Here is a 144,179-nt window from a genome sequence, read left to right on the forward strand (position 1 = left end):
AGATCTAAATGCTACACCATCATGCCTGGCTGAGCTTGAGTCTGCAAACAAGAGCTGCACTATAATTCACTGACTCCTACAATAAGGTCTTCATGCTTCTCTGTTACAAGTAAAACTCAGATCAGTGACCCCATTGTCCCTCTGCTAATGTTATCAGTATTTGGCCTGAAACAAATCCTGCTGTGTTACAAGCTTCTTTCAAGTGATCTTCTCAAAACAAGTCCTTGAATCACAGAAGCTCAATCTATCAGGAATTTTCAGGTTTGCTAGTGAAAGAGTTTCTCCTTTCCAGGCCTTTGTAAGTTACTGTATCATATCGCTTGGTCTTTAGCTGTGGGTCATGTAAAGAACTATTGTAAAGAACAGAAATATTCATTTTATGTGTTTAACCATTCATTGTGTTTTTTGTTAAAAGAACAGATTAATTTGTCTGTTATTAAAACAAAAAGGCAAAATCTTCACATCTAAAATGCATCATGGCATCTGACACACTGATGTAACTGATGTTAAGAGGTTTCATTTCACCCAACTGATGCTGAGCAGTGGAGAAGACGGAGCAGGGAAGGTCTCGAGAATTGAATTTCTTGAGTCTGACCCAAGGCAGAGATGCAACAAATGAAGTGAACAATGGTTTCTTAGCCTTATGAGAAATCCAATAATTCAGACTTCCTTTAAGATCCATTGTCACGGTGGATTTATTTCCATTGGCAGCATGTAAAGGATCTTTTTGTGGAGGCAGTAATGCCTGGTCTCTGTGTAATTGTTTACCTCTGGATCCACACAGGTAGGTTAAATAGCTTTCTGAAATTAAATGTCTTGTTGCAGTGTGGTTATAGGATTAATCAGTTCAGAAATATCTTAACAAGCTGGATTAGCACAAAATCCATGGTTTATATTACCTAATGAGGCACGACTTTAGCAAGGTTATCATTTGCGAAACCTTTGTGTTGGCCCAACAGAGCTGCTACTTGGCATTGATTTATGTGTACATAAAGTAATATAACTAACTTTAAAATGATACAGCATCTGGGACAAACAGCCTTTCAGTCTGTACAAGCTTGGAATCAATGCATTAGCACATTGAAGCTGCTACACTGCATCATTTCAACCACCACCAAAATCAACACCAGCTTGTGCTGGTCCACTTTGCTGAACTGTCTGTGTACAACATGAGGGAATGGAAGGACATGAGTGTATGTTTGTGTACTGCAGACCTCTTTTTAGTCTGAATTTGAAAACACAGGTGGTGCATTTGTTTATGGAAACGTGGGGGTGGTGGACATCTGTCAGAACAGCAAATGCTCTATTGTGTCCATTTGAGTCCACTCCATGCCGGCTGCAGGTACACACGTCAGTATGTGTTCTTGATTTATTGCAGCATTAAGATCTTTGTCTTCATCTTCTCAGCTGTTGGAGTAAGTAGAGGAGCAGGAAGTTGATGTTGGCTCATCATTGCTGCATGCAGTGTAGAAAAAATATGAATGCAGAAAGGTCTGGCTGTGGGTGAGAGTGAGGGTTTCTAGATTTGTGAGATGTAGCACTGCAGTGAGATTTCTTAGTGAGTCCTCTCCACAACACATACCCTTTATCGCCAGAATAGGAAAGCAATTTAGACGAGAATGGACTGGATACTGCAAATGCAAAGCTACAGTTACAGGAAAGCAAACTCCTGAGAGATGAGCAAAAAACTTTGCTTGACCTGAGGTTTAAATAGAACGTCAAAAATAAATTTATTTATTAATTATAAATCAGTAAATCTAAAGTATATTTTCTTCTCCATTCATTATCACACTTTCTTTTAAATGATATGTAATGGATCTTGCAGACTTATCCCATGCGGTTTGGATCCTGAAATGTGAAACCAATGCCAAATTTCTACTGGTCTGCTCAGACAAAATCATTAAATCATACAATCTGAGAAGGGGTTATCACTCCTAGTTTAATACATAATGTATTCAAAGTATAGCAGGGGTCACTCTTAAACAAGAGGTCATTTTTAAATGCATAGAATATAATTCTAAAAGGTTGGGAGTCACTAATGTAGATCATAAGGTGAACAAAGAGGTGAACTTTTCGTGGGATATGTCACTGCCTGCAATAACATGGATAAAGGGCACAGTGGATTACATGCTACTGTCCCTAAAATCTTCAGATTATGAACAGCTTTATGTTCAGTGCACTCTCCGTGGCCTCGATCACACAGTATGTGACACGCCATTGTGATGATGGCGAATGAAAAGTTTTAGAGTCTGAACAATGGCTCCTGCTGCTGTTTGACATTTGGCAGAAAGAGCAGCTTTTCAATATGGATTATTCATCAGCGGTTTGATCCTCCACTCAAATGTCACCACAACAATGCCTCTGACTTGGCAGCAGCGCCTGTCTTTCTGCAGCTCTGCGGGGTGAGGAATTGGCAATAATTACCACATCTAATGTGGCCTTCAGAAAGATTTAGACTTTGTCTTCAAGCTTTTGCTTTTCAAATTGTTATGATTACTAGTTTATCGAGAAGTAAGGAAAGAAATGTGAATCTTGATTTATCACATCACTGCAGTATTGTGCTCTACACACAAGTCGGTGTCTCTGACTTATGATGTCGTCTAAAGAAGTTGTAAAATGCCAAACACCGGAAATGTGGGAACTACTGTGGCACAACAGCATTGGACTGATTGATGTAAAAGATTAAAAAAAAAATAAAAAATCAAATGTATTTACGCAACATGCAGCTTGACTACAAAACATGCTGCTAATGAGCAAGCCCATAGACCTGCTAGTCATGCAAACCTGAATGCCCCTGATATCGCACTACTCATGTGTATACACAAGAACCTCATGAAACCTTGTTCTCACCACATTAAATGGCCGTTATCAGTTATGTCACCCGTGAGTATTCTTCTTTAAACAAAACCAAGCTGATTTTGTGCCTAAAGCACATTTCTCATCATAAACATGAGGATGAAGATCTGGTGCGTGATAATGACCTACTGAGCTTACTCGGACATGGAGTGAGGCTCTACTAACCCACATCTGTGGTCCAGATAACATCTGGCATGTCAGTCACTAAATAGCTTGATAATGCAACAACTGTTTCCATTTTCATTCTATCTTCAATAATGTATGAAGGGATTTTTCGGGGCCCGAGAGCAGGAAGCTGTAAATTCACAAACAGTCACATTACCTTAAAAAGTTCAAAACTCAGAGTCACATAATCATTTATATGCATCAATATAATCCCAATAATAACTTTATTTTTTAACTTTGTCTCCTCTAACTGAGGGAAACACTTTGTTACAGTCATAGCCAGTTGCTAACTTTTGTCGTCTGCTCTGCAGTCTCAGTGAGACCTGGCCTGAGAGCTCAATGGGGCAAATTCAGGAGAACACTAGATTTGACATCTGTGCTTGAAAAATGACTTTAACAGTTAATTATCAAGATGAAGACCACCTGACTTGGTATCTACCTTTAATCTAGTCCAGCTCTAATTTATTAGCTCATGTTAGTCCGCTGACCTCAGATCATGTTATGCAACTATTAAAAGAACAGAACATGTACTGGAGCTTCTAATTAAAAGTTACACATTTCCCTCCTATGCTGGACAGATATTAGTAGAAGGGACACTATATTATATCATCTTAAATTTGAACTTATTCAACAAGAAAGCATGGAAGAATAGAACCTTTCTCTAAATTTCCTGTCCTAATATATGGAATGAGTAAACAGACCACCAGGGCATACGTTTATTGGATCCAGCTGTGCCTAGACAGAGGTTGCTGCAGTCAGCTGGCCCCAATTCCCCAAGACATGGGAGTAAAACAAAAGACTGCTTATCAGACAGGAGTTTCTACCACCACGGCATGAAGTCACATTTTGAGGGCGATTATGAAAACAGAAAGGAGAGTGGATTAACCTGAAATGTTCATGATCTCCTCAGGTCTTATAGTGTCTTTAAAGACTGATTTACATCAAATTATAGCCACTCGTTGGAATAAATCACCACCATTCTTCGACTGTGCGCAATCAAATCATGCTCATAAATGATGTGACTGCTCTATTAGCTAAAGATGGTTCATATGGATATGGTATAGAGACACTAGTTATGCTGTCAGTCTGCAGGAAAACCCTCCAATTTCCTGAGACATTGAACTTCTGATATCCATTGTGAAGTTAGGGGTATACAGGCCAGCTGACTTCTATTACCCACCACTGGTCTGGAGTGAAAACAGTCTCAGTGTCTTGCCACACCTGTCAGTGGTTATAGATGTGGTCAAGGTTGGCAAAAATATGTGATGAATGGAGAAAATAAACCCATAAAGCGCTAGTAGAAAAACTCACCCACGGGATCTCTTTTAAAAAGTTCTCTGTTTGATTTCTCTTTCCACCAGAGTTCATTCGTGGTCTCCCATGAAAAAGACTCTTGGCTTGAGTAGAGAATAGAAGAAGTCTTTGCTTGGATTGGAAGGACATGCTTGCTGAACTGCTGTCAGGTAGGAAATTGGAGATAAAACTGTGGCTCTCTCACCACCAAGTATCAGACCACAAACCCAGTGTGTCCCGAGCAACTATCTGTGAAGCCATTATATAACAATTGCATAACTGTCTACGTTAAAAGAGAAGGAATGGACACTGACTTGACCCCTTTTATTCCCGTTGTGGATTTACAGTAATCACACGTCTAGTGATGTTCTATATTTTTCTTATTGTCAACAAGAACCAAAACCTAGAGTAGGCTGTAGGCTGCTCCCTCACAGACGTCCACAATAATCATTACGAACCCCATGAAACTTTACACTCCAGATTGAAGATCTTCCTCTGTGCTCCTCCTCAGGCCCTCAGGACATTGCCCTTCTTGTCTGTGAACCCAAGCTCGTGGTAATGAAACCTCGTATCCGATGTCGCTCAGACAGGTATATGGGAAGTGCTCTTTCAAGGTGGTGAGCTCCCTTCCTTCCTGGCCTTGAGAGGATGAACTGTGAGGGGGCTCTCTGTGAGGAGCACGGATCCAGTTGCAGGCAGCTGAATTGGTGCTCTGTTGGGTCTCCCCTGGACACTGTCATAGTGTGTTTGCTGACGGCGGGTCAATGAGGACTTTCTTTGGCAGAGGAATTTCACAGCGCATGACAGCACACACACACACACACATACGCGCGCTCGCACGCTCCTCTGGTGAGAACGGAAGTGAAGGTTGGTGAAACAGGAGGTGAAGGAAGCCTGTCTCAAAGAGCTTGTCTACTTGTTTTAATTTTACTTGATGAAATGAATTAGTCATTTGTTTCGGAAAAAGGATTTGGATAGTTTCTGTTCAGTTTCATAATAATTATGTCTCCTGGGTAAATTCAGGTTTCAGTGACTTCATGTGTTTGTGTTTGATCTTGATTAAAACATTAAGCAGCCAATATTAGTTTATTACAGATGTAGCATTAGCACACATGAGTAAGATTTTACACTTTCAGGCTTCATACTTAGAGCATTGTGCTCTAAGAATGTCCAAATGTTTTGTCATTGCACAGTTTGTCCACAGGGGAGCACTAAGTAATCTGACAAAACAAAGTCAAGCTCAGTGTCAACTTACTCCCTTGAGGTGGGGCTTTTGACCACATCACATGGCCTTCATCTGCAGCAACATTTTGCTCACTTGCCAGGTGATTTTAAGCTTTAACTCTTGGATTTATTGTGTTATCTTTACATTTGAAGATGTTTCCAAGATGATCCATGAACTGAAGTTTTATATTTATACTTTAGCCATTGGTTTTTATTTAACAAGGACACTGGGTGTTAATATAAACCTAAAGATTACAGTATGTTTAATTAATAGTTCCTGGACAGATGGTTTTCTAGGTCAAATTTCTTAAATAACCAACATTTACCTTTATTTTCTAACCTTAAAAAATATATTTATTGAATAAAACAATATATTATTCAAATTTGAGACGGCGTGCACACAACACAGTGACCCCGGAAATAAATAAAACAGTTAAACTGAATTAAATTGAATTTTAATATTTTACAATATTTACACCATCAATGCACATTTTGTAAAAAATGCAATTTAATCTTAAATCTTTGAGTAATATGTTAAATTAATCAAACTGTTTTATTTTAATCAGTACATAGTTCAGAGATCTCAGGGTATCTGGTAAAAGTTTCCCTGTTATAGGGGGTGGGGGAGCTGAGGGGGCATGGACCTACATTGTCTTGTGTTAACCTCCTAAAATTCTTGCTGCGGCTCTGGAAAGGCTCCAGTGGTGCCAGGCACCAGCTGGTTGTCCCTGGCACATGCACAACTCATTCTTAAACGCGCTCTGTCATTAAAAAAACTTCCTATGTTGAACTGACCTGCAGCATTTCACACACAACACACTGATGTCGTCCCGCTTTGCAAAAAGACACGACACACCTTCAGCTAAACCGGTTTCCCCTCGATGTCAGCTGAGTGCGACAGAGGGAGGTGTTTCCCCATCTCGGTTCCTCAAGATTTCCCCCTCCGTCCACAATAAACTTTCATTTTGGGAAGTCCAGTCGCACATGGGCAGTCGCTATCTGCTCCTGAGTTGACGCGCACTGTGTTGTGCCAAACGCGCGAAAAACGCAGAAGCGCACAGGTGGAGTTCAGTGGAACGAAGTCCTTTTTTATTTATTTGGGGTCATCTTCTGGAAGGAGACTACAGGGATTAAGTACAAGACAATGACAGAAAGCATCCTTTTCACGGCTGGTTGATGACACATTGTTTTACTGGTGGTTTGGTTTCTTTTTGCCCTCTGCTACGTTCACTCCACTCGCGACCCTCAAGGAACAAACACCTGGGATGGAAAAACATTGTCTGCCTCGTTTGGACCGTAGTAAAAACTCCCAAGAAAGAATGAAGTAACAGCTATGGAGCCGGACAATGCCCCGCACTCCAAACGCCAAGCCACTGGAGTCGGGGGGTGAGTGAAAACATTTTTAAAGCTGCACTTCTCTCTCTGTTTTTGTGTCTAATTGATATTTAATCCTAATTAAAAACTATCACCTGCATCTAATTAAGTGCCAGGTTAACGTGACAGTGATATTTTGTGTTTAGTTTAATTTGCTTAGATTAGTGAGAAGTTGCACAGAACTTTAAAGCTACTTATAATTTGGAACAGGTGGGATATTTTAATAGATGGCACATTTACTCGTGGAGAGGTTTTCTGCGCTCTTTACGCACTTCGCTGGACTCCACTGTAGCATGTTCTTTAAAAACTGTCTTTGTAGCTTGTATCAGAATGAGCTGCTACGATCTGGGACTGATTTTTAGGGGAGATGTATGAGAGGAGGAGGCAGCCTCCACTCTCCTCCTCCTCCTCCTTTGCTCTCCTCCCTGCTGTGCATCTCACTCAGCTGGTTGGCCGGCCGTCCCGGTGGGAGGGGAAATAAAAGTCAAAATGTTGCATCATATTACCCTGATGTACCCATGAGAGTTGGTTGTGAATGTCAGTTTTAATGTGAGGGCAGTGAGTGGGATTTATAGAGGAAGGAAAGCTTCAACCAGCAGCGGTTGACCAGTGGTTTTTTTTACCAGCTCTCTGGAAAACCACAAACGTTAAAGGTTTCCTGTGACTGCTTTCATTATGGCTCTGTCCACTGAGCCTGTGCCACTTGAAACATCACTTACTCAACAGCGGTCCGCTGCATACAGTACATCAAGACGATGAGCTCCAACAGTGCAAACCAACATTATCTCTGTGATAATGAGTTCACACCTCAGAGCTAAATAAGCTCTGCGCGTCAACGCTCCAGTCATTCGTCTTGGGATGTAAATGTCACTGAAAAATCAATGGTGGAAAGTTTACTGAGCATTGCCAGGTGTGAGGTGATAAATGTCACTGTTGTCGTCGTGAAAATTGAGCTGATCTGTTTCCAGTTGAGTGATTACACAGCCCTTTACGGGTGGAGAAAACTTTTTTTTTTTTCAGCCATATAGTGTGTTGCACAAGCTACTGTATGTGCAAGGTGGTTTGTCTCAGTTAGTGAGCAGGTCACATGTTGGATATAAAATGCTGCATTGATATATGAACTGTGTCTCATTCATCTAAACATTCCACTTGCACTCACCGAAGGTTAGAGTGATGCGCTGTGGTGTAGGTTTGTCAGAGGTGGTCCAGTGGGAGCACTCACGTACCTTTTACAATGCTAAGCAGGAGCTTATCTGGTCAGACAGGCACGGTAAGACAAAGCTTGTTGTCTTGAAACAGATGCTGGACTCTTCGAACAATGCAGAGCTGCAACAGAAGCAGCTGCTGCTGTCATTCATTCTGCGGCTGGTGGAAGTTCAGAGTTTAAATCAGTGTGTCAGGTTCATCCTCATGTTGCAGCTTAACTTGTACCATGTTCTGTAACTTCTAACTTAATGTTGTGGCCATTTAATAATCTCACATCAGTCCCATCTGCTTGGTCAAGCTTCAGAAATGCTAGGATTATTTTACTGCTCCTTATTTTAGGTCATTCTGACATCCAGACATTTAATGAATGAATACATCAAACAAAGGTTAGGTCTCTGGTTACTTTACCAAACATTAGTCAAACCATAATTGAGAAATGTAATCTGTGCCTCGACTGTCTGTTATAATATGTCCAACCTTTCTTCTTTGTGTGTAGGAGAGTTCTGATTCTTTGGACAATTCTCTGTTGCACCTGCTCTCTCAGGCTTACGCAAGCACAAGGTAAGTACGTGTACAGTGGGGATGGTTGCATGTTGTTGTTATATGAGATCAGAGAGATGAGAGATGGCACACTGCTGATATTAGCTGTTAATACAAAGGTGGTTAGGCTATAAGGTTGAGTCTTTAGGGTTAGAGGGTCAGCTTCATCTCTGTCAGTGATGCTGTTTGATCCATAAAGGCTAAAATCCCTGGTTCAGTCTGCATTCTTGTCCCTAGAAAGCAGATTGTTGGAGTTGGGCCACACTTTCCAGCCTTTATCCTGCGAAGTGGTTGTTGTTTGTCGAACACTTCAACTTAACAATAACTCATTAAAAGAAAAATTGTCTTTTACAGCATGGCGTCCTTTCCTTTGCAATTTAACTGAAATCACTAGACTCACTGTTTCTGTATCTATATATGAAACTGTGGGTCTGTTTTATAACACATCGAGGCATTTATTTTGCTGGAAAGGATCATAATTTAATTGGAAACGGTGAGATGAACTTCCAGCCTTTTCCAATCGGCAGTTCAGTCCTTATGCCTCTAAGCCTAAGCAGGCCTCATACCCCAGTCAAATGTCTTAACAAGGGTTTCCAAGGTGTTACACAATCCACCTTATTACTTCCCTGCTCACTTGAAGTGCACTCCTTCTTATGTTGACTCACTCTGCTCTGCCTTGATGTCTGTCTATGCCGGCAGCTTTCTCTCAAACAACTTAAAGACCCTCATGAGCGTGTTATCTGATTTTTGTGTCACTCAAAATCGTATTCAGTCGGAGCTCTTCAATTTCTTTATGCCTGATAATGAAAGCAATCAGAGATGACTGCTTCTGGATGGTTCTCTTTACAGTAAATCTGCCTTTTACCCACTGATATTTTCTTCCTATGGCGGCTGCTGAGTGACTACAGACTCATGTTTTTCATAGGCATTGTATGTTAACAGGCCACTCATTTGATCAGAAGCCTTAGAGCTTGATGAAGGTTGGCATAAAAAAATAAAGACGCACGTCCACGTTCACATGCATTGGAACCGTTTCACTGGAAGTTACAGATACAGATCTTTGGTAATATCTTCTGGCTGGTAGATGCAAGTATGAGGCCAGCAATTCACTCCACGTTTCTTGAGAAATGGTGCAATAATAGTTCTTAACAACCCCCCCTCCATTTTTCTGGAAAAGCAGGTTGTTATTGATCAAGTTAAATGTTAGGAAGTCATAGTCTTTTCTTAATGCAAGTGTTTTTTTTCCTGCATCAACACATTACTTGTTAAAGTTTGTAACTATTTTCTATTGTTTGCCTCCGTTTGAAGGTTCCTACAGTAAAGCATCTGCAGGAAGTCTGCATAGACATACACATAGTAGAAAGGCATTAATCTGTGCATGTGCCAGCTGTCTGAGGAAGCTGTTGTGTGCCATATTCATTCTTTAGTAGTGCTTGGTCTTCAGGGTGTGTTTTTTTTTTTTTTTTTCCCCAACTCATCAGGAGGCCACAAAAACCATAGGCGGTCTCCCTGCCTGCTTGGATTTAGGAAGAAGAAAGGGAAGGGTAGATCACAAATCACAAAATGAAATAACAACTCTACTCAAGTCATATTAATAATTCACAACAGCGCTCTATGACAAATTCAACAGAAGAAAGTATTTGGTTTTAGTTGTTTTTAAGCGAGCTGACCTCCCACTGCCTGCACACTTGGATTTCCCTCCTACTAACAAGTCTAGTGTCTGTATTTGTTTCTCCTCTGCTGAGCCGTAATTCACTATTGAGCAGTTTGGTTCAGTCTTGCCCACATTTGTTTTGTATTAGACCAGCGAAGGATGGATATTTGAGCTGTATATGTACGCTTTGGTGTACCAAAAGATTTAATATACTGTATTCGGAGTATGCTGATTGGCTGAGGACGATCAATTTTTCTTTATCTTCCAACCTTGCTGAACTAAACAAAAAGCCTTTGTTTGACATTACTGATGACTTTCACTGGTGCCTAACAATAGACAATAGTAAGATAATGGAACAGTTTCACTTTGTTTTGATGTTGGAACCAAAAACACATTTGACTTTCTAACATCACTGATTGTTGTGCTTGTGAAATTGATATTCAGACTTAAATAACCTTGGTGCTCTGGTTTCTGTGGTTCCCTGTGGGTGTCAGGGCCTCTGGGTTAGGTCTAGAGCTGACAGAGTGCATTATGTTTTGGATTTCATACTAGAGAATAACCGTGTCTAAAGGTATTCTTTCTATACGTGCTCGTGTACGTGTACTGTAATGGTTGGTCCACAGCTGGCAGATGATTTAAATGTCACAAATTGAAAAAACTAGTTGCTGAGGAATGTACATTTATTGTAAATAACACTCTGGAAATAAAGAGTGTCTCTTCCTATAGTGAAATGTGGATTTAATTACACTCTTACACAAAGGTGTGGATCCAATTAGGAGCAGCACCGTACAGTTTACACAACGCCGTAATGTGTAAAAATTACCCACATTTTCTTCCCGTGAGATGTAAGTAGCATTAAAACCAGCAGAAAACACTGCAATATGTTTTCATGAGCTCGGGCTCCTGTCAGAGCGATCATCTTTAAGCACCAGAGATGACTAGATAAAGTGGGAATATTTTCTTTGTCTGTACTAATGCACCTCCTAAAACTCCACCAGTGTCGTCTGCTGGGACCCGTTCAGCATTTCCCGAGATTGTCCTAATTAAGACTGATGTAATGATTACATCATTTGTGGCAACGGGTGTTGATGTGTGGTCCTTTCGGAAATTTTATGCAGCCTTTTAAATTGCTTTTGCCGCAGGATTTCCATTAGTCTAACTTTAAACTTGTGAACTCACAGCTTGGTATCACAACATATTAAATTAGCGCTTACATTACTGCGCTTTTTTTTTTTTGGTTTATGCATATGATTGCTCATCAGTGGGCGGTTGTTCCATGGTGTCTCACACAAATGAATATGGCATATTCTTTTAAAAGTTTTATTAAGTGCACGTATGAAGTGAAATGTGTAATGCAATTAGCTTCTTATTTCTCCTTTTTTAATTTTATGCCTTCAAAGCATTTTTTTAGGTGTGTTTTTTCTTTTCCTTCTTCGCAGATGTGGATGTTCTGCAGCAGCTTGGGCTTTCAGGGCGCAGGCCAGGTGGGTTGTCGCCTTCAGGTGCACGATCCATCCCTAATGGCATCATCCCCTTCAAGTCTGGGGTTATCCTTACCCCGAGGGCACGTATCCAGGTGCCTCTGCACACTGTCATCCCTGCCACCTACAGCACCACCAACCTGTCCCTGATCCTCAGCTTGTCTGTTCATCGCATCAACAGCGCTTTTCTTTTTGCCATTCTGTCTAAGAAAAGAAAAGTGCAGCTGGGAGTGCAGTTCTCACCTGGAAAGGTCCTGGTACATGCGGGACACAGGGGTTCTGTGAGTTTTGACTTTGATGTCCACGATGGCCAGTGGCACAGTCTTGCTTTGGACGTTCAAGGCCATCAGGTGTTCTTACACACGTCTTGTGGAAAGAAAAGCCTACATGCAAATTTGCATTCTAGAAAAGAGGAGGCCCTGGATCCAGAGGGCTTTTTCCTCCTGGGCAAATCGAACCCTCACTCAGTGGCGTTTGAAGGTGCCATCTGTCAGTTTGACATTTATCCCTCTGCTAAGGCAGCTCATAATTATTGCGATTACATTAAGAAACACTGCAGAGAAGCTGACACTTATCGGCCTGTGTTTCCACCTCTTCTACCTCTGTTTTTCACAGACCCAAATTTTACTGTCTCTCAGATAACTCCACTGTCATTGACAGAGCTTTCCAAAAAGGAGCAGAGCCCTACTTTGGCCTTGATTGAGGAAAACACCAAGACTACGTTTCTTATTCCAACTGACCACTCGCTGGTAAAGAACAAATCGTCTGTATATCAGACTATGAGGACTCCCAAACCTGATTCCGTGTTGATTTCTCCGCTGGTTCATTCTGGATTTGAAAGCCCGTTAAAGTTTCTGACTCCAACAGTTACTGCGTCTTTTTGGATCAGCACGACGCCAGCAAAACCAACTTCACACGCCAGAAAGAGCACAAAATCAAAAGATACTGACTCCCAGAAACCTTCACGGAGTGCCATGGATTTACCTGCTTCCACCAGAGCATCCGAGATGAAGTCAAACGCTCAGGCCACAGCTGCTTCCACACAGGGTTCCCCTCCCGTCACCTACTCTCGCCATGAAAAGCATTCGACTACGGTAGCTCCAAAAAAAACAGAGCCAAAAGTGACCAGTGTGCAGGATTTCAAACCCAACTCACTTATTCCAGTTACTCCAGCTGCAACAGATGACTTCCAAACATTTGAGCTGGAACCCACCCAGTTCTCACTGCTGGCTGGATCACCTGGACTAAAGGGAGAGCCAGGACCACCGGTGAGTGTCTCAGCTGTAAACAAGCACAACACAAACACATACACCTTTATTGCACCTTTGACGCACGATGAGCGCATTTTTGTGATGCAGTGCAGGACTGTGTGTTTATTTTATGTTTGTAGTACAGTGTGTTAGTTTATGAATGAATGTCATGAATTAACTGAATTCTAACAGATGCAGGTTTTACTTCTTGGCTGCTGTTTGTTTTTTTTATGCTTTGGGCCATTTCCTTATATAGCTTTTGATTGTAGTGACACACCATTTGACAGCTTGTTGTTTATGCATTGGTTTGGCTTTCTTTGATGTGTAGAATTGCTGCTGACGTGGATGCTGACGCGCATCTTGGCTGTGCACTTTTTTTTTTTTTTTTTTACATCTGGCAGTCACAAAGCATTGTATCTCCAAAACGTGTACTTATATGACAATAGAGTTTTTTTTGGATGGCTTCATTCCCTTGATTTTGACTTGCTGTAGTTGTTTTATTCATATATAGATGGTGCTTGTTAATGTTTTAGCAGCAGTAGCAGAAATAGTTAGGTTCATAGCTGGCCTTTGCTTGTTAGTATTTGAGTTGAGTGGCTGGCAGTGAGGTGTTGGATTCCTAGGGGAGTGAGTGCAACTGTTCAGAAAGGAAGCTTTCAAAGCAGGGTTAAAGGTAAAAAAAGGATAAAGCACTTGTCCACAATCGACCTCTTAGGCTAAATACTTCAATGATAATTCAATATATGCAATATGTGCTTTATTCCACTTATTTACTGCTTTAGTATTATGTTACTTTATCCACCACAGATTATCTAGTAGCTTTGCATGTTTTTAGTGAACAACGAGACACTGAAACAATATTTTGTTAAGTAGTGACACTTTGTGGAATAAGAGGGATCTTTTTAATTCAGAAGTTAATGTACTGGAAGTGTTTAAACTTGTCATTCTTCAGCCAGTGTTGACTATAGACTGTATACATTCATATTGGCCGTGTGGTCCCGTCATGCACTGTTTCTGTGTGGAACATAACATGGTTGCCCACATTTTCCATTGTGAATATGACTTCTTTGTCTTCTATAAGGTCTCATTTGACCAAGAGGATAGTTTAAGTAAAGCTTTGGTGGTGATGGGAAACCACAGGTTTGCATGCTCGTGGATCCACTCTGACTATTTATATACATATATGTAGCTGATTGTGATCGGTTAGTGTTGTGTGGTAAAGCTTATCTTCTTCTTATCTTTGTCTAAACAGATTTTTATTTAGTTTTATGAACTTTCGTAATGACTAAAGGAACGTAGTTGAGATTTGAACCCTGTTCACTGAAGCATTAATGGCCTATTTAAAAAGGCAGTTCAAACTGCTGAGGAGAGCAGGAAGAGAGGAAATTCAAAAAAGTCTACCACGACCATTAAAGACAGCACGTCAGCTCTGATAGATAACAGAAGAGCTCATGAATTCTTCAAGAAGCCAGAATGAAAACTGATGACTAAATCATGAAGCTTTCAGTGGAGACTTACAGCTCTGAGTGTTAGGTATATTATGATGCTTTTTATGAATCCGTCTGATAAATATCTCTATAAAAGTGCCGAATTATAAAACTGAAACTTTCGGGAATGCTCCCTGACTCTGCTTTTTAATGCCACAGCAATTCAGTCTTCATATTATCTTACAAAATACAGCTGGTACTACCTGTTAGTAAGGATCTGTTTTAACAAATACCCTTTGTAATTGTTGGGATAGGAAAAGTTGTGTTTATGCATCATTCTGCACACTGAAAAGACAGTTTTTGCAGAGGCACTACATTGAAAGTTGTGCACTTTTAGGACGCTGTACCCTGAGTTACTAATCTTGTTTATAGCTGACCACTAACAACACTGACAAAGTGTCTTAAAAGAGTTTTTTTACAGTTTTTTAAGTATGTATGTGCTTTCTTTCCACTTGAACAGTTATTTGTGACGCAGTAAATTATGTCAAGTCAAATAATGAACTAGAGTTTCATGTCATGAATAGTTAATGTTTATAAATTGTATAAATTAATTGCTTTGGCACCCACCCCAACAGCAACTGCCGCTCAAAGTGCTTATCATGTGTGGAAAGCCTGATGGCTGCAGTCGAAATAATGTAAATGTTGCTGAGAGCCTCTTGGCTTTTTACAATGTATGCTGGTTGAAGGAGTATAATTACAGCCATCAGGTCTGTCTGAATCGCACCAAAACTGTCTATACGTCTGACATTATTACAGTATCCCAGATTCAGCTGGACTGCCTCGAGTTGTTTTTATGTCCAATTTCCTTTTCCTCTTTATTTGAACGTCTAGAGTCATGGGAAAATAAGTAAAAATCTTAACATCTCAAGCAAACTCGGGTTTCTCAGATTGACCTCTCATTAGATTTGACCTTTCAGGGCTCTGCTTATCCCTGTATGAAATAGCTTTAAAGCTAGCTGATGCCCATAATTAATGTGATTGGCTGTGGCTCGAACCAGTGCCGACCTCCCTGCCAGTACAATGAGTCAGACTCACAGTCCATGTGCTGTAGTGGGTTTGGGCTGAAATAATATTGGCTGCAAAAGGACATGGCTGCTTTAGCCTCTAACAAGACATACTCATGCCTGCCAGCACCTCACTGACTTAGTGCTGTGCAACTTTCAGCTAACTTCCCTTAATGTATAGTAAGGGGAAAAACTGCTTGACATCTGTCTTGTGTGACTTCTGCATGATTTTCTCTGAGCACCTGACTCTTTCTTTTACTATGAAAGTTTGATTAAGGTTAACAGAATGGAACAGCTTTTATTTCATCCTTTGTATTCATGCAGTCGCTTCCACCCGTGGCACATTTTATCTTTTCCTTTTAGGGCCTTCAAGGACTTCCAGGGTTGCCAGGAAAGCCGGGGAAGAGGGGTCCACGTGTGAGTATCTCCCCACAGTTCCTTTTTTTCCATGAACAATTTTCAATTCCAATCCCCTTCACAGGTATTGTACTCCATCTTAATGATGCCTTAGTCATGCCTGACCTGTCTTATATTGAGCTCACACTATTAGCAATGCACTGATATGGAAGACCTTTGAGTAGTTTCATCAAGCACTCAGTGACATCTTTGGATTACAGAGCATTATTCAGCCAGACGTTAGTTTGCTTTGGCTCTGGATTCTGTTCTTGGCTGCTGCCAAGGTCCATTTGTAAAGCTGGAGAGCAAACAGCCATAAGCTACAAATCTGTAGGTTGGCAGTGTAAAATAAAATTGAAAACATACAGTAGGTGTTGGATGGATATTGAAAAATAAATAAAGTAAGCTGTGCAAGTATATGAATATACATCCAGAAGAAGTACTTTTGATACTGTACATAAACAGCAGGCGTACTTAGACTAGACATAAGTCCTATATTAACATTAATGAAAGCATGTAGTATATTGTGTATCCGTTGGTGACATGTCTGTGCACAGCTGTGAGCTCCTGATGGAATCAAATACAGTGAATGCAGATGTGAAATTTAAGCAGAGAGAAACACTGTCCCAGTTGCTACAGATACTTGTGTGTGTGTGGAGACACTGTCCTTATAACTTGGCATTACAACGCATACTAAAAGAGAATAAATAATTTAAAGCAGTGACAAAAAAGAAGCAATATTACTTTATGCTGCACTTTTGTAGAGCTTCTGCTGAAGTACCCCTGCAGAGCACTTGTGCTATCAAGAAGTGTGTGTGTGTGTGTGTGTATATGTTTGATTGAGCTACCTGCCGCAGCCCCAGAGACTGCGCCCTACGGTCAGGTCCCAGAGGGGTGGGTTGTGGGAACCCAATCTCTCTAAACAAGGAAGAATGAGGGCTTTGTCCCCATCTTATTAAAGGCATTTAAGACCCTCTCTGGAGCTCAGCAGCTCTATCCAGTAGTACACCAACCTCTATAGAGTTCATTCATCATCAAGCTGGTCACAGAAAAAAAACAAAAAAACTGAGAGGGCAGTTCAGGCTTTTACCGATTGTGTTCTTGAACCATCCTACTTTTCCTGGATAGCTCACGTGATTAGAAAGAAATACCTCACGGCAGCACACATGACCTACACAAAGTAAGTGGACTGTGTGCTGAGTAAAGCCGGTGCAAACATTTGGAATTAAAGCGATATTCTCTATAGAGAAGGATTTTATTGGCTTATCTTCTAAAGCATTGTTCATGCTGTCCCAGTATATGTTTTAACATGGTTTCACACATGGAAAGGTGTGACTACACACAGAATCACACACAAATCTTGTTAAAAGGCCTCAAGTTGACCTGAGTTATTTATTCTCAGCATATTCAGGTTTTGAGTTACTGTAATTTTTATGGAAAACAACTACTAATAGAGAACACGTGTCAAGAAATCTTTACAGCAGCTGGAATGACACAGTACCATTAGGGCTTCACCTCTCTGACAGTGAGGTGCCATGTCTGACTGAGCAGACAGTCTCGCCGCTGCTAACACTGAGACAACGTCCACGTTCCTCGACGCAGCCATAAGCACGGCAGTGCGCCGGAGCTCACCCTGCCCCGAAGGGAGGGCTCAAAAGTGGATCAAAGAGGGCTTTGTGCAGGGAAACCGACCTGCCAGTGAGAAGTCTGTCTGTGATGCTAGGTTTCTGTGAAATTGAAAACATTTGCATAATTGCTGAAGGAGTGGTTGACACTATATGACATGACATAATGTAAGCGGTGCAGAAAACTGCATAGATTTATGTATGTTGTAAGTTTTAGATGAACCACACGTGTGAGCATGAATGAGCAGTCTCTCAGAGGCCGGGGCAGTTTTTTTTTTTTTCTCATTGTTGGTTATGTGTTTTCCATTACTACTTGTACTTAAGCTAAGAGGGAGCACATTTAGAGAGTTGTGGAATTAAGTGGCAGGGGTTTATAAAATAATGGCAGCAACAGTCAGTTTGAATTGTTCCTGAGTATCGACTGTAAAACTGTGGGTAAACCTTCAACTTGACTTGAATATTTATATTAATGTAGATTAACTGTTACACATCAGTAATTTAACTAATACCCAGATAAAATATTTACGTTTGCCGCTCTCAGTATAAGGATGATCTACTGTGTCAATCACATACTGAGAGCAGCAGATTAGGTGCATTTTATGATCTCAGCTGCTGCAACGACTGTGTGTTTTACATAAACAAATAAAAGTGGTAATTGGATAATAAGTTAAGTAATTCATTAAGTAAAAATGCTCAGACAGATGCTGGTTAAAAACTTCAAATATGAGCACTTGAAGCATTTGAATTTTCTAAATTTACTTGATGGTTGTTGCTAATGAGACATAATATGATTAGCAGATGAATGTTTGCTGCAGCCCCAGTGGTACCAGTCATTATGTCCAATAGAGATGTGAATTCTCAACTACAGCTTTTTAATGAGCCTGCCTTGCACTACTGGATACAGTTGCTTGTAATAACACCAGATTTGTTCCTGTGATTATTTTCTCCCCGTGGATAAACAACAGTATTCACTCTTTAAAACTTAATATATAATATTTTTGTACTATACTTTAGAACTATTCACCTTTTGATTTGAGCTTTTTGATTTTTACGTTACTGCTGTGGCAAGAGTTGTTGGCAAATCATTTTTTACAGTTAAATGCTGACAAAGAGTTTCTTTTTTCTACCTCAGCTGGTTTTGTTCCAGACATAAAAGAAAGAGTCGTGGTTCTCTTTCCTCTTTCTGTTTAGTACCTATCTCTGTAATTTAGGCATCTCAACAGAACAAGCTTTTAGTCCTGACCCACATGTAAATAGTTTGGTCCATTGCTGTCCCCGTTATTTACTTGCCTCCCTGGATGAAGTGGTCCAAAATAACAATAAGCTCTTTATAGTCATACTTTATCGTATCTCTGCGACTTGCCATCAAATTCAGAATCAATTTCAAGATTCTTGTGATTATTATTAGAGCCTTGGGCGAGCACCTGCCTGAATTGGAGAACACCAGCAAGACCAGGCTCAACACAAAAGTCAAAATTGGTAACTCCTAAACTTTCAACCTGTCTTCCATTTGACTTATCATATATGGATATGGCAGCTTATTAAGTCTTTTAAGTCTTTATAAATAAAAAAAGTAGTATTTCAGATTTCTGTAATACACGTGATATTAAAGAATGATCAGAGTAAACAGTGTTTCCCTCTGTGCAGTTCACAGTAGTTATTAGCAGGTCTGTTCTGTGTTAACAGCCAGTAAAAACGGTACTAATCCATGTGTCAACCATGTAAAAGTCATTGGTCAACATTGTAAACCTGCTCACAGCTCTGGCATACAGGTGCCCTTCATCTGCAGTGTTCTCTCAAAGGTTTCTAGTCAGGAACTCTTTTCAATAATTAACTAAAGGGGATCTTCATTTCTTCTGCTCACCCATGTGAAGATGGATGGACAAAGTGACTCATTCTCCTCATTATTCTCTTCTCCATCGGGATAACGCCCGCCCACCTTGTCATCAGCACATTGCCTCCTCACCTTATGTGCTTCATAAGAATGCAATTTATTATATTCTGTCCTGACCCTCCCATCTCCTCCGCTCTTTGCTTCCTATCTGGGAGATGATGACTTCCATACGTTTTAATATCGAGCGAGTGAAGTGGGGGAATGCTCTGAATAGATGAGGAGAAGGAAATCTGTAGATGAGCTTCTGTTGAGTGTCTCCACATGTCTGATCTGGCCAGTTTGAGGAGGAGGGGAGCTGCCTGGGCTATTTGACTCCTCTCCACAGTCTCATAATATTGTGCAGATAAATAACAGAGATTTACTAGATCACCCAACTCTACACTTACACCTCTTGATCAACTCTGTCTGTTTGACTCCAGTTCGGGGGGGGGGGGTCTCTCCTTACAACCCATGGAAAAGTCAGAACGATTTTAAAAAATTATAAATAAATAAAAATAACGGGGTGAAGACACAGTAGCTTCCTGTTAGGGCCATCTGAACATGTTCCAGTTCTTTTAGTTTTTGGGGAAGATTTTCCATGCTCAGCATTTCAAGTGTGCAGTTGAACTTAAGACTCTTCACTCAGATGCCTCAGGAAGTTGTGGGTTTATTTTTCCAAACAATTCCTTTCTGCAGCTCGCTTGAATTTATAGTCCCTTCAACCAGGGGAAAAAGGAAAAAAGTTTTGTCTTCTTATCCTCTGCTCCCGTAAGTCGCCCCACCTGGATTGATTTCCCATAGATGGTCCCTTTTAATAAAACATTTGGCACAGATAGCTCAATGAATTACTGCTAAGCACGTTATATATCACAGCGACCTACAGTTTGTGGCACAAAGTGATTGAGGAATATAGTCTAATGGCCTTCATTGTTTGGCACCCCGGAAAGCAGTAGAGAAGCATAGGGATGAGGAAAATCGCATCCATATGTCATAATTTGGACAGGCAATAAGACAACCGAGGACACGCTGTCTCACTGAGCATCTATACACAAACACAGAAAGAACCTAGGGCACTGCTGACCCATTCCAGTGGGAAAGGTCTGCTTACATCTGTGAATAACATGCACACAGCACTAAGGCCCCTTTTTTCTGCAGATTGAATTTGGCTTGATTGATGACCCCAATGACCTCTGTTTTCCTTTCAGGGACCTCCTGGCCCACATGGAAACCCTGGTCATCCTGGACCACCTGGAGTGAAGGTATGTAATGCAATGAGGGTCACAATGAAACATGGAAGTGGGAGTGTGATGTTATGGTTCTGCATGAGTGGAGAATGTAGAGTAGCTGACATTTAGGTGTGAAGTATTTGTGTAAACAAATAAAAATGACAATTTAAAAAAAAGTTACATATAGAGGCAACACTACTGTCTATTTTAAGAAGAGCATTTAAACAGCAGTGTAAATATGAAGAACCAGGGCATCCTGTGGGTTTTCTTTGTTTGTGATCTTCAGTCTGCATATTTGAGGTCAGATCATCTTGTCTTCAAAGCGCAGTTTGTCTACTCTGTTGAAAAGCCATTTGTTTCCCCTCAGGAGAGAACAGCAATTTTAAGTCTTTCTGACTCACTAATTTGCAATTACTTGAACTCAGTCTGTATTCCAGCTGATTTGAATTGTCAAGAGAAAAGCTTAGCTCCGTAATATGTCAGCCTGATATCACAAAGGAGTGTGCGTGTTCGACTACACTGGAATAAAAATGGAAAATTGCTCATGTTTCAAGTCTGTAGGTAACACATTCATATGTACTGAATTTCAGCATTTTCCACACTTTTTTCAAACACTGGAAAAAACATAATTGATACCATGCGTTGGCCTGCTTAAACAAGGGAAAACCCATAACTCTTACAGTGCACTGTACATGTGTGTTAACTGGATTTTCACCAAACCTGACCAATTCTCAGTTTGAGTCATCTGCACACAAACCTCAAACAGCCGACTCTCTGGTCTGGCACAGTTCTCTGCACAAGAAAACACACACACACACAGGAAATGGCATGAAAACATAATGTGTATTAGCTGATTTTTGTTTTGCTTTATCTCACAGCAATGTGAAAATAAAATTAGACAAAACTACTGTAAAGACCCTTAATTATGAAATTAATGAAAGCATAGAATATGCATAATCAGTGGAAGGCACAAGAAAGTGAAAGAAAGTGAAAAGACTCAGTGTTTATGTTGGGATATTACTCTTGGCTGGATAAGCACTCCTGGCTCTTTTAAGAAATTTATCTGGACAAAATTCCCACTGTAGACTGGAAAATGTGTCTTACTCTGAGCAGAAACCGTGTCAAATAAAACAATATGTGTTTCCTTCTTGAAGCCATGCGCGTCTTTCCACCTATAAACTGTAAACACGATGTTGCCATTAGCATGAGGTTTTGGGGAAAAAACAGGCTCCCAAATGATTCATAATATAGTGTCAGAACATTTTCAGTCAGCTTATAACTGCTGTTATCGGCTTAAAACGCTAACAGGAAATCATCTACTGTATTCCTCCATGGAAAGCAATGATTACACTTGCTTAGATTACTGGGCAGGTCTTCCACTGGTGCAACTGGACCTATATCCAGTGCCCGAAAAAGGAGAAGAATGAGCACAGTCATTCCCCATCACTTCATGCTGGCTCGGTGTAAACACACGCTGCACATTTGTATAAATACAGTACAACTGCTAGACTCCTCAATACGCAGGATAAACTCATTAGTCTTTTCTAGTGTAAATCCATTGTAAGTGCTTCTCTGCACCTTGTTAAATGGAATAATGTGACAAAGCTGAAAATATGCAGTGAGCTCCTCTCAATTATTGTGAGAGAGGTGATGAAAGACGATGTTTTTTATTATTTATTTTTATGTTTTAGGGCCAAAAAGGAGATCCTGGACTGTCACTTGGTCAAGCCACAAAAGGACAAAAAGTAAGCATACAATCATTTTTTTATCCCTTAAAACTTAATTATTTGTAGGCACGGCCAAGTAAATATGCTGTATACTGAATATGAGCTATTGTGTCCTTTTAGGGAGAGCCTGGTGTGATGGGTTGCTCTGGAATGCCTGGCCAAAATGGACGAAAGGTAGAAAGTCAGTTTGTACTAACAACCCCAAACTGTGTGTGTGTGTATGTGTGTAAATCTACAAGGAAATAACTAATATCCTTAAGAGTGTACTGGCTCTGTTCCATATGTGTGAAAGTTCATATTGTAAGTGTGTTTGTCCTTTTCCCCTTCCCCAAAATGTTTTCAGGCGTTAATCAGACACAGAATGAATGAATGATGGCGTGAGGGGAGTTCTGTATTTTGAGGATGTGTAAATCAAATGGACAGTCTCGACTCTCTAAACTGCCTCTGAGAGGGGGAATCCGTGAAATCGCCATGTTTAAAGGCTCCAGCCAAACACTGATGTTTGAGCTCTTGTTTGGAAAGCAGCCTAGCATAATGCAGGCATCAAGGAGCACACCTGTGTTCCGGCTCCCCTGTGGGTTAAAACACTGAAAGTTTGAATATCTGGCCTGTTACATCATCTGCATCACAGGCCTAGAAAATGACGGAGGAAGCTGAAGAAAGCCGAGGTTTACAGGGTGAAGCTCATGTGTTAAATGCTTCCTCCAAACGCGGGTTATGTCATCCATTCTCTGGAGAGCAGTAGTTCTGAAAAGTAGGACAAGTTCTGAGTGTGGGTTTGTTCTTGATCTGGTCCTGCTCTGAATTCTTTGTACTTTAGTTGACTTCTTATAAGCCACTTTGCTGGACTATCCGGCAGGATCAGAGAGAGATAGTTAGCAGTGGAGCGTTTTCCCCATGACCTTGTGCATTTTTATCTTTGATCACATCCCAAAGTCTGTTATGCTCAGCATTCTTCATATACCTAATTTTGCAAGTCCAAAGCCTCCCTGCATGCACACAGCTCAGCACAGAAACTCTTACCTGCCAGTAAATCCAATCCAGACCCGATTGATTGGGCTGTAAATTGGAATATCATACAACACAGTACTTGTTATATGTTGAAGTGTCCTTGGGTAAGACACAGAACCCCAGATTGCCCCTATATCAGACACCTTGAATGACAGCTTAACATGAACCACAGCATCCGTCCGTTCATGTTAAATATAGTTTCATGATACTTTAAAAGAGAATTGTTAGTGGCATGCTATGTTGTTGCAACCATAATTCATGCAGTGTAACCTGAGGAATAATTGTGTTCTACTACTCAGAGGAGTATGTAGTTAAAGGTGATACAGGCAATAACTCTACGTGGGATCAGTTAAATGTTGGTTTTAGTCTGAGGATTTGTTGACAGTAGGGAAAATGTAACTTTAACCATTACTGGAAAGTTGCTGCTCTTACTGTAAAATCCTGATTCATTTGTCAGGTGGAACTAGAATAGCAATAAATCCTGCTCAAAACACAACCAGTGCACTTGAGAGGAGATGTTTTACACATTTGTACATTTGTCACTGCTAAAATCAACAGCACAAGTCTGGAGTGTTTGCCCATTATTTGTAACAGTGGCTGGTTCCAGACACAGCAGGCCTCACAAAATCTTCCACAATACCTCTGCCATCTATCAGTCACCTCCCAGAACTGGAGAGGACGACCACGTGCAGCTAATTTTCATGCCAAAAACGTCAGCAGCTTCATCTTGTTAGCAGGGGGAAAACCTTGGAAACAGCACTTAAGCAGCGCTGTGGGACATACACTCTTTACTGAAACTCAGATGTGTGGACTTGATTAAGACTTGTATGATTGTCAAGCAGAGGCCCCGCCTAGATTTAAATTTGATTGCAAGCTAGAGACCGTTTTCATCCTGGATAAAAATGACAATGAGAAGGAGAAACTCTTGTTAAGACAGTCACAGCTGAGTTACCTGACTGGTGCAGCAGCATCCGTTCAGAAAAACAAAGTCATAAAAACTTGTGGGGGAAAAAAAAAAATTGTCAAACAAGGCTTCTTTTAAATGACGCTTGACAGTTTATCATCTCATTGCTACTTTTGCAGTCTGCTGTCAGAATTACGCTGTGTATCAGTACAGCATAGGTCACAGTAAGGTTGGATTTAGATGCAAGAAGAATGCTAATTAGAGAGACTGTCAGACAGCATGAGAAAACCACTGTAAGCAAGTTTCTATCTCACTGAGACACACAAATCCACACACCCCTGTCCTCACTTGGGACACAATAGTATAAGTGCAATAATGCCTTGGCTGGAGCTCCAACAATCTATTATGCAATTGGACAGCGCTGACTGTGTAAAAAAACATCTGGTGTGCTCAAGGTTCCTCCATTCAACTCCAGCTGAAAGAGGGAAAACCTCCTCTCACCTTATGACTCATGGAACATGGAGTCATGGGGAAAGTGCTCATATTCTTCTGGCTGATTTATGGTTGTTGTGGAGTTTTGCTGGGTGTGGACCAGCATCGGCAGAGCTTAGGTAGGGGGGGGAGGTTGCACATTAACAGAGTCCAGGTAGGATTGAAGCTTGTATTGATCTGAAAGACACTTGCATCCCCACAAGTAACTGCTAACAGCTATACAAAGTATTAAAATGTGGTTTGTATCCAGCTAATAAAAGCAACATGATCAGTTTGGCTCTGGCTACAGTCACCAGTCACCTCATTGCTTGCAGATGTTCTTAACTTTTAGATTATTTTTTTTTGGTCATACTCTGGAAAAGGAAGCCAAAACTCCTTACAGTGCACTTTTGGATTTAAAATCCACTGAAATTCTGTCACAGTTCAAGTTTTGTTCTGTTTTCTGCTGTTATCCAGCCACCCAGTAAAACTGACCTGCCTAAGTTTTATGGACGGACCCTTTTCACTGAGTGCTCCGCTCCTGGCCCGCTGCCAGAGAAAACCCTTCTCACTGTGGGAAATGTGTAAAGATGTAATGGGAAGGTTGCCTAGGAGTCAGTCGTTGGTCTGCACTGTAAAATACGAAAGGAGCCATGTACGTGAGCATCCAGCCTAAACACTGGAGAGTATTACCAATCCTGGACCAGAGTGCCTTTTGCACAGCCAGCTCTGCTCATGGCAAACTGGAACGAGGCTTAGCCTGTTTAATACCTGTGCAGCCTTCAGTTTTTTCCTTCCTGCTCCTCGTCTGTGCATAATAACATTCCCATACCTTTATTTGCTTAGTGTGATATGTCCAAGAACGACGTGCAAGGTCTTCCAGGTAGAAAAAGTCATAGTTTTATAATAAAACAAAAAATTTATGGAAAGAACACAGTGTTTTTAAAGCAGGGGAGACGGCCCTCTTGCCGTTGCTGTTGCTGCTGCTGCTGCTGCACTTTGCCTGTTGGCTGCAGGGTTGATCTGTTGTGAGTTACACAAATTAAAGCTGTATGATCTTCATATAGAGGGAGAACTGATGGAAATTGTGGTTTTTGTGCCATGTTTGTGTCACAGTGGATTTAAAGAACTGTGAAGGCTGCCCAGGTTTTTTGAGTCCATGTATAATACACATGAACACACACTTTGGAGACAGGCTTCTTTCCTTTTTCTGTATTCAGCTGTATTGGACCTGCTGGGAGACTCAGACTTTATTTTTTATTTTGTGGCTTCGGTGCAGAAGATTTAATCCCAAAAATCCTGTCAGAGATTTCCAACTCGAGAGCACATGCTTCCGATAAAGACAGATAATCATGAGTTTGACAGAAGTGGAGTACAACAGAGTCTGACAGAATTACTGTGGCCACTGGACTGGCATCTGACTTCATTTTATCCCAAACCTGCAGAACATGTGACAGAAAACTTTGCAGTGTCTCTCTTTTTTTCTCTGCACCAATGTCTAAGCAAGTTTTAAGAGATCAACAAATTAGTTTTTTAAAATGTGTTACATACTTCTACAACAACTACAACAGGTTTAGCTTCCTCTAAGCTTCTCTGCCTGACCCAGCGACAGGCCGATCAGTATTCACTTACTAATAGTCTTTCTGCTAAACAATATTGAAACCCCTAAAACCTAATTTAAAATTCCAGTCAAGAATCTAAACTTCCCAAAAACAACAAACATGTCAGTGTCTATTTATGTGATATTCTAGCAGGATTAGTCCTTTTTTCTTTTGGTAATGTAAAGTAGTCTAAGTAGTTTTAAAAAAAGCACCAGGATAAGTTGGAAGGAACAATTCAGCATTCTGGAAAATCTGCTTACTGGGCAGGTCGGTGGGACCAGTAACTGCACTCTGGAGATATACAGCTCCAAGGCCGAGGATACCTGCAGAGGAGTACACAGCGAGGAGGAAGCACAACTGCAGGAGAGAGAAAAGACAAAGTAAATGACATGCAATGGTAGCATTTGAATTGATAGAGGAGAAGATAGGAGGGAAGAGAAGCTCAGTGTGCTTTATTTGTGTTTTAAACTCCTTTCTGGATTTTACACAATGCAGGAGATATACGATCTTTCTTTTTAATTCTAGTCAGGACTCTGGCTGCAGCATTTCAGATTACTTATGGCAATTGGTGCTTGTTTTTTTTAGTTGAGCAGAGCCAGGCTAAATGCTTTCCAGTAGTTCTGCATGGTGCATCTTGCCAAGAACAAATGTGCCCATTTCTTTTTTCACGCGGGAATAATCCAATCTTAATTGAATATCAGTTTAAAAAAGAGGGACCTCACAGTGTTGACATTTGCCCAATCCTGATAAAAATTCTTTAGTGAAGATGCGATCCAAGGCCTCAGTGAAGTAGCCTTTAAGGTTGAGCCCTGCTTTATATCAGCACTCCCCAGTGTCTCACAGCACATTTGCAGGAGAAGATTTTAATCCTCATGTACACACTGTGGCGGCAGGCTTGACACTGCTTTGTACGCCTCTCTTGATGGTGGTTTGTTTGTTTATAGTGATACATTTTTTTAATTTTTTTTATGCCTCAGTCTCTGGCTGCTTGTGGTTTATTTGTTCTACTGCTGACAGCTGGTGGCTAATGACTTCACACTTGAAGGGATAGACAAGTTCCTCCCTCAGAGATGGCTACATATGACTCCATCTACACTACTGTTGGCTGTGATTGGGAAAAGATTAATACATTTGGCAACCAGCTGGCATTCTCATTTGAGATCACAGGGTGACCATTAATTACCCTTCTGGTTTCCACTTGTTGCTGTCTAATAAGTTCACTGGTTTCATCAACGCAGGGTTGCTCTGAATTGTTTTGTCAGAGTGCAGTGGTGGAAGGGATTAGACAATTGCCACGCAGCTGTACTGCAACAATAAATCACATCTGCATTGTTTGTGCATAGAAATCATAAGGAAACTGTTATTTAGTGTTGCACTTTGAAGTAACTTTATCCCAACTTAAATATGATGTGCAGTTGTATTTTTGTTTATTTAAAGATGTGCTAAATTCTAACGTATGGTTTCTCTGTCTACAGGGTCAAAAAGGTCATCCTGGTCCTGCTGGTCTCCCAGGTGAACCTGTGAGTACTCTATCTTAGTGATAATGGCAACAGTATACGGTTCATGTGTTGGTACCCTCACCTGTGGGTCACTTTTTAGTGCCACTAACTTCTGGGCCATGCAGTTAAAAAACAAACCAACAGTGTCTGAGGTGATTTAACTTAACTGAAAACAAGTGAGATATTCTTTTCTGACACTCCTTCACTCTGTCCTTCGTCTTTGGGTCGTGTTATCATGCGGACTGAACCCAACGTATGCTGTTTATCTGCGTAATGACTGCAGTGCACGTTAGCTGGATGTCTGTGTGTGTTTACTCATTGAACAGAAGAGCTGAGAGTCTGCACAGACAGTTCCCATAAGACTCCAGCATGTCTTTCCATTTATAGTTACAAAACAGGAGAAAGGGTGGGAGAGAGAAAGTCTTAACACACACAGCAGTACGTTAAAAAAGAGGGTGAGAAGAAACATTAGGCATTAGTCGTTTGGGGAATCTTGGCAGGAAAACCGAGTGAGAGACTTCTGGCAAAGGTACAAGTGGGCTAAATAATTTGAACACCCATGTCATACCTCCTCCTCCTCCTCCTCCTCTTCTCTTCTCCCTCCTTCCTCAGTAAAATTCCTGTGTGCTGTCTGTGAGAAGAAACTGCTGTGTCACAACTTAATAAAAAAGAAAACTTTTCCTGTCTCCTCTGGTATTCTCTAGAGAAGATTAACTCTTGTCTTTGGAAAATGACTCTAACACAGCACATGGTTTAACAGGCAGATCTGTTTAACGCTGTTTTTATTGGTCTACGTAACATAAGGGCCTGTAACGGTTGTAAGTGCAGCCGATTTGGTTGTTTTCTAGTCCGAGGAAGATAACTGGCGACACCTTGTGCCAGAAAAACATTACTTCTTAGCTGTTACACTCTGGGTTGACAATTAAAATTGGTGGTATTTGTATAGGTGCCCTGTGGAAAACAAATTCTATAAACAAACTTCATATTTAATTTTAGCCTTTCAGACCAAGTGCACTGTGTCTACACCTGGAGCCTAACAAATAGTTTAAAGATGTTTTCCAACTCAAAGTATAGCATTTTTGACATCATATAGAAAGCTGCATAGATATCTCGTACATCTTGACAAAGACTAGCAGTCTTCATCTTCAGTCTTCATCTGTGCCTTTATACTGGCAGTTGCTTTGTATATTGATAAGGTGGTTTGCATGTCATGTCGCCCTTTGCTGTTTGCAGAAATATGCATAGCGTCACAGATACAGTCAGAAAAGTGACCTGCTTGTCAAAACCTCACTCCAAAGTGCCTAGTGAATAAGAAAAAATAATAATTATTGGTCAAATTGTTAAATATGTCATATGCTAGTTAAGCCACACCATCCTCAATTATCATGTCGGTACTTAAAATATAATTTCATGTGTATGCTTCTAAAACGATCAGCATGGAACATTATGATGTTTGTAGAGACAGCTGGTAGTACAGTACTGTTGTATTGGATTATACAGTTATATCTAATAAAGTGTATATACCTCTTTGGCCATTTTTGAACACAGAAACACAACTGTTGTCAATGTATAAATAAATGTGGTTGGCTTTAAAAATGCTGTGCAAGCAGCCTGTAATATCTTGCATGCCTTCACTAAACAATTCTGCTTTACTCTTCCCATACATGTTGAATTGAACATTCCTCTCTTGGGGGGTTGGGGCGGGTGCATGTGGTTTAAGTCTCGCCACAAACAAGAAACGACTCATAAGTTACAGTACTTACGTTGATGAGGATAAACATTAAGGCAAAACTGTGCTCACAGCCTTAACAGCGTGCGGCTCAACCGCATTATACTGCTACTTACTGTCAGATTAATTGAATGGTTAGAGTTGCAATGCCTGCAGTGGCGCCTTTCCTTAGGCAAGTCTCTATTGACTAAACAAAAGGTCTTTATTGAAAAGCTTAGAGATTTAAATTCTTCTATAGGACAAATTGAATGTTGTTTATTACTTCATAAATGCAGTTCATGGTCCACGCTTTCTAACCTTCAACACAATCTCTGTGTACGTAAAAGAAACCTTTTTGTCCTGATCAATGCTACTGCCTTCCTTCCATCCTTCCATCCATTTTATGTCTTTTAGGCTCTTGCCCTCCTCTAGTGCTAATTTCTGTTCCATTCTTCTCTCTACAGGGTGAAAGGGGTGATGATGGAAGCCCCGGGGCCAAAGGCTATCCTGGCAGGCAGGTGCAGTAAATCTAGAGTTGCGGTGCTGGTTGAGCAGGGCCACACTCACACGGACACAGAGGGGAAAGAAACACACACGTAAAGATAAAACAATAAATGGAGGCTAGATATCATCCCTATTAAACATGAACATTAATTCAATAATTTTAGAAAATGCAGGGAGAATTTTTAATACTTAACATTTCAGCTCTTAGATGAATTAAATGTCAGGATGGCAAATAAAACTGGAATTACGGTGTATGTCTTCTGTAGCTGGAAAATGACATTTAAAGAGATTGAATGCTGGAACTCTTAGCCATTGGCAACTCAGCGCCGGCCTCAAAAAACCTAATTTGGTAAATCCAAATAAAATCTTTGTAGCTGCTGAGTGAATGAAGCAGGGCCCCAGAAGGAGGGACAAATGGCTCCAAACCTGAAGCACCTATGGTGGAATTTCAAGGACTGGGGAAATAAAATATGGAAAGGTTATCCTAGCAAGCACTAACCCGGAGGAAGAAAAGGTAATAAAAGTGTGACTAATGCCACAGCTCCCCGGGTACAAATAAGCTTCCTCTGTCCTTCCATGCTGTGAGCATCATTCCTTGCCTACTTCTAGGAATAGTGTTTAACTTAAGAAGTAAAAAGCTGTTGAGCATTATGGCTTCTCTGCATTTAAAATCAGTTTCCTTAAACTATAAAAACAGCTGGACAACTGCTCGCTCTCCTGTGCTCCCTGAATGTTTATGATAACACAGAGTTCAGGCGCGGGTCTCTGTGCTTGCCTCAGCGCTGCAGCGCACTTACTATGTCAGAACGCTGATCCTCACATTGAGTGGTGTGGGGTGGATTAGGTTTTAGCACCCCCTACCATCTGTAGGCTGTGAATCACTGCGGCTGTAGGTTTATGTCAAGATTCCAGCACTTGGCTGTGGGGAGTTCTCCCGAGCTGAGAGCTGATCTTTGCAGTAGCAAGGGGTGGGAGGGTTTGCTGGCAGTGTCTCTCACAAATGGATGTATGTGCTGGTGAAGTATCACTGCAAATGTCATCCAAGGTGCTGATTAGAATTTAAAAATGATCTGCAAAAATCTAAATAAAGTTGATGCTTCAAGTAGTAGGAATATTTCACCCGGTTAGATAATCAAAACATTTTTCATTGTGTTCCTAAATACTTTCACAGTTGTTGTTTTGCCACTGTTGTTAACCACAGAAATGTTTTGTCATCTGTTACATTCAGGGTTTACCTGGGCCTGTAGGAAAAATGGGTCAGAAAGGAGTCAGAGTAAGTAGATGTTGGAAAATTACAGTGTTGGCATGGATTTGTTTTAGTAAATATAGACTGTACAAGGCTTTGAATCTGACCTATGGGATTAAAAAGGTGCTCTGCTGTATATGAATTGCCTTCTCTTTTTACTTGTGTTGAATGTTTTTGTCAGGCCCTCTTGGGAAGCAAAGCTGTCGAACTTGTGAATGAACTGTGAAAAGCACACTAAATGAATTGCTTAACCAATGTGGGAACATAAAAGGCCATGTCATAAACATCACTTGTCTAGCCTTGATAAATCCATCATGATAACGTCAAACAGTTTGTGTGGTTAGTACTTTAGGAGCAATTAGCTGTGGCCTTCTTTAAACGTTTTGTGTGCATCTTGTCCTTGTAAGCTAAATATCGCACTCCAATTCTCTGCTGCAGAGTGGAATCCTAATGCATTCAGACTTTAGATTCTCATTTGATGCCATTTGAATTTACCTTCTGCACTTTTTGTCAGTTCTTTCTCTTCTTTCATTGAGCAGGTTGGAGAGATCTCAGAGAGCTCTTCAGTGATCCCTGACGTGAGGGTATGTGCCCTTGGACTACATCGTGGAAGCCAGCACCATGCAGTCCATGGGCATATACACTTGCCTCAAGGCTTGGATCTTCAAGACCCGTCCATCTTAACAAAATTCTGGTGGTGCTGTCACAGATCAAATCAGACTTTCAGACTTGACTGGATGTTGTTGACATTTAACTGTTATGCACAATGTCCATCATCTCTGCTCAGACTCATTGTGCCTCTTTGTTTTTCTTTTCCATCCATCTTTGCCTTATCTGTTCCTCCACTCCATCTTTTATTCATCTGCTTAGGGCCACATTGGCATCGCTGGACTTTTTGGCCTTCCCGGTCCTAATGGCGAGAGAGTGAGTATTAGTGGCTTTGACAGTAAATGCCTACTGGGTTGCATTATGAATGTCCCTGGGCCAAAACAATAAGATAGAAATACATTTCATTCTTGAGGTACTGCAGACACACTGCACCAGATCACCGCTATAGACCTAGAGTCATGCAAGATGCCTTTTACTGTGTTGTGTCAAGCCTAGAGGCAAAGAGAACCTCCACCCCCACCTCTTGACTGGTTATCATAAAGGAGGCAGATTTAAATGTATTAAACCCCAGCTGACTCTAATTCCCATGAACCTCCAGAGCAGTGGATCAAAAACTGTGGCACCAAATCTCTTGGGAAAACTACATATGAAGTATGTTGGAATCTGTTTTTCATTTTTAGCCACACTAGCCTTAAGTGCGTCAGAGTCTTGCCATCTGATCCGACATGTTGGGATGGATTTCAAAGCAATTTGGTACACGCACATACAACATTGTGCTCAGACGATGAATCACATGTCCCGAGTCTAGACGTACGCTCTGAAATCTCCAAACTGATGACTGAATTCTGTCAGCGTCAGTTAATGACAACATTGAGATGAATGTTTTTTGGGGAAGTTTTTGCAAATGCAAGTCAAGGGTCTAAGGATTTGATTGGCTTTGCCTTTAAGTGGATGTGAAACACTTTGAATTGCTGTTTTTGCATGAAAAATCCTATACAAATAAAACTCATGCTGACACGGCATGCTATGTAGCTAGCGTGCTAATGTTCCATCTTTAAAGTTAGGAAATTTGCATGCTGCTGCAGCGTTCAGCTCTAAAGCACAGCTTAGCTCGAGTACGGCTGAGGCCGACGAAGTACACTTTAGCGTGATGAAAGCTGAATTTGAATCTGACAAGCAGATTCTGAAATATTCTGTAGAAGTTTAAATTTAAATTCTGTCTGAACAGTTCAAGGACTTCTCCGTAACTTGAAAGTGGATCACTGCCTAAAGAAGAAAATGATGTGGTATTAGTGAAAGCTCCAGCTACCTCTGACATTTAAGAGTAGAAACGTCTCCCATCTTATTTCATCCAACACTTTTTCTTTCTGTTATGTAAACGGCATCATACTGTAGTCACTACAAGTGTCTCTACAGACATTAATTTCTATCTTTTTGTTTTCCTTCCTGTTTCCAGGGCACTCCTGGCGTTCATGGGAAGAAGGGCAAGATGGGTAGGCCGGTAAAGTTTTCTCTCAACATACTTCTTGGACAACATTTTTAATGCAGCCACATGAAAGTGAGGATATTTTGTATTGATCTATGGATTGTTACTGTGGTGCAGAGCTACTTTACAGTGTGTTAAATGAGCTTTACTGTGACAGACACTCTAGCTCAGTGTGAACCTCATCCAGCTGTGAATATGTGAAGAAAAGTTGTTTTCTCTCTTTGAAAGATTATAATAAGCACACTGTATGTTACACTGTGCGCTTATTACTGTGCTTCTTTTGCATTAGGCTGATGATTTGATGTGTCAGTTGTGCCTTTGGCTCTACGGCGTCTGTGCCCACAGATCAGAGTAGACTATCGTCATTGGCGCCTGAAGTGAATTTCCCATCCTTCCAAGCTTGGATGGAAAATACTAACACTGCACATAACCACTTACGTGAATCTGATATTTTTCTAGGCTCAGTCTTGTTGTACATGGCTTTGAAAAAAATTATTATGCAGTAATGGTTAGTGACATGCACTGTGGTCTAAAAGTAAGCTTGTAATTGCCAATTCGTGGACAAGCCATTTCTCTTCCTTTGTGGTGAAAAGTTAGTTCAGTCACTTAGTGTAAGAATTTTTTCCCTCTATGCTGAGTCAGCAGTAAGGCGGGTATACTTTACCATAGCCAGATGTTTGACAGAAGATGAACATGTGATTTACATACACTGCTTGTCCAAAAAGTCACACCTTCTAATATTTTGTTGGACCGCCTTTAGCTTTGATTACAGCATGCACTCACAGTGGCATTGTTTCTATAAGCTTCTTCTGTCTCTCAACATTTATTCCAAGAGTTGCATTAATTCTTTGCCAATATCTGGTATTGATGATGGGAGAGTCGGACTGCTGCACAAAGTCTTCTGCAGCACATCCCAAAGATTCTCAATGATGTTTAGGTCTGGACTCTGTGGAGAACAATCCATGTGTGAAAATGATGTGTCATGCTCCCCGAACCACTCTTTCAAAATTTGAGCCAAATAAATTCCTGGTATTGTCATCTTGGATTATGCCCGTGTCATCAGAGAAGAAAAACAAACCGAACAACATTTTATGAAGTCTGACAGCTCCTCTCTTCCTGTGTTGATTGTGAAAATAGGAAAGTGTACATGTATTATATGTATTTATATGCATACATCTGTGCATTTATCTTCTGAATGATGCACAAAATGTAGAATTTCCATTGGACAGATCTGTTGGTCTTTTTCAAAAATTGTCAACAAAAACAAAGACTTGCATATGTTTTTGTTCAAACACAGTTTCTGACATTTTTGCACAGGAAATTTTTTCCACACTTCCTGTGGGCTCCATGTTGAATCAATTACTGTATATTATTTTGTCCCCACTTGCTTAATGGTCAAAAGAAGCTGTCTGCCTCACAAAACAATCTTTTTCCTCTATGTCTGCAAATATCTTTCTTCTAATCTGTCGTCTATTATTCGGCTAACAATAGGGCTCGCCTTCTGTAGGTGAGTGCTGAGCCATGATACGTGATGGGTTGTATGTTGACCTTGGCACACTGACAAGCACACGTTGAGCGTGTGGCCTCATGTTGCATCACACCCCTTGTTCTGCCTTCTATAATGGAATTATGAGCTCCAAGCGAAAAAAGGATGCAGTCAGCAGTTCCTGGGCCAAGCAGCTTTATTCGGCCATTTAGGCAAGTCCTGGGGGTTTGGCCGAGTGCTCTCTGTCAGCGCATGCAAACACAGACACTCAGTCGCTCGGTAGCACTCAGCCGTGGAATTTCCTGCCGGTCTCCCAGGAATGAAGCGCTGGGAGCACATTTGTTCGGATTTGTTGTGCTCTGCAAACTTCTGTTTTGGGAAACACTTTGTTGATCCCCTGTGTTTGGTGTGATAACTTCATTGGCAAACAGTGTGATATCAAACTAAATTCAACATCACAATGGGTCTTTTGACCATACAAACACAATAAAGATGCTGAATTCCACCTCTGATTAGATGACGGTCCTGTTTGTCTGTGTGTGTGCTCAGGGGTTTCCTGGTGACTTTGGAGAGAGGGGACCTCCTGGCCCAGATGGGAATCCAGTAAGTAAAGTGAAATAGATACCTGCACCCTCCACTCATGTTTGGTGCCAGTGCAGTTATTGAGGTCCACATTACACCTGACTGAGATCTCACCAGATGTCAGACCATATTAGGCATCATAAAGTGCAACGCAGTGTGCTACACAAGAGGTAGACAAATACAGTAGATTAATGTCTTTAAAAGCAGGTGCAGTAAAAATAAATACTACTATATCACTTGACTTTTAGTCTAGGCCCAGTAACAGAGTTGGTACTTGGAACACTTTGTTCTTGCACATGACAGACAGTGTAAGTTATTCAGTAAGTCACTCACCCATCATAATCCATACTGATACGAAGGCAGCGTCAGCACTTTCCCTCGCCTCTCCTCTTTTAGTTTGACCCTCAGTGATTTTTTTTTTTAGTGACAGGGTCAAAGTCAGACCATGATTGGCTGACCTCTAAGAGCCTCTTTGAAACCTCATTTCCTCTGCCTCCAGTGAGAAGAGGGGATGATCCATTTGGCTGAATTCATCTCCTTTCATTCATAGACAAATAGATGAGGTGACAGGAAGGCCACAGTGGGCATCCATCTCTCTGTTGGATGCGTAGCTTGGAGAGGATGTAGGCATGGCATGTGGCTGCGGGGTGGATCATTTGAGCAACAAGCCTCTCTGTGTGTAAACTGCCAAGTGCTCAGAGAAACCCCTTACTCAGGCTATGAATGAGGAACAAGCTAGTAACCAGACAAAATATAGTAACACGTGTTTTCCCCTCCAGCTTTACCACTCCGTGTTTGTGTTGCATCTTTTGTGTATCACTTTCTCTTCTTCCTCTTTCTTAGGGTGAACTAGGAGCTCCTGGCCCATATGGAGTCTCTGGTCTTATTGTGAGTGTTGTTATATTATTGTCACTTATTTTATAACTTTCTGTGATTAATACTATTCAGGTTTGTGTATTATTTCATATGCCATCTTCTCAGTGTCTTCCCTCCTTCTGGAAAGCAGTTTCTATTCAGCTGTGAGAGTGAACACATGAAAATTATATAGCATTTTAGTTTTATCTGGATATTGAGTTTAGTAAATATATGTATTGTATGTGTTGTTGGCGACAGGGAGATATGGGCCTTGTCGGCATGATTGGCTTGCCAGGACCTCCAGGACTTAAGGTAAACAATGTGGATATGTTGTTCATGAGCTTAGTGTTATTAACATTTTGTTATTGAAATGTTATTTTTAAATGTTATTTTTAACACAACGCTCATCGAGTTGCTTATAGACATTTTTCATATCATATAATTCGATCAAATCTGGAAACGTTTTTACTCCATGTTCATATCATCTTCAACTAGCCTGACAGTAACAACCTTACTTAACAGGGAAAATTGTGTTGATGTTTTCTCATTTTGCTTTCAAGGGAGTCCCAGGAAACCCAGGGGAACCAGGACTGAAAGGTGATAAGGTGATCTGCATATGTCTTTCTTAGAATACTAACCCACTAAAAATTAAGAATGCTAGAGGATATTACACAAGTGTACCTCTCATATTAGAAAAAGCTAACATAACAAAACAAAGTAATAATTCATAACCAGTTGTCTTAGTATTCTGACATTTGTCATTTCGTTTTGCGCTTTCCTAGGGGGACATAGGTTTACCAGGGGAGCCAGGGGAGAGTGGATTTCAAGGAGACAAGGTATGGTCATCTGCATGGCAATGTGTCCTGTAGCGAATAAGAGGTTTTGTTGTCCAGACTTGTTTACACCACAGTGGATTTTATGTTACAGGGTAGTCGCGGCTCACCTGGATTACCAGGTCCTCACGGAAGACCTGGACCGCAGGTAAATCCCGCTTATATGAGCACTGAATACAAGACAATGAGAAAAAGCCTTATTCAATAAACAAGCAACTAATGGTGCTACTTTACATCATAGCTCGCTGTGAAACACCTACTTTTCTTGAATGATCAATGACAAAATAATTAATAAATTATTGTCTGACAAATAGACTACGTAGTAGTCTGTGACTGGATACAGCTTCACTTTTCAAGTAGTGGTGTGCTAAAAGAGTACAATAACACTTGGGATGCTCCAAACAAATTGCTTATTTTCTTAAAGAAAAACAAGTGGAAATCCTCTTCAAATGTAAATAAAAGAGAGTTTCAATTTAACTAATGTAAGCTGAAAAGAACAAACATCCACTTAAAAAGCAGGCCATGAGCACATTTCCAGTGCAAATGCTCCTTGAACTTTTAGTCTAATACAGTTGGCATCCGCTGTGCTCATTAAGTGCTACATGTCTGCATCTTGCAGGCATTGAGATCACTCATTTAGTGTAGCTGAAATCACACCTTCTATCAGAATCCTACCTGAGCTCCAATAAGTAATTGGCTAGGCTGAGTTCTGTCTCTTCAAGAAAATGAACTTTGTAACTTGCATATACATGCTTACTTCTTACTTCTTAGGGCAAACCTGGGGAAAAGGGCCCTGGTGGTTTACCTGGCCCTCCTGGCCCAGAGGTAGGAAAGATTGTTCCTTTGTTTTCTCTAAACTTTATTCAATCAGATCTCTTTCCTGAGTCCTGAGAAGATGTTACACTGATAAAACATGTATAAAACATAACAATACAGTGCTCTCACTCAAACACACACCAAACTAAAGTCACTGGTAACGGTAATATTTCTTAGGATGTTAAATATGTTGGCAGTTCAGACCTGTTCTCAACCTTTTGGATGAAGACAAAAGTAGGCTGATGCCAGTGATGTTGAGTTTGAATAGGATTGGAAAGACCAGTGGCTCATTCTCTTATGTAATGCACACAATGCGTTGATTTGAAACAACAATAGTTTGATTTCTATCAGAGAGATATGATTTGAACCAGTTGTAGAAAAAAAGCTGTGGTCAGAAAAAGCTGTGGTCAGTATTAAAAGCTCTGGAAAGATCTAATCTAAAGATCTCTTAGATGCATGTTTGTTACATTATCATTGTATTTACAGTGTTAATTCAAAGCTGCGTAGTAGCAAGAGATTAAGCGGTGGTTTATTTTTAAAGGGTTTTCCAGGTGACATCGGTCCACCAGGACAAAATGGCCCCGAAGGACCCAAGGTTGGTAGGGTATTATTAACTTTTAGAAATCAGTTGTTAAGCTCCGTAAATGAAGTGAAAGTTAATTTTTAGTCTTGTTATCAATAGGGAAAGCAAGGAGCAATAGGTTTGCCAGGTCCAAGAGGAACACTTGGACTTCAGGTGGGTTTGACTTTAATCTATCGATACACTTTGAAAATGATAGAAAAAAATAAAGGCATCTTTCTTCCTTTGCCCTTTTCTCAGGGTGATGAAGGACCGGTTGGGTCAGTTGGACCCGCTGGAGTCGAGGTGAGTGCTGAATGTATGATCCTTGCAATTCCAGACCAGTTGGTAAACAACAAAATGCAGCAATCTTGTAAGATCTACTATAGACACCAGACCAAAATACATTTTACACACAAGCACCAGGTGTCCAAGCACTAGCTGAAATTTAGGCCTTGCCTAATTTGCAATCTACGGTCTGTTATGGACAGCAAGTCCTTTGGCTGACTGATTCTCTTTTGTTCTAAAGCTGTTTTGAAAGACTTCCTATTGGACACTCTATACTCATATCACCAGACTGGTCAGCAAATTGCTATGCTCTTTTCTATCATAAAAATCACACACAAACAAACACACGCAAAAATCCAAACAACTGTCTTTCGATTTCAGATATTCTAACTCATATCGTCCCCTTTGTGAAAAATGAAAGTCAAACTTAGGAATAAATAAGTGACACATGGATGGCTTTGAACTGTTTGCAGTTTATATAAAGGTCCACAGTTACTATCCCAGTCCAGAAAAGTGTTTGTTTGGAGTCATCCCAGGTAAAACAATAGAGGAGACGTTTCCAATGAAACTCTCTATTGCTGCAGTGGTTGGCTCCAGTCTGCAATTTCCCAAAAGTGTAAACCACAAGTGATTACTGAAAACAAACACAAATGACCCAATGACTTTTGCGAATAATAAGACGCCTATGATGCCTCAGACACCTCTTTGTTTTGTGGATCATTAAGTTTCTTTAAGGAATGTTTTTGTTTTGGCATCAATTGTTGGTTTATTTCGTGCCACATCCTCTCGAGGGACAGCAGACTGCACCTTTCAGAGGAGAAAGAGTTTGTTGTGTAAAGCTGCAGTACACTTCTCTGTGTCTTTGTTTTTGCTTTATGTTCAGGGCAGACCTGGGAGGCAGGGATTCCCTGGGCTGACGGGCCCAGATGGACTCAAGGTCAGACCTAAAAACTATACATCCACCTCTGAACCACTATCGCCTTAACTGAACATTCTCTACTTGATTACCTTCTATGAGAATGTATCATCTGAATATGTTTAAATTAGATGTTAATTCTCAGTTACCACGGGGGAACAGGCCTCCAAGCACATTTCGACTCATTTGAACTAAAAATGAAAGGCATGAGTACGTTTGTGAAATGATAATTGGTTGCTTTGCTGCAGGGCGAAACCGGCATAACTGGCGAGGTTGGAAAGCTTGGAGACAGGGTAAAGGTTTTTCTCTCTCTTTCTGCTGATTTTGTGTTTGATGCTCACTCTGCGTCTGTTTTGTCGGAGCTGCAAAGCTGAGCAGCCCGTTACGAAAAAAATTTAAGTTCAATACCACTATGACAAGTAAGAGACAGCTAAGACAGCATGTTTACTCTCCTTCAGGGACTGCCTGGTTTTATCGGGCCTGTTGGAGAGACAGGCATTGCTGGAGAAAAGGTTGGCATTGCGTCAATTTTTCCACACACTGTTGTCATCCCATGTTCATTTTAAACTGTTAGCAACTTCTGAAACATGCAGATTTGCTGCTTTTCTCTGTATTACTATATGCCATTATAAAGGTAATATCATACTTTTTTGGCTCTGTGAAATTGCGATGACATCTTTTGATGTTGTCGACTGCATGTTTACGAAAGTACTGGACATATCAGTTGTGAATAACTGCTGCACCCCAACTTCTGATGTGTTTCTACTCGTGGCTTCTCAGGGAGATCGAGGGAAAACGGGTATTCCTGGGCCGCCAGGTGAACCAGGGCCGATGGTAAGGAGTAAGTCTGGACCCCATCTCTCATACTGGGAGCATTTAATTTTACATACATCAACGATGGGGTGTGATGTGTTTGGAGAGCCTGACTCACAGTTACTCTTGAATGCAAGATACATTCATTATGTACGTGACTGTCATGCAATATTAGGCTTTCAGTTATTTCTTTGCACTGTTTATATTCTAGAGAAGAAAGATTGTAACACAGACACTTTAGCAGAAGAAAACCTCAGGAGTTTGCATTGACTTTAGGTTTTCCAAAAACAAACGTCAAAATCAACATATCATCGAAATTATACATACAATCACTTAGATGATTAATTCAGTAGTGCTGTAAATTTTGAAATGTCCAAAGGTCCAAACTTCCTGTCAGCTTGCAGCTGCCCTGTGCCAACATAAAACACGTCGGCACATGACAGCACACACACTGGACTGAAGAAAAAGGGAGGTAGATTTACATGGGAAGTCTTATGGAGCCTTTTATAAGAAACTGCAGATTTTGATGTCATCATCACAAAACCTGTAAATACAAGTTATTGGAAGATGTAGGCACTTTGCCATGATCTGGAAGAAGACCCGAACTGTTACCCTCAGTTAACAGGAAATTGGTTTGGATAGTCAGGAACAATCAAGGAACTGTGGTTGTGGATAACCACAGTTCTGCCAGAAGCTCGCTGATTATTACCAAATGCATCCGCATCCAAACTGTGAAACTTGGATAAGGGCATTCAGACAAATGGGTGTGCTGTATGTAAAATCTTTTATTTTTTGATTAAAGAAAACTCTAAATGAGTTGGAACTCTTACACCAAATTCTTGTGGTTTTCTTCATGGCACTCATGTCCATGATGTAAATGTCTGGACACAACTATAAATGATAAAACAGTAATCACATAATATTCAGATAGTGCTGTAAATGTTTTATAAATCAACGATATATGCCATGTCCTTATGTAATATCCATCAGGGTCACACTGGAATACCTGGAGAGACGGGGGCACCAGGACCACAAGGGATCCCAGTATGTTTATGTTTTAACTGCCTTTATGCTAACAATATGAACAAACACAACGTTTGTCAGTTACATGAACTGGAGACTATAGTATCCATATTGACCTATTGTGTGGTCTGTTGTACATATCTGGACCTTGTCTGTTGGTGGCTTCTCATTGCTAGTCACAGGTTTGTGCATTTCTGCCCATTCCCAGCATCAGTGATACTGATGGTGTAGTTGGATATGGTCACCCTTGCACTTGTTAAGTTACTCTCTAAAAAGAAAAGATCCATTAGTGCTTGAATATGTCAATTGTCCATGAGGAGTATAACAAAAAACAAAAAAAAGATAGATGCCACATTAAAAAACTGAGTTGCTGAAGAAGAGTGATTGTGGTGTGCAGCAGCTCCAGCTGTGCTTCTTATGTACCTGTATATAACTTGCCGCCTTTAATAAAGATTAGTATGACACACACTGCCCCTTGTATCGTATCCCTCATCAAACTCTCAATATTTTTTTATACACATTCAGGGGCCTTCTGGTTCACGTGGATCTGTTGGCATCAGAGGACCTAAAGGCATTAGAGTAAGTAACTGAAATCTGTATCTTGATATTATTCTAGTGATTATTTAATTAGGTGAGTGCTACTGCTGTTTACTGTCTTTTGCCACCTAGAATAAACATTGCATCCAACATACAACATCCAATTCCATCCAAATTGTGAAACATACCCACTAATAATGATGATCAGCCTTGATAAAAGACCACAGGAGAGCAGAAAGTACACTGCGAGCACAGTACACACACACAGCGAGCTTTTAAGCAGCCTGCCTGTTTTGTCACATAGTCACTTTCTGTACATAGACGACTTTTCCATAATAGCATTTTCTCCCTGTAAAATAGCCTTTGGTTACACAGCAGGATCACTGGACAGAATGAATAATTAATCAAACATTAATAAATGGTATTAATTAAGGCTTTTCATTTTCTAGATTGGTTTTATGCTGCCCCCTAATATCACAAGCAGTCACATATGCAATATTTAATAATTGTAATAACTGAAATTTGCTGAAAAAATGGCCTTTGGATGATTAAACACTTATTAAAATGTTTCAAGTCATCCCAAATCACAATTTTCTGTGTCCATAGTTTTTGTATGTAAAATTGATTTGGCCTCAGAAAAAAGAAGATTAGAGTTTTGTTCAGGCATTTTAAAATGTGCTGTGTGTTCCTTAAGACTTATCTTTTATTCCTTTTTCTCAATTAGCTTTTGTTTGCTCTTGTTCTAGGGCTAGTTTAGCACTTTAGTTTTACTCTTATCATCACATTTCAGTTTTCATTCAGTTCCGCTAATTCTCACATGCCTTTATCCAATTTGACTCCTTAGAATTTAAGCAGTTTTCAATGCAGAGTTGCATTTCTGTGATATGTAAGCATGTCATTACCATTATGTGCAAATGTCACTCATTGTTTTATTTATGTAATTATTATGAACTAAATTTCATTTCATTTTTTTTTTCATGTTTAACACATATTTCACAGTTTTGATATGTCATCAGTTGTATACCCCTGCATCACTACATCTCTCAACTACAGTTTTAAAGACGGCGTCTGGTATTAACGAGCACTGGAAACTTCAACTCTTATAGCACATAAGTAGGAGCTGGTTTCTGGCTCTGGCTATGTTTAGATCATAGATTTTATGTGAGATGCTTACATGAGCATGAGCAACCAGGAAAAGACACAGCGTCTCTTTCAGTGTTCTCTGACAGTGAATAGTTGGTCCAACTTTAAAGGCAAGGATGAATCAGCTACAGGATTTGTGACCTTTTCCCAAAGCTTCTTCTCAATAACCCCAGTGTGCAGGCGGTACCACTGTGTGTGATCGTGGAAAGATGGGGACAAAGTCTACACAGTTTGGATTGGGCACATTGTAGGATCAATTTGCAGATGCCAAGTATTTGCTAAATAGCCACAATCTGTGGCTGTGTCTTTCTAATGTGGGCTAACCCATAGTGCACTATTAAGCCAACCCCAGGCTCCACTAAATGGGATGACAATAATGGAGATTAAATGCCTAAATTCATTGACTTAATATGTCAAGTCTATTAAAAGCAAAGCTATTCCTGACTGACAGCAGTGTATTTCTTTGTATAGGGTCCGAGGGGTCCTGATGGCCCAGTGGGGGACAAAGGGTCTCCTGGATTAAAGGTGAGAGTATAATCAAGAAGTCAAAGGTGACAGTGATGGGGGGGGGGAATAAGATATTGAATCTCAGTGTGAGTTTAGGTTTATGCCTTAATATTGATAATGTTGCTGTACGAGCCAAACTGGCTTAGTTTAGTAGTACTCCTGACTGCACACACCAAATCTGTCACATGGAAAGAAAAGATAAACAAAATGATTCATGTTTCCCAAAAGAGGGGAAAAAATAATGGGAACTTTTACCAGCAGCTTTGTTCAGCAGACTCTAGTTATTAACTATTTTTAACATCTAAAGATTCTTCAGAGGGCACTTTATGTTAATTGCAAGTCTGACAACACAAGCCTAAATCAAAGAGTCCTAAAATCTTAGTGGTGCTGCTAGTAGTGCTAGGCAGCCGGGAACATTTTGTAGCAAGCTCAGTAAACTGAGCTGGATGTTTTCTTTGCAGGGTTCTGATGGGCCACCAGGAAAATTAGGCTTCCCTGGGGAGATGGTAAGAAAATGTAGTTCTCTTTCATTTTTATTTGTTACCATAATGACTGTATTATCAGTATCAGAATCAATTGTGGTTGGATTAGATTTGATCATGTGGCCTCTCACGATTGCAGATTATCTAGAGTTGGATGAAAAACAGTGAAGTGTTTATACTTTTGTCTTAATTACTAATTCCTCTGGTTGATTTCAAGAGAATGCTTCACATAAAGCAAAGATAGTAAAAGGGTTATCAACATGTTGTGCTCCTTTCATCGAACACCCTTTAAAAGTGACTGTGTGTCTCTGGCTACTGGACTTTGGGTTCAATTGAAGCAATTGTAAGACATCACATTAGGTTCCCACAGACACAGAACAAACAGAGCTGAGCACTACTCTGACCACAATTTCAACCTGTCTGACTGTTCCACTTTAGAGTAATATTTATTTTTCTGCTTCTGTTGTTTTGGTGCAGGGAAAGGTTGGCGAGCCAGGTGAAGCTGGGCCTAAGGGATTTCCAGTAAGTGATTGGGGCTAACAGAGGTCTCTTTTAGGTCAGTCTTGATTTTTGGGGTGCACACACATTTTGGGGAACAGTAGTGGATAAGAAAAGCTTGTGTAGTGCAGTGTTTCTCTTTTGGGTGTTTTAGCAGTAGTGGGTGTTATAATTGGCTGTATTATTTTTAGGGTGTTCAAGGACCTTCAGGACCTCCAGGAGCCAAAGGAATTGCAGGAGAGCCAGTGAGTGCATTATTTGCCTTAACTTAAATGGACCCTATTTTAGATCCATATTTGAGAATAAATCCCATTAGCAAAGAGCTACTGTATAGTAATGTTTTCTTCTGTGCTTTTTATTCCATCAGGTTCAATTATGTAAAGTTTTGGAAGTTGTAGACTCTCTGAAAGAAGTAAAATGATTGTGTCTCATTATCTATAATGACCTATTGTGCACCCTTCTTCTTGCCCTTGAATAAAATCTTTTCTGAATTTCCACTTTGACGCCTTTTATTCAGTGCTCCCTAGAAACCATATTCTGGCCGAAAAGCCCTGAACAACCTCACTCTCGTTTCTTATTCTGCAGAGAAGCAGTGAGTTAGAGACAATTTGATTTACACCATCTCTTTCCTGGAGAGTCAGCTTTATAACAGCAGGCCTGTTTCCATCACCTCTAGAAGCTTTGGCTCAGTCTTTTGAAGGCTCTTTACCCTGAAGATGAACTTATCTCTTCAAATCTACACTTTCTGCCTGATTCATATTTCTTTTCATGTTTTTCTTCCTTTACTGTCACTTTCAGAGGTGTTTTTCCAAGATAAGACAGTGCTCTTAACGTTTTTATCGATGCCCTTTCATTGTCACCACAGGGACCCACAGGGCCACCAGGAACAATTGGGCCACTGGGGGAGATGGGGCCAATAGTGAGTTTGATCACACAGCTGGTATAAGAACTCCCACTGACTTTTACATTAGCACTAAATGCTAAAGGCTGTCACTGTTTCTGACAGGGGCTGCTGGGGAAGGCTGGAGAAAGAGGGCTGATGGGTGAACCTGGAGAAAAGGTGATGCGTTTGTGTTGTGTTTACACTGATTTTTCATGTATTGGATTAGTTGAGGTGTATTTTATATAATAAATAAGACCAAGATCACAGGACAACAATGTTTTTATATTTCTGCATCAAATCGGAGAATGAAACTTGACATTTTGAGCACAAACAGATTTTTGAACACATCCACTATCAAACCTAATTTTAAAGTTTAAACATGGGTCCATTATTATTTCTCTGTGCCATTATTCATTTAAATGCTCAAAATTAACTGTGACTGCCTTTATCTCTCTGTGTCTCTGCTCTATTGAACACACCTTTTCTGCATGCTCACTTTGTTTTTTTCTAATGGGCTGTTTATGTCCAGTCCGTCCAGTAAGATGGTCTTTTAAATGTAAAGTAGTGAAACACTGGAAGAATCATGTGTAAATACTATTTGCTACCCTTCTAGAGAGCTAGGTGGATTTTATGAAGTGCAAAGAACTACCAAGACAACTGCTTACATGTAGTTAGGGTATACCTGCAATTCAGTGCCATTCTACTGCAGAGTGGGTAGCATTGGTGAAACAACCATGCTATACATCAAGATACAACATAGCACCAATAATTTACCCATGGTGTTTCTTCCTCTGATAGGGTCCTATTGGTCTTCTTGGTAACATCGGGGAGCAGGGTTTAATTGGCGTGCGAGTGAGTACCCCGTGTTTTGTTTTTCTTTTATCGTAATGAGTTACGGACGCAGCATGGTTTTGTATTAGGACAGTAAAAGTAAAAAGTTTACAACAATTTGACAACTGTGCTTCGTGTTAAATAATGTGCTCCTTTGAATATTTAGAATAAAACGGTATTCTATTGCTTCTACCTTACAGTTTAACAACGAAGACATTGAAATCTAAGATATCGCATGTAAGGAATTATGTAGGAAATAACCCAGTATGCCCCGAGGTTCATTCTCCAAAGGAAAATTTTCATATCTTAAAGTCGTTTGTTAACCTTTACTTATACAATTGAAGGTCTTAAATATGAACACCTGTTAGGTGACCCACTCACTTTATTGCTCAATACATAATATTTCACAGTCTGGATGTCTTGCCTGTATTGGTCTACAATATAGAACTAATACAAACAAATAAACACCACTCAGTCGAAAGGCGTCCACAAACCTTTGACTGCTACTGTACTTTTATGGTCTTTGTCAGGGTGAACCAGGTATTGATGGGGAGGCTGGACTAGGTGGACCTGATGGAGCCAAGGCAAGTACAAAAATAACACATACTGTGAATTAAAAAACATATTTTAGCTGGAAAGGCTACTAGTACATGACAATCAAGACTTTGGCCAGTAACCCATGTTTTGTCACTATTTTCAATACTTGTTTAATTCTGTCCCGAAACTGTATCTCTGTGAACCCAGCGAACTTCCCTGTTTACTGTAGCAGCTTATTGTAATTAGACCGAGTCGAGTATTGTTTGAGATACGGTATTGGCCTTTGTACAGTTGGAGCTGCATTGTGTTGATGCTTAGTGAAAACAGATAGCAGGGTTATTTTAAGAGCTCTACTGTCTGGCAAGTATTGTGAAAGGGGAGAAAAAAAAACAGAAAGCACAGAAAGCCTGCCTATTCAGCAGAGCCAAACCACTGGAAGAATGGCTGACAGACCCACAAACAGCTTTCAGTTTACAGAAGGTGGTCAAATGTGAGCACAGAGAATACTGATGTTAAGAATAGATCAACTTGGGAGTCTGTTGGGCTCTGTGCTGTACAGGACGTTTTCTGTTAGTCAGGAGAATAAACTACTTTGAGGGACTCCTGGCCAGAGTGCAGCTTCTGGATGGAAAACAGCAGCTCAACAGGGATTTGCAAGTTTGTGCTGCTGAATGTAAGAGGAATAAAAAATCCGACCATAGTTCATTGTTGAACTCAGACATGAAAGTAATTATGGCATGTTATGAACCCAGATATCTCATCACTCTCATCATTTTTTGTTTTGCTCTGTTCTCTAAGTTTTTGTTGATATGTGGAATAATGGGAGAAGTGGGCATAAGATCACTGTGAAAGAGGAAGACAAGTAGTAATACTGCTCTTACACAGAAATCCCCTTATTAGACTATTTTATGAAATGACTGTAATGCTTCTGGAGTCCAGCTGAGGCTTGGCCTGGTTTCTGGTTACAGGTGATGCTCTGAGATTACAGTACATGCATCTTGAAGAGATGAGAGTCTAGTCTTTGCAATCATTGTTTGATCACCTTTTCTCAAATGTTACCAGGGTGAAAAGGGGGATGCTGGACTAGAGGGTGCTAAAGGAGAAAGGGGCAACATCGGCCTGAAAGGAAAGGAAGGAACCCCTGGGCCTCCTGGACTTGTGGGCGTAAGGGTGAGTGTCACAACAGCCAACTCCAAATTTCATTCAATTCTCATGATAAGACCACTTTTAATCCACTTATCACCATGTTTGATTTTCTTTTGTCAGGGTCAAGAGGGTAAACCTGGCAAAATTGGTGAAACAGGAAAACCAGGAGAAAAGGTTTCAGTCTAATTGCTTAGGGCCAAGACACACCTTTCACTCTTGCATGCTTGTCTCTTGTACAGAAAGATGAATAGTTCTCTGCTGTAGTAGAAGTAAACTAACAGTAAGGTCAGGAACCTTCGAACTCATGACACTGGAGGTGCTTGTCAAATAGATTTACAGTATTAAATATTTGAATTGTCAAACTACACAACCTTTTGTGTTCACACTGAATACCTTCTCATTGATGGCATCTCTGCAGGGGAGCAAAGGTCACCAAGGTCACCTGGGGGATACTGGGCCAATGGGTGAGCGGGGAGAGATGGGGTTTGTTGGACAGAAGGGAGCAAGAGGAACCATTGGGCCAGTGGTAAATATTTTACAGATGGACTTAAGTGATTATTGTTTGATATTGTCTATATACTGTATATATAGATATGTATATGCATTTTCCTAGGGTGCTCCTGGGAGAATGGGCCAACAAGGACCACCGGGCATGCTGGGTTACGAGGTAAGAACTTTTTCATTAACTGAATATTATTGAAAAACACTTTTGATTTTGAGTGCATACTATGCTTGTGTTGCTAATGAATTACAGACTCTTTGGTTGTTTTGAAGTTCCTGTTGATTCCACAGTCGAGGAATCCTCTAAAGTTTGTTAACAATTCTGTACACAGTACTGTGTTAATTAAACTTTATATGTGATGCAAGTTAAATCATTGGTCTGTTTTAAGACCAGACCAGACCTTCACTTTGCATGTGTCAGCTAAAAGAAGGAGAAATGGATAAACTTTAGTTTGGGGTGAAGTGTAACAACAAACTTTCTTATTTCAAATACAAAAACAGCAACATTGCTAGTCTGTACCTGTATTGAAAATAACAGATTCAGCATATGATCAGGGTGAGAAATCGATTATTGCAAATTTATGACTAAAGTAAGAACTGCATTGCTGAAAAATAACCCTGACTCGACTGGCGAATCACAAATTGCATTCTTCGTGGCAACACAAGATGAAGAGATGATTGATGAGGCTATTACAGATTTATCTTCTGTTGTCTGCTCTTTCCATCAATGTGTTTCTCTGTATAAGAACATGAAGTGATGGTATGGAGGTCTCAGTTCTGCAATTGCATTGTTTTTCTCATTATAGGGTCACATGGGACTGCAGGGCCCACTGGGACCTCCTGGACCAAAAGGTGAAAAGGTACATTCAAACACTTATTTGCCGTTAGGTAGCCGTACGCACTCTGATTGTGTCTAATGAGCTCTAGTGGGCCTGTAATGGTCACATTACTTAACACTGTAAAACTGTCGAGCAGCACATTGCTTTTGAATGCATGGTCATTCTTTTTTTATTTTTTAGTGCATTGGGACATCGGTTGTGTCCCTAATTAGTGCTTTTTCTGACTTTCTTCTTGTCCTTGCAATATTTTTAAAGTCATCCCTAATTTGATCTATGATATGAACCAGGACAGATCCAATTAACTCAATGCTGTCAAATGTGTATAATTATCCAAGCACCTGGACTCTTCTGCACATGATTTGGGGATATTAGCAGTATAATTTGTGTTTATTTGACAGGAGCAGCACACAATAGAACACAGTGAACTGGAGTTTAGTGAGAAGCTCATTTGCATTATTTAGTCTCTGGGAAAGAGCCATCTGGATATTTTTTAGCTTTTCTCTGCCAATATCCTAGAAATAATGAATGCACTTGCACTATAATTAAATCAATATCATGCTTTGACATGGGTTGAAAATGTATGATTGTCAATTTAGAGAGTCAGGTCAACCTGGCATTTAAAATGTTGCTGATAAATACCTTCTGTATCATAGCTATGAGAAAAGCACCAGTGTTACATTACTCTATATTGTCGTTTTTTGTCAGTCCCCAGTCATCATTAGTAATTCTCCTACTTTAAGATGCGCTTTGGAGCTTTTCCTTTATTTATTTCATTTGACACATGGACAACACATGACTATAAAATCATGCACACATTTGTGGTTATTGTTTAATGAATTCCATAAAGATCTGTAGAACAGACACTGGCTCAGTTTATTTCAAATTGGATCATTGTGGATAATAGCGTATGTAATGATTTGCCATTCATATTAAAAAGAGTAGGCGATGCATTTCTATTGTTTTACTCTTTCTGTAAAAAAAACAACATGCATTGATTTTACACAGACAAGTTCTATTTTTTTGTCTGTTTCTATATTGCTTGTTTAGGGTGAGCAGGGGGACAAAAGCAAAGTAGAAGGTCCTCTGGGTCCCCACGGTGACAGAGTGAGTTTCTTACGTGTACCAGTTTTTCATGTGTTGTTTGTTTGATGTGATGATGTGGATTGTTTAATTAATTTCCATATGAATCCAGGGTCCTCCTGGAGACAGAGGAGAGAGAGGAGAGCCAGGTGACCCCGGAAATATAGTAAGTGGAAACAAAAAACTGTCATGTTGTTTGCTTTGTCTTCAGGTATAGTGTCTATTAAGTTCAAGTCATTATCTATATGTTGAAATTCAGAAAATGTTTTTCAGGGTCAAATAGGCTTTGATGGAAAGAGGGGTACAGCCGGTGCCCCAGGCCTTCCTGTAAGTATACCTCATTTTACTCCTAGCATGTAAATCCTATATAAAACCAATGTCATATAACAGCAATGATCTTTTAAGGGACATCCTGGGCCGAAGGGACATCCAGGGCTGAAAGGATCCAAAGGTGATCAAGTAAGGACATGAAAGACAGTGGCATGATTTTGTTGTTGTGGGTTTTTTCAGTCGTGCATGTCAGAGCTGTGGAACATGAACTGTTTATGCCCTAGGGTCAGAAAGGTAAAGCAGGAGCAAGAGGTGCAACTGGAACCAAAGGACCACCAGTGAGTGGGGTGCAATTTTTGTCTTATATTGGTTTCAACTGTTAATGTTTAAGACCAATCCAAACTTTGACATAAAACATTGCTGACTGTTTGACCTTAGGGTCCAGAGGGTCCTGCTGGCCCACGGGGAGTTGTAGGCAGGCAGGGACTTGAGGGGTTGCCTGGAATGGATGGACTGCCTGGTAAAGATGGACATAAAGGAGTCAAGGTGAGGACTGTGAGTGTTGCACATTACACTGAGTGAAAAGAATAGCAGCTTTAATTGTTGATTACTAATTAGCTTTTGTGTCAAGGGTGAGCAAGGAGAAGATGGAGCAATAGGCTTACCTGGAAAACCTGGGCAGCAGGGTAAAGCTGGTATGACAGGGCTTCCTGGCAGTCAAGGGTCCTTTGGACACAAGGTGAGAATGATGCATTTTTGCATGTTTTTTTTTTCTTCCAATGTAGTTGGTAAAAAAGCTCTAATCTTATTTACAAAGAACTTAATGTTAAATTATGGCATACTGTTTATAGTTCACAGTGTATGCTGATTTATTACCACTATCAAGTAGGAATTGCCAGCTCAGCTTTATTCTGCCAGTGTGGCCTCGCTTTGCACCATGATGCTGCCTTTAATTTGGAGCATTTTCTAAACTCAAAGCCTTCACTCTGCACAAAGTCTTTACACAGTCTCTCAAAAGACCTGATAGTCACTGCAATAATTTTAGGCCAATAGTGTTCCAGGATATTAATGAGTTTGGCACAGTTTTGAACTGCATGGCCTGGACAATAGCACATAAACTTTACATACGCCTCACTGTGACAAACACAGAGAGGTTTTATTTATTAAACTTGTGGTATTGGATAGTTTTTGGGCATGAAGTTGCATTTTAATTTACTTAGTGACAGTTTATTATGAGATGAACTGCAATTTGGTTCTGCTGCATCCCGTCATTGAGGGGCAGCAGAGTGAAATACGGGGAAGGCATCAGCCTTTTACTTCTGAGATCCAGCTTCAGTTCTAGGCAGTGGTGCTTCCTTGGACCCACTAAATACGACTAGAAGTGTCTTGTTGGTGTGCAGCAGTGACAGATCACAGGCCCTTCACTTGACTTATGGTTTCTGCAGGTTTATCTGGATGTTGTTGGGTGGGATATGAAAATAATGTACATTTTTTGACGTGTGCTTGTGTCTATTCTCCAGGGAGATCGGGGTCTTCCAGGCCAAACTGGTCCATCAGGTAAAAGAGGCTCTATTGGTGGGATGGGATTGCCAGGAAAACAAGGAGACCAGGGACTTAAAGGGCAACCAGTAAGCACCAATTGGTTCAAACAGCTTGAGATGCTTCATCGCACAACTTGTTTGCTCGTGCAGTGATTAAAATCACCATACTTTCCTATGTCTTTGTGTGTCAGGGAAATGGTGGTGAACAAGGATTCCCAGGGGTGTTGGGTATGTTTGGACCAAAGGTATGCTCCCATTATTCTCCATTCATAATCAAAACATTGATTGCAGGTCAGTCAAGCTCCAGTATGAACTGCTTAACCCTTAGGCCAGGCTTATATAGCTCACAGAGTGAAATGACTCAGAAAGTAATTTCCGGCTTTTCAACTTGTGGTTAAAGTACCATTGTAAGTTTATACGCCTGCAATTGTCTGGAGGTACATTACATTATACTGTCTTCAGTAAAAATGGCTATGAAAGCTGTTCAGGTATTACTGTAACACACCCCAGGATGATATCTGCTACACCAAAAGTCTACTTTTCTTACACCGCTGTGCTGTAGATTATTGCCATCTGAAGAAACTGAGCAGGATTTTTTTTTTTAGTCTTACTCTTTAATTTAAAACCCTCAGTGCTGTTGGATAATTTCCTACTGAGGGAGTTGTAAGAGTGTGAAGCACAGGAGCTTTGTGTTAATATTCTAACTGGGAAGCAGTGAGTAAGGATCATTTTAATAGTAGTAATCAGATCAAATTAAAGTGCAGAAATATGGGCACAGTAAACAAATCCTTGAAGCCCTGGAGTGATGATGGTAACAACACTGACTTTAAAAAAAAAAAAAAAAAAAGTTGTTTAACATTAAGCTCACTTGCTTCTTATGAAACTTTGCTCCACTTGTGACATTAATCTAATTTAAACTGTTTTTCTTACAACAATTGATCAAAAACACTGTGCTGCTATTTAATAGTATAACTATTTATACTGCTATATTAACTGGTAGCACATGTGCCGTTAAACCGTTAGTGTTTTAAAGTGATGAATGGTACTAGCGTAGTACATTTGTTCCTATTAAAAACAAATGTTTAGTTTGGTGTTGCCCAAATACCATGTTAGGAGTAAAAAAAAAACCATCTTAATGGGTATTTTGAAGCCTGTGTGTCAGCCTCTGCCTGATGATTGGCTAACACTACTGTCACTCAAACATTTTACCAAACACACCTCTCTTTAAGCTAAAATACATTTTAATAAGCCTGTATTTTGTAAATATTGCAGCAAACACACATTCAGTAAAGTAGTGACATTTGTTATCATGAAGTTCTATACATTATTTATACATTATACTCTTTCCACTCACTCCAACCAGTCGAGTAGATGCTAGAGGCTTCAACTATATGCTTATCAGTTCAAAATGGATGGATTCATACAGCTTTAGTCTCATATACAATGTACTGGAACAAATACTTTATTTTAATTTTGGTAGGAGTGTATTTCCTTCTTTTTGCAAGTAATTTAGCCAAAACCACCCTACTGTGATAGTAATACAGCAGTAGATATAGTGTAAAATTAATATGTATTGTGAAATTTGAGCATAGCGATTTTTCTTCATTAAGTAATTCATTTGCTAATGCTGATTTAACCTTTATGTATCATCCATCACACACATTTGTTTGTGTTTCCAGGGACCTCCAGGAGACATTGGCCCAGCAGGGATACAGGGACCAAAAGGACCACATGGTTTGATGGTGAGATGAAGATTAATGTTACTTTGGTAACTCACTGCAGTGCACTGCACACTTGCAATGAACAGTAAGCACTGCTTCATCAGGCGCTCAGCCACTAACACTCTTGTGCTTCCCAGGGTATGGAGGGAGCTGTGGGCCCCGTTGGCATCATTGGCCCCAGTGGCCATCCTGTATGTACCTCATATGTCATCTTATCTGCCAAGCTTTATGTGACTTCGTTCAGCTTTTTGGCAATGATGGAGTGATCGTCTGTCTGCTTTCTCTCCATCAGGGACCCCAGGGTGACAAAGGAAGTCGGGGGGAGATGGTGCGTGGCGCTGTTTTGATGAATCCTTTTCTGTCTGTACTGTGAGCACAGTGTACGATACTTACTATGGAGACAGCACACCAACCTCCTTTGCCCTTAGCAGTTTTTCTTATTTCCTGTTGTGCTCCATTGTTTGTTGTTACACTCACAGTGACACTTAGCTACTGTGGAATTCACGACAGGGTGATAAATGTTGGCGGCATGCTCATCTCAAGCTTTTTAAAAGCTTTGTTGAGTGCTCATACACAGGTACAGCTCACCAGCTCACTCCTGAAAGTAAGCAAATAAGCATGTGTGCAATTCAACACATTAGATAAAGACGACTGGTTTGGTGGCACAAATATGATGTTACACTGTATGTAATAGAAAAACATCTAGTCCTGCACCCAGATTTATTGAATTAAATTAAATGTCCACTTACAGTATATTGATTTCTACTTCTTTCTTCTCTAACAGGGGTTGCAAGGACCAAGGGTGAGTAATTATTTAACTTTGTAGCCTAATAGATAATTTAGCAAAAGTCACTGAACTTCTCAATCATCTTCTAAAAAGGGCAAGTTTTAAATAATTGAATGTGGTTTCATGATTTTTCAGGGAACTCCTGGTCCTCGTGGCCCACCAGGACCACCAGTGAGTTCTTAATGTTATATTATACAAAAGAAATGAATCACTTTTTTCACATTTCAAGCATCTTAATTTGACTGTATCACTTTAAATAAGCATAAAAAAAGAATGAGACTTTTTCTGAAAAGGCGTTCTTTGTCTCTTCCAACAATGTGAGGCTGAATTAACCGCCTATTAGAATCAAGAATGGCATATTTCACAGGGGAAAAAAAGACCGGAGTACATTTATCTGCAGCAGTCAAAAGCACTTCATAAGAGTTTAAATGAACAAATGCAAGAAAAAAAAAAAAAGAGTTTGACTTGACACCAGTATGGTTGATTAAAACAAGTTAAATATTGAGGTATAAGAGATAGAAGTATCTCACTCAATCAGGAACAAGTAGATCTGTTCTGAAAACAAGCGATGGCTAGTCTCTGATGATACCTGCAGTGGAAAAGCGTTTTCACAATTAATTTCCCACAGTTTAATTTAAAACTGTCTACTGATAATAATTTCCAGATGAAAAACTCATCTCCATCCTAGACTGAGCTCATGAACTGTGTTATTTAGAGGATAATCTAGCTATAGACCTGCTTGTTTTCCACTGTAATCTAATTCAAATAGCTGTTAGCCAGCAGCTCCTCTTCTCTGCATTTGACATGCTTTATTTCCTTTTTGTTCACGCCTCATTTCTTGTGCAATCATGATGGTTTCTGTGCATACTGGATGAGAATTGAACACACCGCCACTAACAGCGTACATTAGGACTAGCAGAAGTAGTTCATGAACAAAAATACAAGTAAATGTTGCTACAAAAATGCAAACAACAAAAATTTATACAGGTTTCTCCCTTTGGTCTGTAGGGTGTTCCCAGTTCTGCCCTTTCACTTGTAAGTATGTTTCTCTCTTTACTGTTCAAGAGGATGACACGCTGCAGTACAAACTCAAAACGTCACTTGTCATGTTGTCTATACCTTATTGTCCTGTTGTCTTCTGCAATAGAGAAATGAGGCTCTTGGTGTTGCCTTTCAAGTCCTCATCGATTCCCATGCTGCACTGAGGCAAGAGGTCAGTTCTGAGGCAAATAATGCAATTTCAACTGTTGTGCGTTGGTTCTAAACAGATACAGATACATCCAGAAAGTATTCACAGCGCTCAACTTTTTCCACATTTTATGTTACAGCCTTTTTCCAAAATAGATTGAATTCATTTTTTTCTCCAAAATTCTACAAAAAAATACCCAATAACAACAAAGTGAAAGAAGTTTGTTTGATATTTTTGCAAATGTATTAAGTCACATGTACATAAGTTCACAGTCTTGCCTCTATACTTTGTTGAAGCACCTTTAGCACCACTTAGTCTTTTTGAGTATGATGCTACTTCTTGCAGTACCTCTCACAATCAAGGTTGGGGAGCGTTAGTGCATTTTCATTTAATTCCTTTTGTAGATCTTTCCAGAGATGTTAAATCGAGTTTAAGTCTTGTTTAAGTTTAAGTCTGAAGTCTGGCTGGACTAAACAGGGACATTCACAGAATTGTCCCATAGCCACTACTTTGTTTTCTTGGCTGTGTGCTTATGGTTGTTGTCCTATTAAAAGATGAACCGTCGCCCCAGTCTGAGTTCCAGGATTTCATCAAGGATGTCTCTGTACATTGCTGCATTCATCTTTTCCTCGATCTTGACTAGTCTCCCAGTTCCTGCTGCTGAAAAACATCCCTACAGCATGATGCTGCCACCACCATGCTTCACAATAGGGATGGTATTAATCTGTTTTTGAATAAGGCTTTAACATAACAAAATGTGGAAAACGTTAAGCACTGTGAATACTTTCTGGATGCACTGTAAGTTATGGCCCATTGAGGGGAATCGAGCCATTGCAGGAGGCTAAAATATGAGAGCAAATTGGTAGAGTACAACAAAAAAGTTAATAGCCCTGTCAATATTTATGTCCAAACCAGAATTATCAGAGCATGGACCTACCCATGTTAGACCAGGGCAATGAGATTTTCAAGACCCTGCAGCACCTCAGCACTCTGATTCAGAGTTTAAAAAACCCACTAGGAACCCGCGACAATCCTGCCAGAATCTGCCGAGACCTCTACAACTGTGAACACAGGATGTATGATGGTAAGGAGACATTCAAAGTGCACCATCATTTCTGTGCTCGTGTGTGTGTGTGGTCTTTCTGTTGTGGTTAATGAAAGCCGTTTGCTCTGCTCCCGCTGGTTTTTGACAGGCACTTACTGGATCGACCCAAATCTTGGCTGCGCTGCTGACACTATTGAGGTGATGTGCAACTTCACTGCTGGAGGACAGACCTGCCTGAAGCCTGTCACTGTTTCCAAGGTTAGATTTACTTCTAGAATGATCCATTTTCCTTGGCTATACAAAACACTCCATGAGATGTAAACACTTAACACTTGCTGACCAAGATAAATTTGGGAGAACACTGTGCCGACAGTGGACGAATATCAAATCTGTCATAACCTATGTCCAGATAGAGAATGGTCTTGTGTTGTTTTAGAAAAGACTTTCTAAGGAAAAAAGTGGAGATGGTTATAGTTTAAGATTGGGCTGTGTCTGAAGGAACACAGCTGTTCATTTGCTGGCTCTATACAATGAACTCTAATGTTATTTGGATGGATCTTAAAGTAGTGAATCTTAAAGCCTCCTCTTTAGTCTTTCCACTTCGCCAAGGCGCCATCAAAGGCACGCTCAGTTGGCAAGTAAACCTCTGGAACTTTCCTTCATCCTTTTGTTTTGAAGTGATATTTAAACCATAAGATATTGCATTGAAACATCGTGGTCCGTGCATAAAATTTAAATAACAGGATGGTGATAGGCAATCATACTTAAAGATGCAGTCTGTGATCCAGATGTAACTCATTCTAATTTATAGCAGATTTTGAAGCCTGTTATCAACCCACAAATTGCGTATGCACAGCGTTCTTCCATTACAAACACTTTGCCAGAAACTATTATTCATGTTTTTCAAGAATGTTTGAATAGGCACGTGTTTATCTGATAAACACATATTTCGGCTTCGTATATTTTAAAATGTGTGTTATTATAATGGTGAGTAACCTTCTACATGCTGACCTCAAATTCTGTACCTCACAATCATACTACTAATACAGTATGTAAAAATGGAAGTAACAGAATTCCTCATGCTTCGCAGTTGGAGATAGGAGTTGGTCGCATCCAGATGAATTTCATCCACCTTTTGAGCACTGAGGCTGTGCAGCACATCATCATTCACTGTCTAAACACACCTATATGGGCAGCAGGACCCTCCCTGCAACCTTCAACCAGGGCTGTGAGCTTTAAGGCCTGGACTGGGGAGAAGATTCAGGCAGGAGACCTCCTGGAGCCACTCATACCTAGGGATGACTGCTGGGTAAGCACTGTTACTGTTATTACATACTGTTACATAAGTCAATGAAGTACTCAGTTCTTTGATCTACAATGTTTACATGTTTCTTTGAAGAAACCGGAGGAGAAGCAGGAGGTAATTGCTGCCATTGCACATTTAAAAGATCTACTAGTAGTATTTTTCCACAGTCCCCACACAGAGACTAAAACAATAATAAATTGCCTCTGCTCATGGTCAATGTCTCCAAGTTCCTTAACCTGGAATACAATTAAAAAGACATCACCAAGACACACCACTCCACTGGGTTTATTCTTCATGAGTGGTGTGAGCTTAGTGATGCCTTTTTTACTCATTTTAAAATGACAACAGCTCCACAACGTCGACGAATACACTATTTCAGACTAGAGAGTGACGGACATTGACCTAGATTAGAACATCTCAATGATGGTTTTAGTCTCTGCATGTGAATTATTGAAAATACCATTATATTATGTCAACATTCACTTGCCCTGTCCAATATTGTTAACCAGCTTGACTCTGTACTGATTAAATGAACAAGGTACAACTATTCTTTTGTGACTTTAAAGGGTTGTGTTTAGATTACTTCTAAAGTCTGCTTCTGAGAAAACATCCAGCTCCTAGTTGTAGCTCCACTCCCCAGACTTTTTCCCATCACTTATCTCAAGATAGCTACATATGCCCAAGTTTTGACATATGGTATTTCTGCCTTTAACCCCACTCAATGGAGGGCAGTAAAATTTCGAGGTGTTCACAGCTTTCAAATAAATTAGACAGCAGTACTCTTCTTTTCAATAAACATTGTCCCTGTTACAAATTCTAATTTGCAGGATAAGGTATAAACTGTTTTTGGAGGGAGGTGGTAGAATGTAATTTTTACTAAAAACTGACCCCATTGAAGTTGCTGTTGAAAGTACACCTGTCATCTACAACATTAAAACCACCAGCTGGGTCTAATGTGCAGTTGACCTGGGTAGGTATAACTTGGTAATGCTTTGTGCAGCACAAATACAATTCCAGGCAAATATATCAAAGCTAGATACAAAGTTAGTATCACTCAACACGGTCCTTCACATCATGTGACATAATGCAACGTCTACTTTCAGATCAAAGATGGTCGCTGGCATCAGACCCACTTCATCTTCCAGACGCAGGACCCAAACTTACTCCCCATAGTGGATGTGTACAACCTACCGACCACACAACCTGGCGCACGCTATCACATCGAGGTTGGACCTGTGTGCTTCTTGTAGTGCCTTACAGAGGGCCTGGAAATACTCCTTACGTGAGTGACTACATGGAGGGGAGACTGATGCTTGTGTGGAACAGACTCCATGTTGTTTCTCCACAAAATATGCTTGGACTGCAGGAGGGGGTGCCAGAGAATGAAGGCCCATTTCAAACACAGAGATAAGACCTCTGGCACTAATCAGCCTATGGAAAATACCAACAAGCTAATTTTTTTTTTAAGGACTTGGATACCCATTTTGGAAGGAAGTGATGAGCGTCTCATTTCTGTCATCTCTCAGGCCATGTTGTATCATATTTTCTTCAAGGTCTGATCCCCAGTTTTGCAAAGATCTGTACATAAATATGGAACCTTTACATCTGCAAATGCAATAATTCCTGTTTTAATGTCTAAGTATTATTTATACATGTATACGTACTGTATATTGTAATATAAAGTGCAATAGTTATTGTTCCACAGCCCTTAGGCATATACAGTATCAGCATCATATCATTCAGGTATACGGTGTGCTTCAGACACAGGCGTACTCTCTCCAGGTAAGTCTTTTTGAGCCTCCATCTCTCCAGTGCTGAGAGACCCCACATTTTTACAGATGTCTTCACACAATCAACTGCTGTGTGGTACTTTTTATGTTAAGCAGGAGTCAAGGTTTGTACGGTGTGAACAGAGAAAAGTGTGTCAAGATGCTACCTCGTACTGCACCTCTCATCTCATAGCCAACAAGATATTACCTGATCAAATCTGGGGTGACAGAGGTGACACCTGGTGCTGTAACAGTTGACACTCGTGCGATAACTCGTCAGCTCTCAGAAAATCAATATCTACTTTGCAAAAAAGGGAAGATTGTTCAAAATACATCCAGGCCACATTCATTAAATTATATTTTCAAGGTAGTAATAACATTTACAATATTCTTTGTACGAGTCTGACACTAAGTTTTTTTTTTTTTTTTTTTTAATCTGTTAAAATGTAAATGTATAATTGTGCAACATTATCTACAGTGGATTCTATTTAAATTTTATTTAAGTTCTGATTAACTTTCAAGTTCAAAACCTTTTCCTGTAGTTTTTTATTAAACTGTCCTAAATAATCAACTGTATTTTAGGACATTTCCAGCCGTATTTACTGTTGATGCATTTGATACTAAAAGGTGCAGCAATTCTGGTTGGTCCCACCAATCTATAAACTCAGAGGATTTCTTACAATACAACAATATAATACCATGGTAAATAGTGATAACAGTGTTTTGGTCTGTACAGACTTTTTTTGTTGTTGCGTAAATTAAGTCTAATGACTCAACAGGTAATTCAATAAATGTCTAAAACCTGTGTTGATGAGCAGCTTTAATTTTTTTTCCATCAAAGAAATCCTCATACCAAAGTGGCATAATAAAAACCACTTGTAGTAATGTATCTTAGTTTCCTGTTCATAGGTTAGGGTTAAAGTTGGCTTGCAACAGTGCCTTTTTTGCAGCTTTTCTCCTCACTTCAGGTTTTGTGGTACTGTAACAGAGGGATTCTGTTTGTTTTATACAAAAACACAGATTTGGAGGTTCAAAGTGCTATATGTTAGCAGACTGCTGCATGTTAAGAATACTTGGGGTTATCTTGGGCACATGGCATGGCGACCTCCATCGATAGGCAGATTGACTCCAGTAATAAAGCTAGCAGCATCAGATGCCAAGAAGGCAATGCTATGGGCCACTTCCTCCACTTCACCTGGTCGACCTAGGGCGTGGGTCTGCTTACACTTTGCAAGAAACTGAGAATGAAGAAGACATAAAAAAATCATTTAGATTGGATCCTTATTGATATGTTTAGATTTATTTTTAAGAAAACAAGAACAAACATCTTGGGCACGTTTGGTATGATGTGACAGTGCAGTTAAGGTGTATAACAAGTTTTCTAAAGTATTCTGCTAATGTTTTATATACTCTACAGGTGTGTGTGTTTACCTGAGCATACTGCTCCTCATCTAGTCCTGCTCTCTTGTGGACATCTGTGATGATCACACCCGGGCTATAGATGAGATAAAAAGCAGGAAAACATAACATTCAAAATACCTAATTTAATCAGAAAAGACGTATTTGAGTTAATTTAAATCATCATTTCAGCCAATCTCAGTATGTAAATCTTAATATGGGTTGAAAAATCTCAATCTAAAAGTGAACTTATGCAACAATGAAGTGTCAAACATACCACACAGAGTTCACTCTGACTTCTTTTGATGCCAGCTCTGAAATAGAAAGCTGTTACATAATTTCCTGCTCTGATTTTTCATTGTGAACATTTACAATCAACATACAAGGATTTAAAAAAAACAAAAAAACATTTCAACTCACCAAGTGCTATACAGCGTGTGAACTGGTCAACTGCAGACTTGGACATGCAATAGGCCAGAACGCCAGGGAACTAAGGAGAGGAAAATCACATGCTCCATAAGAGAGGTACTGTACAAGGAAAAAATGCTGTTGGAAATTTAGAGTCGGCTGCATAATACCCACTGATCTCTGCCCATTGACACTGGAGACATTAACAATAGAGCCTTTGGTCTCGATCAGATGGGGCACACAAAGTTGAGTTAGGTGGTATAAAGATCTGGAAAATGAAACATAAGAGAACAGAGAACTTAAACAAATAAAAACATAACATAAGACATATCCCTACTACTGTACTTTACAATGAGCACCAACATGACGTAATGATGTCACCTGACATTGATGTTCATGACCTTGTCATATTGAGCCAGATCTGTTGTCTCAATGCTGCCCATTGCCAGGATACCAGCACTGTTAACCAGGACATCCAGCCGGCCATAGTGAGCGATGGTTTCCTCCACCGTCTTCTTCACCGTTTCCTCATCTGTCAGGTCTCCAGGAACGAGCAAGGGCTACACATGAACAAAAACACAATAATCTATTATTAGATTGATTATTGTATCTTCATAGTCAAACTTATCTGTGCAAATCTGAATAAATGAGTCGTGTTTGAAGAGGGTTTGCATGTTTTGGAACATGCTGTGTTGTAGACTGCCTGGGGAAAATAAAACCTTTTTGCCTTGTAAGCCTTACTCAGTAACCCACAAGGACAGAAAAAACCCCAAACCCACAGCAATTGGTATTGAGATCCTTTACTGTGGTACTGCTTCTTGTGTTTAAGTATATCTGGTGGGTTTTACTAATCTTCAGATGTGTCTAGAACTTAACTGAATTATGTGACTAAAAGAAACATCAACCTAAATATGAGTCTGCCTGTGGTAAACTGAACTGATTAGACATAGTGTAGAGAGGCATATAAAGTATATAAAGTTCCACAATTCAGGAGAAAAACAACACTGAACATTAGGGTCCTTGGGCTTCTACTACAGAATTGTGGAAAGACTTATGCCAGTACAGGGGTATAAAACTATTTAAGGGCTCAATTTTCTAAGTATCTTAAATATTGTGTAATATATAGAACCAACAGGGCCTTTTCTAGAGTTAGTCCAACTCAACTGACTAACCAGACAAGAACAACCTTGGTCAGGGAGGTGAACGACCCAAGTATCACTCTTACAGAATTTCACAAGTTCTTTGCAGAGACCGGAGAACCAGCGAGAAGACAACAAGTTCAGCAGCACCCCAAAATTGAGGCATTTATAGAATAACTGGATGGAAAACACAGAGTTAAAATCTCCCACTGTCCTTGCATGGGCCGACCACACACCTACAACACCATGATACATATTATATGTGGACAGACTTGAAGACGCCGGTTCACTAACGCTTCACATGCAATCTCAATGAGCTTGAGGAGATCTGCTTTAAACTGGGATAAACTACCCAAATGCAGGTACCGTGCAGCCCAAAAGACCTGAAGCTTTAATTACTGCCAATGCAGCTTTTGAAAACGATATTCCTGTCTTTATTGTTTTTAATAATTATATTATAATTTGAGTAAACATTTCTAAAAGCACAATGCCACTTGATCATTCAAGTTAACAGTGTGTCCACTAATGAAAATAGCACCCTCCCTCAATCTCCATTTAAAATGACATCTGCAGCACAAACTTTAGATGCTACATAAAGCCACTGTTTAGGCTCATTGTCAAATTACACTGATTTAATTCCACTGTGCATGAGCCCATCTGACAGTAACCTCTTGTAGCAGCTGTGTCAGCATGTCTGCACTCCAGCTGATTGACACCCAGCCAGTACCTCAGCAGCTCCACACTCGCTGCACTGTTTGGCCACTGTCTTCAGCTTTTCCACGTCGCGTCCGTTCAGAGCCAGCAGAGCTCCGAGTCTGGCGAACAGGACGCTCGTACCGGCCCCGATGCCCGAGCTGGCACCGGTTATCAGGGTCACTTTCCCCTTCAGGGACGACACCTGGAAGACACGTTCAAAAAAACGCCACGTTTAGCAGGAGTCCACACCGTGAACCACGTTCGACAGAATTAAAGCTGCATTAAAGTAAAAGTACAATGAATTACACAGAACACAGTCGTGTTGAACTTACTTTAAATGCATCAGCTGAGGACATGATTTCTGTGGGGGGGGGGGGTTGTTTGCAGTTTGCACGAACTTCTTACAGCCGCAGGTGCGACAAGCTCTGTCCACTAATGATGACGCAACGTGACGCATCAGTGATTTGTAGTTCAAATTCAAGTTTTTAAACTTTGTACTTCTTACTTCTAAAACATATAGTAACATATGTTTAGTATTTGTAGTATATGTTTTGTAATATTGCAATATACACATTTTGTCGTTTTCTACATCCATGTTCTAGACCCCCAACCACACTTTTAGGACATTTGATTCATAAATCTGCATGAAAAAAATGTTCTGAAATCGCATTAAAATTTTATTCTGTACAAAACATTGTCCATATATTTACATTAAACAGATCAGAATTTTTATACCAGTGCTGTACAATGTCAGGCATGCTTTCTCATTTTGACTGAATTGTGAATGCCTGATGAAGACCCCCAGTCCATCGCAGGGCAGATATTACGAAGAACTATATGTATGAATCCTAAGAAATTATTTAGATCCCTCTTAAATTTTACATATTATAAAGAACTGTAACATTTTAAAATGGACCCAAGTCATTTCTTAGGATTCATACATAGGAAACAGAGCTAGGAGACTCCTACATTATATGGCACAAATGTATTTTGTTAATACAACATCAGAAAACGTCAGAAGAGGCATTTGCCCATTGTTGATATTTGGAGGGTTTCTAGCCTCTGACAAATTTTTAGCAAGGGACTATATTGTATAACTGTCTTGTTGGAAATATCAGAGTGCACTTTTGGGTCTTTCTGCATAATTGAAGAGAAAGTCATCTATCCAGCAAAAGGGTTAGCATGAATGGTCACATCTTTTATCCGCGTTTCAGTCAGCGGTTGAAATGTCTTTTCATTGACGGGCAGCTTCTCTAGTTCGTCCAGTGTTTCCAAGCCATCGATAATCCTATATGAGAGAGAGGAAATAGGAAAATTCCTTTGTTATTAAGACACTTGATTTTTATTATTATAACAACCAATAACTGTCTATAGAGTCAAAACGTATTTAACAATATACCCATTTATCAATATATTTATGTTACATACTTTCCAAACACTGTGTACTTCATGTCCAGATGAGGCTGTTTGCCATATGTGAAGAAAAACTGTGAGCCATTTGAGTTGGGGCCATTGTTTGCCATTGAGACAACTCCTCTCACATTATGCTGGAAAAAAAACAACATACAACAGAAAATTGACAATATTAAATAAAAAGAACAAAAACAAAAACATTTAAATAAAACAAAAACATTTAAATAAAACTAGTTAGAGCAAGTGTTTACTTTCAAGTGTTCACTGAATTCATCTTCAAATTTGCGACCCCAGATACTTGTTCCACCTTTGCCTGTGCCTATGGGAAAACAAAAACAGCAAGTGAGAATGGAAATTCTTACATTTCAATTCATGATCGGATGCAGCAACAGCCCAGTACCTGTAGGATCTCCAGTCTGAACAATAAAGCCTTTAATATTCCTGTGGAAGGTGCAACCATTGTAGAACCCACCGGCACACAAAGCAAGAAAATTCTGTAAAATATAATAATAAAAAGGGGAGTTATGTGAACAATGGCTTCAGATAATTTAATAAAAGTGTGTTCTGTAATAAAAACCAACACCAAATATTCAAAAGTAGGTTAGTGCACAAATATAATCGCCAGTTTTAAGACATGTGTTTGTGAGGTTTACATAAAAAGAAGCGATAAATCCACAACGTTGACTCACCTCACATGCTCTTGGTGTGCGCTCACAGAACAGTTCAATTTTAAGTTCTCCTAGATCTGTATGAAGGGTAACAGCCTGTAACATTTACAAAAGATAAAACCATTCATTTCAACAGTCAATGCTTCCTAGCCTAACGCTAGCCCGTTGCTAAATATGAAGTTACACAAGCGGAGTGAGCTAACTGACTCCAAACCATAATAACTCTGTTAAACAACAACTAAATTTAACAGCTTTTTTTTTAACTGTTTTGTTAATTTTCTTGAAAATAATCTACAAAAATGAATTCATAAGAAGTTTACCATTTCAAACGTTGTGTCTACGACGGAATGTGTCGGTGAAATATGTCCGTCTAGAAACAATTTCCCCGATTTGAATGGTTCCGCTGCAGTCGCGCCGTCATTATCCACGTCGCGCATGATGACTGTTACAAGTCATCATTCACATTTATTTATCTGTCTATCTATTCGTTTACACATAACCAACACAAATCAAGACAATTTAGTAAACAAACTTTATTTTATTTTACACTAGTGGATGGTGTACATGAAATGAAATGAACCACATGTTCAAACGGAATACTCAAACACTGATGCATCATTCAGTTTAATAGGGTTGCACCTTTTTTTTGTGAAAAATGTTTGGCAACAAAGAAAACAATCTATTACTGGAACTGAGTTGGGAACATTTAAAAATGACTTTGTACCAAAGTCTCATCGTGAAAATAGATGACACTCATATACACACTTGATCTGTGCCGATCACAGTGAACACAGCAATTCTGATGTGATACAGATGAATATATGGTCACTGAAAAATACAAAGAATCAGTGTTAAACCAAGTGACCCCGAACACAAACACATTTTGTTTTAAAGCAGTAGTGAATATTAAATAAGCTAAACTAGAAAATATGTATACAAATGCTTATAAAATACATTGTATTTACCAGTTTAAATTAATAGAAAAAACAACAGATGTAATAAAAAAATAGGCAAACAACTCAAAAATAAGTGAATACTAGCTGGTTTCCTGAGAAATTTAGTTATAATACTGATAGCTGTAAAATAACAAAATGAAATCAATGGAACCACAAAAGGGGGTACAGAGAACAGAGAATGAGTATTACACAAAAACCTAATGTGTTTTCTGATATCACTTTACCAGCAACCTACGCAGTGTATGTTTGATGTAGTGACAATTGATTTGCAGTGCTCACTTTATATTTCACATTAGGTTTTCTAACCGATCACTCTTTATTTTTTTCAATTTGATTGTCTGAATCTGTGGCATATTGCTAATGTGTTGTAGACGTCTTTTAAAATGCATCAATGTAAGGACCAACATTTGTTTTTGAGTAGTTCCAAAAACAACCAAAAAACCCCATAAATACTGATCGTATATACTTTTAATCTCCTGGCCGGAAGTCATTGACCTTCCAATATTGGAAAATACTGTATACAAATCATGTGCTGTATGTCATTTTTTGTACTTGCCTAAATGTAACTTGTTGTAGAAATCTACAGTACTTCACTTGAAATTCTCATTACCGCCTTAGTTAAACGAATGTGACAAAAAGAATGCCCATGCACATTAGAAAACTACATCACTACTAACATTTACATTGTTTAAATAAAGGCAATATTGCACAATATAGCATAGTTTAACAGGTTATTGAAATTATTGTACATTGCTAAAATTATTCCTATGCTTTTCAAGCCATTTACGTTACTGTATATTGCTACCATCTGTCTTTTCTGTACAGTTATCTTTATTACAACAAACCTTTTTTTAATCCCTCGGGGTATACATAAAAAAAAAAAAAAAAAAAAAAAACAACTGTTGTGTGCTGTGCTGCATCAGATCTGAACATTGATCTTAAATTCCACATATCTAGCATTGCATCTCCACAATGAGCACACATTGATACCTGAGAAATAAATTACAACTATTAGATGGCCTTATTTGAAAAGTACTGGAAACAAATGTTAAAAAAGTAAACATTCTCGTATCTCCTACAATTTTAACAAATAGCATCAAATTCCGATAAATTAAATGTCCATGGCTTCTTACTTTCTATTCCATAGTAGTAGCAATGCACAGAAACACTGGTTAAGAGAGGTAAAGCTGCACTAGAGTTAAAGTTATTATAAAAATAAAATGAGCAAAAACAATGTCACAGGGTGACTTCGGTGTTTCTCTCTCTCGCTCTCTTTATATATATATATGCCGTATAACAATTAAATAAAAAATAAGAACTGTTATGGTTTAGTACTGGGTGGTCTAGTGCAGCTTTAAAGACAATTATCTGCATCAAGTGCACTCATTTGTTTTAACTCCACAAATGCTCCAACAAAAATAACAATAAAAAAGTAACATATAATAAGTTAAGGCAACTAACCTGAATTTGCTCTTCTCAAAAAAGCCTTTTTTGCCACTGACAAATTAAATTAGTAGGAATTACGTTCTCTTTCATTTATATGAAAGTTTGTGTTTATGAACTTTAAAATTTTTGCCAATTTTGGACATTAATGCATTATTCCTTCACATATAGAATAGTAAATGTTGTTCACCTTGGTCTAGAGTTAAATGCATGGCAATAAATATATTTTTTACATTAAACATGGCTGTAATCGCACACATAGGTGAACAACATCTATGCTGAACATTGTGCAATATTCTGAGCAATGCTGTTAATAACAGAATACCTACCATAAGAAGGCAGAAGACATCATATTTAAATCTCCTAAAAAGGCCAAGCGCTTTCAGTGTCAACACTGTGTTATGCTGTAGGAACTTATCCAAAAATCTTTGATCATTTTCTCCTTATTTATTAGGGTTTATTTTGTTTTATTTAATTCAATACAAACAGCATGACCCTGAAACAGATTTTCAAATGGAATTCCCACTGAGTAGTATACTGGCAGTAAGGGTTGGGTGCCTGCTTGCTTTATTTTACTCAAGTACTGGGTCAAACACACAAGGCATTCTTGTCCAAAAGGGGGACCTCAGCCTCCATGTTAGGATTGTAGTCTCTAGTCTTAATACCACATACAGCACTTCTACCAAGATTCATGCCAACAAAAGACAACTGCTCCTCCATTACACCACTTGCTATCCTCAATGACCCTTTTCCTCCAATCTTATATGACACTGTCTTAGATACAAGGGGCTAGGAATTCATAACCTGTCTTGATATTACCCATCATTAGTTATGCCTCATTTGGGATTCTGTGTCATACTCTCATGAATTTCTAATGGAGTTTTTAAAAAAAGCATGTCGGAAGGTATTTAAAGGCCATGGCCATTCATCTACAGCAGAAAAACAATGACCCCAGTTACTCTTTAAAAAAAATATATCAAGTCAGAGTAACAACAAATGGAGTCATCAAATATTGCTCATTCTGACTCAAACCTACAGAATATTGCTGCTAACTTGACTGTGTGGTTTGTTTGTGTTCAGTCTTATGATATCCTAAATATAAACAAAATATTCAGGGATATAATAAGATTTGAGAATTGTCAACTACTTGGCACAGGTTAAAATGTGTCCAGGTTCTGTTTCTGTTGGCCCAGTTATACATTCTTGAACTAATTCCCTATAACAAGACACATACACAACATAAATACACTGCTACATTACTGCCAAAAAGCATCAATACTGGGATATAATGAAAAAGCCTGAAGAGTTGTTTGTGGAGAATCACAAGAATTCTCAACTGAGAATCTTCACTGACAAATCAACCAGGAAGTTAGGAACTAAGAACAATTGGAAGCTATCACTATCAATGTTTTGGTTCTGACCAAGTGGCAGTGGTTCTTGATACCCAACCTTACTGACAGTACACTGCAGCAGTTCTACTGCCTGCTTCAGTAAGCCCTCTGGAACAGTATGGGCATTCCCACTGTATCAGGGCCCAGTTGGTCAGTATCCGTTTTTTGTTCATGGCCACAGGACTGCTTAAGTTTGCTCTTTGTCAACTTTCCATAACTGTTCCTTAACCTCTGTGGGCAGGGTGTTGAAGAGGTCCTCCTCCACAATGAGACCAGTTCTCTTTAGCTGTCGGCACTCACCCAGCTCCACAGGCAGACACTCTAAACGGTTTCCTCTCAGCTCTAGCTGTGTCAACCCGGTCAGCTCTCCAAATCGTGATGGCAGGGACTGTAGGCAATTGTTCCCCAAATTCAAAGTGCGAAGCTTCTTGCACTGGAACAGCTCATTAGGAAGACTCTCAATCTTTATTTCAAGGTGGAGAGGGAGTTGTGAAGTGAGAGAGATGGAGAGAGATTAGAATTCATAACTGTGTTTTTCAGTAGAAGACAGAATTTAGCAAAAAAAAAAAAAAAAAATGCAATGTACAATCAACACAAATTATTATGGCTATATAACAGTTATATTGCAGTGCCTACCCTGTTGGCTGTTACTGCCAGATACTGAAGATTCTGTAGGAAGCCAATGTCTGTTGGGATGTGGGTCAGGTTGTTATGGCTAAGGTCCAGGAAGCGCAGCTTACGGCAATAAAACAACTGGCTGGGAATCTTCTCAATCTTGTTTCTGTTCAGGTACAGCTTCTCCAGGTTGGTCAGTGTGCCAATCTGGATGGGAATGTAGGCAATCTGGTTATACCAGAGCTTAAGGCAGACTAGCCGATGAAGGTGCTGGAAACTGATGATCTCTTCAATGGTTTTCAGGTTGTTGTCCTTCAGATCAATCTCCTGTAAGTTGTGCAAACTGAAGATGGAGTGTGGTATGCGTTCTAGATCACAGCGAATGAGCTCCAGTTCTGTCAGGTTCACCATCTTCTTCAGGCTGTTCAGCACCATCAGCTTGGTGCCTTCGTTATTGATGGAAAGCTTCTGGAGGTGCATACCCACGTCAGTCACCACCTGAGGTAGCTTGGTGAGATTGCTCTTTAGACGAAGAACTTTGAGCCTCTTGAGCTCCCGCAGACCATCAATAACAATGTAACGGTTGTTCTCAGCACTGAGATTCCCCGTTAGATGAAGCTCACTGAGATTCTTCAAGCTGTAGATCCATAAGGGAATCTCTTTGATGTCAGTGAACTTGATGTGCAGAGACTTCAAGTTCTCACGCAAAAAAGCCAACGCGGGAGCTTCAATTTTTGCTGGGGTGTGATAAAGCCACATCTCTCGTAGGTTGACCAGCTGAGCAATAATCGGGGGAATGGTGACATCTGGGATAAGCTCCAGTTTAAGAACCTCAAGCTCCATCAGGTCAAACACTGTGTCTGGAATACCACTAAGCATGAAAAGGTGCAACTCCAACTTCTCCTGAGAGTTCTTAGTTATTCTCTGCCTGAGCTTGTCAAGTGTCCATTCATTGTTGAGGTTGAGTTGCCTCAGCTTATTTTCACTTACTTCTGAGAGGAAGACAGCAAAGCGTTTAGAGTACAGAGGGTCATACTGGTCTATCATGTGCAACATGAATGCAAAGTCATTCTTCACATCGGGTATGTCACTGTAGCTGCTCTCCTCCCGTATTGACTCAAAGGAATACTTCTTTAAAGAACGCCGAAGCATCCAGCACAGTGTGTACATGCAGATCAAACCATACACCACCACTAAGCTAATGTAGAAACAGGCTAAGATTTTAAAAAGTGTTGCCAATGGGTGAGCACAACGGTACACACTGTAACCTGTTAGACTCTCTATATTTACTGAACAGTCAACACTGAATTTAATATCGTGGACGTAATACCCTGTGTAACAGATTATCAAAATAAACTTGATGACTTTAATGATAGTTTGACGGATGTACAGTCTGTACACAATGTCTCCTTCTTCAACATGTATCCGGAACTTCTTCACCTTTTCAAACAGAGCTTTTGCCTGTTCACCTTCCTTCTTGTCCAACACCCCTGTTTCTGATCTATCTACAATGCCCTGCTCGAAGCGTGTCTTTGTCCTTTGAAGCATAGGAACACTTGCTTCAACATCCTCACTTATAACAGACCCCTTGTGGTCAATTGAGCCATTAATTTTCATTGGTTTTGGATCGCTCTCTTCAACCACTGTCTCTGACAGTGCCCTAGTCGTCCATGGGGAGTCAAAGCATTTCAGCAGGATGGATACAAAGTGCTCAAGTTTAGAGCTAGTCCGTGGGAACTTAAACCAAAAGTTGCTGCAGGCTAGGAAAATAAGGGTGTGAAGTAACACTAGGTAAGGAAAATACTTGGCAAACCAGTGCAATTTATTCTCATAGCACACAGCATCCACGTAGTTGTACTGGTGGCGGTCCAGGTCATACTGGATCCCTTTGGGCTCCAAGAACAACGGTGTGGAGAGAGTGGAATTGAAGTTCCTCCTGCAGGTCTCATTGACCACCCATTTGCAGGGCAGACAAATCATCTTGTCTTGGGTGATCTGCAGTGTCCCTCCAAACACAGAAATCATAAGCATAACAATGGAGATGTAGTCGGTGAACACATCCCACCATGGCTTCAGGATGCGGTATGCTGGCTGTGTGTCCACAAAGTACCGCAGCTCAGTGATGGGGATCATGGTTTATCTGTGGACAGGAAGATTTGAGTAAATGAAAAGAACAGAGCAGAGTGATACATACAGGGTAAAAAAAAAAATCAAAGGGCTGCTTCCAATTAATACTTCCAGCAGTTTTTACCTGAACTACAACACGATACCAAGTGGAGAAATCAATACTACCATTCTAACTAACAAGGTCATACATCAGAACATTCCAGACAGTTAATATGAAGGCTGTCACAAGTAGTGAAATAGAGATTCCTAATTGTTGTAACAAAGCATTACTTGATTGACTTCTCTGGGTAGACTACCAAGATATTGATTCAACAATTGTTAAACAGGCACAATTAATCTTCCTTTCAAAGGGATGTCACATTGGACACAGAATTTCAAATGTTATCGCCAACTGGCAAACCAGTCATCAATACGATGTAAGCTCAATTTATATTTGGAATTTAATTCCTACAAGATATACATGAAACTGCCTTGAAGTTTCTGCAGTGTACAAACTTGATAAATAAACTAATTAACAGATCGCTTTAATTAGCAGCAACACACAAATTCAATTTTGCTTCTGATCCCAATGCTTACACTTCGATTAAGTTATTTGGATTTTATAAAGTTAACTGAGAGGAGATGTATTATTTGTATGTCATTAAAGGGACATTGCACATTAATATTAAATATAACAGTGTTGGTCAGGAGGCACATTTTTGATTGTTGTGTCTTGACCAGATGTTAAGCAGCCATTAAAACAACATATGAAAATTATCATATTAAATATATGACATGAAGCAGGTAAGTACAACATGTAGCCTAAAATAGTAAAATGAACACTGTCAAAAATGGACAGCTAACACACAACACAGTAGACAGTCAGCACAGGCAGTTCAAAACAGTTACAACATGTAACTACTAGGAAGAATATAACAGGCAGACAAGAAATGTTTGAGCCATGAATAAACAAAAAATTACTTGTCAGACATTTTGCAATACTGGTTATACTGTGACATATATGCCCTTAGTATTTCTGGATGTATTAGGCCAAAATGATTAATGACTTTTCATGATATTGACAAAAATTACATATACTATTCAACATGGAAGAATATTTTCTCTGAATTGCTCACAGCAAATAAAGAACAAATCGTATATATTTCCAAACAACACCACATCTATTGTATATTTGGTGCATGCAGCATGATTATTGCAGTTATTAGCTGTTGCTATGAAAGATAGTATAACAAAAAAATAAAAGCACACAGAACAACCTAAATTGTGCATAAGGATAAATAATAATGTTCTTAATGCACTTGAAAAATGGTTCTACTTACAGATCCAAACTCTAAAGTACAATAACTCCATACATAAACTGTGAAGAGTGATCTCCAACTACCACTTTGCTGCTGCTGTCAGCACCAAATAAAGCCCTGCAAATCAACCTCAAGTCTTGTTCAAGTGTGACACACCCAACATGTAAGTCACTCTTCTAAAGATGATGTTCCGTTTTGGCTTGTTTAACCCAAACAACACGATCACCAGAGGAGGCACCTTGCTCCCTTTGCTCTCTATTCTTAGCCGTTTCCGTTAATAATACCCAGAGTATTGTCTGTGGGGGCCTTGAGAAGCACCTCCCTCGACCTTCAGGAGGAGATCCTGTTTACCTTACAGACGCTGCTGTCTCCAACCAGTGTCTCTCTGGAATATTCAGCCGTCACCTTTTGCACCCCTACTATCCCTAAAACACTCACCGACACACACGCACACAATAAGAATCAAGAGCTGGCATTCATCATGGCTCGTCCTTTGTTAGGAAACTATAAAAGCATGGAGTCAGGACGGCTAGTCTGTTCCTTAGCCAAATAAACATATTTAGACTGGCCCCAGTTCAGAGAAACTTCTGCACACATGTCAACTATTCAAGTGCAGTAGCCTGGATTGGGTTGATGATTTAGCTGCAGCATAAACACATAAAATACCAGTTTGGATGTGTTATCTATGCTCCAGTGCCTGGTGATGTCCCGGGTGGACCAGCCTCTCTCTGTGTATCCAAAACCTTTGATGAACCACTGGTTTTCTCATCCTCACAGAGTTGAATGCAGGATCTGAAAAAGACACAGGGAGACACAAATACGGCTCCAACTGTTAATTGGGAGACTTGGGAGAGACATACTTTAAAGAAAGTTGTCTGCGTCCCTATTGGCGATCCAAGTCATGTTTAAATAACAATAATTCACAATAAACTAAATAAGCACTGTGCGTGAATTGTGCTGTCAGATGCTTCCTGCTCACTTGCTGCACCGCTCGTAACGTTAGCATGGGATGATTCCCCTTTAGCTAGGTAACGTTAGCCGAGCAAGCTAACTACATAAACTTAGAAGCATTAAAATGTGTGATAAGCTATCTTACAGCAATCCCACTGGTATCGGACAGCCTCCTGCTTATCAGTACCGACCATAATAACGACCGTGTTTGCTTTTACAACACGTTAAGCTAGTAGTGCTATTAGCGAGTAAGCTAACCTAGCTACAAACTGACAGCCGGCTCCTTCTGTCAGCGTAAGTTTAGCTAACCTTAGCAAACGGTGAAGTGAATATGCAAATGGTACGTTGCTAAAATGCATTAAACTACTTCTGCGAACTTACTATGTTTAGTATGATGCGATCAAGTCCAACTTGTATTCGCTATTTTAATATCAACAGTTGCTATCGCATCGTGCTAGCTGCTACTGCTGCTAACAGCACGGCTCACCAGCTGTTGTTTTCCTAGCGGCTCGTTTCCGCTGTCACCGCCGAGCTGAGCGGTGGCAGTGTAGTGTAGAAACAAACGTAGAGGAAGACCTGTCATCTTCTTCTGCTTTTCAGAAAATCGACATTCATGTTTCCACAGAAGAGGATCTTGTGTTTTTATTGATTACACAACGGTGTTTCACACACGGAAATGTCAGTGAGCTGTTTGCGGGTCGTGGGCTCCTCCCGAGCTGCGCTGCACCTCATCCGGCACTTTGTGTCTAAGACTGTAACACGCTCTGCACACTGTTTGTTTACCAGCTTCATCAGCAAGGACGTATGGCACAGCACCATGAACCTCAGAGCACTGACAACTGGAAGGGGTCTAATTCATCACACTAATCTAGTTAATTCGCCCATGAATTACTGCACAGGCCAAGTCAGACTGAACTGCTGGAACTGTAATCGACGTCTTGACAAGTCTGTGTTCTTCTGCGTGTCTTGCAAAGTAGTCCAGCCTCCAGAAGAGGAGGCATCCTACTTCAAAATCATGGATTGGTGAGTGTCTTGCCTCCCTAATTAGCAATCTTCTTGACAGAAATGCTTTATTGATGGATTCATTTCATGTTGCCATGTGTTGCCTCTTTTCAGCGACTACACATTCACACTGGACACAAACAAGCTGCAGAAAAGATACTTGCAGCTCCAGAGGTCTCTGCATCCAGACAACTTCAGCCAGAAATCTGTGGTAGGCAGGGGGATGTAAGGGGAATCCAAATAAAGACCGGCTCTCTGAGATGGTGTATGAGCCAGTGGTGGCTTTCCTATCTATTAGCAGCAATGTGACACAGGAAATTGAGTATTGCCCCCTATCCCTGTTATTATGCCACTTGACTGTGGATTTTTGTTTTGTTAGAATGATTCATTGTGATTAGGTCAAGGGAATTACTCCAGGCAAAGCTGACCGATGGGTTTGTTAAAAGACAATGACAAATTTAGGCCTTCACGAGGCAGCCTAGATAACCTGGAAATGTTGTATATTAGACTAACAAGCAAACAAGGTCGAGGCAAGTTCAAGAAATCAAAAGCTAAACTACTGAGGAGACACTTGCTTTAAGAAAGAGGGAGGAAGACAGGATGGAAAATATAGTAATGAATGAAATAAATGAGTAGAGTACAGACAGCTTTATTTATAGTACCTCTATATAACAATCAATGATATTTTGAATTGTATAAGGAAAAGCACAGGTGTAGGTCTGTCTGCACTGATAAAAGCTTCAATACATATACTTTGATTAGAGATAAACAGTACTGTGCAAACGTCTTGTTTGGCAAAGCTATTCTTAGTCTCTTTTATTAGCATACAATTAGAAAATGTACAAAATATATGGTATTACAAAACACAAAATATGCCAAAAAATGTTTCTATAGGCCAAAGTGACAAATGTTATATGTATGAGCTTTGTACAGGGAGAGGTCTAAGAAAAAATCTGATGAGTTTCTTAATGGTTCTTCTTTAAGAGACTGAAAGAAGTCCAGCATGGATCTGGTTCAGCATCTGGCAGATTCCATAGTCTGAAGAAGCTTGATCAGGAATAGTGTTTGGAGAAGGACAGCAGTGTAGAAAGCCATGATTTGTTTCTAGTTGTTCTAATGTAAATATTGAGAAATAAATGCACACGGCCTTTATAGGATTACTAAAAAAATAAATCTAAAGATGGCGTAAGACTTTTGCAGATTACTGTAAATAGTATTAAAAGCCCTGGTGCATGAAAGGCCAAAGGTGTAGGACAAATAAATACATTGGAATTGATGAAAGGTGCAGTGATTTGAGCTCTTGACCCATAATAGAGACTAAAAGTCAGCCTTGAGAGCCCCTATAAAAAATCTCATCCAAAAAATGCACACAGTAACCTCATGATGGTAGTTTTTACTGCTGGGGAATGTAGGTAAAAGACAGGAAAGACATCTTATTTTGGTTAGCTCACTTGTCTTTTGATGGAACACTCACTCAACCTTGAATTTTGTGTGCACAAGTAAGTTTGAAGTACTTTGTAAATCACACTCAGCCCAAAGGAGTTAGGCTAATGAGACAGGCAGGCCTATATTTTACATCAGCTTTAAAAATGTCAGAGAAAGAAATAAGACGTGTGAGCAGGGTAAAGTTGAATGTGTTATTTTACAAAGTAGTAAACAATTTTTCATATTATCAATTTTCCTGCTTGTGAAATCATAAAAAAAAAGGATGGCAGTTAGGCAGAATTAGCTTTATGAAACAGGCGTGGAGGCGTGTTGCTTTGCACATAATTTATTCTGTACACTCAGGTGGAAAAGTACAATGCAGAATGCTGTCATGATATGATACGAAAGCTAAACTCATATTCAGCAGAATGGGAGAGAAGAAAGGTAGACTAAATGGTTTCTTCACGCTCAACCTGTCCAATATTGTACTGACTCTGTTTTATTTATCAGCACCTCTGGCCATTTTTTCTTAATTAGACATCTTCCAGCCTCGGGGGCCTTCATCATATATAGAAAACTCATTACTTATACAAGGCTACAACCCAGACACCTACTGCAACGGTTGTTATTACAGAAACAGCTCCACACGATGGGCCCATGGGCCAGAGTTTGAGTCTATTGATTTTCACCAGAGCTGACAGACCTGATAGCTGTACTCGGATCTGCCAGCCGTTTTCAACATATTTTCCTCCCCGTCTTGTTTCCACACATCTGTTGCGTCAAACTTACACCTGTATTCCTCAAAGGGTCCCAAACTGTTTGACTACAAAAGAGTAGCTGTGTGTCATACACCTAATTGACAGTATCACCAAGGACACCAAGGAGTGTTAAGAATGACAGTGATATAGATTGGAATGGCAATGTGTAAAATGGTCTAAGATGTTTTTCCCCTTTGGGACAGTTTGATGTGTAAGTCTGAATATGTGAATATTTGTTGTTCCACTTCCACAGTTAATTAAAAACCACAATAATGCAGATTTCTTTCCTGTTTTTTAATGACTAATAACTTGCCAATATTAGAAGCAAACCTAACAGAACTTTCTTTTGCAGAAAGAACAAGAGTATTCAGAAAGCCAGTCTGCTCTGGTGAACAAAGCATACAAGACTTTGCTTAAGCCTTTGAGTCGTGGTCTTTATATGGTGAGTTTAAAATCCCAGACTTAACTTCTGATGAGTAATTTATTCTTATAACTGCGAGTTCTGTCTGTTTGATCACTCTTTCAAAAGTAACCTCTTCCCCACCTGACACTTTAAAATGGTGACATGCACGTAAAGGAGCAGCTGATGAGAAGCCATCTTGTGTTTCAGCTGAAGCTTGAGGGGATGCGTATAGAGGAGGGCACCGAGTCCGGGGCCGATTCTTACTTTCTAATGGAGCTGATGGAGATCAATGAAGCCCTTGATGAAGCGCGGACTCCAGAAGAAGCCAATAAAATTGGCCGAGACACAAAAGGTAAATGCATGCATCTGTTCAGTTCATTGATTGTCAGAATGTTGATAAATTAGCACAGGTGGATGAACATGTGTACCTGGGTAATTGGTGCTGACACATGAGATTTTCAGACCCCCTCTACATGCCCCTATTGATATGAAAATCCTTTCTTTCTTTCTTTCTTTTTTTTGGCTGAACTGCTCACTGGCTCAGACATGATTTGTTTCAAAGGCTGAAGTTGTAAACCTTAAGGTTTCAGTTCTAGTTGATTTGATGACATCTGGTGTTACCATGGTAACTGCAAGTGCAGTTTAACATTACTGCCTGCACTCCCTGAGCAGCTACTTTGACAGATGAACCACTGGTGTTTGTGTGCACAGTGCAACCAAATAAACTCATATCAGGTACTCTTATTATATGTAGGCAGTTTGAATCTAGGCCAGTGTAAATGCATTGAATGGCTAATACAAAATCAATAATAATAAGATTATTTCATTAAAGTCTTAGGGTCATAACTGCTGACTGCTGAGAATGAGCATAATTACCTCCTGTTACATACAATATGCATCACACTGTGTTAGCACAATGTCTCTTTGATTTTGCTGATGTGTTTGTTTCAAATCAAGTCTCAATAGGGGTGTGTGTGTGTGTGTGTGTGTGTGTGTGTGTGTGTGTGTGTGTGTGTGTGTGTGTGTGTGTGTGTGTGTGTGTGTGTGTGTGTGTGTGTGTGTGTGTGTGTGTGTGTGTGTCAGTTCCTAGAATTAAGAAACACCATTTGTGCTATGTCATGTTAGCACAGCTAGAACTGAAACTTGTCTCCCTCTGACTCGCAGAGAAACTGTCAGAATTGACGGAGCAGATAGACGCTGCCCTTCATAAAGGTATTATATTCACATTTCCTCCCACTCATTCTTTTTTTTTTTGTAATCGGTGCTCAAGCTTTTCTTTAAGTTGCTGAGTGAATCATTGATTGAACTTAGTTTTTTCTTTATTTATTAGGCGAACTTCAAGCTGCCAAAGCACTGCTTACCCAAATGAAATACTATGCAAACATTGAAGAGAAAGTGAAGGAAAAGCTTTCTAAATTCATGTAAATTTTATCCTATTTTGTTGCATTTTATTTATTATTTTTAGCCACTTTATAAAGGTTTTGTACTAAAGAACACAAAATATTGTATCTTAGTCTTGGTATTCTGTAAATCTACCTTTAAAGATGAATAAAACTTTTCTTTTAGTGCATAATACACAACTGAACTAATGGTGAGTTGCACTCCATTTACCATTCTTTTAATAAAAATATTACAGATGCGATGGTGTAACTGGATGCATCCATAGAATTCCCCTAATTTCACCAGCCTAATCATATTTTCTTGTACCTAATGTATCATTTAATATGACAGAGATCTGTAATTGGTTATGATTAAAATGCTGCTTGGTGTTTATTTGATTATCCTGCCTATCAGTTCAGCATTTGTCATGTGGGGCTCACACGCAGGACTGTCATCCAGTTCCTTAGGTTACCTTTAGGTGGAGACATAACACCTCGACAGTCATCGTGCAGAAGAGCAGCACATGTACTGTATATGAGTCCTTTTATTGAAGTAGACAATGTATTGAATTGTTAATTGTGGTTTCATATGTAGCATTAATTCTATGACAATTACTTGATGAGCCAAAGAGCTGTGATCGGTGCAATTTCTCACATAAATTGATCCACACTGACATTAAATGCAGCTATGCCCACAGCACACATCGACTGCATCAGAATATAAATTTATCTGCCTTCTTTCTCATTTAATTTAGATTATTTTCTCAACACCATTAAAGAAAATTGTCACAATATGTCATAATTACTTTCCAAATTGGAGCTCGAGTCACGTTAAGGCTTCTTATCCGAGAAACTGATCCAGGTATTATCGCACTGAAATATGGGGAGGTGACACTTAATGTGATAACTTCGAGTGAACCAGCAGATCACGTATCATATGAAAAATGTTATCTGATACACACTGGCATCACAACCTAAACCATTTTGTGTGTATTGCTGGTTTTACATTGACATTGTTTTTCTTTTGCCAGCAGCCCATTGGTAGATCCCTCTGTAACACATCTTGACTGGTTGTTTATTAAGTCTGGAACAACAGTGTCATGTGTCTTAGGCTGTTTTGTTTTTTTTTTCTACTGTGGAGATGCAGGTTTCTTAATACAAATGGATAGACAGTGAATTAAACAGGGACACTCCCACCACAAGGAGACTAACAGGCCTATTTATTATTCATGCCCTAATCGGGAGGCATCTACGGTGCCTTTAAATTAATGAGAAAATGTGATCGACCAACACGGAGGCCACTGCTGTCTCCCACAACTCTTTGAAACTGAGTTTGAAAGAGGCAAGAGGGGAAATTCACTGCACTCAAGTTGTGAAATTGACTTGGATGGGAAAGCTTGGCAGGATGAACTAAGTACATGTGACCACCATGCAGCTTCTGGAATGAGAAAGGTCAGCATCAGGACCACCACACAGTTTACTGCTGCTGTTGGGGTGTTTACTTAGATTTACTGGTCATGGTGCACTGTGATAATTCAAATATTCTGCACAGGCCTACATGACCCAGTGGATAAAATTCCTCTTAGTTATTGCAGTAGTCCCTCATTTTTGGGAAATTAGATTATCCTGTTTCTTGTTAACAGATGAAAAGATTAATTTCGCTGTCTAATTTGTCAGCTAAATATGAACTGGAGCCAGCAGCTGGTTAGCTTAGCTTAACATTAATACTGCAAACATGGGGAAATAGTACACATTAATACCACAGCAGTTTTACAGGGGATTGTGAGATAGACATTTTCTGGCCAGGTGTAGTGCATCTGTTCCCTTAACACTCTGGAAGTGTGGAAGAAACCCCTTTTTTGTATTAATGAGCTTGTTTTCCTGCAATGCAAATGACTAATTTCATGAAGTGGACGTTACCATGTGCAGTGCACTGTGAAAAATTGAATTATCCTAAACATAATGGGCAAATGTTGTAACTTCAATGGAGAACACTTACCTGAATTCAAGTGTCTCAATAAGCCTCCAACAACGTGACTAATAGCGCATGTCATAATCACAGTATTAATCACCTGCATATGGGCTTAACATACATATCATATTAGGATTAATGTGTTCTTGTGACCTATGTCTTAATCATAATTTTCTCATAATCACATTAAGACTGAAATATTAGTTGGCCACTGAAACACATCTGCAGAGTTTTCTCATTATAATCTTTTTGGCTCATAATGATGGAGCACTAACAGGCAGAATACAACGTAGATCTTCTGCTGGAGATACAAACGGTAGGCAGTGAAAAGCGTTATTGACAAAGGTGAGAACCAGTGGAAGGTGACTCACTGGAGCTGAGGTGTTTTCTCCTTGCAGCCGAGCAGCAGTCTTTATGATCCTCGCCCTTCTGCTGAGCCTCCGTGTGACTCAGATGCTGAGTGTCAGTCCCATCGTGCCACAGTCACCTCAAGCCTGCTGCATGTACTTATGTCTCACCAGGTAGTAATGCCATCATAATCTATCACTTTTGGGCTTTCTCTCTGCCCCTAACCGGTTTTTATGGTGTTTGTCTCATGTTGTTGTACTACTAAGCTACTAATGTGTTATGATGTAATGACTATAGGAAATAGAAGCTGGCGGCAGTAAACAAACACTATTATTAAACCAATTTGCTTGTTAAACATACAGGTTTTATTAGATTTACCAGTTTTCTTAAAGATTATCTCCATTTTCTGCTCATTACCTACTGTATATCTTATCTTGAACTTTAATGGGGAACCAGTTCATTAAAACTACAGCTGCGATACCTCAACCACTCCAGACGACTTTATTCTTTCCTCATTGGACGGGACTGTGAGTCGAATCAATTTCTTTTTGGCAACGTTGGTGGGGAGGAATGTGTGAGCACAACGGCAGCAAGTCATTCCTCTAAGCTTTTGATATAGGGCCTGCTGAGAGATTTCTGGGGAAATCTCTGCTCTCCTCTGCAATATGAGGCGGAAGCCTGTGCATTTAGACGCAGCATGTTTGTGTGTTTGTACAGACTAGAATCAAGAGCCATGTCACATCTTCCAATCCCTCTGATTTCTCAGAATGGGTAATCGGCCCACCAAAAGCAGCTGTGAGGTAATCCCTTTATCAGTTGCCTCCCCTAGCACCTCTTGTCACATGTATTACTCCAAATGATATTGGATTTGATCTGGCACATTGCCCCAGTCAAATACTTTTGACCACATCAGAATGAAACTGTATACACCAGGATTTTTATGAGATAGCAACCCTTTTAATGAACTACATATCTTCAGAGCAGTCCAATGTGCTTATAGTTTTCCCCTGGAGCATGTAAGGTTTCTATTGTTTGCTAGCAAAACAAATTTATGCCTTCTGGTTATTGCCACGCAATAGCTATACTACTTATTGAGGTAAACATATTCTGTAGCATACTGAATAATTGGGTCACTAGCAGAACTCCACTCAAACTTTCTCGACTGAATGTTAATGAGGGAAAGGTGTTCAAACAAACCAAACTTTCTATTTCAGTGCTTGTACAGGAAACTTGCATCAAGCTCAGCAAGGTCTTGATATCCAATTTCTGCAATTTCTTGCAGCTAGAGGCGTGACTTTGCAAAAATAGGATACCTAGTGAAAGCAAAATGATATGTTGTTTGTATCTCTGAAGTCGAATAATTCAATAAAAACAAATGTCAAAAATCATAAATGTTTACAGTTTTCTGAGTTCTAAGGAATGTAATCCCCTAGGAAAGAGTGGGGTCCAGTTTTAATTAAACATCTGTGAAGCAGCAGGCTGCGAGTGGATCTGCAAGTTAAGAGGGTTTTTCTTTTTCTTTTTTTTTTTTTTTTTTTTGACGCTTGCCTGTCCCATTGAAACACCAGGAGATATTGCTTCAAAAGGCTCCTTTGCGGTTCTTGAGTTTGGAAAGCCTTTGAAGGCAAAGAACCGGGGGTTTTAAACAAGGTGTATGCGTGTGGAAACACAGATCAGCCATTCACTTTCAGCTGAGTTGAGTGCAAACCGCTCGCCTCTGGTGAGACTGCTCTCCTCACCTTATCTCCTGCGCTGTGCTGCAGACACTCCCCGCTGCCTATCTCACAGCAATCACATTGTCCACGGTTCAGATGTGGCCCATTTGTTTCACATCTCATCTGAATACCATGCACAGTACATTGTGTTCGGAGCCTAATCAAGCTCCGGATCCCACTGTGACATCAAAGCAAAAACTTTCACAGAGATCTGAACACTGACTTAAGTACTACCTGCACTTCTTGTCTCCAAAAGAGCTGTGACATCCACACCAAGTGCAATCTGTGAGTCAGACAGAAAGAGGGATTTGATATAATTCCATTTATTTAATGAAATTTGTCTAATTGGATTTATTAGTTTGTCTCTCACCTGTGAAGCATCATGACCTTAACTAACTTGTGACAGGTGCTGAATGGATTAACTAACTGGCTCAACAGAGCGACTTACCTGTCTGCACCCTAAACCTGCAATTAATTACTTTGACTTTGTAGCAGTGATAAAAATCCTTAAACAAAACTTGACATATTAACCCCAGGAAACTCCTAACTATAAATCTACTATGAGGAAAGTAAGTATATATTGTAATTTTCCATCAAATGCAAAACTTGTTCCTTTACCTGGTCAAACCTGCAAAGCAAGAATGTGTGAGGATGGTAGTGCACATCGCAGATTTGTCCCAGTCAGTTCTTTGGAAAACTGAATTTAAGTGCAAAAACCTGTTACAAACAGTCTCACGTCTTAGTGATTGTAAGCAATATTGGGGGCTCTCTGCAAATGCTGATGTTCAATCCTCAAGTAAAGAGATATCACATTGTGGCTTAGCTTTTCTGCAGGTGGGCCAGTCAGGATTCATTTCGAAAGGAAGGTGAGATAAGATGATTGCATTGTGGTGCAGGCACAAACCGATTGTGAGATCTGAAAACAAATTCTATCATGGAGTTTGATTACTTTGCCACAATTCAGCAAAATCCCTGCACCTGTGACAGTATATTGGCTAGACTTGGTATTGTCTGTGAGCCTCAGCATATTCTCTTAGGTTTTCATACAACGCGAATGCAATTTGCAGTCATCTGCACACATTAATTTGTAAGGCCTTGCCTTTCAAGCAAACAAAAGGAACAACAGTTCTATCTCTGCCTGTGCTGCTGATACCTCACATAATGATTACTCTTGTTACTCCATGCATCCTACCAAGTTCAACAACAATCTAACCTTTTTCTACTGCAGCTGTTTCTATGACAACGCAAGCCCCTGCTGCAACTTAAAAGCGTGATAAACACAAAAGCCAGATAATGGATTTGATTGATCTCACTTCCCTCCACGGGACTGATATTAAGACTGATAGGGTGTTTAGGCTAACAGGCAAAGATCAAAAGGTGATAATGTTTCTGTTCCGCTAACAAATTTCCCACTGCTGAATATTTCAGAACAGTGTTAGGATTATGGCTGGATTTCATAAGCTGTCATATTGTTCTGAATGGGCATTACAACATGGACTTTTTGCATGAGGGCTGTATAAGTAGTTAAACACACTAATCTTTTTCTAAGGAATACATGCAGTCCTGTCTTTTCATCTTATGAAAACATTGCTGCATTATTGCCTGCAGTAGATCCTGGATCCGAGTGTTATATGAAGCTCTGGGTGCAAAGAAGAAAACCTTGGCTTTTCTCCACCTCGCTTTCCTTATTGCGTTTGACAGGACTGTGACCACAAAACTCAGTGTCACCAGCTCAAATTCAGGCCTTTGAGAAAGTGCCGTGTCATTGACCCTCAGGCTTCACTCAATACCTCTTCAGCTAAAAACGTCTGAGAATGTGTTGTCCATCTCACCACACACAAAAATAATATAGAGGCGAGGCGCGATCGCAAGCGAGCAACATGTGACGAGACACCAGCCTCAGTTTGAGTCTCTTGCCAATCACCAGAGTGGAGTGAAATTAATCACTCTCAGGGCTGTCAGTTGGCGTCAGCCAGGAGACATTTATCTTTGAACCCATGTCAGTAATTTGGCAATAACGGTTCCTTTGATTAATTCACTGCCTGAATCTCTGCCAGGAGAGCAGGAGTTCAGAGACAGTGACAGATTGATGATGCTTGTATCCTGTAATTCTGTGGCCCTCAAACTTTACAGTGATTAGGCTTGCGTAAAAAGGACAACACAGACCAAAAGCATGATATATGTATATGAAAGATATATAAATGAGTAATAAAAACCTGTTGTGGACCTGTCTTCTGAGGTGCATTGTCGGCAGAGACAAGACTTTATTGTCATGGAGTTGCGCCTGATTTCAGCGGGCACCTCTGAGGATCGCTTGCCAGTGCTGGCTCACTGTGTCCTCAGATCAGCTTCAGTCATGCTGCTTAAGCAAAACTGTTGATACATCTCAAGCTAACAGAGCTCATTTCGGCGTGCATCCAAAAAGTTAAGCCAAGCAGAAGGGACATCGGAATATTTTGTCAGACCTGCAACAGAAAAAGCTCATTCAGCGGGTGTTGTTCCACATACTGCCACCTCGCTTTTTGGACAACTTGATGTTTACTTCAAGGCCTCTTGAAGGAGTTGTCTAAGAGGTAAACAAGACTCTTAGGAAATCTTCTTCTTTTTCATTTGACAGCACTGGATGCCGTCCCATTTTCCTGGGTACTGTCATTTGTGCAAGTTTTTGCACATAATACCTTTTCACTCGGCTAAATGGAAATGAATCACTGTTATCTTCCACATAATCCACACTTGAATCTTAATTTGGATATTACCTGTTGTATTAATTTAATTCAGCCATATGTCGAGGGGAAATATCACCACAATTACTACATTTAATTGGAATTTAATTAATTTAATTGGGTCTACTTTTTACACTAACACTGAAAATAATAACCAAAAAAACCCTCTTTAGGTCAAAATTAAAACAATAAGCTCAGTTCTTGTAAACAATCTACTTTGCTTGGTCTCACAGAGCAGTGTGGTTGTTTTAGAACTGGAAACCAACATATTGTACGTTTATGTTTATAGTGAAGAGTGACAAACATATACAATGAGAAAATGAAGCTGGGTTGACAAATAATGTAGTTAGCTATCTGACTTGTTCGTCAGAGTACTGGGTTCAATATGATATCTTAGGTTTTTTTTTTTTTGACAGCGTTGATCACGATAAAACCCGTAAGATACAACGTTTCCCTCAGAGGGTCTCGCAGGTCTCATCTGGCACATCAGCGCTTCCCCACCTCAGTATGGATCTTTCCTCATCTCTATTTCTCTTACTGCACTCCTCCCTCCGCCAGAACATCTCAATAAAATGTGCGCTCATTTCTTTTATCTTACCTGTTCATTGACTGCCTGCCTGTTTACAAATACCTTCCTCTACCTATCCATCAGTTATATGAACTCGCACTGTGCGTTTGACTAGTGTGACTCCATCTGTTTTCTCTGCCTGACAACTTGCCAGAGCTGGGGGGGGGGGGGGGATATTTTGAGGTCTTGAAGCCATGTAGTATGCGTGCGTGGGTGTTATATTCCACTCTATATTTTATTTAACTGGGTTTCTGACTGTACCCATGGAAACCCAGCGGCAACGTGACCCCTCCCATGGTAATACCTTATTAAAGTGAAATTTTGTAATTTAATGTAATGGAATAGCTGTAATTGGATTAGTGTACTATTACAGCCATTACCCTTATCTTCACAGCTCTCTGTATCTCTTAAATGTTCCACTCACTTACGTACTTTCTAACACTGGTTAGTCCCCTGGCAGAGCAAATGTAAGTGCTCTAGCAAGCATATCCTTCACACATTCTTACATTGATATGCAATAACTATTAAAATCACTGATAGTGACCTGTTAGAAATGAATGCTCTGAACAGAGAACACATAAAAAAAAAAAAAAAAGGAATTTAAAAAAGTGGTTTTATTTCCACTGTTTGAAAAATATAAAATGGGTTCAGAATGGCTGCAGGGCTGCCACCTGCTCCTTCATCTCTGGCATGTCCTCTCAGCTGATTCCAGTTGCCTGCTGGAGGAATTAAGCAGGAGATTTGGAGAGCCTGGGCAGATGTAACAGCTGAGTTGACATTAGTCAGCGTGGGACAACATGCTGCTCAGATAGAGAGAAATGCTCTGCACTGGTAACTCGGAGGCTTAAGGATGTTGCCTGCTTCATTATGTTCCAGACAAGCTTTCTGACTTGCTAGCCAAAGTGTATTTTCTGCCCACTGCCCACGTGTATTTTAAGGGATGGAGATACAGGATTGGTCTGCCCAGGTGTGAAAACCTGCTAGACCAGCAAAATATGACTACCTGGACTGAACTCAGGAAAACATAGCGGCGTACACCAGAAATGCAAATAAACTGAAGGTCAGTTGAATTGAACTGTGAAGAAAACTTTACCTCAAATGTCAAACAAGGGGTGTTAAAATATACAAAGAATAATACATCTAATAAGTTACCCAATGGAGAAATATGGCACAAAATCAACACAGTGACACTTAATCAACTATTCATTACATGGTGGCCGGTGTCAGAGCTATGCTGTCTGTTAGAGGCATGACTGACACATACAGTCTATCAGGATGAGGATTTGCTGGCCAGGTGAATCAGCCATCTGTCTTTGTTCATTCCAGCAGCAGGAGACTCTGCTTTGTAAAATCTTCTAAGCAGACCTCATTATAAGGAATAAAACAGCATTTAAATACACATACACTGAAATATTTATCTGCAATGTTTATGAAATTATTAAAAAACCATCCCGGGAAGTAATTTCTTCTGGCTGCAAGTTGCCCAGTTCTGCAGCACAATCGTGTATGCATGGTAATATACAAACTATGAAGCTGTCCTCTGTTTATGTATATGTTTATTTTCCATTGTTTTATTAATTTTCCATATTGTGTGACTACACAAGGACAAGTTAGTGGACAGAGTTTGCCAGTATATCTGAATAGAAAAATGAAATATTCATCAAGGTTAAGAGGCCCTTCGTCTCAGTGTGAGATTTAAATTTGTTATAGTTTATGGACTCAAAATCTTTGCTCCCTGCTCTTTCAGCTCTTCCGGGAGTGTGAGCAAAATGATGTAAACTCCCACCTACGCTCTATTAAAAATTAAATGATCCAACATATCTTTATTAAATTCTTCCCAAAGGACTTTAACTCTCTCACATACACGAGAGGCAGATACGTCAGAATTTCTTTCAAGACTGGGCGGAAACCTGCATTTTTTATGCATTACACAAGTAAATCAACTACATGCCTGTAATTACTTTTTTGAGGGTTTTACTTCGATGATAACAACAGTTAGTCACGATACAAATGGGATAGGATGTCTGAAGCATTCAAAACATATGTGCAGACTGACACAACTCATTTTCATCAAACCCCGCAGGCTTCTTAAAAATAATGAAGGTGTAACTGTGGGAATCATACCATCCCTGACAAACCTCTGGGACATCACATCCACCTACCCTCTGCAACCCAGCCTAGACAAAAGCAATGAATTTGTATTCTCCCATTGCAAATACAAAAAGTGGGTAATTAAAACACACAGGCAATAGACACACGAAGATTTAATTGTCAGTTTTGCCCTAAGAAGAATAAACCTTGTAACGACTATCTCTTAAAATGCAGTATACAGGGCTTTTGGGAGTTAAAAGTTTAGTTTTTAAAGCAGAGAATAGGGCTGAAAATAAGTATTTAACACATAACCCTATCCAGCTTCTGCAGATATATTACGGTCATTTCGTGCTATGGGGCAGTAAAAACCACAAATATTGCCCTGTTAAAGGGATAGCTGGGGTCTCTAATGACATAGTCTCAGTTTGGAGTCTTTTCTGTCCATCCAAAAATCCTGTTAGGCTACATTTAGACTTGTTTAACCAGTTTTTAAAAATATATATATATATTTCTACATTGCATTGTGCTAGCTTAGCAACACGCGCTGGTATATTCAGTAAGCTCCATAGGAATAAACTGATGCAGATGCTTTTTAACTTGAAAGACTTTTGTGCTTGATCAGATTAACTTCCTAAAAATCCTGATCTCCCTAAAATCACAACATACTTGTTCCTTTATTGCGCATTTTACACAAACAGATCGGCGAAAGCTAATTAAGAGATCAAACACAGCATTTCAACGTGAGGTCTTGTATGCTGACACGAAGACAAAAATCAAAGATTGTTGTTTTGCTGGCGAGATCCCTGCAGAGTGAGATTTTAATCACACAAATAAAACATCTGCTTTCCCTTCACACGCTTCCGTCTGTTCTCACACCTCTTGCATCCCTAACCCTTTTTTTTTTTTTTTTTTTGTATTTCACATTTTCACATAACCACAAAGCTTAGTCATATTATTTTGTCTGCCTCTCTGCACTTGTGATTTCAGCTGTATTACGGCGGTGTCTACAGCACTGACCTTAACTTCATTGTTTGGTGGATTAATCTGCCAGCAGGTCATGTCTCTGCCTTCCCTTTTGCTCCAGCTACACAGTGTTAATGATGCATCAGCCCAGGCACCACTGTCACCATTTCTTTAGGCTACATTGCGATGATTCACATGAGTGAGCCATTAAGAAATTGATGTTTTCACAACCGTGTCAGGAGGAGTGAGAGTGGGTTGAAAGTGCAGGCTTCCTAAAAGGCCGGCGCCCAAATAGCCTACAAACACTTTGACAGATCACTCTTCCTAATTGTCTTCGCCTCCTATTTCGGACTCTTCTGTCTCATTAGAAATGTCATGTTTTTACAGTGGCGTGAATGTGTTTTACCAGTTCATATAAATAAAACAAAAAGAGTTGGTAGGAGGATGTTGATGCTTCACTTTTCACGGAGAAATCCTCAGACAAGGATTCAATTCTCCATCTCTTGTTTGGACAGCCCCCGGTAGGTGTTCAGTCTGTTAAGAGCTCTGTGAAAACATGAGAAACACTTAGTCCTTGTGAGGAAGGCTCTGTTGTTTACAAAATGCTTGGGCTTTTAAGGATGCTGCATGCTTTTCTTTTTCTTTAACTCAGAAAAGCTTTGGGGGGGATAAAAAGGTCCAAGGAGCTAAGAGCACCGCTCTCTGATCTGCGCCATTTAAATGCTTAAAAAGGCATCTTTAGCTCAATGGGTTTAATTCATTATAGCCCTTTATGTTTGACTTTACCAGCAATTTCTCCTTATTTTTCCTGCTGCCTCATGGCAGTAGTTGGTCGGGCAGCCAGCCACAACACAGCCACAATTTCACAGTCAAGGCCTCATCTCTGAGCTGGTATCCCTCCCACTGAGAGCTGAGGTTTACCATAAGGCTGACCCATCTCATACTTGAAGAGAAGTGGCAGGGCCAAAGAGTTTATAGGAGTCCACATAGGAGATGCCTGCGGGGAAATTACCCCTCCTACTCCTCCTCTTGCGCTTTTGTACACGCTGCCTATCTTGTCTTTCCCTGCACTGTATCCTGTGATGTACAGGCGTGGCTAGGGCCCCCTCAGGGACACATTTGCCTTCTATAAAGCCTATTGCTATGGAAATTGTATGTAATTTCAGGGGCTGTTAACGGTGAGAGTGCAGGCGCGCATATAGAGCACTATCATCACACTAGAGCAGAGGAGCACCCAGGGCAGAATCTCATATTCGCTTTGCTAGTCTTTGGCCCTACAACATGACATGCATCACTTGATGCTAGCAGAATAAGGAATGGACAGACTGGGGAGAGGGCAGTCGGGGAAGGGAGAAGAGAGGTAGATGTACAAAGTTGGATAAAATTGAGGAGGAAGCAGCAGCTGTGAATGTGCGTTTGTGCCAGGTTGAAAACGAGGGGAATGTTCTAGATAAAGAGACTGAAAAACCATAGGAAGCAGCAGAAGCGGGAGAAGTGAAAGGGATGGTGGAAGAGAATCCGCGAAGTGAGAAGCCTGAATCAATATTTATACTGTGAGGCAAGACAATTCTGAAGCAGTAATTAAATTGGTGTGTCATATTTCGTTCCATTACTGGGCCGAACTTGCATGCAAATGATCCAAAAGGCTTCCGTTTCAAGTGGATTTCATTTCTTCTATGACAGTGAATAGAATTGAGGCAGGCAAAGCAAAAAAATAAAATAAAAAATACTACTTCAGAATTCATGAGCTTATTGTTAGGAACTCGGGGACCATTCAGCCGCAATTCAGCAGAAAGGGGGTTGAGGGGAGGGGGTTGATACATATCCCTCTTGGAAGCAGTTGGCTCCGACGTAAACCGTTTTACACTCAAACTAGGTGCAGAGGTGGGAAAACAAATCAATCTCATTTGAATAATGATTAGTGAAATGAGGCAATGCTGTTGCTGATTGGAAACACGGCCTGATTCCCAGCATCGCCTCTTCTCCTCCCCTCTCCGGAGTCAATAAGAATGAATAAAACATATCAATATAAATGTTACACTAGAATGCTGCCTGTGTAGATATTTAGGGTCACACACAGCCTCCTGCAAGCTTTCTGTATTTGCTGTCATTTTCACTAATATGATTCTTGAATAACTGCCCCTGTACTGGCTAGTTAGCATGCAGAGGAAATCAGGGAAAAGATGGATGGCTCTGGAAGGTGACCGCTCTTCTGTAAATCCTGTTTACAGTAAGTATTAGTTTCAGGTGCTGCCTCCCTATTACAGCGCTCTGCACTTCTGACAAATGGAATTTTTTTTGGGGGGGGGCAAAATAACACAGCTGTGCTCTGTGTAGCCAATTAAAAGTTTCCCTTCCACCTCTCGGTATTGGCTGCTCTTTTTCAGTTTCAACTCGACTGTGCAAGAATGAGGATCAAAAGATAGAGGAAGGCGTCCAAAGCACAGCATCAGTGATTTTTTTTTTCTCACTAAAATTGCCGTGCCATGCCTTTTTTTACTGTTACCCAGTAAAGTCCCGACCCGGTAGCGCAGACAGAGACATTAAATGGCGAGGGATGGAAAGTCTCTGGAGTGGTTCCATGTGCAGAGCACAGGTTCTGCCAATGGCATCTGAAGTGCTGCCAATGGGAAACACAGCACTAATGTCTATAGTGGTGGAAAGAACAACAGCTGCTTATGTTGTGTGTTCCTGTGCCAGTGCCCATAGGGAAACAAAGTTGTCAGATATGATGTGTATTTTTGAAAGTTTCTAGAATGAGTTCGTTTGTTTGTGCTCCATCAACTGATTGACAACATGACAGCAGTACATTTATCTGACACATTTACTAGTAGTTGGATTGTTAGGTTTCTCTCTGTATATGTGATGACTCTGTTATGACTTGGTGCTACTGTATATAAATAAGACTGAACTGAGCTGATAGTTACTTTGCAGATGTCAGTTAATGAATCAGTGATGTACTGCTATGGGCTCAAATCACTTGACAGTAAATACAGTAGTTAAAATTAGCTCCACGTTTTCCACCTACTACGTTAGTGATGTTTACACATTAATACATTAATAATTATAACATCACAGATTTTTGCAGAAGCAATGTCTCTAGGACGCATGTTGAAAACATCTAAAGTAGACTTGTGCCTTCATGCTATCAAGATCAATACTGCCCAAATTACACAGATTTTAGTAGTGGTGTGAGGTTAGTAAAGAATTTGAACTGGTTCTTAGGATCTGTTATGACAGTGGAAAGTATTAGTATCCTTACAAACTGCAGGAAAAGTTAATCCATATTAACACCAGTGCACTGAGGGATAATCACCCTGCTGGTGCCAACAAGCTGATAAGACCTCATGCATGGATGGCTTGCTTTATCCGACCAGCCGGAAGAATGACGTAGCTACTCATTATTGCTAAGAACATATGGTAGACCATTCCAGACATGGGGCTGGCGCGTGGTGGCCCTCGGCGAGCCCACTGCTGTTTGCAAGATCCCAGATGACAGTGAGCAAACAGCACAAAGCTTGAACACTGTAGCGCTGGACGAACAGTCTTCACTTCCATTTTAACAAGGCTTAGTCATATTCACCCCAATAGAGATATACAATTACTCTCCTGTACCTGCCTCTTTCTTATCTGGGTCACGAATGACAGCAGCTTCACTGAGTTAAAAACTAAACAACAAAACAACTTACAATAACTCATATTCATTATGTAATGGATGGTCGCATAATGGCAAGTGGATGTTCTTTGAGCAGTGCAAGAAAACAACATGAACCCAACAGAACCAGGCAACCTCCCAACCTCTTTCCTTCTACCTCTGAACCATCAAAACCTAAAATTATAATCCTAAAATTAGCATTTTTAATGCACAGTTCTGCAAACCAACTCTAGATGGCACTGGAGACCCAGTGGACTATTTCCCCCTGTGTACGTGTGTGTGTGTGAGTGTGTGTGGAGCATATGTGCATGTGGATTTGTGTGCATGCGAGCATGCCTGTGTCTGCGTCTGTGTGTATGCCTCCCAGATTCAATTATTCATCATTTCCAGAGCAAATATGGTTTGGCTTTCCTATGTTTCTTCTTTTTTTTCTTCTGGTTTTGTTTATTATTTATTATGCTTAAGCTCACAATGTTTTGGGTAGAGTAGAAAGCCAGGTTGCAATAATGTCACGGCGTGGGTGTCATAATTATGTTCTGATAAAAACACACAGGAAAAGGTGTTGGCCATGTGTTGCAGTATCCAGTGCTGTCAAGTCAGACACATTTGTTTGCCTTGTGTCTTGGCACTGATAGCCAGAATCTGCAGACATGATTCTGAAATACTATCTCTGTCTCTGGTCTGGAATGGATATCTGTCAATATAATACCTGACGTGTTCCCACGGTTCACCATGCTAACAATTCATTTTCTATGTAGTTGGTTTTTTTTTCTGCAAGGGAGCTTTTGCATGAAAAGAATTATTCCTAATAACATATTGACTGGAAGAGACTTTCTATCACATTAAAGTCACTCAGTACTCATGGTAAATACACTTATCGATCACTGTGCCCCCGCACCACAATTTATGACGCTTTTCAAACACAACATCAAGAATAATTAGGATTTTTGGAGTAATACTGAACTAAAGTAGGACACGTGAGTGATTTATGAAAGATCAGTGACTCAGAGCAAAAACCATTATTGAAGTGAGGAGGAATATTTAATTTGTCTCCATCATGTGCTGATCAAAAAATCTCAGTGCACTTGTTCCTTTAGCCATTCATGAGATCTCACATAAATCCATTATAACCACAATTTAGCACATAATGAATTGCAGTTTTGTATTTTTTTGACAAATACTGTATTTAGAATGATTAAATATTTGAATGTAGAGAACATGGCTCCCACCTATATTACAAATCGTATGCAAACAGGGTTGTTAGAAGACTGGCCATGGCGTAAACGTGTCTCATCAGTGGCTGCCCCAACGCGACATCATGACAACACCACAAATTTATTGGCTATTTGCATACATCAGGTGAAACTGAGGTTGAAATAACATTCATGTCAAGATAGGATTAGTGCTTTGACTAATCTCAAATCTCCAACTCGGTGTTGTTGAGTATTGAGGGTACTCTCCTCTCATCTCTGCTTCCAGTACGTACTTTAAAAACTCTAAAGCTCCATGAGAATCTTCTTCCCTACTCTTAACAAGTTCTTCACCTTAGGAGCCATCGGCAAAGCTAAGAGGCTTTGTGTTAGCTTTTAGTCTTGCTAGGCCTTATCCTATTTTTAATGGGAAATTCTTAGAGGCTTAATATAAGTCAGTTCATAAGTTTTGGGTCCGAGAGTAATTCAAGTGAACCACATCTAGTCCTCTGTGAAAAGTGAGGAGCCCTAAAAAAGACTTTTAAATGAAAGCACAAACTGTACCAACCATAGCTTCTCCTGGGAGACTAACTAGTTGTAATTTGTTGTGTTGGAATTTAAAACACTAAATAAATTTAAAAAATCCCATTTTTGGCTATGCTAGTGATTAGTATTAATTTACACTGAACCGCTGCGATGACATCATATACAGGACTCCTCAGAATATGAATCCTGTTGAACTGGATGATCTGATGTGTTCTTGAGTAGCACCGGGGCGGAGGTTGAAATGTATGATTTAAGTGAAACACTTGTAGAGCTATTGAAAAAACTGTAGAAGAAATACCCTGAGAAATGGCAACATAAACATTCAAGGTCCCCAGAGGATGAATTGTCATCCTGGTTGTCTATGATGAAAACCTACTTTGTAGCGCTGTTCTGTACACATGACATCTATTGCTTAGACTGTCTGTCCTCTGCTGTTTGATCCATCATCTGTTGCTCTTCATTAAGTTTCTTCCATATTTTTCTGCCAGCAAGGACAGAGGGTGTTCAGATGATGTACTGACTGAAAATGCACTTGAGGCAAATTTGTAATATCAGGACCTATAAAATAAAATTATAATATTTAAAACAATCTTTACCTTTCACCTAACACCAATAAATAAAACCACAAATGTTTGTCCAATGTATTGTTTTAGAATCAAACACTAATTAACACCACTCCCATCTTCGTGTTTTGTGTTGGCATGCTAACATGATCCTATTAGTATTTACTGCACAATAATACAAAAGGGAAGGCATCAATACGATTCCAGTGCTTGTCAAATGGTTAAACAACATCTAAATGTGGGCATTGTGAGGGGCTGCTTATGATGATTCCCCATGAAACCCCAGAACTGCCAGTCATGCCCACTTCACCCTGTCATCGGCCAGGCATGCACAGCTGAAATATTAGAAGGAACATTATAAGCAATAAGGTCGACCCCGTCCCATGTCTTAGTTTTGTTTTTTTCACCTATTCAGAGGTAATAGTAGCTCTGATCAGTACTGTAAGACAGGAAAAAAGCACCTTCTTATAACGTTTTAGAGCCATTTTGAAGACCTCCTATGGGTAACGTATTTCTTTCCTAAGGTCACTCAAAAACTTTAGTTGTACCTTTCTATACAAACCTTCACTTGCTGCATACAGACACCTACGTGACAGCTGAGTCAACTGCTCAAACTTCGAAGGAGATAAGGTGCGGAAGGTTTTAATCTGCCAACTCAAGGCAACGTAAAGAAGACCCTTTACCTGTTTTTTTTTTCCTTTCCTGGCAGGCAGATACATGACCCTGAGAAAGCCGTGGGGAAGGAGAGAGGTAGAGAAGATGGCAACCAGCCAAGGAAATGTAAGTCTTCACTGTTTGTTGGTCATAGTTGACGTCGCTACATGGCGACTGGAGATAAGATGGGAGCCAGGATATTTGCTTAAGACTAAAAGAGAAAGGGATTGAGGGAGAGACAGACTGGAGAAGCAGAGGTAAAGGAAAAGGGGACGAGACTGCGGAAGGTAAGGGAAGAAAGAGAGATAGAAGGATGAAACGAAAGAGTAGGAGGAAGCAGCAAAATAAGCCAGAGGAGATAGATTTAGGTGAAACGGAAGATAAAGCAGAGGGATGAAACTGCTGGGATGGAGAAAGTGACAGAGTGAGGAAGAACAAAGGAAAATGCCAGACACGTAGAGCATATTTAAGATGAATGCTCTGTTTGAAGGCACGGCATTTTGGTGAATCTCCTGCATTCAGATCTACTGTTATTTTCAGTTAAATCAAGTGTCGCACACTGGCGCAGTGCTACCACTTTCTAACGTTATCATTCAGGGGGAGAAAGGGTAAGTACGATTTTTATATCAGAATGTATGTGGCGTACATGTAGCATGGAAGAATTAGTTGTCACACAGAACCCAGTTCGTGAGAGTCTGGCAGCTTTAATTCTGTGAAGGACATACAGTACACCTGCAAGGCTTGCGCTGAATAGAGGACATACATTTTGTGCTTTTCAAGTGAATGCTGGCTCTCTTTTAAAGTGAGGTGTATCGCGCAACAAAACCAATTCTCTGTAAAAGTCAAAGACACCCCCAAAATATGGGAATCTAATTCACAAAAGTCTGCAACGAAATACAAACAGTGGGCTATGGCTGCATTCAAAAACACAGTATACGAACAAGTTAATACTTAACAACCATGAACCCACAAAACAACAAATGTGGACCACTGCTACAGCAACCGCATTTACATTTTACAATTTCAATAGTTTGTCTAACTCTATGTTGGGTGCTCTGGAGAAATACTGATGCTTTGAGGAAGGAAAATTTAGGACTTTACCACAAGTGGCTTCTACAGTGCACATACAACGTTACGTCAAAAGAAAACAAACACTCACACATGTATTAATCATGAATGAAAAATTGCATTCTAATAAATTCACCATCCAGCTACATATGTAAGCCGCTAGGTCCAGAAGTATTTGGACAATGACAGAGAACTATGTCACTTAAAATGGACGTACCTTCATGAAAATGGCTGTAATTCCTAAATGGTCATATTTTAGTGAAACCTCATAAAATAAAGTTAAAAGTCTATAGTTTTCGCACACACCGTGATTATTTTGTTTCACATCCTTTGTGATGGTGTACAAAGGCATTATCATTAAAGCTTTGTATATAATGTTAATAAATTCTACAATGCATCATATACATTTAACAGTTTTGTCTAAAGCATCTTGCCCCTGCAGTAACAGTTGACAAAATAAATTGGTAGAGTTGAGGAAGAGGTTGTACTGTTGAGTCACTCTCTCCATGGAGCAATTGAGACCGAAAATTCCAATGAAGATTAAATAGAAGATTTTACTGTGGAAGTTCTAAGCGAGGCTCTGAGTAGGAAAGTTTACTTTGAATCGTGCTCATTAAAAAAAGAATTCACACCAAAAAATTCTAGCGTTAACTAGAATTTTTTTTTCCCTGAAAATCTCAGCCTTGAGATTGTGAAAGTGTTAAAGCCTCAGGAGTGGTGGAAAAACATAGAGAACCACTATATTGAGGTTTGAAATGTGTCATCTAGTTGCCCTAGGAGAGTTCAGCCCATATTAGTGAACAGTGAGTGCTGTCTGCCACAGACAGAAACAAGAGAAAAGAGTTTGTTCCTCCCTGTTATCATAGTTAATGGAGCAGCTCCAGGCTGTACATCGATGTGACAATGCAGATTAGAGTTTCAGCACTCCAGTTTTGAAGCTTTTGGAGGAAAGTTTCCAAAACCTTGCGTGAACCTTCCAGGGACAAAAAAAAAAAAATAAAAAAAATAATAATAATAAGACGACACGTGAATTCTCAAATCAAAATGAGTCTTATTTCCATTTAAGAAGGCTTCTGCATGGGATTGAAAAAAACCAAGAACAACTCTCTGTAGTGTTGTTATCAGGGTGTGCAAAGAAGCAGCGCTGCTGGTTTGTTAAGGCATGCAGAGAGTGAGAAAACCCTTGACTATGCTTTGCAATTCCTGTGACATTCATCAGTGTGCCCTGAGACTGTAGTATTGCTGCTGACATTCCTTACTGACACTGTGACTTGTGTTATAGTGTTGACAGGAAACGTCATTTGCTCCATCTATCCTCTGTGGGAGTCCAGGCATCTCCAGCATGCCTCTATAAGCCACAGCGGGAACACTGCAGGGACCAAAATGTGCGGAAGATATGTTTCCCATATATGTTTGCAGCTTTCTCTCCCAGCACGATAGATTTAACATGACCAATGTGTAATGAGTGTTTTCACAGATGAGCGCAGATGTAAATCTGCTGTTCTGCAGCTTGATCAGTCTGTTCTTCTCTGTCTTGATGGTTTAAGTTTCGCCCACTGTTCACTATCCCACTGGTGACGACCATTCAAGGCAAAAAAAACTTAAATAAGTAGTTAAAGAAATTAATACAGCTTATTGAAATCGACAGCTGATCTTGATCTAGTTTGCTAACAACAAATGGTTTTACAGTATTCATTCGATCTTTTTCCTTATCTCAGGTGGCATGAATGGGTTATACACTTCTATTATTATTGGAGGAACAACAACTTCTATATATATTTTACGAATTCATTTTATTCAGTTCATCATTTGCACTGATTTACAGCCCCGTCCGGTGTTGTACTGTTGTGTTTTTTTGTACAGTATGTCGGTGTGGACAGCACAGACGGATGGTTAGATACGATCTTTGCAAGTCTTGTCACCTGAACCCACCCCAACCTGTCTGTTTTTCATTCTTATTTTGTTTTATTTTGTCCCGGAAAAGTGATACATCATGCATCGCTGTCATTATTATTGGAAATGAATGATGTCAGTGTAACACACCTCGTTTCCAACAAATACAGAATGTTATGTGTAACTCAATTAAACAGCATAATAGGTGATTTAATTGATTATTGGCTACAATTACGTGCACACAATAATGACTATTATCAACACTGCAAGCTAAGCAATGGACTAATTAAGCTATTCACATAATCCTCCATGCTGACAGCTCCCTATAATAATCCAGTGTATGTGAGTGAAGTGCGTATCTTGAGAGACAGCTGCAGGAATTGGAGCGCGTTTTGTCAAGAGAAAGAGAATAAAAATGGGTTCTGATCCTGCTGCTATCGAATTTTACTCTAAAAATAATTATAGCAATGACAAAGCAGAAGAAAACGAAGCTTTAATTCTTGTGGTTTTCCAATAGACCAGATCTGACATTGTGTCCGCCTGCCTGACTCTTCAAATATCAGCAGCCTGACACTTGTCCAAAAGCTGCATCACAGCCTTGTTTTACAACATCTGTAATGCAGACCACGTGGCTCCAGCATCTGCACCTAACAGCCATCTTGGTCATGACCATCTGCATAGTGCAATTCAATTAACTGCAACAGCACTAAACACCATGTCTATAGTAGTTTTTTGGAGACTGTTTCAGAGGTGTTGATGCAGCTCAAATTAAAGTTAGTGTTCTGTGTAATTGTGTGTGACGCCTCCTACTGTATGTGTATGAAAAAAAAAACATTGCTATTTACTTAACCGTAGACTCAGCTCTGCTAATCTTCTGTATCATGTATCAACTTTCATTCATAATGTGAAATATGAGGAGTCACATAATAATTAATCAACTGAAAATTAGAGTTCAGCCTCTTTCAGTCTATTGTTCTGGTTTTATGGCCCAAACGACAGGAAGAGGAAATACTAGACTTTGATTTGATCCCAATTTTACAGCTACTGAACTGTCACACAAAATGCTAGTGCCGCTTTTTATCTTTACAATGGCAAGGTAAACAAACAGCTGCACATGGAGCAAGATTGGCATTCATTTTGTCATGTTTTTTTTACACTACGCCTAAAGCGCTGATGGTGATGCTGATGGGGGAACAGAGACTGAACCAAAACACAATGTTTACAGAGATGGGTTTATCACTGTGTGGAACCCATACATTTCACAAAAAAGACATCAGTGTGATCCATTATTATAAAACACTGACTCTGTCCTCTCATAAACATAAACAGCATACATTAATGCAAGAAACTTGTTAGGACTCGTAGTTATATTTAATGTGTCTGCAAATGCAAATTCCCCAAAACAACACCCACTTAACTTAAGTTGTCACTTAACATCAGCAAAGGATGAAGTTCGGAAATTGGGGTGAATAAATAAATGGATGTTCTTTTAACCAGGATGTGTCTTTAACCTGTGTTAATAAAGGAGACTGTACTATGGGTCATAACAGAGAGTAGAGACAGGAGAGCACTTGTTGAAAACATTGCTTTAATGTTATTAAAATTACCATACTTTTATAATTTATGAGCCACACACCTGTACAATATGTTGTGAGTTGTTTATTAAGAACTATTAGAATATAGTTTCATTGTTGTTGAAAATTCCTCGAGGTAAGATGAACCGTCCCTGTCAGCTTTGGCCTGTCCTTATGTTCCCCAACTGTGCACTCCACCTTTCTTGCTACTGCCTCCATCATGCTTCTTTGAAGTCCCTTACAGGAACACTCAGCACCTGATCTGCACTGCATCAGCAGGGGGCCAGGGGGGGGTGCGGGTCTGGAGTCTGGGGGCCTGTCACTCCAGCCCTACCTGACAGAGTGAACAAGGAGCAGGGTGAGCAAGCACCACGCAGCTGCTGCCAGGATCACTGACTCTGTGACTGCTGGCGTGGATTGAACAGCCTGATATGGGAGTAGATCTCCCTCGTGTCTGTGGTCTCTCTCTGTCTTTGCTTTTCTTGCTTTCGCTTGTCTTAGCTGTGTAATGAGCACCGCTGGCTGAGAGAGCAGGCGACAGAGAAACCGTGAGAGAGAGAGAGAAAGAGAGAGTCAATGCAATCCTGTGTGTGCATGTGTCTCTGTGAACGATTGCTGATTGCTTGAATATAAATGGGATGTGCTCATTCACCTAAATCAAGGCCACATGCTTGGGCCCAGAGTAAAGTGCTCCGAGCGCAATGAAGCGTTGTACTGTATCTGCCACTCAGCTCAGGAAATAAAGCCGGGCATTTGCCCTGTCCTACATGAAATACTCAGGGTAACCTTCAACGAGTCTGTTGTCATAAACTGACTTCCTGACGGAACTGATTCCAAAATACTGTGTCATTTTCATGTGCACTATATTCTTGTCGGGTGTGTCATGAGTAAAAAAATAAATAACTTCATTTCCTTGTTGTTCCTTTTATGTTATGTTGTATAATTTACAATATATTTTGGCAATCTACTAGCACATGGCTTTGTTTAGGGAAGGCAGATAATGACAGGTCGTGGCTAATGGTTATGCCATTAGTTTGAATAAATGTAAACAAATCTAAGAAGATGCCTTACAGTAAACATCATCTACTCTTGAAGAAGTGACTCCAGCTAAAATGACTGTGCCCAGTGGTTTGAGGAAATTACCCTTCCTTATATATTAATATCTATATGCAAACAGTAGATTTACAGATTTAGGGCTACTAACAGGCTAGAAAAGTCAAAAGGTATAGAGAGACAACCAACAGTGACTCTTTATGCTATTTGTGAGACAAAATGAAAAGACACGCTACATGCTGACCTCAATCGAGGCTTTTATCCGATGAAGCCAGTGATTTTATTTTCTGTTTATTTTCTGGTTTCTACTGAGCAAACTGAACACTTAATGTTTGAGAACTTGCCAGCAATTATCAAAGACAAAAAAAAAAAGAACCAGGAAACATCTCTGGAGACTAAATTGTTTGCCACAGACCTCATAGAGATATATTGACAAAGTTGTGTAACTGATAGCACAACTGTGTCAAACTGAATCAGCTTCTACAAACAGAGAAGGATAGGGTGACTTTGAATAATACATTACAATAGGCTCGGTCCGCTAACAACACTCGAGATGAGTATGAATTGGCTGCGGAATGATAAAAGATAAGAAAATCGCCATCGCGCTGCCATTTTTCTTTGCATAAAAGTGGCAGTTTAGTTCTCTAAAGATATACGTTGAAATAAATCACACCACAAATGTTACAAGTTCTTGCATATGTAAGCACAATCCAGCTTTTCCTAGAATGGTTAACTATTGGAGTCTGCATACATAATATAAAGCACAGTGGAGAGAAATCAGTCAGAACTGCCTGTATTCACTGTTCGACTGCTAGATCACAGTGGAACTGAAACACAACCCACATATGTAATCTGAGCAAGTATATGAAGTCAGTTTTACAGTGGTAAATACGTCTGACTGCATCTCCAGCATATCAGTAACATGCACGGCTTGTTGTGCTGCTTGTATTATTAACAATGATGAAGTGATGATGTACTGTGTGTGGATGCTGCAGGTCTGTAGCCCCAGCTTGCTGGTAAAACATGTCTGCTCTTCAATACACCTGGATGTAACATTAGACTGTATAAATCATTAAATCAACCCATCAGATTCTTTATTACAGTATCTGCTGGTAAAAGGGCTCTATGGAGATTCATATATCTCCAGAGTTTAGCTGACTTTCCAAATTTAGAAAACATCTCCATGTATTGATTTGTTTTGGTTCCACGTCTCTATGAGTCCGATACGAGCTTGTGGAGGCACAAGCCGGGGCTGCAGGTCTGTAACACTGTCAATTCAGGCTGTTTCAATATTTCTGAAGAGCACTCCAGAGACATTGTAAGGGTCAGAAATGTTTAATCTATCGCAACATGGCGTTCAGTGTATTTGGAATTAAAGTGTGCAATAAACTCTGGCGGCTTGAAATCCAAACTACAGCCATTCATTTTCACTTATGATTTTCCTGCCAACATGGTGGACAACACAGTGCTTACTATACTTAAAAAACAATTAATATAAATCATTACAACTCATTTACCAAGTATAGAGTAGAACTGGAGATCCACAGATGAATCATTGGTCAACAGGAAGCTTAAAACTCAAAGGTAAGTGTGAGTGAGTTTTTCACTGCAGGTTGCAGCACCAGAGTTTTAGTAGAGTCCTTATTCATAGAGTGGAAGTACAGAAGGTTCAAGTCACAGAAGTGGAGGCTTGTTTCCACAGTGTCAGTACATAGTGTAGCACCAGCTGATCGTCTCAACCAAAAAACCTGTTGTACAGCAGTGCAGTACACACACAAGCAGTTTAGGTTTTACAACAACTACAAAAGCTGTGTGTTATTCCTACAGGGCTGCACACTGCTGGTCTCATACCATATAGTTACAGTCACTTTCTAGCCTTTACCATTCGGACAGTTTACTGCCGAGTTCTGAAGGTCAAGATAACTTTAATCAAATCTTTTCTGGTCAATTTCAGCCAATGATGGTGTAACAATCTCCACTCCTGGAGCAACAAAGTAGATTGAAATCATGTCTTTCATTACAGACCATTTGGCTCAGGCAAACTTGGCCGAAGCACGCAGAAAGGAAGTTTGCCACAACTCCGGAAGGCTTTCTCCAATCACGATCAAAATTGCTCAGTGGGCACACGAGTCCTCATTGTATCTGTGTGCAATGTACTCTGCTTGATGAGCTTTCGCTTGGCCCCTGATATGCATTTCAATTTGCATATAGAGGCTTGTATTATTCACGGGAAATTATTTTATAAAGGGCTTTTAAACACATTTTGCATTCAACAGAAAATCAAAGCTGCAGCATGATTAATGAAAAACTGATGGATGCCAAAGTGAGCTGTTTATTTTCTCCTATATATAATGGAAAACTCTCATTCCTATTTTCTGTATTCTCAAGACAACACATTCGCCATCGCAGATGTTAAATCTTATTATCATAGTCTCACTTCTTAATGTGATTCTTCGACTGGGTTTAGGAGAGATCCACAGAGCGACAGATTCATAATTGTTCATTCGTATCGCTGTTATAAAAACAATACTGCAAAGCATTAGCTAAATCAACACTGCTACTGATTATTACCACATGAAGTGCAACAAAAGTCTCTGGCTGTACTGTAGTTTTAAATCCTGCTTTATTTTCTTGCAGGTGTCCATCACTGAAAGATAAACTGTTAATCACACCTCTGCTAGTTTATTGCCTGTCTAATTTAAGAGATCTGGCACAGTGATCACATTAATGAGTGGGAAAAGCCACTGAAATACTTTTAATGGTCTTAAAGCGATAAAATGACACTTGGAATTGGTATTTTGCTTTCAGTGCTCTCTGCCGCTTGAGCTGGTCTAACATTTTCAAAAGGACAGAGAGGAGGAGTGAGAGCTGACCCAGGCCAGCTGCTTGTAAATAGACACACTGCTGTTGTCCTTCAGAAGAAAGACTTTCTCACCAGTGTAATTCATCCATGCTGGTCTCTGATTTACGAAGTGTCGCTCTCAGACAGTCAGGGTGGCGCCTTTATCGCTAACTTGTCTTGCTAAATGAATTCCAAATGGCACACTGCCAAGTTATTTGTCAGTGGATTTTTTATCGCTGACAACCACAACCCCCCTTTAAACAAATATAAATCTGTGGAAAACAATCGCTGAGCAAGATGCAGCGTAACCTTTTGAAATATCACGTTGGCCATCAGTTCCTGTAGCAGATCATTTCCCCCAACACGAGAAACATGAAAGTAATGGCTGCATAAGTCGGCTTAGAAAATACTCCACTTTCCTCTTTTGTGATGTTGGTAACTTGAAACATGACAGGATAAGTATGTCGGTATCATTAGATTGGGGGAGCTGCTTAAAGGTCCGGTGACAAGTACTCCAGCTGTAGTAATAGAAGTAACACATTTCATATGCAACCTCCACGTGACACAGCGGCATGTGTACCAGCAGATCATTCAATACACAAAAGATTGAATTTGAAACAGCCTTACAGAACATTCACATTTCATTCAGAAAAAAAGGGAAAACCTAAGGAATGACACCTCATTTCATTTCCATAAAAACTACTGACTACAGCTATGTGGGGCTGAAAAAGAGCTGAGGTGCCTGCATGTCTCTAAGGGTTTGTTGGTTTACAAAGGGTGTTAGTGCAACATGCACACAGGGGGCACAAAAAAACAGCTTAGCTTCCATCTTCCACTGACTAGTGTGGAGTAAAGATTTTGCACAAAAGGAAAAGTTTAAAAAAGAAAAGTTTAGTAATCAAAGTGATTAAGCACAAACCATCAAAATGTAACAGAAAGAAAATAATTTCCTCTGTGGGAAAATGGGCGAGGAAGCAGATCCAGACGCAGTGAAAGGTTCGTCTTAAACTTGTCATCATAAGTTCAGATTACTGGACAAGAAGTGCAGTAGGATTCAGCAGCTTGTATAAAACCACAGTAAAAGTGTACAGTGAAAACTGTGAGCAACTTCACTAAAACACCAGACTTTTATTTGGGAAATAGTTTATCTACAATAAACGTGATGTATCCCAATGATTACATCATCACCTGATATTTTATGTGTCACGATGAGTTTTATTTCAGTATGTGTCAATACTTCTGAATTGAATCTACACACGGCCTATGCCACATGTTACATAATTGGAACATGCCATTTTGAACATGTATGCGCTGGGGTGTCAGCGCTGGTCAGTAGTGACTAAAACATATGCAGAATATAGATTTGACATAGAAGCATAAAGTAAGTTTTAGGATTTTGGGGGAATGTCAGCTATTGGATTCATTGAAATTTGAAACAGGCATTAAATTGTCATCAGAAGTTTAGATTTTTAATTTGCCCCAATTTGACCAAATGCATGTAAAGTAATGACATTTCTATCAAGTCCCAGCTGTGTTGTGTTTGGAGCTAATGAACTAAAATGTGGTAAACATTACATCTGAAAAGGGATGTGTGCACAGAGCAATGCAGACTACGACAGATAAAGAAAATTCATGTCACCCGTACCCTTGTGGACATGCAGACGTGGAAAGCCTGAACTGGCTTTTAGAGTTCTGCTCTTAGTATTTAGCTTGGAGCAGCACTGTGTCCTAGTATAGAGCCACTAGCCTGGCTGAAGACTGAAAAATCATTAAAATGACAACAAAAGAAAGTGGGACCTCACCAATTCTAGCTGGATGGGGTAACGGTTTGTCCCCACAGCTCAGCCAGCCAAACGCTCTCTCCAGGCCAAGTTAAAAATATTAGTCTCGGTTAATAGCAGCATGTCCAATCTCCAAGAGACTGGAAAATCATGCAGAATAAAAGTCTTGTTTGTCACGGGTCTGATGTTTATTAGTGCCACTCTAGAAGCCATTTGTTGTTGATCCATCATCGGGGATGACAATATGCTGGAGACTTTTGAAATGAATGCCTGCAGGATTTAATAATGTCTGGTGGGTCAGCCCACCCCAAACTATCCCAAACATATACTGGTGTGGTATAAACAAAGGGAAAGATAAAGCAGCTCAAGCCCTTTAAAGGAACACTTCAGAGGATGGCAGGAGGTGGAACTAATCCTATGCAAAGGGGGCTTGGTCTAAGGGGACATCATTCACAAACAGACACAGATGACATGGAGGTGCATGGGGAGCAGAGACTCAGAGAGAGTTTTCTAGATAACAGTGTGGAGGGCAGACGCCGTGACATTTGTTGTTGGTGGTGTGCCACTCTTAAAGTTTCGGACTACAGAACGTCATGTGCTTTCTCGGTGGTTGCATCATACAGAAGCCCAGTGATCAAACACAACAACATCAATGGCGCTCTCACCCAAAGCCAGGACCGCCTTGATATGTTGAAGCTGCAACGTTTTATATAAGAGCCAAATCTGTTGTTTTTCGTCTTGTCCTCTCGTCATTATCAAAGAATCCAGAATCCATCTATTTAAATATGCACAAGAGACGGAAAATGTCTCTGACCGATTGATGGGACCGCGCTGAAACAGATACAATTAGTTCTAATTAAATCTCGTAAAGCTTATGTTGTTTGCCAGTTTCCTCATTGGAAGATGATTTCTATTTGGAGAGGGGCTTTGGTAATGCTGCACAAAACGCACAGTCAAACAAGAGAAAGGCATAATCCTCCTCTTCTTATATTGTGGGCCATTCATCTGAATTCCATCTGCGATCCAAACTGATTCCATTTACAGCAAAACCAAATGGCAGGAACAAATTGACAGCAGAGCAGAGGTGATAAATAATTCAGCAACTTTCTGATAGGCGTTTATCAGTTTTTTCAAGAAGCCCCCAGTCTCCTTGGATGAGCTCTAGCCTTATTAGCGTTATTGTTTCGTAGACTTTTGGGATTCATCCCTCCTCTTGAGACTACTCCTTGACCTTGCCTAATGTGCAAGAAAACAGAGCTGAGCCCCGGCGTTTTGGAGCAGGTTATTTGGACATTCATGTATTCATCTCCAGAGGAGGTCAGATGCTGAGATGCGGGGATTTTTTGTGAAAATTACTTCATGCTGTGAACCGACAGGGGCCTGCCGGTGCTCACTTTAATCTGCCTCGACCAAAAGAAGAGTAAACAGGCTGACAGAAACAGCCCGATGAGACAAAGGCCACTTCTAACAACACAACAGGCAGGAGCAAAACCAGGAGACTGAACTGAGAGGTTGAAAGCTGTTTGGAGCTCTCCTTGGGTCAAGAGTGCTCTACTGTTTTTCAAACATGACTTTTAAGATAAATCAAATCTTTTCTGCTACATCTATGGTGCTGTAAGGCAGAAATGTCCTGCCTGGTCGCTTGTTTTGCCTGATTGGCTCTTAAAATGTTAAGTCTTACGCCGGTGAGGTCACATTTGCCTTCTGTGCCCTTGAGCACGCAGGTAGTCGTGCACTAAATCTCTTCTATCGGCGAAGATCACACTCGCTCTGGGAATATTTGCGACTATGTGAATGGGTTTTTAACCTCTGGTCCTGGAGAGTAGCATTTATTCTGAACAAGCCCTCCAAGCTGTCTTCTCTGGCACTCACTGAAACTGTCACCACTAATCAGGATACAAGCACTGTGTGGATGGGCACACTTCCTGCTGTGCCTGTTGATGTGTGAGAATGTGATATAGAGCCATGGACACAGTTTCTATGTGAACGTACCCGCGGCTGTCTGTGCATGCTGTCCCTGTGAGCACACATACAGTATGCTTCTTTGTGGAGATAAACTTTCTGTTATTAGTACTTGTGAGGAGTGAAACAGGCAGCAACAACACAGAAGACTCCCCATATTTAAGTCATGTCTGCTAATTATGCAGCTATCCTTCAGGCAGTGTTCAATCACGCTGGCTCATTGAATTGCAAGTGAAGTCTAGACTTATTTATCTTCTCCTGCAAGAATGCAGAGCCTAACACATGTATTGAGTAGGAGTATCTCTTCCACCTGCATAGCTCATTTCAAAACGAGTCGAGAGCAGTGCTTAGACTTGTGTAGAGCTCTTTATATTGTTGTCTGCAATTTTGTGAGAGGCGATTACAGCAGGGCCTGACACAAATTGCAGTTAGGGTCTATTGTTTATTGTATTTTGACCTTTAACAAGAACCATACTTTTGCATAATAGGGCATTTTCATTAAGTCTGTTTTTGAACAGAATTGAAATGGAGGAATGACTCTTTAACACTTGGCTCACATAATTGACTGGAGAAGAGCTGAATGTTTAAGAACTGTCCCTTGCTCCCCCCCCACACCCTCAGTCCTAATATCTTTCTGCAATGCCTAGTAATTAAGAAACACTGATAGCGGTTTTAATGACTTCCTTTCAGTGCTAATATATTGGCAGTGAGCAAGCTGTGTGTGTGTGTATGTGTGTGTGGGGAGATTTGACTATAAAAAGGCCATTGTGACTTGTGACAGGCTCTTTGGGGAGTTGAGGTGTCATTCTCAACCTATTATCAGACCGGATCCTTTTCATTTTCTGCATCCACACCTGTGATTTCTCTCTCTGGCGCTCTCTCTCACTCACACACTCACACACACACACACACACACACACACCGGTCCACAAACATATTGTGAGATCCCATTTTGGCAGCATTGCCCTTCCTCAGGCCTGTTATGAAGACCAATGTAATTTGAATTTTTCTTTGCTTTCTAATAAAAGCATCTACCTATGTCAACTACTACGTCTACCTTGAACTTGTGTAAAACCTACAAACAGAAAATTTTACTCTCCAACTAGGACACCCTTGGGTGCTGAGCCAGTGAAACTTTCAGATGCAACACCACTGTGTCTGATAATTGCTGTCAGACTGGCAACATCACTTTTGTAAGGAAGCAGGAAACCAATAGTGCTAAGGTAGAAACTCAGTTAGTTGCTTTGTGTGGTAGTTTTCTTGTATGGTTGTTATATATTACAGTAATTATTCACAATACATTTGCCTGAATGCAAATACTTATTTGCCAATGTTGAGAGAATAAGGTTCAGACATTGTCCAGTTGTCCTTTCACACGAACAGCACACAACAGACATGTGTGTCAGACATGTTGTCACCTGCTGAAAATACTATGTTGTTTAAAGTGAAGTTTGGCACCAGCAGAGTGCGCAGGATGCAGGACACAAAGCAAAAGGTGTGGTGAAGAAATAGCAGTGTCTTGTTTACAGCACATTGAAGCAGCACAAATGTCATCAACACGCCCACTCGCGTGCTGTATATGTTACAAACAATAAGCTGCTCTATTCACACACTCGAACATTATATAGACGTTGTACTAGGCATCTGGTAGAATAAAGGTCATAAAACGTCTATTCCAAATAACCTGGACATTTGGATCCGTTCAGGGTTTGCAGTGCAAGTCTGAAAACGGCTGTTGTCTACGTTTGCTGAAACAAATCTAGTTCAACAAAGGTATTTAAACATATCCGGAGCTCAGGAGTTCATCCTAGAAGATATTCTCCAATGCACAAAAAACCTACAACATGTACACAGCAGTATGCAGCAGTGCACCGTGAAATAGGATAAAATAATAAAAACGAAAGACTATACAGAAAAATACCCCTGTTTGCAAAGTAAGATAAAAACGGTTCACAAGAATCATGATACACATTTTTTGCATCCATCCTTGCACACGTCTTTGTTGTGTTGATGTTGAACCCTGACTCGGTTCAGCTAGCTGTTTTGCTAGAACTAATGGTGCCTCGCTTTAAGTAATATCTTACCGAATTATACAACCTATACACACCTTTCACTTTTATTTCACACTCATGTACAGATCTAAAACGTTTTCAAACAGACTGGAGATTTAATGGCGCTTTAAATAACTACTTATTTGTTCTCCAACAGTTGGTGACACAGAGGTGGAACATCGTGCCTCTCTTGTTGCATTGATGCTGTCACCAGAGCAGTGTGGCTCACACCTCTCTGGTTTTCTCCTGTAGCAGGAGATATTTACCCATGCTGCAGAAAAGCAGCACTAACAGTTTTAAGACAGGTTGTGTTCCTTCCTGGTTGGTACATTACATTAGTGTTGATGAGCCAGGGTGTAGGGAGCTTTGATGGATGAGCCACTGTTTGAATCAGGAACAATTTACAGAAATTATCCACCACTGTTTTACTTTCATTATCACACCTCTATCACTGCTGTTTGCTGGTGAGCAATGCGTGCCGCTTAGCGGTGTTGGCTTATTCAAATAAATAGGGAGGCAGATGATGCTGCAGCTCGGCTCAAAATTAACTACCTCCTGTAGTCTGCGGACTAACCTAATCAGAGAGCATAATGCTCTGTGCCGCGTCGTCCGCCACCTCTCATGTGGGGGTCATTCTGTATATGGATCCCACTTTGGCTGTTTATATGATCTAGAATGCTGCAGATTTAATGAGATTTATTGCTAAAAGGCACTACTATATATAAAAATACAGTATACAATGTCATTACCTTGAAGATAAGTTCCTGTTGCTCTGCTACAGTAAATTAAATTAAAACAAAAACCTTTAATTTTTCAGCGTGAACCAGTTTTATTCTATTTGCCTCAGGCGCTGGTCTATCAAATATTAGGAGTTTGGGTGCCTGGAAGTCTGGGCTTGCACCAATTCTTTTGTAGTATTTCAGTAATATCATCATCAGTGTCAGAGGTTATTTCCCTGTGAGTCAAACAAAAGAACACTCTTACCCCAAAAGAACACTCTCTTCACATCACTTAAGAGCAAACTGAGGAGACAGCACAACATACCCGACTGCTGGAGTGTTACTTCCCTTAAGCGAAGTTTGCATTAAACTCCATTCATCTCAGTTGCATGCTTGAAGAAGTTTCTTGCAAAAACATCTATTAGGACAGGTTAGCATCATAGTCAGAGCATTTTTCAGTCCCCTGGAGTGAGAGTCATTCTGCTGTGTTGCCACTGAATCATGTATCCTCGATGGGTGCGTAGCAAGGCGTTTTCTTATTTTGGAGCAATGCAATCCTTGAGGCTAGCTGGAACTGTAATTTGCCAGGATCTTAACAGGATTCTCCTCAGCTATCTGCAAATTCTCCTGGGAGCCACAAGTCTTGCGAGCTTGATCTATCTCTTTATAATGACTGCATTTTTCTTTACCAGCCATGATTCAGTGGAATTAAACAAAACCTCTGCTGCACTTGTTGTCCATCTATCTGGCTAAAAAGCAGATTGACAAGCACAACTTGCTCTTTATACGTCTGAGAAATATGTGCTGTGAATGCAGCCAAACAACAGGAAACTAATCTCTCAGCCTATGTACACTCCACTGTAAATAAGCAAACAAAATAAATAAATAAACCACATAACATCTAATTTATCTTTTGTCATTTTTAAAGCAGCAGATGCTCTTTTTAGGTTTTAATTCACACCTGAAATGCACCATATGGAGGCAAACACTGAGGACTGCATTGCTTGATGTGAATACCCTTCAAAAGGAAACCTCTGGAGGTGTTCATTTTTCATACCGGCATTATGCGACCACCTAATCCAATATCAGCAAATTAGATGATTAATGATTCATATTGGAAGTAATTGAAAATCAATACTGTCTTCTACCTTTCTCTCAAAATCTAATTAGCAAAGCTTTTGTTTGAGTGATTGAACAACAGCTTTGTTTCAGGCAGGACAGGCAGAGAGTGTGTTGTAAAGACTATCTGAGACTAGTCTTTACAACACACTTGTCTTTTCTGACCTGCACGGAACTGCAACTCTATGTGACCAGAGAGAAGCAATACAGCCTCTTGCAAGTTATGGTATGTGCATGATTAAGTGCACATGCCCTAAAAGGTTAGGTTTTCAACGCTGTTATGAATCATGTAAGGTAGGCGATGCGAATGAAACCTGAGAGTTACAGGAGGAGAAGCAGAATGAAGAGTGTAAAGGAGCTATGAAAGGTAACGAAAGTGCCCGAGAAAAGGAGAAAGAAAACAAAGCAAGAGCAAACACCAGGGTAGAGACTGCAGCACAAGGTTTTCCTGGGGGAGCAGCAGAGATGGTTGGAAGACAAATCAGGGCCACGGAGGTGATTTTGCAGCTGCACTTCTTCCGCCCCTGCCCTCCCCCCTTCAGCCATCGTTTCTCTATCTACGGACACCTACCATGTTCTACTTTTGAGTCAAATCAACAGAACTTGCTTATTTATTTACAGAATCACTATTCATGGCATAACCCTGAGAGTGCCGCAACTTTATCCCTGCATATAGTGATGAAGGGCAGAATCAGTCAGCCTTAGCGCATTCCTCACGGAGCTGATCGAACAATGACATCAAGCTGTGCTGGATAAATTGGAATCCTACTGGGTCTGCGCTGGAGACCAGCTCACACATTGTTCGGAAGAAAAATACACAATCTTACAACTAGGCCGGTATCTCGTTAGGGTATGCTCATCATAAAGCTATTCTAGGAACAATAGGCTCGGTTGCTGCTAAAAATATGCATTATCATTTCAGAATTTGAAGCTGATAAAAACGAAACGCCCCACCAGCTAATCTATCCTGATGCCACTGCAAGAAGAATGAGATGGTTCACTCCAAGGCTTTCTGTCCCTCTGCAGAGGTTGATGTGCTGCAGTTGTCAGTAATCAGAACAGAAGGGGGTGGTGCAGGGACAGGGAGACTGTAAGCAAACAATACAATGGAAGACACTGTTAGCGAAGGGTTAGTGACCTTGCCTGATATGATCAGGTCATTTTGAAAGAAAGGTATAGCACAGCACGGACAGGACTTACATACAAATGCTGACATTTCTAGCTGTCTTGCAGCTCTAACAGCGTTTGTATGAAAAAATCGTGGGTGTGCCCCAAAGTTGCTCCTCTATGCTCGAATCCTGATCGCAACTGTTCCCTCCTTTTGTCAGGGTACGATCCATCACTAACAAGAAACACCGAGCTGTGCCGACTGCATGAACAACAAAGCTGACATTGAGTCAAAGAACTAAGTTACATCATTTTGAAGCCTTTGTTTAAAAAATGGTCTGATCATGTATACTGCATATTTTGGAAAAAAAAAAAAACAAAACACACCAAGCATTACAGGATCTTGGCTCCCAGCACAAGTTGAAAGGGTTAGGGAAAGCAATGAAGAGACAAGAGAGAGGAGGAATAGTGAAGACGAAGACTCTCGTTGGTGCAGCGTGGGGAACGATACTGGCCCTCAGGGAGATATGGTGGTGCCGCAATGACATTTTTAGGGCAGCTGGGAAAGTTATGGATGAGTATCTGATGTTATCCATTACTCCTTGGGAGAAATTGATGAAACCAAAACAACAACAAAAGTACAAATGTAAAAATATGAGAAAAGAAACGTGAAAGAATTGAATCCAGGATTATTGCTGAATAGTTCTTAATCTTGTATTTACAAAATCAAAGACAACTTTCAACATACACATTCACCACGCAGTTTAAGGCACTGTAAAATGTGTCTTTGTCTTTTTTTTTTTTTTTACTTGTCCTGTTTTTAAGGCTGCCTGAATGTTCGTGACGCATGCTCTTATGCATGAATAAACACCAGAGGTGAACGAGCAGGCATTTTCATTGCACCCTGCTGCTAGAAGTTGAAAATGAATGCAGAGCCAGCCGGGCTGTCTTGTTTATGTGCTGCATGCTCTTTCACCCTCAAAACTCTTCAACACATAACCTCCTTTGCTGGCTGCTTTTGCCTGTATGTAACATGTAAACGGATGAGTCAGGGATATGAGACCTTTTGTCACTTTTTAATGTGTATTAGTGCTGAAGAGTAACCTGCTCATGGACGCCATAATCACGGCCTATTTAGCACCTAAACTTTTCACAATATGTTGTGGCATATGCAAGTAAAGCAGATTAATATTTTTTTTATCCCTCAGACACAGGCTGCTCAAACTGTTTCATGGTCTTAGTTGTTTGCAGTATATCAACTGTCACCAATACACAGATGCAGCACAGCAATATCAGTGTAATATTCATGCTCAAACATGAACTTTAATAAAGTCCAAAACCCAGTAGGGGAGAAAAAAAAAGCAACTAATTCTTCTTATTCTGACATGCCTTGACTTCAATCCCAGGCCTCGTCATCGCCATTTCACCAGGTTCCTGTGACTTTTTCCACCAGGCAACTGACTCAAAATGCCACTGTTGCTGTGCAGAGGAAGAGTATCCGAACTCAGAGGCAGAAGGTTCTTTGGTGTGAACCTTTCCTTCTTTTGGCTCTCGAACTCCTGATAGGTCTCCCGAAAAAAGCAAGAGATGGACAGTTTTAATACAGTTGCACAAGCCCTCTGGGGAGTTAAATGGTTACCCCTGCAGATATTATAGGCGGTGAAATGAAGCACATCCATTTCCTGCAGCCTGTAGGATGACATGTGGCAACTGGGGCCTCTGATGGGGGTTTGGTTATTTCCTTGTCTGTCTCACAAAATCCCACTGATTAACAGACCAAAATGAATGCTTGAATCCTGGTGAGTCCTAGCTAGTGGGTGAAATGTATGGATTTCATCCTTACAGTCGTGACTTTGATTATTTCTGCTTACAGCACAGCAGACAATGTCATAACGATCTAGGAACAGAGCCCTGCTGTTAAAGTGAAATAATTGTTGCTATGGGAGAGGTGTTATGACTGCTGCTGTATGTCATTACAAGCTGCTGTTGTGTTTACATGATGAACGGAGAGGATTGAGATTTGGACAAGTAACTGATAAAAATTAGTAGCTGGAGGACTGGTAGCAGACATCGCCGGAGACGCAGAGAGCGCACTTTGCAAGCACAATCATAATGAGTCTTTCCCCCAAACTGCTTTTCAGTCCCAAGGCTGATCCCTCAGGGTTAGAAGAAAAGTGTGAATGCACACACACACAGCACACAAACACCACATACCCAGATAAAACTGGCTGGGACTGCATTTAGAGCGTTTTTTTAAACACAGCCTCTTCCTGCTGCAGCCGCTGTCTACCCCGGGATCAGACGATGCATAATCAATGCCCCGCTGCGGTCCACAGCCATCACATCACCACTGCTTCTCCTGCGGCAGTGGCTGCCTTGCTCCAACACTGAAGAGGATGAAAAACAGTACACAGATGTATCCAATTAACACCTGCTCCGATGGTTTCCCGCCTTTATCTTTGTCACGCTCTCACATCTCCCGGTTGCATATTCCATCTCTAGGTCTCATCTGCAAACTGCCAACACCTCTCCCATTTCTGCCGACCGTTAGCTGAAGAGTTCTGGTACCTCAATGGATTTGAGGTAAGCGTGGGAGGACAGCGTGCGGGGGTGTATCATGGTTTCACCTGGACCTAAGATTGAATACAGAAGGAATACTCTGTGGCCTTGCATTGTCCTCAGTGGGTATTTATGTTATTATAATTTAATAGCAAATGTCTACTCCAGTGATGCCACCTTTGCTAACATAGTGTTAACTACCTACTTAGCCAATAATAACTGCCCTCATTATGCAGTTCTCGTGCGACACAGACCCCTGATGCTTTGCTGCAGCCCCTTTTGCATCAATCAACATTTTCTCTTCACATCAACCTCCTCCTTTGATAACATAAGTCAATAAAAGTGGTATTTGAGCTGGATTCACCCCATTAGTAGACTGTAGACTGTCAAAAATGTATAATGTTAAATTTAGAGACTGTATTTTCTTCCATCAATGAGTCTCAGGAGAACCGGCAACTTTCAGCATGTGATGCACTTCTGTGCACCTGCATCAGGCAACATTTGCATCACGTTGCTTCTCATGTGTTCATCTGTGGCACAGTGGTCGCTGTTTCTTTTCCAACAGAATCTCTTTTACAGTAACACAGCCTTATGTAACTGCAACAAAAGTGCTTTGTGCTCCTATTGTTGTTATCTTGGATCACTGAGAATGTCAAGGCAGATCTCCTTAATGAAGCATGGAAAAATGTGGTTCAGTTGGTCTCTGGCTTTTAATCTGCAAACAACTGACTCTGAAATAATTCACATTTGTTTGGTATACAACACTCATTTGGAAGTTGAGGCATAGGACAACATTGCTTTGTGAATGTCATGCTAATTAGAATTTTAAATGTTTAATGTGTCTAGTTGTATGTGTTTAGTGTCAAGGCAATTTTAGTACAAGTGCTCGGCCTGGGACTAATTAATTTTTTTACAATGTTAATTATTTTGTCATGTGTATACTACTGCTAAACTAATCACTAAGCCTGTCAAATGTCAGGATATTGTGAAAAATGTCCATCCAATTGGTGAAGAATTCTCAATTTAGCACTAAAACATAAAGAGATTCAAATTAGAACCCCATGTACAGTATAATTTACAATATGTTTTAGACAGCTAAATCACACATCCAGGAATGTGCATATAATAAATGTGCACTTAAGCAAACACAAAGATTTTTATTGCCTTTCACAAGTCCTTCCTAACACAGCTCCCTAACCCATTCAAATCAATGAGCTCTCATTTGCTCAGGTCATTTTGAGTCGAACTGATCACGTTGTGACAGCATGTTACAGTTTCACATGTTTTACAGGTATACAGTTTCTTTTTTCGGTGAATTTAATGAGATAAGGAGAAGGGCAGCTAATCCAAGTGTAATTTCATTGTAACGTCAGCTTCTGTGATCACAAAGGACAGACCAGTAAGTGGCTATTTCCACAGAACGTGTTATTGACTTTGTTTTACTGGAGTGGAGAAAAGCTTATGTATGTGCCTTAGAAAAACAGTTTCAGTCCATTTTGATTGCCTCTTGCATTTTAATGTCCAATAGCTATTTGCTCCATTCAAGGCACATGAGGTGACTGATTGTACATGGGGTGATGATGGGGTTCAAATATGTGATGTGATACTTTTTCCAAGTTCAAGATTAATTGATGAAGTCCAATAATCTACTAATTTAAGGTATTAAATTAGGATTTAAAGTAAAAATAATCCAGTGTTGTGATGTAGTTCTTGCAGAACATGCCTTCTGGTTTATCCTCTTCTTTCATACTGGTGTTCAATTACATTACGTGGCTCCATGACTTAAAGGAATAAAGTGAAAGACATTCAGTGAGAGCACAGAACTGTGAATTCACATGCTGACATGGCCCTGTCATTTTTCCCCATGCTGGTTTTCAATTAAGAGCTGTCGATGACTCATATCAACAGTAATCCCTTCAACACGCAATTGACCGGTCGATACCTTCATCCTCACTCACAGTGTCTATTCAAAGAACAGGCAAAGTCTCTCTGTGTTTACCCCTCGGAGCCGATTGGCCTCTGATCTTCAAATCCCATGTTTAGCTAAAGTGGCCCTCTTGGGACCGCGGCAAGCAGAAGATGAGGAGACAGAGGGTGATGGAGCGACAGAGAAATTCAGAAAGGGAAACCAAGCGAGAGGAATGTTAGGCTGTAAAGATGAAGAAAGATGGATAAATGAGAGAAAGGGAACGGAGAATGGTTAAAAAAAGGAGACATTCAGAGAGAGAAGCAGGAGAGCTAGGAGGGAGGAGACATTGGAGGATGAGACGGCCTTGCAACCTCCCCACCACTCTCTCCTCTCCTCTTTCTCTCTCTCCCCCAGGCCTGATTGAACCTCCTCGATTGAACTCATCAGGTATTCACAAAGTCGCCTCTGCGACGCCCACCTCCCTGGCGTTCTCCGTCATGGATGGAATGAGAGGCTTAGGTCCTTTGTGGATCACTATCCCTGTCATATTTCGTGACGACACCGCCTTCCACTTCAGCTGGGGGTGGTTGCATTAAAGTGGGAGGGCAAAATGGGAAAGGGGTTTGATCTTTGTTTCTTCCGTTATCTCCCCCTGTAATGCATGTCTTCTTGTGGCAAAGCTAATTCAGCTGGATACACACCTGACTGTTAGTGATGTGGGGAAACAGCGGCGGAGTGACAAGGATTTGAGGTTTGGTCGTGAGCAAACAAGCACACGAACAGAATGAGGCGCGTCGAAATTTGACAGCATCTCTTTTTTGCTTTCTGATGGATGACTATTGTTTTTGTTGGTGTTTCATCTGCTTATCTGCAGCATTGCCAAGCATTTCCTCGATGCATCCCCTTTTCCAACACACATCCATCAGGTGCTACATTCGTTCTCTTTCTGCTGTAGTTATTTTATGTGTTTTTGATGTCAAAGGAGATAGCAGCACCTGCACATCATTTCTATTTCTAAATGAAAAGTGATGGTATCGATGGCCGCTATCGTCTACAGACACCGCTGCGACAGAGCAGGCAGAGGAGGACAAGGAAGAAAAGCAATGGAGGCGATCAATAAGCTGGTAATGAGGTCTCAGAGCAGGATGGTCATGTGAGGGGAAATAACGTGTGGTGTGAGAGAAAGAGGAAGGACGAGGGAAAAAAAAACAGCGGCGGGGAGGATAAGTGAAACAGAAGGAGAACGCAGGTACCAGGTCATGCGTGAAATATGGTGGGAAAAATAAGTGCATTCATATGTGTGTGCATGTGTCCCACCGGTGACACATAATTGTTGGATTATTGATCACTGTTTTCACTGTGACCCCGGAGAACCTGGCAGTCACCACAGATGTCATGTACAGCAAAGTTGTCACAGCTTCTCCATGCCCTGAGGTACATCAACACACACACTCCATCGACACCGCTGAACCCTCAAGGGGCTTTGCAGGATTCTACCTGCTCACTCTCTGCTATTGACCTGCAAAGAGCAGAAAATGGCCTTCTCCCAAATTGCTTGGAGTATTAATGCCTGGGCAGCCATGTTACACAACTACTAGTCAAACTAAGAAACAGTTTTACAGTTGGATAGCCCGAATCATTTTATAGGTTTTGAAATAAAAATAATCCTTTTGTCCATTAAAATATTGGACATTGTGTTATCTGTGTAAATGAGTGTGGAACATGTAATTCTTTAATGTAATTATTCAACTAAGCACAATTTCCATTTAACACCAATGTAGTCAATTATCATAGTATTTGGTGTATCTGTATCTATACTATTCATCCATTCGTTTAGGTTTGTCAGGTTCACAATCAAAAAATACCACACCACATGGCTGCCAAGATGCTACATCTTATCTAATACTGTCAATCAGGTAAGAGCAGGAGGGCAGGTAATATAAAGATATCTCAATGTCCCTGAGTCGACTCCTGAGAACTAACTGGATTAATTAAAATTCAGTGACACTGACACAGAAACTGTTCAAACAAGACTTTCCTTCATCTTTCTTTCTGTGATACCTCGGTTTTATCAAGAATGTGGACTTTTTTAGAATCTGCTTTTAGAAAGTGCTTTGCTAAAAATGAACATGCTGCCTCATAGTGAACTAAAGACAGAAGTGTTTTTCATTGAAAGCGTTCATCAAAGCGTTTCATTTCAAACTTTACAATGTGTTTGAATAACTGAGCACAAAACTTCTTGTTGAAAGCAATGAAAAAAGTTTTTACTGCTAATAGTCTGGACTTTGACTCGGGAGGAAGTCGAGTGACAGGAGCACCTGCGTTTTTAGTTGAATGCCTCTGCTAAAGAGTAAAGACTAATGTAAAAACTCCGGTGTGTAGAAATGCCAGCAATGCCTGTAAAAGTGCCAGCATCTGGTTTTCGAGGGAACCTTTTCACAGAGCAGTTCAGGCACGGAAAACACAGCTGCATCTAAAAAATTAATAGATAAGTTTGCTTTTCATAAGCGAATAAGCAAACTTTGACAATTGTATTACTTCACACAGATGCTGATGCTTAAATCACATAGGGCTTAGCTCATTGGACTCCTGAACCAAGTTAAAAAAGGTTAGGGAAATCAACTTAATGCCTTTAGAGGAAATCTGAACCTCTGCTGGTCAAAGAGGTAAATGTAATTCATTCAGTGAAAAATGTGTTTTGGGCATTGACAGTGTCAGTGCCAGTCTCCTGGAGTATGCTAATGAGGGCTGTAATGACACTTCAGCGTTCCTACATTTACGGGCCACCTGTAAATATCTGGATAGAAAGGTAAAAATAAATCTCTGACCTTAGCCTATCTCCGAGTATATTTTCATGGTTCACCTGGTGTCCAGTACAATATCTGACTCCTTTAAAGTCATTCTCACTTTGCAGCATAGTGTACAGTATTTAATATCTGAACTTAATAGTTTGGGTTTTTTTATTTTACAGTTTCTTCTTTAATCCAATGCTTGGCGAAAATAAATAGTTATCTTTTCATCAAATCTTTTAGCCATGTTGGCTGTGGATCTGTAGAGATAGAAATCCTGTTGATGTCCTGCCATTGGAAACATTGAATTGTACCTTCTAAACATTAATGTAGATATCATAATACTGACAATGCCGAATTCAAAGCACTTCTCTGCCAAATTTTGGTTTTATGTAATGTTGGAGGAATGGGAAAAAGAGGAAACCTTTCTATTACTCCAACTTATCTTAATACATTTGTGCAACTTGGTTGTTGCAAGCCTTATAGTAACTTACTGTAATTGAAAAGTCTAAAAGACTAGGCTGCATTTTCTATGTAGATGTATATAACTGCTTTTTAAATGAACCAGAATCTGTTGTACTAGTGTTAATATCACATGCATTTAGAAGTAACGTCCAATAATGGCTGCTTTACAGCCATTATGCCGCGTTTCGTAGTCAATCAAGTGGAAGATACTGTTGCACTCAGAAATGCAGTTGGAATCATCACTGAAGACTGGCTCCAATGTCTGTTCCAATTTGGTTTCTCATAATTAAAGTCTAAACGACATGACATAAATGCAGCATTAGTATGGCCTCACAGAACCTAGTGGTTCATGCCCTTAGTCTTGTTAATCAGTAACACTAGCAGTACATATAGCCTTGTTTTCTTCTGTTATCAAGAAGCATATGGCACAGTAACACCTTGCAAAATACTGTCCTGACAAACAACACCACAAACCTGAGCCTCGAAATCGAGTCTACAAAGTCTGAGTGTAACAAAATTCATAAAATGTACTATTTGTCAAAAAGCTGTTTTGTTGGATTGCATTAGATTGGACAGGTGGTCATGATGCTGAGCCTAGCCCCGTATCTTCCGCATAATGTTTAGCAAATAACTGTTGTTTAGTTAAAAGCCTGTCTCTTGAAAAAATTGTCTTCACAGGCAGCACTGTCACAATAATGAACCCTGACTGGCATGAAACAGCATCTAGCCTCATTCAAATAAGGAAAACCTGCTGAGTGAAGGAAAGTAGGGTGTCAGTTCAAATGCTGCAAGATTGTTCTTTTGCATGCGTTTAGCAAATGTTTGTGTTTTCAACTTCTTGATGGAGAACTTTAAAAAGGTGAAAGAAAGAAAACATAATCATCTTACATGCAGTCAAGCATGATTTAATTTAATAAAAGTCAGCATGAAGCCTCTTAAACAATATACCTGCGGTAAATTAGATTTTATATAATGGAACCTCTTACTGTTTATGTCGACCACTAGTAGAGTGTTTTACCTTCTTATCTTCAGTGATCAGCTTTAATAAAGCAGAGACCTGTTGCCAGCAAAGTGGAAAAAGTAAATGGCTGCATTTAAAAAAAGACAATAGAAAACCTCAAGAGCCGTTTGCTGAAGCACCTGTGTTCAAGTTCAAGTTCAAGCTCATTTATATAGTTATAGCCCTGTCATCACAAGCCGTTTTCAAAAGACACAGAAAAATAGAAAATCTTTGCTTAACTTAAGTAATCAACATTCACAGTAGCATTCAGGATTACATTTATTTCATGTTGAAAGGTTCCAGACGAGACAGTCTGAAACAGTCTGGCACAAAACCTGTGATGTTTCATCTGAATATACTGGGAAAAAAATCTACTTAGAGAGATATTCTGAGGCCATAATCAACACTATACCTGAATTATTAGACACGGAACACAATTATAAAGTGACATCCTGGGTTTAATGGCAAATGGACATTGTTTAGGCATATGAAGTAATATAAAATGAACCGACTATAGAATTAGACTAGATTATCTTATCAGAGTTTGGCTGATGTGGCTTTGCAAAATGTAAAAACAATCAAAAAAAACAAAACCTATAGAAACCATTGGATCTCTAAAGGTCCACAGTTTGCAAAACACCTGAAATAATTATTCAGAGATAATGTGTGTGTCTCTTAGACAGACTTAATAGTGAAAAAAGATTAAAAACGCAATAACGCTAGACTGATTTATACTGATACCTTCAGTCAAATATGACTAAAACAAAAGCAAAACACTAGATTTGATCAGCGAACAAATAAAATAGACCCAACAATTGAAATTTACAGTCATCAAACACTTTTAATGAAGCCTATCGGATCAGCCTCTGTTGTTTTATGATAGATCCACATAGAGAGATTTGAAAAATAAGAGTAAATTGTCCATGTAAGTCATAAAAAAATACTAAATGCAGAACTGTTACGCTTGATAGTACACAAGGGTCTGAAGTCTAGAACTCAGCTACCACAAATTATTATTTAAAAAATATAAATTGGCTTCCCACCAACAGAGATGCAATCATAGCTAATCTCCCACTGAATCCTCTCTGCGGTCCTAATAGTGTGGCACATCGACTTTTCATTCGCACCCTGCTGTCTCCAGCTCCCGCAAGATGAGTCACATCAAATCAAACCTCATCAAACGTCAAGCTCACAAATGAATGGAGGTGTCATGAGTCAGATTCTTTATTATCAGGAAAGTATTACCTTTTTCCCACCTTTCACACATCTGCACGCTCTGTCTTCCACCAGCCCCCTAACTGGCATTCATCAGTTTACTTCAGATCAACAAAGACACATCGCCAAGGGTCATTCAATCATCAGGTGCAAACAAGTCTGTCGCTCCTTTTCTTTGCAAGCACAGATTTGATGGTTTTGGGCAATCCGAAGTGATAGAAGTACTTAGGTGTTAACAATGCTGTTGATCAAGTGTAATTGAGTGCCTAATTGCTTAAATAAATGTCCTTTAAGTCTTCAGGCATCATTGACTCCCTCTCTGCATGCTCTCAATAACCATGTTGTTCTCTCTGCACATTCATTTCTTCCCCTTCCCAAAACGCCTTTCTTCATTATACGAACCTTTTACAAAACTCCAAAAGAAATGTCATCTACGCTGCCACCAGCTGAAAGGAGTCAATTTATGCTACAAGCTACAGATCACTGAGCTTGGAACACCAACAAAATTATGAGCACTGAAACTAGAGGCGAATGTCCAAAACCTTTCTCTGGAAAGTAGCTTCACATAGTAGCAGATTGTATTAACCCACACATATGACTCACGTCCTGTGGACCCTGTAACACTGAAGCCAAACAGTGAATATATCTTACATAAAAATATGTACGTATATGATCAACTGCTAAAAAAAATACATTGTCAAATTACAGTTATTATTGCAAAGAATCACGTTCTAGATGAAATGTTTCTAACACTGGGAATAGGACATGCTCCAGTGCCTTTTGTGTCAAATTCACACAGGACTCCAACTACTTTCATATAAGTTTCCTAAAAACATAAACACTCATGCTAATTATTATTAAAATCTGCAAAAGGTCACTTGTCAAGAAAACACAAATATGTGTTATTTTAGCTGTTTGTACAAGCAGGTATTTTGCCCTTCTAGCATTTCAAAGTTTGAGAAAAGAGTCAGACTTGAAACGTCATATGACTCATTTACATACACAAGATGATTTTTATGAAACAAGTCACAGCTTTTTAAACATAGTTATTCGACATGACCCAGGATGAATCTTACTGTAAGTACTACACAAATCACCCATATCACAGTACTGCATCATCTGACATGCTTAATTATTTATTTGGTAAATATGAGAAGTATAATTTAAATGAAAAAAGTATCAGTGACTAACAATAGTGACTAAATACTAATTGAAGTAACTGACTCTTGCATTGTATTGCACCATTATAGTTTGTTTCAGAGAGGGGCTGAATTAAACTGTATTGAAATGTAGTTAAATTATCACATGCATAGATTATTATATATCATAAAATATAAATACACGGGTCACTGAGAAGTGGTCTCACAGAAGAGAGCTGACTAACTGTAGTTTATATGTGTTATCTACATACAAACTTTGTAATTTATGAACTAGCTAACAAGTATTTTGCACATAGGAAATATAGAAGAAATTAGGGCACTGAGATTTTGCTATTTTAAAGTGATCCCTCCATGGGAGTTAGTAAACCGCAGAGCATTGATTTTCCCTTTTGAGCATGTGCTGTGTTTGGTGCCTAGAGAAAGAAGGCAGTGAGTTCTTGACATTATTAACAAATGTGCATTGTGTGCAGGAACTGACTGATAAACTGTTACATGACAGATCACTTGAAACTATTTATAAAAGTGGGAGAAATATCTGAGAGAAATGCATCAGAACAGCTTGACCCAAATTCTAGCTGTTTAAAATCCTGAATCAGAGCCCAGTAATTCAGTGAGTGCTATGAATGTGAACGGGCTTCTCTGAATGACTCTGAATACACACAAAGGCACAGACGATCCAGGAATTATTCTAATAAAATTTGGCAACTTAAGGATTTAACTACATTACTAACATTTAGAAAGAGGCTTTAGACACTGAAACTTTTAAAAGCAGTATACCTTTGAGCCTCACAAATGTTGTTGAAATTCAACCACTGCACATCACATCACTGCAACTTTTCTACAAATTTAACCTACACTCTCCCTGAAAGCCTCACATATATGGTGCTAATGTGTGTTCTCTAACACTATAAGGTGGTACTTTTGTAACTGGATTCACAAAAAATGGATGTTAAACTGAAAGGTTGGACATTTGGCTAAAGAGAAATCAATATGTTGTAGCATGACTACTCTAGAATATAGTACATTTTAACATATTTCCAACTTATCATATGTTAATTGTGAACATATAATCATTATGTTAACAGAAAATATGATGTGGTTGCAATTATGCTTTCCACGGGAACATGTTTATAGTATTTTATTATCTAAAAAAACATGTCTCAAAAAAAGCAAAACAGTGAACTGAAATGTGCGACTGTGTAGTGCTGTGGAGAACAGAGAGTTGGGTGATTATCTGTGGGTTTGCCGTGATGAGCAGCCCGTGTCACGTAGCCCACAGTACATGTCATTTCATCCATTGTTGATTAAAAACTCAATTACAGCCACTAGTTGTAGCTAGTTGACGTGATGATACGGTACGCAGTGACAGTGTTTGTTCTTATAACGGGGCTGTTTGTCAACGAAACTTTTTTTTTTCTCCTTCTTTGCAAACAACAGTTTTAGTACTGATGTGGCATATTAACAAGACTTTAGCTTGGTTGGCTCAGCGTTCCGTACTTACTTACAGGAATCCCCCTCTCTCCTGGCGCTGTGGTTTCAATTTAAATGTAAATTAACTTGTATCGTAAGCCTTTTTAAAGTAACATTTGAAAAGACTCTTTTGATGTTTACAAAAGCAACACAATGTCAGGATCTTGGGAGATATAAGAGCAGCATCTAATTGAAACTATGGATCAAACTATGACTGAATGACATTTGTTTCTTTTACCCCATTGTAGCACTGCAGAAGAAATACCCTGCACAAAGTCAGAGGGTAATGTGATATGTGTTAGTAATGGCCTTATTATTATTCAACATTTACATTGTCATTAACCCTACCACAGCGTCTGCCATAGCGTATTGACTTTATTGAAGAATTACAATTGAGCTGATTTAGCAGCAGTTGAGACGCACACTGCACACGATGCTTGTTTTTACATGGCAGCATGTAAATGACTGGTTCCTCAGCCTGGTAATTCCACGCTCTTATTCTTCATACTTTGCACCGACTCGCTCTGCAGTATGCTAATGCTGTGCTAAGTTTCCCCCACAAGCTGCTGGGTGGTTGTGATAAAGAAGCTCAGCTGTATGGGGTGCTTGGGTTTTTCTGGTCTGTTGACTAACCAGAATGTTGTTTAACTAACCCTAAGTAAATGGCAAGTGTTCTCTCATGCCCCCTTTTGCTGCACTGTCTCACTGCGAATAATCTGCTATTATACATCTGTAAAAATATGCATACAATGTGCCAAGCCGCTGGCCCTCAGAGATGGCTGTCATATCCCACTTGATTTAAGAGGGTAATTCAGCTCAATTTGCAATTGTCATCTGTGAATAGTCTTGCTGATTGGCATTCAGAAGCATTTTGTTTGAGACAAAGTATTTTAAAGTCACCCATTTAGGATATAGAATCGATTTTTCTGATTTGTTCATAAAATATACGGGCTCAGTATTATATTCCTAAATTACATGGCCTGAAAGGTTAATTTGCTTGAATGCTGCTTTTGTGGTTGATTCGTGATATAAAATAGAGCAAAGTTTGTTGGTGGTGTTTATTAAAGTTTATATTTTGTGAAAGGGTTTTGTTTATTATAAAATTAAGAGCTTTAAAATTCAGTCTTGTTTCTAGGAAAAAAGATTTGACAAGCTGTGCATATAAATACCAAACTTGGTGCAGAGAAAACAGAAATCAGACAATGGTGAATTACAGCTCAGAAAGACATGAATAAACAGTTACTACTCTATGTATGTAGAAATATGTACATTGATCTTTGACAGCATTAACATCACCTGTCGATCATGGCCAGCTTTAAAATTTTAACATGCTGACCTTTGTCCGCTACAACATTAAAACCATCGGGTACATGATGTTGTGGTTGATTGGTGTAAACATCCTAGTTATTCCACTCCCACTTTCATATAAACCTTAATACTTTTACTGGATTTGTATAGATTTCACTATTCAAACAATATGTTTTTTTTACCAAAACACTTATTTTATTTCCTGCCAAACAAGGGAAAAGTGCCTTAATTGAAGTCAAATATGAGCTGGTGAGGGTTGTGATCTTTCATGCTTTTCGTTGTCCTTTGGAAGAATGATTAATTGGCCTGCGAATCATTTAAATTCAGCCGGTGCAGCTGCTGTCAATTTCAGGCACTCACAGAAGTGACTGCTGATTGAGAATAGAAACTGACCCCTGATTACTTGATTTGCTGTGCTTCACTGAGAAAAGCAATCTACACGTTACTTCTGAGTTGTCAGTTGCATCAATGAAGCTTTCCAGAGTTTCTCTTTAAATGGAAAAAAAAAGATTGTGGTCTGGGTAATGCAAGTTGGTACTTGTGTAAAGCAATTTTAAAATAAAAACCTACTGCAAATATGCATTTTCCTTGCAAGGAGGAAAATTCAATTTCAGATTACCCACATATCATATCTTCACCGTCATTGTTGACTGTTCAAACATTTCTTATGTCTTCATCTATCTTTTAATCTTACTCAGAGAAGCAAACAGACACAGTATCTACTTGATAAATATTCACCCCCTAAACTAATACTTCCCTGGTTTTGTGTTATTTTAATGCAAATCTCTATGAGGATCTGAAAAAAAAAAAAATTAGGATCAACTGCATGATTGTTTTTTCAGAGCAGCTCAGGTGCAGCTTTGTATTCTCTGCCTGAGCCTTTCAAATTCCACAGAGGCTGAGACAGTGTTAACGCACAACAGCGGCATGAAGTTGTGAGCTTTTACTTGCCATTGAACCATTCTCTGAAACTACTGCTGCTCTCAGCAGGGGGGAAGAGGTAAAAGAGGTGAGGGGAACAGTAACAGCTTTCAGTTTCACATTTGAACTATGAGCCTTGTAAACAATCCCTTGAGCATGCAGGGTGACATTTGCACACCGTTGAGGCACATGCAGGGCAATAAAGTGTCCTGTGTTGACCCCTTGCTTATCTCTCCCTGACCGTAATCCAATGAAAAGCCAGGTTTGTAATCCAAAAATAGGTCTTTGGTGATTTTTAGTACCCTATATAGCACGAAATGACAGTATTAAATCTGCAGGGGTTTGACGTGATTGATGATCTGTGACCATGAGCTAATATTTACTTTGCAGATATTTTTTGCTCTAAAAGTCAAGAACACTGAAAAATATTTTTAGTAACTCTTGTTCATGCACACAGTAATGCTCACTAATGTTTAAATCTGAAACAGCAAAAAGAAAAGCAGCCTCACTATAGTGTATTTTTAAAGTACACTATTATCCCTTCATTAGGTATTTTGATGGGCTTTCACTCTAATTAGCTGGCTTACAGTATATGTCACAGTTGCTTAGTCATATCTGAAGAGGAAATGGGATTTTAATGTTTGTGTCATTACAGGAAACTATAACTGAGAAGGTGATCAGTTCAATAAAGCTGTCATGACTCATCAAAAGAAGCCCATTAAGGTAATAAATGACATAACAAATAATCACAAAAAAATCCTCACAGTGGTGAAACCGGACAGAACGTATTTTCTCCTCCGAAAGTTTTTATTCTTTGAACGTACTTCAGTTTAAAGCCCTGTGGATCCAGTGCACTAGCACAACGTAAAATGCTTCCCATTTACCAATGTGACTTCCTCAGCAGAGACCACTTTACTGTGTCATCGAGGCCATTTAAGAGGACACCAAATCTTACTCATGATTGCTGTTGGGAGCTGTGTTTTCTTCTGCACCTCTAGGGAATAAAAACTACAATGCAAAAAGAGCTGTATACCCACATCTGTACAACAGTCACTGACCTACAGGGTGAGGTGGAAGAGAGAATAAAAGTCAGGGGTTAGCAAACATAAAGGTCCAAATGTGTTTGTTTCAAAATAGAGGCTGAATGTGCTGTAAATGTGGCATTGGATGCCACACGGAGTTTGCTTATACTGCATTAAAGAACGGCCGTAACACAGAGATGAAAGCACCAGACAGTATCTCCAGATCTTACAGTGATGGGCTCCATTCATATCACTTTAACTGGTCACATACACATTTGACTTAGTTACATCAATGTACACAATGTTAAATATTTTGTTTAAAAACACATTTTCGTGCCACATGTCGGTTTAAAAATAAAAAAATAAAGGTTTGAGCAGAGGGCACCACATTTCTATTCCTCGCACAAGAAGTCACAGGTGATATTCCTCACATCTCCCATCTGTTTTTATTTCGAAATAAAAAGGTATGCTTTCATATAAAAGATGAAACATTCTGAAGTCCAGTGGGATCAGAGTTATACACAAGGTCAGGAGGAAGAAAAGTCTTCTTCCAGTTTTCATTCTTATGAAGGACTGCACCCATAACCTACTAACCACTTTAAAATCAGTTTAAACTCGGACTTCTTTTTCTTGTTTCAAACAACTTACATACAATTTACTTTTAATATGCAATAAGTTTAAAGCTCATGCACATTCACCCACACAGGTGTTTAAACCTCTTCTCAGGACTGTGCTGGCTTGACATCTGCCTCACTGTCTGTTTGTATTATTGGACCTGAGAGGGCAGGAGCTTTTTATTATAACACAGACTTTTTGGTGACACAGCATAATTTCCAGATGAGCTCTGCTTAACTTCTTGAATAGATGTCTAACCCAAACAGGCTAGAGGTCAGTACAAGCAAACAATAACAAAGTAAATTAAGCTAAATTAAAATATGCATTCAGCCCTCCACAATCCCAGATATTCAAGGCAGCAATGCATCAGTGTAGTCGGCATCCATGGTCCACTTTGGTGCCTCCTGCATGGTCTGGCTGCTGTTCTGCAGAGCTGTGTCTTTGCTCTATCTATGACGGTTGTTATTTGTACAACACAGCTCCCACTGTCACTTTGTTCCAAGCTTCCAGACACCTGGTGTGCTCTTCTGCACATTCAATTGGTCTTTTTGCTATACACCTGTTAGCTAGTCTCTGAAAATGTGTGCAACAATCAATGTGAACATTAAGAGATTAGTCCTCAGGCTAATCTACTTCATAAGAACAGCGTGAGTGAGGTTTGATGAAATTGGATGAGCAAACAACCTCATAACTGCCATCGTGTATTGATTCAAATGATGCAGAGCTCTGATTGGTGAAGGGACAAAGTGTAAACAATACAAAACACTAAATACACCAAACCTGTGTTCTAGTGTGTGATCATTGAGGACCCTATTTTTCATAGGAACAGGTTGACTTGAGAAAATCCATTTCCAGAGCCTTTCAGGAAAAGTAAAAAAAGAAGAGAGCCCTGAGTCATTCTGCTAAGAACAGGTTGAAAGGGTATCAACCAGACATAGCACCACCAAACTTACACCTGCACCCTGTGTCACTCGCCCAACTCAAAGTATTCTAGCCCCTGCAACAGCTCACTCTTCAATCCTTATGGGAAATTTCTCTCCATTTCCCCATTGGGAGCATCTCAACTCAGGGGGTTGAGGCATCTGGACTTGCACAACGCCACCATTGTACCACACACACACACTCATGCACACACACATGCTCACACACACACACACACCTGTCACCCCTGACACAGACACTTCTGCTCCCAACCTTTCTTGCACTGTGGTTTCCTTGGCAGTAGGAAGCTCGCATTGTGAAATTGCCTCTTCCTCAGGGGCCTATTCAATCACTCCAGGCTCCAGTCCACAACAAAACGAGCAGTCCACCCAGGGAGAAAACTAATGTGCGATTCCACCAATTTGCCATGGAGGCCAGGGGAAGAAAAATCTCCCTTTTGGAGACAATGAATGGGCTGCTTCCTGGGTTGCGAGTGCTTCAATGAGTTGATTAACTTCACAAGGACAAAATGAAACTTTTTGCTGACCAATTTATGTGATTGGTGGCGAGCCAAATGATGTGTTAGGGGAGAGATAGGTTTCAGGGCACCACTCGTATCTTCAAAATGAGACTTGTGATTTAAATCAAATTGAGGGCATGCATAGGAATAACTGACTACCACTTTGAGAGGCCATGTACACAGACAACTCAACTTAGTGTCTTCATTAGAAGGGTTGTCCGAAAAACACTACTGATTGGCTCTATGTGCTCTTGCATAGTGGTCCTGTCATTAATTATGGATACACTTGCTGGCGATGCAACACCATGTCCGACTAACCAGAGCTGAGATAATGACAGCTCAGGTCAAAATATTGAGCTCTACCTGCCCACATTTGTATTCTGGTCACTAACTATGAGGTCAAGCTCACAGACATAAGGCTAGGCTAATAGATGTAGCCCTCTAATATTAAACTAACAACTGTTGTGTGTGTGAGAGAAAGAAAGAGACAGAGAGAGAGATACTTGCATGTCTCTTTTGTATAATGTTTACCATTTATTCATATTTCCTTTTTTTGTTGAATTTAGTTTTTATCAATAAAAATGACAACCGCATGTCTGACTGAAAAACCACCGAACATGGTCAGACAAATATATCAAAGGAAGGATTCAGAAGGCCGCAATTCAATCTAAACTTCCACCATTTTAAGCAGTGTGCTGGCCAGAGAAAGACCTCTACCCCTGTTACCCGAAGACAACACAACCTTTCATTTGGCACTTTAAAGATTCAGTGATTTAAAGTTCGAAAAAGTCTCACAAACTAAGACGTTAAGCTTAAGATGAACACCTCTTCCTGCTTTATTTGATACTTGGCAATAAGAACCGAAGAAATTATTCATGGTACATAATAATAGTTAATTGAAACTCAAAAGTAATCTGTTCTGAGTCCAACTTGGATGTTTAATGTTGATTATTCTGACTTGAACAAGCGGCGGCTGAGGTGAGTGGTAGCTGTGATCTAAAATACAAAGTGGATGATAACTCACGGTCTGTCAGTCTCTCGCCAGCTAATGGAAAAAGCACAATTAGTGAGACCTAAGACTAATGCATAAGTATTTAGTTTGTTGTATCAGGCTGCTGTTCTCTAACTCTCAGATTCTTTTACAGAGTTGCAAAAATCAATTTTCTGGAAAATAAATAAAGAAATAAATAAAAAGGTTTTAGGATTTTTGTATGTCTGCTCGGTCCTTTGGGTGTTCAGTTCCATTTCACACATACAGATTAGGTTTGATCATTTACCTTCAGTTTGTGCATTGACATTTACATTTTATATATATATATATATATATATATATATATATATATATATATATATATATATATATATATATATATATATATATATATATATATATATATATATATATACACACATATATACATATACATATATACATATACATATATATATATATATATATATATATATATATATATATATAGTATCAAGTCTAATTCTTGATACACTATTTCCAGCCTTATGGCCACTGAAGACGTCATCTGTTGTCATCTACTCAGCCTCCTCAGTCCCACCCAACATGTCAGTGAATCACAATGTAAGGATAGTAAAGAGTGTTAGGTCTGGCTCTCTGCCCATGTCCCAGGAGGGGTCAGTGCAGTGATGCCCCCCCGCTACTCTGGGACTAGAGAGCAGGGGAACCAGCCTCTGAAGGTCAGCCCCCTGCCATCTCCTCTGAGACAACAGAGCAATAGTGGCAGCCTGTCACACAGAAGCAAAATTTCAACCTTAAAAAATAAAATAAAATCACTGTGTTCCTGTCCTTTGACTGTGTCTCCAACAACACTAGATGTCTCAAAGAGTGCTATATTTTTGAGTACTGTTTCTGTTCTGCTTTCCACCCAACACTGGGTCCCATGGCAATGGTGCGGGAGGAGTATGTTTCCCTTTTTAAAAGTAAGGAGCTTCCCTTATTTTTAGTGTCAGACAGACCAGTTTTGGTGAAATCCCTGCTGCTCTCACTAAGCAGATCCAGGAAAGGAGCTCACTAAACTTTCTTACTGATCACCTGTTCTAAAAGAGATGTTAAAGATTTTGTCTCGCCCCGAATCTCTGTTTTGCACCAAAGGGACATGTAAAGAGTGCAAGGCAGGTGTGCTTAAATTTTCACTGACACGTGCCTTTGGTGGCTTTAATTACTCCCCACCTTTTGTCAGCATTAATAATGAGCAGCCAGTTTAATGAGTTCAGGTCACGCTCCAGGTCTATCACTAAACATAAGTAAGATGTGTGGGTTAGGGTTAGGCATCCTTTCTGCATCCAGAGTTGCCATCGTGTTTTGTGCTGAGCATGTCATTTTCATAGCTGTGGAATTATTGTATGAGGGAAACATGATCAGACTCTCACAGCATATGGAGTCAGGCCCAATCTGGATCTGACTTGTGCTCATGGCATATTGGAACATATTTTCAGTCCCTGCTGAAAAATATAGCTTTCATAACTTTTATTTTATTAATACCAAACAAACAAATGTCTATTTATAATTGTATATTTACCTGCAATCTATAATAGGCAATCACAGCCAAATAATACTTCAGTCATATACACTAATATCTCTCTCTTAAATTTATATTTTGAAAATATCAAGAATTCAAACCAATACAAAATTGTATTCTTCAAGAGTTATGAAAGTCACACAGGCACCTAAACAGATAAATAAACTTTTGGCAACCCTATAAGCTTGTTGTTGTTCCACAGCCCCAGCCCCTCCAAAGTGTTTAAATAGGGAATAGAGAGGGAGGGGGGAGAGAGAGGACAGACTAATCCGCCCCAGCGACTTTGGGACAAGCATGCTTCTCCTTCAGGGGTGGTGAACATGGCTGAGAGCTGCCAGCCTGCATGCACAAAGACAGGCTGTTCCCACATGAGCAGAAGAGACAAAAATGAGAGGAAAAGCAGAGCAGTGATAGCGACAGTGTAGTACAGCACCATGCCAGAACTCAAAGGTCATATGAGCAGTGTAGGTCTAGTTGTGTAGTGATTATGCAACGCAGAGAGGGTTTCGAAATAGCACACTTATAAAAAAATAATAGTAACAGCGACATGCAAATGATCCCTCTGTACATCAAAAGCTGACATAACAATCAGTTTAGTATTTATTTGAAGTGTAATCACTGATCTAACTGTGAAGCTTAAATAGTGTTGATCCTAATGATTTATGAATCTAAGCCTGCTTTTTTAAACATAGCATTTTCCTACACAGTGGCAAACATTGTTAGCCAAGCTTCAAAACAATCCTTGCGTCTCATCCATATGAAAGACTTTACACTTTGAGCACAGGGACAAAACTTAGACATCTTCAATCACAGTTGCTGCTTTGACTTAAACTTGTGCTTATTAGTTGTAGTCCTAACGTTTTTTTGTAGTTTCTTTTTTAGCTCAGCCCCAAGAGATTTTTTAGGAAGAAAAAAAAAAAAATCTTGGGGTCCCCAGAGTTGTTATTTAGCTACAGGCTTTTAATGAGAATATAGATATCTCTAAAACACTGCACAGACTCACAGTTACACAAGACACTGAGCATGGTTGTTTGATGCGGTGGCCTTCTACTCCGCTTGAAATGTAACTCGGGAAAACACAAGCTATTAATTTGACTTTAGTTGTGTAATTGTTAAGGAAGTTGAAGGACACTGAAGCTAATAAATGAATAATTTAACAATTTAACAATTAAATGTATTTGCACCTGCTCAGATTTGTAACTTCATATGTGGCATATCCAAATTGCTTATTTAATCTATATGACTCCTTTTTCTTTGACACATATGAAATGCATGTTTAATAGCTCATAGTGACTCCTGTACAATAGGGTATCAAGATATTGTTCAGATTTTAAATCACTGGAGTGATACGATTTGGCGTCGGTGTGATCTTGATTGAAGTTGAATCATTTTCACTCGATGAATCGGCAACCATGCAGAAATCTTTAAGTCAACATTACACACTATCAGGAAGTCATTCAATAATTAGCCCTGCCAGAAATCCCAATTTGAGGTAAACTATAGTGATTGTTTAGCTCACAGCTGAATACTCTCTTTACTCTCTTTTTATCATTATTTCTCACCTCAGTGTCATATATTGTGACTTCCTAGTAGGTAAAATCTGTTTCTTTCCATCTAAGAATTTCATGTGAACACCTTCCCATCTACTGGTTCACATTTGGCTGCATATAGATCAGTTTTGGATACAGCACCTTGTTTATCTCCTCACACTGTGTTCATGTGGGGGTAGTTGCACTGTAAGTGCTTGTGTGTGTTCATTCATGCAAGCATACACATGCCATCTGTTTGGGCTAGATATGCCACCTTTTCCTGATCCACTGTGGGAACAACCCTCAACACTGGATCCAACCTCGGCTAAGTACTGATTGATGTGGACGACTGGGGCTATCTTACCAAACCAAATCCTAATTGCCAGTCTTATCTCGTTTGAAAAAGTCAAGCGGAGGATAAATCCTAATGTAATATTATGGAATTATAAATTCATGATTCGTGAATATTCAACTTATCACTGGGCAAAAACAAATAACAATAATGATGATGCATGTGCTCTGCAAGTTTTTATTGTATGAACTGTATATATATCATTATTTGAATTAATTCAGACTGACACAAAAGATGAGTTACTGCAAGCTTGGAGAACAAATCAGCTTATTGTCATTACAATGAGGGAGGTGCCACTTGTCTGTCTGGCAGAGTTTACCTCTGGATGTACTTCTACGGCTTTGGATAAGATTAATAAACCCCTGATATTATTACAGTGCACTATACATTTCTTTGTGTGTGTGTGAGGGTGTGTTTGTGTCTACCACTGTGAATAAGATTAAAGTGATACAAACAGACTTTTCTCTTCAGACAGAGCTGAGGACTCCTCTGCTCCCCCACTCCCCTTCCTCTCTTCTTCTTCTTCAGCTGCCAGTGTCAACGTTCTGGATCAGTGAACGGGCCAGATGGCTGCAGAACACAGTCCCCTCTCTCTCTCTTCATTCCTTCCTTCTTCCCTCGACTACTTACACCACAGTTCTTTAACCCCCCCATCCCACACCGACACTTTCCCATCGTCTTTTTCATCTCTTCTCACTCCTCTATCTGTACCCACATGCTCCAGTCTCTCTCAGGGCGCTGTAGCCGAGGATTCACTGCTCTCAGTTGCCCAGGGCTCTGCTGTCAAGCCTTTTCCAAGCTCAACTTCCCAAGCTTGACGGCTGTGTGTCTCCTGCGTTGTCTTCCTGAGAAATAAGGAGCCAATACTGAGGCATTCCTCACTTTCCTGCTCCTCATCTGCCTTCTCGTCTTCGCTCTCCACTTGATCTTCCAAAGAGTCAGACATAGATGCATTAGCATTTTTAAAAAATAAAGAGGGCAACCAGATGGACTATCAGCGAGCCCAAACCAAACAAACATCTCCTTTTATGTTCTGCGTTGAATTTCCTATACGGTGTGTTTATAACAAGCATGTGTTGAACAAATTATTCAAACTTAAGGATGTTTACTCCTTTAGTTGACGTGATTTGAGCAGCTGAAAAGCTTTCTGCAAACTGGCTGTGCATCAATAATCGTAATGACACCATCATGTGTGGTATCCGCCCTTTTTCACACAAAGAGTTTTGTGACAGTTCTTTATGAGCCATTTGAGAAGTCACAGAACTCAAACGTTATTTGAGTTTGACTGTTTGAAGTGTGCAGAATGACGGCTTGCCAAAACCGTTTGCAATGAAAATGATGATGTTTTGAAGTGTGAATGAAATAACATACAAACAAAATAAACTCTTTGCTCTGTGTAACTCTTCTCCTTTCTTGCAGCTGTTCCCTTTCAGGGGTCGTCATGGTGGAAAAATCTGGCAAATCATCTGCCTCCATTTAACCCTATCCCTTTTCATCCTCTTTTCTCACACCAACTAACTTCACGTCCTCTCTCACTACATCCATAAGTCTCCTCTTTGGTCTTCCTCTAGACCTCCTGCCTGGCTGCGCCAACCTCTGCATCCCTTTACCAATGTTTTCACAATCTCTCCAAACCACCTCAATCTGGCTTCTCTGACGTTATCTCCAAAACATCTGACATGGGCCGTCCCTCTGATGGACTCATTCCTGATCCTGTCCATCCTCGTCACTCCTGAAGAGAACCTCAACATCTTAAGCTCTGCTACCTGTCTTTTTTTTTTTTTGTGGCTTTGAGTGTATGACAAAAATTATGTGTATACCAAAATGGAAAGAGTTGAGCAGTAGAGGTGGAAATTGTTCAGAACTGGATGTGTTTTGTTTTTGCATACTTCAAAACTCAGAAATACTACAGCAAACCTTTAGAGTTTTAGAGGCATATTGCCTATTGAAAAGTTCAATTTCAGATGATCTCGTAATCAATACTATACCTCGTTTTAACATCAACATTCAAATGTTTGCAGTGCGTGACAACTATGGTTAACAAGGTAAAAATTGTTTTAAGGTTAACAAAAGACAAATCACCCCTTTAATTGCAGGTCTGTGATTGGATGCAATCTTCAGTCTCGCAATCTATGTGTCGCAGCACCTTCCCAGACCTTTTCACATGGACTGTCAGGATGTTTTATTAGCCCTGGTCTATGTAAAGCAATAAAAAGCAATTGCATTACAAGCAAGGCGATCAATAAATCATAACTGATCGTGTAGTGCACACTGCAGCACAATGAATTCTCACAATCACTCAACACCTGAGCAGCATCATGCGTGCGCTGTTTGTTTTTGCCTGCATTTGGCTGTAAATGATCCCAATGATTATCCCTGCTCATTCAAACCTGACCCTCTACAGGAGGTCATGGGCGAATGTGAGAGTAATATTGTGGTGAAGGCCCTGAGGGAATTTATTATCATGGACACCGTGCAGGTAGTGCAACAAACACCGTCAAATCAATACCCATCATTTAGTGGAACACATATGTGAAAGGTGAAAATGTAATTTTCGCCTCCATTTGCTGTCCAGCAGCCTTCAGTGCGGCCAGAACACATTAAGCGCGGCCATTAAAGTCATCTGTCCTCATAAAGAGTCATGGCCCTTTGAAAACAGTGTAAATACAAAGCTTGATTTGCTTTCTTTTGATCTCTACCTCCTTTCTGTGTAGAAAAGTGACTGAAGGTGGTTTTGTAAGTGTGTGTATGTGTGTGTGTGTGCAGCGCATACAGGCATTCTCATGTCTTAAAAGGATGTGGGTGTATATGAGAGAGCCAATTACAGTGTTACAGCTCTGACAACATGACAGCTTTTCCACCATGACAGTGCAAAAAAAAAAAAAAAAAAAAAAAAGACACTGTTTGCTGAAAACTTTTTTTTTAAAAATCCAGATCAATAACTTTCGAGGTGTTATAGCGTATGCCCAGAATAAATGATGAAATGTGAGCGTATGTGTGCGAGTAACAATCGAGGGAGCTGTATCCCTAAAGCCTATCTCTGTGAAGCTAATTACAACATAACCATTAGGCACAAGGCACTCGGGTCTCAGCTGGAATTAGGTTTTAATTGGACGGCCGTAATTGGTTTATTGTACTTGGAGGTAAAAATTGAATGCGGTGGCACAATCTTGCGGTGAGGTGGCAGAGTGGGATCTGAAGTTCAACAGCGAGTGAGATTTTCAGTCCACCTCAGTCAGACGGCAACTCTACTGTATTATTAATGACTTCAGTTTGGTTGGTTTATGTCTTGTGGTGCTTGGTGGCTTGCTGTCTTTTCACACAACGCTTGTGCTGGAAACAAATCCCTGCCTCTGCTCTGAGACTCCAATTAATATTTTGGTGCAAAGAGGCAAAGCAGTAATTTGTTAAATGGAGGCTAATGGTAGGGGTGTGTTCCCTCCTGACTGGGTTCACACTCGAGTTAAGTGGGTAATTTAAACAATTTTCACACATAGCAATGGTTAACATGGTATTATAAACCCAGCTGTTCTTCCTCCAGTGACTTTTGACCTTTTCATTATCTATTACAATTAGGTTCCTAAGAAAATAACCTCCACTGGGTCCTGTCTTTTTTATCCAGCTTTACCTGTACCTTTATCTTGGTTATTAATATTAGTCAAAGCACATATTAACATGTTCTATTCTATCACACCTGATCCAGGCAGGGATTTAATCCTGATTGCTTTGGATCTGGTGTGTGAAAGATGGATAGAACGACTAATTTAGGGACATAGGGAAGCTCAGCGCTTGATTGAAAAAAAAAGAAAAAAGAATGTAATGTTATCTTTAACAAAGTGATAAGATCTATCCCCAGTGAATTTACAGCACTTTCTCTACATAGAGTATGAGCTGTGGCAAAGCTGCACACAGTCTCAGTGAGAGGAAGGGAGAACAAAAGAGACTAATTATTCATCCTGTTGCACCATATACATAATTGATTCTAACAGAGTGATACCACATATTAACACTGGAAAAATAGGTATATTAGAAAGAAGAATATTCTTGTGTGTGGGTGTGTACACTTGGGTGCAGTGTTTTTATCTGGTGACAGTTTAGAAAGAAGTATTTGTTTCATTATGTGAATTTATAGTAGTTTAAAATTGCTTTGTCCGTTGCTAAAACAGAGTCACCATTAGTTCTTTACAATGTGCACGAAATTTAGATTTTATTTCATTGCACCCCCGAGTGCAAGTATTTGTTGTTTAAATCTATAGTTGGCTGAATTACTACAAAGTCTCTAATACCACAAATGTGTGTCAGCTGTTTGCTTTCATTTATTGTTTCACTTATTTCGATCTGCACTTCAGTGACTTGGCAGACCAGAGCTGGCAGTGCACTTCTCAGTGTGACAGACTCGAAGGGAACGACGTTGGGCATAATTGGCTGGAAGAGCCGCTGTAAATAACATCAAAAGTTTCAACATTATTTTGTCAATAATACCATTTTAAACAAAAATTGCAGACTAGAGTGTGTCTACGTGGCTGGTTGTAATTGTGTCGAAGATATAGCAGCTCATTTCCAACCGCTTATACAATGTTTCGCCTCATTTAATTAGTTAATTTCTGAAGTGAAATAAAGAGTCTAATCTTTTTTATACTCAGTTGAATTAAACACTTAAGTTCTGTTAAGCCACTTAAAACGCCTTTAACACATGTCTTGGCAGTCTACCTTACAGTTTGGGGGCCTACAGTGTTGTTTTATGTTGTATTTCCCTTATCTCTGTGACTAACTGGCCAAATCTATCTGACATGGTGTCACATTGGTGTAACTGAAGTGCAGCTGCAATACAGTTTGATGGAAGAGACCTTTTCAAAAAGCATGCACTTCTTTTCTGCGCTCACCACACTAGACTTTCAGCACTGAGGAAAAATTATTTGCACAAAAAGTCGTTGATCTTAATTTTGCCACTCACAGAAACTTCGTCGAGTGCATCCTGAGCAACAGCAGCAACAACAGCTCCGCTTTTGTTTCCCTTTCTTTGTTCTCCTCACCTGCTCTACTGGTGCAATCAGCAGCTTAACGCAGCTAGTATGTTCTTTGGAGGTCATCAATAGTCACAGTGGGAATTGTAGGAAACAAGTAAGAAATAGTCTGAGCAGAAAGTGAGCGCACCGGAGAAGTAAATTACAACAATTAATCACACTGTTTCTCCTGAAATACACCGCACAGCAGAGATTGATGAACTGCGACCTGACAGGCTCTCATAGAGGTTACAGTGTTTCTGTATTGATTTCCCATCACGCGAAGACCTCCATCCTCCTCAGCGTGTGCCCAGACCTGCTGCTGCTTCTTATAGAACATCTGCATCCTTTTCCCCAGTTACGCTTGTACGTTATAAGGAGCTGCAGCACACTCTGCCATTTCATCATGGCAGACACGTCACTGCAGCAAATAGCCAACCTGCATGAACAGTACTAAAACGTTAATCTGTCAATACACGATTCAGAATAAATGAATCAGTCTACTATTTTTTTATTTATTGCATTTTGAATACAGATTGATTGATTACACTGGTGAGTATCAACTATAAGAAATAGCCCTATTTTGTATTTTGTGTTTTACTGCAACCTTATGAATCAAAGCAGTTAAACATTAAACACTGGTAAAAACTCACTTGAGCCCTGTGTAACAAAGTTGAGCTTTCAGCAGTGCAGTAGCAGACAGACTGACACGTTTTCCCCTCAGGGCTCACCGTAGCTTTATGTGCCGCTGCTTATAGCGTTCAGTACATCAGTACCAGTACAACTTACACCAACTCAACTCGCTGATGCTCGTACCAACTCCTCTACAGACTCACTCTCCCTCCACACATCCCGTAGCTGCCGATGCTGGTACCAGCTCTGGTACAGACTCACTGCTCTTGACAGTTCCTGCACTTGTTATCGTGTTTGCTTGTGGATATCCAGCGGCCTGTGGGTAGTAACTGTATGACTGATTCCTGCTGACTGTGGTTTGGTTAAGCTATGCCATAGCAACATTTTCCTGTTATTGTTAATAATTGTCTGCCAGTTGGATTTGGAAGCAATTTCTTATATATGCTAGAATCTATACAGCACAAACAAGTTGCTGTAAAGGACCATAATCCTGCAGATTGTTTAACTGCTATTCCATACAGATATTGTGTTAGTGTGTCCTGCACACTTATAGGTTTAATAGTCTGCAATATCCAGCAATAAAACACTGAAAAAACCCAAAGTACTGAGTTTTGATTGTAGAGGTACGTGCTCAGTACAAGCCAAAGTGAAAAATGAATCAAACTTCCAAGAAGTGCTGTAGATGATATGTGCTAACGTTTATTATGCCAAAGTGAAGAGAGACGTATCTTACAGGTGTTTTTGTGAGTGTCGGTCAATGTTAAGCTGATTGGTGGTGCTGGAAAGGTAGGCATAACATATGACATCTTTACTCCAGTATCCCACCTTAATAAAAGATGTCACATTAGGACTAGTGTGTGGGTAGAAATTGCATTGTATTCCAATTACTTACGGAGATGAACGTGAGCAAGTAAAATGCTGCAGATGTTGTAGCGATAGTCTGTCTGTAGAGTCTGCTGGGAGATGTAAAAGAGTGCGAGACCACAAAATGTCATGACAACAGAAATTTATGTAACAAATCAAAGCGAAGAGGAGTCAGGAAGGTCTAAACCCAATCCATGAATCAAAATTTAAGGCTTTATTAAAGTCAAGTTTCTGTGTGGTTTGACATAGTGACTCATACGGATATGTGGGAAGTGCTCACAAAAAGATTTTTTTTTTTTTTCAGAATCCACCTGGAACATTCATGAACAAATCTAGAAATATGCTGTGGCCTTGCAGAGGTTGTAACAAAGGAGAGAGAAAACATAAAACCAGAGTCACTCCACTTTTAATGGAAAAGCAATCCCTTTGGCTTTTAGGGGTGATTCCAGCTGTATTTGGAATTTCTGAGGACGTACAAGGCAAGGTCGTGCATCAGCTTGTGAATAGACCATTAAGTTGTTTTGTTCGGGGGATGCTGTCCACAGCAAACCTGCAGCTCCGCTCTCTTCTAGTGTTTCAGATGCATGTCAAGGCTAACTGGCATCAATGAATACACTGGAAAAATTGAGACAGCATCCTGCTGCAAGCAGAATACCGTCATATATCAGAATTAATAGATGTGTTGTGATGGTGCTCTATGGTTGCTATGGTTGTTATCATCATGTATCAACACCGCTTTTTAACTTTAACCAAAACCGTCACCTTTCTTTTTTCCAATGGTATCTTTTGGTGCCTAAATACAATCAAACCATGAAATGATTTGCATCACTTTTGAAAGACACACACACACACACACACACACACACACACACACACACACACACTGTACTGTTCCTCACTGTCATCTTACTGCTACCACTGTACTACCACTGTTGTTGTACTACAACAATGAAAAACACACTGTATACTATTGTGTAGCTTTAATTTGAAAAAGGCTGTGCTCACTCCTTGTATGTACAGTACATGTGCAGGTCTTAGAGAAAAGACTTTCAATAAAAGGTATTCACTATCATATGTCTTTAAAGTCTGGAAGTGGAGTACCAGTGAGCAGGCCCTGCTATTTCTTAATGAGATGTGTGGCTGCAGGCTCCACTGAGAGATCATTAGAGGCTTTCTGCTTGGTGAAGGACACACTCCCTGCTGAATGAGAGAAATCCCTGTTCATACCGAAAGGATAACCAAAGGAGTAACATGAGCACTACATAAGAACAGCTGTTTTGCCACCAATCATGGCACTCATCTTAATTTATCATTTCAGTGACAGATAAACAAGAGTGTCAATTAGCTGCTGAAAAACAGATAATCACTGCTGCTGCATAAGAACGCTGTGTTTCCCGAGTGCCAGTTTATTAAGAGTTTTGTTTTTGACCGTCTCACTTTTGTTGTGACCACTTGCTCAAATGCTTCAGATTTTGTTCCCACAAGTATTATTTTGCTGTAAAATATCTTCAGTCAGATACAAAACCAACATCATTTCTAATT

General features: G+C 39.9%; 5 protein-coding genes across 8 annotated transcripts; 2 read left to right on the plus strand and 3 right to left on the minus strand.

Annotated features, from left to right (window-relative positions):
* Positions 1 to 6,551: 6,551 nt before the first annotated feature.
* On the plus strand, positions 6,552 to 60,173 carry col27a1b (collagen, type XXVII, alpha 1b). Its single transcript, XM_026344184.1, has 61 exons — positions 6,552 to 6,924; positions 8,615 to 8,679; positions 11,752 to 13,061; positions 15,898 to 15,951; positions 20,634 to 20,687; positions 22,346 to 22,399; positions 22,502 to 22,555; positions 27,844 to 27,888; positions 30,040 to 30,093; positions 31,308 to 31,352; positions 32,196 to 32,249; positions 33,391 to 33,435; positions 35,456 to 35,509; positions 36,332 to 36,376; positions 36,602 to 36,655; positions 36,904 to 36,948; positions 37,126 to 37,179; positions 37,271 to 37,324; positions 37,948 to 38,001; positions 38,534 to 38,587; positions 38,675 to 38,728; positions 38,813 to 38,857; positions 39,723 to 39,776; positions 40,004 to 40,048; positions 40,214 to 40,267; positions 40,536 to 40,589; positions 41,559 to 41,612; positions 42,117 to 42,170; positions 43,743 to 43,796; positions 44,240 to 44,284; positions 44,738 to 44,782; positions 44,950 to 45,003; positions 45,624 to 45,677; positions 45,765 to 45,818; positions 46,440 to 46,493; positions 47,003 to 47,056; positions 48,072 to 48,179; positions 48,276 to 48,329; positions 48,574 to 48,681; positions 48,769 to 48,822; positions 49,463 to 49,516; positions 50,543 to 50,599; positions 50,688 to 50,741; positions 50,849 to 50,902; positions 50,981 to 51,034; positions 51,130 to 51,183; positions 51,284 to 51,391; positions 51,477 to 51,584; positions 52,366 to 52,473; positions 52,578 to 52,631; positions 54,066 to 54,128; positions 54,245 to 54,298; positions 54,400 to 54,435; positions 54,892 to 54,909; positions 55,030 to 55,065; positions 55,903 to 55,929; positions 56,042 to 56,107; positions 56,999 to 57,167; positions 57,277 to 57,386; positions 58,219 to 58,437; positions 59,538 to 60,173. The coding sequence occupies exons 1-61, from the start codon at positions 6,872 to 6,874 to the stop codon at positions 59,682 to 59,684; spliced, it is 5,103 nt and encodes a 1,700-aa protein (XP_026199969.1). The 5' UTR covers positions 6,552 to 6,871; the 3' UTR covers positions 59,685 to 60,173.
* A 522-nt stretch (positions 60,174 to 60,695) lies between these two features.
* Positions 60,696 to 64,271, minus strand: zgc:101858 (SDR_c11 domain-containing protein). Its single transcript, XM_026344183.1, has 8 exons — positions 64,177 to 64,271; positions 63,876 to 64,046; positions 62,391 to 62,569; positions 62,184 to 62,277; positions 62,022 to 62,091; positions 61,879 to 61,915; positions 61,635 to 61,698; positions 60,696 to 61,441 (listed from the first exon to the last, which is right to left on the minus strand). The coding sequence occupies exons 1-8, from the start codon at positions 64,198 to 64,200 to the stop codon at positions 61,283 to 61,285; spliced, it is 798 nt and encodes a 265-aa protein (XP_026199968.1). The 5' UTR covers positions 64,201 to 64,271; the 3' UTR covers positions 60,696 to 61,282.
* Positions 64,272 to 64,513: 242 nt separating this feature from the next.
* On the minus strand, positions 64,514 to 66,288 carry ppil3 (peptidylprolyl isomerase (cyclophilin)-like 3). Of its 2 annotated transcripts, XM_026342913.1 has the most exons (6): positions 66,246 to 66,288; positions 65,947 to 66,021; positions 65,658 to 65,751; positions 65,509 to 65,576; positions 65,273 to 65,391; positions 64,514 to 65,132 (listed from the first exon to the last, which is right to left on the minus strand). In XM_026342913.1, exons 1-6 carry the CDS (start codon positions 66,246 to 66,248, stop codon positions 65,006 to 65,008), a joined length of 486 nt encoding a protein of 161 aa, XP_026198698.1. In that variant the 5' UTR covers positions 66,249 to 66,288; the 3' UTR covers positions 64,514 to 65,005. The 2 variants fall into 2 exon arrangements, with proteins under 2 accessions (XP_026198698.1, XP_026198697.1); XM_026342912.1 differs by lacking the exon at positions 66,246 to 66,288 and having other exon boundaries at positions 65,947 to 66,030.
* Positions 66,289 to 66,456: 168 nt separating this feature from the next.
* lrrc8ab (leucine rich repeat containing 8 VRAC subunit Ab) lies at positions 66,457 to 75,285 on the minus strand. Of its 3 annotated transcripts, none has more exons than XM_026342910.1 (4): positions 74,852 to 75,049; positions 74,422 to 74,547; positions 70,352 to 72,470; positions 66,457 to 70,178 (listed from the first exon to the last, which is right to left on the minus strand). In XM_026342910.1, the coding sequence occupies exons 3-4, from the start codon at positions 72,461 to 72,463 to the stop codon at positions 69,903 to 69,905; spliced, it is 2,388 nt and encodes a 795-aa protein (XP_026198695.1). In that variant the 5' UTR covers positions 72,464 to 72,470; positions 74,422 to 74,547; positions 74,852 to 75,049; the 3' UTR covers positions 66,457 to 69,902. The 3 variants fall into 3 exon arrangements, with proteins under 3 accessions (XP_026198695.1, XP_026198694.1, XP_026198693.1); XM_026342909.1 differs by lacking the exon at positions 74,852 to 75,049 and adding an exon at positions 75,194 to 75,285 and having other exon boundaries at positions 66,474 to 70,178; XM_026342908.1 differs by lacking the exon at positions 74,852 to 75,049 and adding an exon at positions 75,088 to 75,218 and having other exon boundaries at positions 66,474 to 70,178.
* Positions 75,286 to 75,345: 60 nt separating this feature from the next.
* Positions 75,346 to 80,419, plus strand: hscb (HscB mitochondrial iron-sulfur cluster cochaperone). The gene is made up of 6 exons (XM_026342911.1): positions 75,346 to 75,729; positions 75,823 to 75,919; positions 78,244 to 78,333; positions 78,502 to 78,646; positions 79,459 to 79,506; positions 79,625 to 80,419. The coding sequence occupies exons 1-6, from the start codon at positions 75,383 to 75,385 to the stop codon at positions 79,717 to 79,719; spliced, it is 822 nt and encodes a 273-aa protein (XP_026198696.1). The 5' UTR covers positions 75,346 to 75,382; the 3' UTR covers positions 79,720 to 80,419.
* Positions 80,420 to 144,179: the final 63,760 nt, after the last annotated feature.

Source organism: Anabas testudineus, chromosome 9, assembly GCF_900324465.2.
Source record: "Anabas testudineus chromosome 9, fAnaTes1.2, whole genome shotgun sequence".
NCBI lineage: Eukaryota > Metazoa > Chordata > Actinopteri > Anabantiformes > Anabantidae > Anabas > Anabas testudineus.

Coding starts and splice junctions, on each gene's coding strand:
- col27a1b (XM_026344184.1), top strand. CDS start 6,872: ATGGAGCCGGACAATGCCCCGCACTCCAAACGCCAAGCCACTGGAGTC. Junction 20,688..22,345: donor CTGGACCACCTGGAGTGAAG/GTATGTAATGCA, acceptor TTTATGTTTTAG/GGCCAAAAAGGAGATCCTGG. Junction 49,517..50,542: donor CTGGACCAAAAGGTGAAAAG/GTACATTCAAAC, acceptor TTGCTTGTTTAG/GGTGAGCAGGGGGACAAAAG.
- zgc:101858 (XM_026344183.1), bottom strand. CDS start 64,200: ATGTCCTCAGCTGATGCATTTAAA. Junction 62,092..62,183: donor GTGTCAATGGGCAGAGATCA/GTGGGTATTATG, acceptor TCCTCTCCTTAG/TTCCCTGGCGTTCTGGCCTA. Junction 61,699..61,878: donor GTCAGAGTGAACTCTGTGTG/GTATGTTTGACA, acceptor TCTCATCTATAG/CCCGGGTGTGATCATCACAG.
- ppil3 (XM_026342912.1), bottom strand. CDS start 66,030: ATGTTACAGGCTGTTACCCTTCATACAGATCTAGGAGAACTTAAAATT. Junction 65,577..65,657: donor TCAGACTGGAGATCCTACAG/GTACTGGGCTGT, acceptor GTTTTCCCATAG/GCACAGGCAAAGGTGGAACA. Junction 65,133..65,272: donor AAGTACACAGTGTTTGGAAA/GTATGTAACATA, acceptor TCTCTCATATAG/GATTATCGATGGCTTGGAAA.
- lrrc8ab (XM_026342910.1), bottom strand. CDS start 72,463: ATGATCCCCATCACTGAGCTGCGGTACTTTGTGGACACACAGCCAGCA. Junction 70,179..70,351: donor TGGCAGTAACAGCCAACAGG/GTAGGCACTGCA, acceptor CTTGAAATAAAG/ATTGAGAGTCTTCCTAATGA.
- hscb (XM_026342911.1), top strand. CDS start 75,383: ATGTCAGTGAGCTGTTTGCGGGTCGTGGGCTCCTCCCGAGCTGCGCTG. Junction 75,920..78,243: donor ACTTCAGCCAGAAATCTGTG/GTAGGCAGGGGG, acceptor TTTCTTTTGCAG/AAAGAACAAGAGTATTCAGA. Junction 78,647..79,458: donor AATTGGCCGAGACACAAAAG/GTAAATGCATGC, acceptor TCTGACTCGCAG/AGAAACTGTCAGAATTGACG.